Raw genomic sequence first — 126735 nt, 5'->3', positions numbered from 1 at the left:
ACCTTCGGAGGTCTGAATTATCCTGAGAGTTATGCAATTCCCGGAAAATCGATTAATTCTGCTGTTAATATTGGAGGAGCGAAAATGGACTCCTTTGCACAGAAATAAACTTAATACTCTGATAACTACATAAATGTGCTATTAGAAGTGAAATGTTAATTCTGTGGAATAAGTGTACTTTTCAAACCAAATTTAGGATTATATTCACAATTTTAAAACCAAAATGTATTTTTATATACCACTTTTCATCCAATTTTTCACCGCTATAACACCGATATTTTATTTTATTTACCGCTTTTGTACCCGAAATTGACTCAGTTTTTGTACCGAAATTTTGCTTTTTTATTTACCAAAAATAAGTGCCTCTAATGATTAATATATACCAACAGCTTTGGGCCTCTCTGCAAAACTGATTAGGCTAAGGGAGCCCTTTATAATTCATGCTTCATAATTATTCTCTCTAGTTTCCAGTATGCAAGATTTTTACTCACAAAGGAATCTATCGTGAATCCAACAACACCATTGTGTTGTTTTATGCAAGAAAAATCGAATTACTGTAATTAAATAATAATGGTTACATATTATCTACACTTTGATGAATTGTGTAAAAATTTGTAATACATTTGTTTGTACGTGTTAAAACATTAAAACATAGGTCCCTTAGTCCACCACGGACTCTATTTCCTTCAAAGGGGAGACTCTTGCATCGCTACAGACAATGTTTGCCTACTGGTTACGTTAACCATTTTGCAATATATTCTGTGAATTGTATTATATTATAGTTGAAATACATGTATTGACACCTGACAAACAAATAGGAATCCCTTGATTGATCAATGACTTCTTGAATTACAGTGTCATCTTTAATATTTCATATTAAGTTTCATGGAAAGAAATTGTTTTAATAGGGCGCAAATAACTTGACGGGGCGCCATAGCATTCTCTTTAACATTTTTTTTACTATAGATCGTTTGGCTCCCAGGGCCGACTCCCGCCACCCCATAGTTATGGCTCTGAAGTTGGACTATAAGAATAGTAGACATTGCGAGCGAAGCGAGCAAGAAAATTTTACGAAATGTATTTTTATTTGTATAAAATTTGAAATGGAGGGGGCAATTGCCTCTTTGTGCCCCTTGCAAGTGCCCTTGGCCGTCTGGAAGAAAAATGCAAGTAAGACGTAAAAACTAATTCCATCATGAGTATCCAATTGCCCTGCTATTCTTAGATTCTCCTAGTCTTGTTTTTTTACTTCAATGTTTGCTTCTCCTAGAATGGACTTCCGTCCAAGGTCGGGGGGGACTATGCCCCCTGCCCCCATGTGGTTGCGGCACTGTTTATGAGTGTCTCTTCGTTAATTTCACGTCATCACTCATTGTTGCGATTAGCTAGAAGTGGCAGAAAAGCACCGCTAAGTAACAAGATTCACATATCCACTCCCTCCCTCTACCACGTGAATCACTATTACCAAAAGGTAGGCTTGGGAAACAAAACTTTAAGCAGTTCCAAGTTCATAGCAACACATCCAAGAAAAACATCCGACACCTTTAGGCACCTTTAATACAAGACTACTCGAAACGTCACAACTGTTCTAGATACTGAAAATTGCGAAATCATTTTCCGAAGTCTGAATCTGGAAGGGAATTCCCCTCCCCCCATCATGAAACGACATTATACGGAATCCCATACACTCTAATAAATCACAAAATCAATAAGTGTCTTTGTTATGTTGCTAGAGTAACATATGATATAATTGTAAAGATTATTGAGAATTTCAGGTAGGAATGTGTTCTGTATTTCTCACAGGAGGGGCAAAGGAGTCTCTCAGGGGGGGCAGTTGCCCCCCCTGCCCCCCTCTAGCTACGGGCCTGCATAACTGGTTTATCATTTTTTTCCAGTTCGGTATTGTAGTCATCATTGTGATTCCTTCTTATTAGTAGAACGAATATAAAGTTGATATTTCGCATACCATATTGGTATTTGAAGATGACAGGTATATAAAAATTGTAATGAAATAAAGAAAGGGACACTTCTGAAATTTCAATACAGAGCTAATTAAAACTATACTACACTGTGTAGAATACTTAAACCCGAAGGTTTATGGCTGCAGCAACACAAGCCTTCCATCTGTCCCTATCCGGATCAAGATCAATCAAATGTTTCCCATCCTTACAGATTTCCTTTAGGTCCGTCTCAATGTTAACCCTCCATCTTCGTCTTGGCCTTCCTACTGGTCTCTTACCATCAGGTTTCCCAACAAGAATCCTGTAAACTATTCTTTCCTCTGCCATTCGTGTCACATGGCCTGCACATCTAAGTCGTCTTGATTAATTTATTCTAATAATAATTAAAATGTCGAAGTAATTTAATGTGCTGCTGGAGGAAGTAACGCTAAGATGTTTTTGTTTGCTTATTTGGAGATTATTTTAACCATACCCAGACCGGGATTTATATACGTATGTGGAGGCCTGGATCTTACAGCACCAAGACCTCGCTCCAATCCCCTCTACACAGTTTCTGTTAACTTCTCGCCAAGTTACATGGTGTGGTTTGTTGTTATATATTTTTTTACCACATCCGAAGTACCTAATTTTTTAATTATGTGGTACTTTTCAAAGCAGTCTTTCCCAGTGAAGGCCTGGAGCTTCAGTCCTCAAGTTCACCCTAAAGTCTGATCTAATCTTGATCATACCCTGCATAATTTTGAGCCTCCTAAGCATACTAGCTGCTTTTAATCATAGAAGTATTAATTTGATCACAGTTTTATTTTTTGTTTCAATACCTCTATTAATTACTTTCACTTTCTAATGACAAAGTTAGCTTTTTATGGGTTGATAATATGTGAACATTTCTAGCATAGATAGTATTCACAAGTAAAATATACATGTTATGAACATCAGAATACACTTATTTATTGAGTCATTTGCATATCCCCAAGTATATGTACTTATTGAATTTGATTTAGTGGACAACCCCTGTCGCCGTCCCTGCCTTCCACTAAATCCGCCAATGTATGTGAGAGTGCATGTGCGTGCGTGCGTGCATAGGAAGGGCATGTATACAGGGAATCGTCAAAGATCACCGATAAACTTTTAAAGAACGGAGAGGACCATAATTTGTATCAACGCCACTTCTTCTGCCGACGAGTATTAACGTTATGCACATGTTAACATTATCGACCTGTAATCAAGGTGTCTTGGATTTGATTTTAAGTGCATTTTAAAATGAATGGATCCATGGACGTTCACAGGATTTTTTTCCAGGGAGGGGCAAGGATGGTATTTTTTCCAGGAGGGGACAAACAAGGCACATTTTCCCCAATAAAGTGTTGTTCCCTCAAAATGCATAGCCTAAATTTGAATTTATCATATTCATGCAATAAATTAACACATGATTGTGGCTGAAATGAAATTATATGTGTGAAATATATAATTTTTGGTTTACTTTCATTTTCCAGGGAGGGGCGGGCACGACCCCCCTTGCCCCCCTTCCGGACGCCCATGAATGGATCCAGTAGTGATTAGACCATTTATAGTAAACTTTTTCTTTGTATTCTTTGGCAGTCTGGGAAAGGATATTGTTGTAGGATTCCATTTCATGTTGCTCGATCTTTTTTTTCTTTGTGGGGATATAGTGATGTTATCACTTTCCATAATACCTAGTTAGCGCTTGTGTACCCCCGCTATATCAAGCATGCATTCCAAGAATGCCAGATAACAGCGGCAATGGATGTGGTGTTATTTCATACTAGTTCAGCTGGCTCCCAAACAGCCAGGATAAAGTTTTCAACCTGTTACCTCTCGAACCAGACTTTATTAGGGTGGCTACCTCCCCCCTTTTTAACCCCTACCATGGTTATTTGGCAAGGATAAACACAAAGGAACAACCTTCCTTTTTCCGTAACTAACAAAGAGCTTCCGGTATGAGTAAAACACTCGTCTTTGACTTGTATGTTGGGTTGCATACGAACAGGATACAAACTTCCTTTCTTGAGTGCTTTATTGTGTACGTGCTGAATACCAAATCGCCAAACATGAAAAAAAAATAGCAGAGAAGGTTTAACGATTTAATTAACGTCGCTTACTTTTATCATAAAGTTAACCGCGGTGGAAATACGAGTGGACGGTGAAAATCACTGGAAACTATAGTTCAAGTTCACTTCATGATCAGAGAGGTTAATCAGGACTGGGCCTACAGTTTAAATTGACTAGCCTCACCCCCGTGAATCTACTTCTTGTTTTATAATTGGTTATTCTAAGTTGCTTTTCTACATCCGTAGGTGAATTGTGAAGATGAGAATAAATGAACTGGTCACAAACATCCATGCTTTCAGTGGTGTGCACAGGATTTTCAAAGTACATATATATATTTTCTAGTAGTCCGCTCTCATTTGCCATCTTGTCCTTCCTTTGACCTTTTTTTAAGAAATGCTGAGCCAGGGGGGAGGGTTGACCCCCAACAACCCCCCTTGGGCACACCACTGCATGCCTTACCCAGGATTTGAACCTAGGACCCTTGCTTCGTATCGGGTTGCTTTAATCACTTCCACACAGGCCGCCTCTTGGGAGAAAACGTCTGTGGTACTTGTTACACAGACGTTTGTAATTGTACACAAATACTGTGTATTTATTAAATGCATGGTCACATCATTCGTCTGAAGAGACTGGGAGGAATGACCGAAAATATTTGTGAGGAAAAGAAACCTGCTTCCTCACGAATTTACAAGCTCGGATATTGATGGGCTTGGGAGGGGGGGCTATAGCTCCGGACCTCCACTGGGGAAAAACTGCTCTGAAAAGGGCCACTTAGTGATAAAAAAAGGAAATATTCGAAATGTGAAAAATGTAACTATCTGACGCAAGTTGGCGTAAAAGGCGAATCGGAAATTGCATAGGTCTATTTGGGGCTGGTCGTAAAGTGGGAAAGTGGCGTGCCAGGGTAAAATTTAGCTTTCCTAAAAATGAAAATAAATAAAGGATACGTGAGATGGGAAAATGTAGTATTGGCTTGCAAATGAAGGAGTGAGCGAGGAAATTGCTGGGTAAGCTATTGAAATGAACTAAAAACTTCCTTCTATTTGATTATTTTACGAGTAGTTTCAACCTTTTCAAGTTAATCACATTGAGAATGAATCATGAGTGAACAGAATAGACGTTTTGATTTTGGTTATTTAGCGTCGCTTTTCTGTCACCTTTGGCTAATTGCGACCAGAGGGATGAGCGATGACATGATGAAATTTATGAAGGGATCCTCACAAAGAACATCCATGTCAAGGACGAGATTCTAACCAGAGACCCCTGAGCCCTGAACATAATAGGACATGGAAAAAAACCTGGCCAAAGTTCGTGCTGAGAACCTTCAGGTCAAACGCGACGATAAGGATGAATTCGGATTAGGTGAAGGAACAATTACAATGATTCACCCTAGTTCCGACCAGGGCTCGAACTCAGAATCTTCTTCGGCGAGATTGTGGAAAGCGCTCTACCTCGAGATTGCTTACAAACATTTTTCTTGAATGTAAAGAGAAACTAGACTACAGGTTTGAAACACAAGTCCAAACTGGGTGAGATAAGAAGAAAAAGGCGTGGTAACAAACGACTTCAAGAGAGGTTGCTCACTGGACAAATACAGAAAACCGGTCCTCTGAGAGCATTCGCTCTATCTTTCTAGACTCACGTACGAGCGAGCGTGTGTTGTGGAAGGAACAAATAATTCCACTTGGTTACATTAACTAGCGCAGCAACAGAGGTTCAAGGAAAGAGACAAAACACTTGTAGAGATAAGCTCTTTCTTTCGTATCTGTAGTTCCACGTGACCTGTGTGCGGCCTCTCGTTCCTAGTGGAAACCTACTTCTCTTGCAAGAAGCGAGTGAAGAAGTACGAAGCATGGATTTCTCTGTTGATGGAATTCACCGAGCTCTACAGCGAGGTATACAGGCGGGACTGGCTTCCGGCGTTGTAACGTGGGTCTTGCAGAAGATAGGGATTATCTCCGGATGTTGTCCATGCTCCGCTTTCCTCCTGGTCACCATTCTAAGTACTGCGGCAGCCTTCTATTTAGACACGCTTCAGGTATGTTTGAATTTTCTACTCCTAACTACAGGGCGATTCCGAAGTCTCGTAACCCAAATTTTGATATACTCTATCCAGGGAATCTCTGGAGCAAGGTCGCGCATGAAGGTAAAGAAGGGGAGAAAGCGAGTGGGCCGAGTGAAGCAGTACACGCTGCTGTAAAGGCTGATAGATGCATTCTCTTTCCCCCTCCACGCAATACCGTTCCCTCGCACGTTCACATTGTTCGAGCCCTCTCGAGTTACTACTTGCGCAGAGACTTACTTTCTTTCGCTCGCTCCACAGATTCCCTGAACAGAGTATAGTTAATAAACAGTGATCGAAGTGGAAATTGCCAGGTGTCGCCTGTTTGCTTGAGCCTTGGGCTAGCTGATGGTAATACGTAGTACTAAATTTTGCCTCCCCGATGGTGTCGTGGTAACATCGACGCCTTGTAATCAAGGGGTTCCAGGTTCGGTGGAGGCACATTGCACAGTGGTTCGGTGGATCCTACTCTAAACTGTAGGTCCAGTCCAGATTAGCCTATCTGCGCATGGGGCAGTGGGACAGCTGAGGGGATAATTTTTTGCCAATTGTGAGGCTATACAGTGTGGTTGCATGTAGGTATATTCCGTACGTATGTATATTACGAAGTCGAGGGCTCCGGAGCTTCGAACAGTTAAACGTCATAAATAAAAGTTTCAGTGAAAGTTTGTAGGGTACCACTCTGTAAGAGGGGTTGTCGGCGAGTTCCGTATAATTGTGCTAACTCGACAAATTATACCTAATTATAATCAATAATCCCTCTGCAATTCATTCCATGACTATCGTTTGTAAATGTGTTATTTCCCATTTTTTAGGAGCCACAAGACGTGTTAAATCTGCATGATGGAAAATTGAACCATAAAGTGTTATAATGTTCCTTCACTTAAAAAGGAAAGAATGACCAGCAAATTCACGATATTTATGACGTGGACGCAGGGCCGGCGCTAGTTATTTTGCCGCCCTGGGCGGTGGAGGCTAATGCCGCTCGCTCCCTTTCGACCCCCCCCCCCCCCGTCATACACAGCAACGGAAATTGAAAATCAATATATTCCTAAGTAAAGCAACAAACTATAAAATAAATTATGATAATTGTTACGCTATTTCTATACTATTGAGCACAAATGGATATCTCGCTCGACCACAGTTAAACTTTAAAAAATGCGACACTAATTTTATATTATTAATATATTTTATGAAAACTCTCTCTCTCTCTCTCTCTTAAACGTATCTTAAATGTAACAAGTATGAGGAAAGAAATGAAGGCTTGACTTAATATGTTTACCTTTGTAGGTCTGTGATATATGATTGGATTTTTAAGAGAATTACATGTAATATTCCCGGATCTCCCGCATGGGTGATCTAAGGTTTGAATTCTTTCCTGCGTTGTTCCCGCGCAAGACGGCACCAGCTTCAAATTAATGGGTACCTGGGGGCAACCCTGGAAGGTAAAGGTGGCTGGAGAGTGGTGCTGATCACATCACCTCCAAAATGGCCGAGATCGAGAATATGTGTGGCCCTACCCCCACATTCCGTAAATATGCCTTCTTGACATGGTGCTATGTCCACAGGGAACTTTACCTTGGCATGTAATATTTTTTTTCGTATAATACTATCTTGCATAAAATGGAAACAAGCGTGTTTCAGACTGGTTGACTGGTTGACCGAAGATAGTATTTTTATTAGCCTTAATTCCCCCCCCCCCCCCCAAAAAAGTTCGTTCGCCACTTGCCACGGTTTCCGACAAAGTTAATACATTCGAAGTTCTACACTCACATTAGGTGCAAAATCATGACCCTTTATCAGTTTAAGGTCTCCTTTGGTGTAATTGTTTTATTATAGCTGAAAGCACTTCTAGTTCATAATTCAGTAGCCTTCATGTGTTAACATTCCCGCAAGTTTCCTACATGTTTCAGACAAAAGATCAGATGGCATGTCTGCTTACTAATATCATAAAAGACATCGAAAATTCACTGTGATGTTTAAGCTTCTCAAATCTTTCTCTTAGAGCTAAAATAATCGTCTAGGACTTGGTAATAGAAATCAACTTTGTACCGTTTTTGAGGATCTTGAAAAGTTTCATCATACTGAAACTGCTTCTTCTTTCGATTTCGGCCCTGTACAGTTTTGCCTATCTTTGGATCATCTATATCTAAATTCGAAGCCAATTCTTTCTCATCAAGCGGGACTAACAGGTCACCGCCCCCGACGCCTCCGGGAGTGGAGGGAGGGAGACCCTGCCAGGCTGCCAAGCGGCGTCTACGAAACTTCGAAATTTTTCATCACTCCTGCTTTTTCAAAGCTCTGACATGTTTGCGAGAAATCATCTAACATCATATAACACATCGTAGATTAATGTTTTGAAGATAGTTGCTCATTACATTACGTGGAGTAAAAAGTCATACCAGGTAACTAGTGTGTAAAGGAATGTAAAACCACACAACTGGTTTGCAATATACTGAGCCTCATGTGCGACCATTTGGACAGTTTTATTGTCGCCACTTATTTGAAGGAGCGCATCATAGATCTCTTCCACTTGGTACCTTAGAATCTACTTTACCACCTTGTGGCATTCAGTGGTTTTAAAGTGAATCTACTGATATGTTCATTTAAAACGGTGGGTTGGCATATATTAACTTCCAAGTTATATAATACAGGATGTCATTTTAATGGCGCCCACGGACCACAGATTCGTGTAGAGGACATCAAAACAAACAACTTTTCTCAGTAACATTTTTCACGTTGGTGCGTGAATTCGACGCTACAGCCGTTCAAAAAAGACCGTTTTGCCGCCATGCTGGCAACCCAACACAACATTTGATCGTATCTGTGACGTCATTTCCTGCGGCGAAACAGCGCACGGTAGGGTTGCAAGGAACACACAAATTTTGTGAAAAATGACAAACTACCAACCACATTATTAGCTGTAAAACGAAGCGAGAAACGCGCCCAGTAAACCGTACATCATAGCCTACCAGCCAGAAGATCAGCAGTCATCTCAGGGGAAGGGGGAAGTGAACCAACGATATGAGAAATGGTAAAAACGGATTCAAAATGAAGAGTCAATATAGGATTTTGTCACAGCCTACATGTCAAATATCAACAACAATAACTTTTATTGTACTTACAACTTACATGTGGCTGTTTACGCCCAGCTACAGTCGTCGGAGAGTTTGTTTTACTACTATTCATATCCCTGTATTTTCAACCATTATTGTCACTTGCCTCATAATGCCCTGAATATACACTATATTATGTGTTGCTTACCTTTGGAATTTTGAGATCCTTCATTTCTATTTTGTCATCTGTTCAGTGTGTCACAGACAACTAGTATCAGAAGGACGAAGTAGATAGACTAAATTGTAGATGCCAACTTGGTAACTAGACTTGCAAATATTTGACATGCAAGCTGATACAAAATTCGATATGACCACTTCCACTTGAATTCTATTTTCTTTCTACCATTTTTCGTATCGTTTGTTTGCTTCCTGTTAGGTTACAGAACGTGTTTTCTCATTTTGTGTTACGGTGCATAATGTGGCAGATTGTAGCTATGTCATTTTTCACAGAATATGTGTGTTCCTGGCAACCCTGTAACGCATCGCTTCACGACGGGATATGACGTCACAAATGCAATCAAATGTTGTGTGTGGTTGCCAGCATTCAGGTGGCGAAACGGTTTTTTTTGAACGACTGCAGCGCCGAAACGACGCTCAAACGAGAAAAATGTTACTGAAAAAAGTTGTTTGTTTTGATGTCCTCTATAAGTTTCCGTGGTCCGTGGGCGCCATTAAAATGACACCCTGTATAATATTATAACTTTCAAGTTTTCAATAGGCTTATTTTTCTCTTCTCTTCCAATTTTGCTGCCCTGAAAATTTGCCGCTCTTGGCAGTGGCACGGTTTGCACCCCCCTCCCATTCCGTCGGCCCTGCGTGGACGTGAACACGTGAGAGGGAACGCGATCGCTTGAAGGGGGAGAGCGCTGCGGTTATCAGCCTTTGCAGCAGCGTGTTCTGCTTCGCTCCGTCCACTGACTTTCTCCCCTCTGCCGTTATGCGCGGCTTTGCTCCAGAGATTCCCGGGATAGAGTATAGGTATTTTAGCACTGGCAATAACGTTATTAAAAAGAAGGGACATTCGTTTCAAGCCCAATATGCAAGTTGGGTAGCAGAAGATCAAGGAGTTGCGACAGGAGTGCGTGAATCAGGGCAGATGCATTGTAGAAAAGGGCAATTCCCATCAAGGTTTTGTTTTGTTTACTCTCTAAATTTGCTCTTGCAGATAATTAAAACTTTACGATCAGCCCTCGTATATGTTGTTTATGTGTATTTCAGCATTCGAGACGAGAACGAGAGGATGGTTTATAAATCTTGAAGAAACCGAGAACGAGACAGCCATTAAAAACTCGAGACGAGACCGAGACACTGTCACTATGGGCAGTTACCGTGGTTCCATCCCTCATCCCCTTAAACCAATCAGTTTAATTCAAAGCTTTGATTACCAAATAATAGTCCGCGTATTTCTAGAAATTTACTGCGACGGTATACATTATCGTTACTGAGAACAAACACTTACAGAATATATTCGTACTCTACACTTCGAGATCGCTGCATACCATATGACTTTTTAATTGATTGGTTTTATTGTACTCTGCCTCTTTTGGCTAAGATAAGGATAAATGGCAGGACCGTATGAAGGTTTGGGAGGCCCCTTGAGCAAAATGTTTTGTAGCCCCCCCATTTTTTTTAATTTATTTTTTTACTAGGAGCTTTTTTTTATAAATAATGTATAAGCAAACACGAAGCATCTTTTTCCATTGATTCCATACTTATTTCAATGCCAGCGTACCTACCTATATGTACACAAACGTGTTGATGCCTCACTGTAGAATGTCGACGGCAAACGACCGCCGTGCATGCACACAATGGACGAAATAGTCGCGGTCCCGTTGTGGCTGTTTGTCGTTCGTGTGCTTCAAGTCTACTCTTCCATTGGAACCCTTGTACTCATATCTATTGAGCGATAGGTACATGTAAAATTGTAATACTGATCTGATCTCTCTCTCTCTCTCTCTCTCTCTCTTTCCTCGAACTTCCCCATAAAACACTTCAAAATAGTCACAAAATCTCTTACCGAACTACTAGAGCAAGAGGTATCAATAAAATTTCCATGCAACATTTCAAGATATACCCTGAAGCTAAGTGAATTTCAAGTAAAACGTTCACATGTCGCCACTGACAATCCACGACAATTCAACAGCAAGGGAACTAAAACGCAATAAGCAAAATATTTAATTGATAGAGTAGCAGTATGCTAACTGGAACAGCATGCCAACTTTTTTACGATTATTTGTTATTTCCGTTATTCAACGTCACTTTTCTTCCTATTGAAGTTAATCGCGATGATGATTGATTGATTTGGTGTTTTAAGTCCACTTTATGCACAGTAAGGCTAATCGGGACTGGACCTACAACTTAAAGTGGGATCCGAACCACTATGTGCCTCCACCGGTATCGAACCCGGGATTACAAGGCGACGACGCTACCACTGCGCCATCGGGAGGCCCTAATCGCGATGATGAGAATGAAAAGATGATTATGAATTAAACGAAAGAACACATACAAATATCCATGTATTCAGAATACATGTCGTATGATTGTTACTTTATGAGAACCTAGTTTAACTGGTGCTTAGCTACACATAAATAAATACACACATACATGCAAATTGAATTACCGTGTCAGAACAACAATATGAATTTAACAAACGGCTCGCACAAGCCTTTCCGAACCTGCTGTGCTGCAGGACATCCCTGGGTACCAACATTTTGTGGTATTTCTTTAAAAGAAAGTTCAATACAGTTTAAACAGTTCTAACACGATGTTATTAACCAAAGAAAGTTATGTACTTCGTAGGCAGAGGCGTGGCGTGAATGTAGCCGCTGTAACCGCAGGTAACACCAAAATATAAAGAATTGAAGAACCCGTCTTAAAATATTATTACGTACATAAACTGGTAATATTGTCGTAAAGTAAATATTGCACACTGACATTTTTTCTGACACCGGCAAAAGCGAAGAGGAGGACTGATCCGGTACCCTCCACAGGCAACATGAGGAAAGGGCCCTGAGCCCACGCAAGGAAGACTTCGCGTTGCGGCAAAGACTGACCGCGGGAGGAGGAGGCGGGTTTTTGGCATGCCTGTTTAGCCGGCGCAGTTGCCGGTGATCCTTACCGGAAACATACCAGTGTTGCCATATTCAATTGACAGAAAAGAGCTAAGTCGCCTAATCGGGTCTATCTTACTCTGAAGGTGTCCAGTCACACTGGGGAACGATGGCGCAGTGGTAGCGTCGCTGCCTTATAATCAAGGGATTCCGGGTTCGATACCCGGTGGAGGCACAAGTGGTTCGGATCCAACTTTAAACTGTCCCGATTAGCATTACTGTTCATGAATTGGACTTAAATCGCCAAATCAAAATTTAAAAAAATCAAATCACACTGGGGCAAAAGCAAACTACCAAGTGATATTTTGTATTTACACTAAATATCAGCAATTATGAAAGTCCTCTTTGTCCTTCTTCGACATCATGGGCGAGACGGAGAGGAGAGGGATGGGTATGGTCAAGGGGTCCGCTGTCCTTCTAAAAATGTCAACCTAAAATTCTATATTTCACACATATAATATTATTTCGGTTACAGGAATTTGTGATAATTGTTGATAATACTGATTGAGATTGACATACGTTGTCGCAGGAATGCAATAATTTCGGATTGAAGCAATGTTTTTGAGGTGGTAGAACTGTTTTTGGGTGAAAACAATACTTACAAGCATAATTTCCCGATTGTTATCTTAGCACGCTCTGAAGTGTCAGGTGTCGCAGGTTCGAATCTTCAGCAAGAAATGGTTATTTCAATGTTCGTTGTTATTATTTTACTTACATAATTATAAAAATTAATAATTACATACACAAAGAAATAATAATTTTATTTCAATAATTCACCATGCATCCTCATCGTCACGATTATCCTATAAAGCGAAAGCCTTAAAGGTAGCAAAGGACGTAAAATATACGAAATAGTAGTGGTGTCAGAAATGAGATTTCAGTGGATTTAGCGAAACATGGGAGTGGGAGTAGTTAGGAAACAGATGAAGACTACATCTACTCTACATACGTCTTATTTGAAACGAAAAGTTTCGCGATTTGGGCAAATCTGGTTGCAAAAGAACTAAGATGGCAACATTAGTAGAACTGGACTTCTTGCAGGTTCCGAAGGAAATATTGGGGAAGGGCCGATGCTGAGAGGGGAGGGGGCAAGGAGGGTGCTTCACGTGTTACAAAAGTAAACAACGGTTTGTGGGAGGGACTGTGCAGTGGGAGTTTTGTGACTGGTATCTTTCGTCTTTATGTTGTTTTCGGGCATTGTCAATTAATTAATGAAGCTTGCTCCGAGTTCCGAGGTGGCGGGTTCATCCTATCTGGACAGTGTGTGTAATCGTGCGATAGAAGATATTTTGAAGCAATCTTTCGGTTCGTTGTTTTGCAGAAAAAATCGAAATTGTGGCGAAAGGGAGGCCAAAGCCTATTTTGAACGGTTTAAAAACCAAGTCGTCTGCTGGATATGACCGACATTTCAATGTTTCGTGGTATAACGACTATCCGTGGTTATGTGGATGTGTGCAGTTGTCGAAACTCTTTTGTTAGCCATGTACTCTATTTTCTGGTGAAAAAAAAAACGTGTCGAATTCAGATGTGGATAACATGGACCATGACCATGGCGCACCCAAAAATTCAAATTCAAATGAAAAACTTCTCTTTATGACAGCATCATAGAAGTTTTTTGATTTGATTTGATTGATTTTGCTTCGCTTGTGCCACTTTTGGCTAATTTGCGAAGATGGGGATTAAATTGATGAATAGACATCACAAACGCCCATGCCCAAGCTAGGTTTCGAACCCGGGATCCCAGCATCATATAACTATATTCAAAGTAGGATTGATCTGCTCTATAAGTAGCCTTCGATGTTTCTGTAAGTATCAAATTACGTATTATTGTGTCAACAACCAATGTTTGCGATTTCACTTTAGTCCTTATGTCAACATTTTTTTCCTGATTAATAACTTTACCAAAATCTAGTATTGAATTGCATACGTACCAGATTAATATTATATGAACTACTTGGAAGACATTGGGGGGGGGGGGGGCATGAGGTGGGGAGGCGCCCAAGTCTCCCTTAAATGTCCTACTAATAACCGGTAACACTTTTAAAAATCCACGCCACGCCACTGTTCGTAGGAGTATTTATTATCTTAATCGTATCTGAGAATTGATTGTTTGAATAAGTGTGCCTTATTTCCACACCACAGCCAAATCAATCCATGGTATAAAGTATACTGAGCTTCAGATATCTACAAACAGATTGACTGAGAGCTGTGCTACAATTGGATCCAGAAGAGTGTAGACATACGACAATATTGCAGTTTTTTTATTTTAAAAATACAACTTCTTATGTAATTTTTCAAAAGCGTAGCCAGCTGGTTAAAATATTTTGTTTTGGTGGGGGCCCCGGGGCAATTGACCCAGGTTAATTCGGCTCTGTTAAATGGTAACAAGATGAAACGGATGTAGGGACAATCACAAACACACATGGACAGACCACAACACGAGCACTGTGAGTTCAGACGCCAGAACCTCGTTAGCCTGCAAATGTAGGCCAAGGTATATTATTTGGAAGCATGGGCGTCCGGAAAAGGGGTCGTGGCCCCCCTTGCAAAATGAAAGTCAACCAAAAATTATATATTTGTCACATATAATGTCATTTCAGTCACAATAATATGTGTTCATTATTGCATGAATATGATAAATTCAAGTTTAAGCAATGTTTTTTGAGGGAGCAACACTGTTATTGGGGAAAATGTACCTTGTTTGCCCTCCTGGAAAAAAAATACCTTCCTTGCCCCTCTCTTTAAAAAATCCTGCGGATGTCCATGTTTGGAAGAAAGGTTGACATTTGGGTGCTTCTCGAGAAGGTCACCCCTTTCTTACACCCCCTCATATCGTATGACCTAAGTTCAGATTCCGCCATTAGAGGATGTTGGTAGTGCACACATGTACAAAAAGAATGAAAATATCCTATCAACTGTGTGAAATGCTTTCTAGATAAAGGTTGATAAAAATATTGCCGAGAACCATCAAGAGTAAATTTGACCTTCAGAGATAAGACAACGAACAAATTACATAACATTAAACCTAATTGTGCTTGTCACTGTTTTAGCATGGTACAAAATGCAACTTTGTTTCCGACGTCTTCAAGGGCGAAATTGAAACGTCGAACCTTGGACAGAATAATTATTTAAAAATTCGCACGTTCACTTACGAAGACTTAAAAAACGTAACATCCTCATCTGGTTTTGAGGGTTTTGAGGGTATTGTATAAATTTCAAACAAAAAATCAGTTTAAAATTTTATTGAAAATTACAAAATGGGGATGAAATTTGTACCCTATTTACTATTACTGGAGTGCATGTGCATAAAATTCAACTGAACGTGATTACTGTGTAACGTTTATTTATTCTGCGATTATATTGGATTCGTGACTTGAAAATAGCGTACTTTAGTAAAGATTGAGATTGAGTAAAATGTATATGTTAGGGAAACCTGAAATTTCTTTCTTCATATTTAGATATTCTTTAAAGTGTTGTAGGCATGGGCACCCACAGGGAGGGTGAAGGGGATCGCTAACCCCTGTGGAATCTGAAAAAATTACAAACTTGTGTTTGTGTTCTTTCTTATTCCATTTGTTCTCTTGTCCTTCCTTTAGAATCTATTTTTGTTTACTGTCTATTCTTTTATAATCTTTATCTTCCATTTTCTGTATAGTTTTCTCCATTATTTTCTTTTCTTTACTCTTAACGTCTCCCCCCGCTCTCTGTGTCTATCTTCTTTCTTTCTTCCTTTCTTCCACAGCTGCAAACATGACACCACTCAATTTTTTTATTGTCCCCCCCCTCCCCCGGGCTGGAATATTTTTCTGCTGGTCAATTCAAATTATTTCATTCCTATTTTTCAAAAGAATACAACTTTATACATATATAACTTACACTTTCGAGGGTACTACTTTACTATACCTGAGACACCTGGGAATCATTTCTTTCGCACTTTTTTACATTGCTAACGAACTATTCTGCATTCCGGAACACTTATTTAGGTGAAATAATTGAATTTGTTAGGAAAGTAATGTATATTTCTTACATTTACGAGTACTTACTGTTCTTCTTTATTTCCACACACGTTGATCGTTCCTTGAGCCAGAAAAACCATTGACGTTAGCCCAAAAATTCACGATAGCCCCACAAACCATCACGGGGACGAGGTATGCCTACTAGGTTAGGTTAGGCCTGTTAGGTTTGGTTCCATTAGCACTCCTTTCGTTCAATTTAGCATATACGGACAATACGAGAGCGTATTGTGCTCTCATGCAGGAAGCAAATGGCAGCAGCAGCAATAGCGCGTCGGAAATAGATTTTCGTACAAAACCACATGCATTCGCATTAAAATGAATCAAAATTACATTCCCAAACATCAACAACGCTACAGAAAATTATTTGCGTAAGTACTTTCTCCTGTAAATTTGAAGAAATCTGTCTCAGGTATAGTAAAGTGTTACCCTTTCGAGAGCCGAGGTGGTCTATTTTGTAAGGCATCTGACTGCCACGCGAATGACCCAGGTTCCACTACTTGTGTGGGCAATTTCAGGTGGAAATTTTTCCAGTAATTTCCTTGCATGCTCTCCATAGCAATTCCGTATGCCTTCACCTAATGTTGCAATATACAGGGAGTAGCTTTACCTTTACCTATAACTTGCAGTTACAGAATTTCCATTCTTCTCGCAAATGGCAGAAATTCTGGAAAGTAAGACGTAAGAGTAGTACAATTTTCACATTCCTATCTTAAAATTAAGTTCTAATACTGAAAATTGGCGGAGTAAAAATAATCGATAACAAGGTTGTCCATCCTCCCTGTGAAAAAAGCTTGTCCGTGTTATTCGTCAACACTATTCATGGGATATTTCATATGTTGCTCAGAAAGTATCTTTATCTTCTATGAACCGAATGTACTGTAATCTGTTACCTTATAAAATAACACAATTATTCGCTGTCTTCAGCACTGAAATATTTTTTACTACGTTTTCAGATTAAAATCCAAGGAAAAGCTGTTTTGGTGACAGGATGCGACTCAGGGTTTGGCCATGCTTTGTCGCTTCGTCTGGAACGAATGGTAAGTACATAACATAGACAAGGATAAATTAATAGAAGCAGTTTTAGTGTTCTGTTAGCTGTAAAAAAATTGAAAGAAAATTTGAATATGGAGCGATAGTTGAGCCCATATCACACAGAACTGGATTTCCAGTAGGTATGCCCTAGTTGGCGCTGGACTGGCTACCAATTTGCTAGTTTTCGCCTCACACGATACTTATCAGCGTACTTGTCGATAGACTTTTGTTCCCATACGAGGGAAGTTGTAATGGCGGCCGCGTGAGATGTAAACAATGTATCACTTCACATTTTTAAAAGCCGATAACTATTCAACCGAGAGGAATAACGTTTCGTATAAAACGTTATTAGGTACAAAACAATGGCGCTGCTTAAATACATACTTTACAACGTTTACTATACACGTATGGAAGAATATTTTAGTTGTTTCAAATGTAAACACAGTGCACTCAGCATAGATGGTGTAACGTAACGCGCCTTTCATGCTGTAAACGTTATACATTGCTGGAGTAACACTCGGAAACCACAGACAAAAACGCTCCATTGCACACTCACAGATTATCTTCACATGGCGAAACTTTGCTCTGATTGGCTGTTCCAGTCGCAAGTAGCAGTTAGAACATGTCCTATTTCTCCAAATCAGTCAAGCAGTCAGCCAGGCGGCCATGATTGCTACCTAGAAAGTTAGTTCAGCGCCAACTAGGGCATTCCTACTAGAAATCCAGTTCCGTGTGATAGGGGCTTTAACTTACTTATACAATAAGGTTGTGAAAAAGTTGGGTAAATTTGATTTTGAAGGAAATATGTTTCCCTTTACTCAATAGGAGAGTTTTCTCACCCTAGCTCATAGGGGGTGGGCGTTTTTCCTCACTTTCCGGGCGGAAGGCTGAGTTTTCCCACCATAGCACAGTGTGTATTTGTGTAAGCAAGCTTTCAGTCCAATCGACACCATTGACTCAAGTGCGCATGCGTCAACTGGACGAACGAATCCATTGGCACAAGGGGGATGACTGCTGCAGGTGGAAAGCAGACGGGGAATAATGTTGTGCGGAAGTCGTCCGCTGATAGAACTTTGACGTCGCAAAACGCAGTAACGTTGCCATAATATTCGTAAATAGGGAACGATATTATAAGCAACCGAACGCATGCAAGTGATATACTAATCTGAACTGAAACTCTCGGCGTAGTTTTAGGCATGTTTCTACCTACTTACTTCCCCTTTCCCATTTGGAAGCTTCCACTCCAGCTAGGTGCGTCTTTCGCCGTATATTCTTGGGAACGGTAGAGATATAGCACAGTCGTTTATGTATATGGAAATAATGGTTCAACTCTCAGTAGTCAGAGGATAATAAAAATTTAAGTGCCTGTAATATTAACAATAACTATTGATTACGAATGCTATTCACTAATGGTAAACTGATCAATAATTATTGTCTATAAAAAGTTTCGAATTTAATATTCCTAAATATCTAAAATATTTACGCGCAGTAATTACATTAACATTTACAGTATTATTATTCATTATGTATATTTAGATTTTTATTTTCAAATTAGGGTTTATATATCAAAATATATATGTGGGTTGTTATTTTTGTTAAAATATATACGAGTTATTGCCACTTTACAGTTTAATTTTAACATAATGAATACCGATAAAGTTTTTCTGAAAATATGAATAAAATAAAATTATTCTACATGAAGAGTACTCATATGAAACCATTCATTATGTCTTGGACTACCTCTAAATACTATTATATTTTCAAAAATGATTGAAAATATTATAGTAATTTGATCAAATGTTGATGCGATTATTCAATTAATGCAAAATGTTTATTAGAACACACGAAAACATGGATTAATGTAAGCCTTAAGATGAATAGAGCAATCATTCATCTTCATCGCCACGATTAAACGAAAATTGTAGAAACGTGATGTACAGCAACCAAGATAAAAATAGAAGCAATGTGGGGAACATATTAATTCAATGGGAAATGAATATAATGGGGGGGAAATGGAATGATGTTCACCCCCTCCCCCTTCCAAAAAAATCTCATAAACGCAGCGCCTAATTTTAACAAATTCTACTATTGATTGCAGGGCTTCGTTGTTTTTGCTGGGTGCCTCTTGGAAGGAGGCGAAGGCGCAGCCAAGTTGAAAGCACAGGGAAGGAAGAATTTGCACGTCATCCAACTGGATGTGACATCTGAGGAGGAAGTCAAGAATGCCGCGGAGTACATCAAGAAGAACTTGCCACCAGGCGCTCGCGGTGAGAAATTTCTACATTTGTGACGTGGCATTCACATGGAGATAATGAAATTACGATGCAAAAGGATGGGCATTCGTATTTCTTCAGAACCATGGCAAGACGAACGAGCAAAACGCACTCAGTTGGAAGCAAGTTTACAGTGTAATAGAGCTTTCCTTTATTACTTGAATCGGAGAGGTCGTTACGAAACGACTAGGGAGAAAAGACCCTTCAAAGTAAATTTCACAGAAAACTAGCTACTTCATTTTTAACATACACAACATCTCCCTCTCCAAGTGTACAGAATACATTGATATGGAATGTTGTACAGTCACCGGCAATAAAAATGGAACATCTAGGTCCTGAAATATTCGCTTCCCTGCAAGGCGTAATGTGTGTTGCCTAACTCTATGGCAATAAGTGGATTTTAATAGCAAATTTTCAATGGCAAGTTCTGCCACCGCCGTGGGGTTAGGCAACACACAACGCCTTGCACTGAAGCGAGTATTTCAGGATCTAGGTGTCTCATTTTCATTTCCGGTGATTGTACAAGGGCATAAATGCTCTGATAAACACGTGGATGAAAGTCTCAACATACTAGACTGTCAGTCTAGATTTGCGGATTTGGTTCCAGAACGCTGAATAGTGGATTTGAGCGTAAAAAATAAATGTAAGGACACTTATTTTTATTATTGCGTAAATATTATTAATAGGAATGGTTGCACAAGACGAGAAGAGGCTTGACACAATCTCGCCTTCCCGAATAAGGAAACTTGTCTAATTCTTAACTTGATCCAGAGGCGTCTGCTAAGCGCATGCGTCAATTGTGGGAATAGAATGATTACTTTCTTTCACGTCAGCAGACAAGACTGGCAGAAGATCCCTCCATCGTGACTTCATCACCATCTCTAGGTTAGGTTAGGTTAGGTTAGGGTTCACGTACTCTTGAACTCTCTCTCAAAGTTCTTTTCAACTTTACCAAAAATTACAACTTTCCGTCGAAAATTAATTTTTAATTCAATTTTAAAATTCCGTCGAAAATTAGATTTTTAATTCAATTTTAAAATTCCGTCGAAAATTAGATTTTTAATTCAATTTTAAAATTCCGTCGAAAATTAGATTTTTAATTCAATTTTAAAATTCCGTCGAAAATTAGATTTTTAATTCAATTTTAAAAATCGTGTAAACATCAGAACGGGCAAGGACAGCATCGGAACGGGTCAAGACAGCAGTCCAAAATTAGATTTTTAATTCAATTTTAAAAATCGTAGTTTTGGCTTGAGTGCATGCTTACCATAGACCAAGCTCTTAAATTAGAAAATCAAACTTTTCCCGGTGATTATTGTTTGTTGAGAAAAAAACTTTTCACCCAAAAATTACAACTTTCCGTCGAAAATTAGATTTTTAATTCAGGATCTGAAGTGAAAGAAAGTAATCATTCATTTCCCACAATTTATGCATGCGCTCAGCAGACGGCTTTGACTTGATCTAACATTCAGTGTCGAAGGGGAAATTACCGAAATTACACACAAAAATGGAAAAATATATTTAGAAAAATCAAAAACAGAACTTTCTTGACAACTTAAACAACTATCTATATATAATCCGACAGCTACTTGCTTGACATATCAATACGTTTCACAGTAAACCAAACTTGATTTGCGCCAAATTTTCATGTAATTGATATTCTACCTTAATAAAGATTCAAACCGGAACAAGTATCTCGTACAGAAAGCCTCGACCTCATCTCGATTTTTAAACTGAGGTCTCTGTTTCGACCTAAACGAGGGTGTAAGGGGAATCTTCCACGTAGTACACCCTGGACTTCATTTTGCAGACTAACTAGGCTCTGGCGTCTGGACCTACGGCCAGTATAATCTTCGTAGAACTGTGTGTGTGTGTTGTCCTGTGTTTTGTACTTGTTTGTGCTGAGTGTCCCTTTACAGCCTCAGCTTTTAACCCAGGTAAGGATATTTTAGTTTTCAGACACGCTTTTAATTTTCTTATGATAAGGGGCTGGGCCCCGTATAGTGTGACGGTTGCAAAATAGCCCTAAGTGCTGACGTACCCAAAATTTTAAATTCAAATTCGAGATCAAAACTAGATCGAGATTTTCTCATCTCGATACTGACTCCAGTTATCACTTTTCAATATATTATGTGCACTAATTTTGAGAGAAAAACATGACGTTCTCAGTTCTGAAGAATGCAGTTTCGCTTACTAAATATGTACTATGCAAAATAATTATAGTAGCAGGAAAGTATGACACAACTCAAATAAATATTCTTCAAAGATGGGAGACAAAAATATAAAATAAAACTTCAATAAACGGACGAACCAGGAATAGACTAATTCGTTTATTGGGAACGCCTTTTAAAAAATCCTAATTCTTTCTTACAATCGTCACACGCATTGGGCACCCCTAACAGAGTCACTGGCGTATGCAGGATTTTTTTTTCGGGAGGGGCTGCAATTGTGCAGGGTATAGTACACTCGCCTCAATTAGTACTCCGGCAGTTTGTTTCTTTATACAGCATATTTGCAGAAGATATTTGCAGGTGTAATAATGTACGCTGTATAAAACAGAACTTATTACTAACTTCGTTGACCCTGTACATAGCTGCTTCCACAGTGGGGTCTCCCTTATTCCAGAACACGAGAGCAACTTCGTGTTCTGACGTCAGACGTGGAAAACCTACGCTGTTAGTGTGTTAGGTTTGGTTCCTTTAATATAAATACACAGCAAATGTATTATTTATGCTAAGAGAACTAAACCTAACGAGCGTTCTGATGTCACGACGGAATAATTTTATTGTTAGCATTGAGTCCAAACCCACCAAACAAGTAGTCGTATTATTATTATTATTATTATAACTGAAATATTTGCTTACTAGAATCATCAGTAAATAATAGATTTAAAATAGTAAGGGTACATTCGTATATTTCGAATTTTCCACTCTCAAAAATGGCAAGTCGGGGTCGTTTTAAGGGGGCTTGCATTTACCACTCTGGTTTTTCCTAAGTTCTTCTGTGTTTTTATTTGAAAATGATGATTTTCTCAAAATTTCGGAGGGGGCTGTAGCCCCATCATTACCCCCTCTGCGTACGCCAGTGAACAGAGTATGTGGTTTTCAAAATTGTAATTATTTCGGTTTCTTTCAGCATTTACCGCAATTAATATTTTGTATGTGCCATTTAGTTTCTTCTCCTTGTAGGTCTCTGGGGTGTGGTCAACAATGCAGGCTGGAGTACCTTTGGAGATTTGGAGTGGGTTGGGCTTGACTATTGCAAGAAGATGATGAACGTGAATGTCTGGGGAATGCTGACTGTCATCAAGGCAGTTTTGCCACTCATTCGTCCAGAAAAGGGTAAGAGATTTCTCTAGTTTTATTTTATATCCAACTCTGAAATTCTTAAACCAGCAGAAGTTTTATTGCAGTAGGTGTTCATCAATCCTTATCTTTGACAAGATCAATAAGATTTTGACCATTTTTGCTATTTCTTTTAGGTCATTCTCAGCATCCCTGTACTATCTTTGTCTTGGCTTTCCTATACAGGTCTCATACCATCAACTTTCTCAACGCGTCCTTGATAAATGCTAATTTATAACCTTCTTGCCATGGGCGTAATTAAGGGGGGGTTCAACGGGTCCACCCCCTCTCTTGGTTCAGTAAAATTTCACACACCAAATGGAACTGCAGAGCAAGTGTCTGCAATTTCCTGATAGTTTCGGAATTTCTGCAATAAGAAACTGCATTGGGACTGTCAAATCAATTATATTTTCCCCCTTGAGTCTTCTTAAAGGAATTTAGTTTTTTTTATAAAAAAAAATTGCAGTGGTGCAAGAAAACCAGGTAAACATCGTAACATTCTCAAGTTGTTTGACACAAGATGAAGAGAAAAGTATCAATACTAAGTAGCGTGACTTCATGACTACATACACACAACTTTGTCGGGTCCAGCAACGCCTCTCCCTCCCCACTCCCCAACAAGCTTCCGGTCAGCAGTGTCCTGGATTTTCACCCATGAAATAAAGCAACCCTAATGATAACAAATTTGAACCCCCCCCCCCCAGCTCACATGTACAGTGGGATCCATGAGTATTACCGTGTAAATTGTCCACCACCGTGTTCGTGCACTTTATTTGTCCCAATAAGAGCTTCAAGAATTAAACGAAAACTCAAAAAAATATGTTGACAACTTCTGCACCAACATACATAAAAATCCATCGCTTAAAACATATAGGATGTAAGAGAAAAATTAATGAAAATAGCCATGGACAATTTGCACGGTAATTCTCATGGATCCCACTGTACTATATATACGCCCATGCTTCTTGCTATTCTCTCCTACATGGGTTATTCTTTTCCATATCAAACAAACAGTAGACAGAAACAAAATAACGAAAACTCAGTTCCCCCAACACGATTCTGAGATTTATACCATAATTGCGAAATGTACTATATCAAAATTTGATTTCATATTTGAATATGCCAAAAAATTATAAAATTGCTTGCTTTTTATTTGAATACGAGCACCTTGTATTCAAGGTGTGTTGGGTTCCATCCCTGGTAGGCAAAGTACCGATTAGTCGATCTAAGTATAAAGTGAATTTTACTTTGTCACAGTGAGCAAGAAACATAATTTACCTCCTTCAATATGTCCAATATTTCACGGAATTCGACTCCGCTATTCGACGGTCTTTATATTAACTCCCGGCATGGAATTCCTAAAAACAGGCAATAAATGAAACTATAGATTTTGAAGCTTGATTGTTGAATAGAAAGCAATGTGTAAATCGAGCTCTTCACACCCACTGGGAGTGTATATTAAAAAGAGTTATTTTGTTTTTAAAAATTATAAAGGAAACTGAATTATAAGATTTTATTGAACTGGTTGATTTAGTATAAGACTTTCTATGTATTTACAGTTATGGATAATATTTAACTTACTGTCGGATTAAAAATTATAGATACTCGAGTTTGGACTCCAATTAAAAATTAACCAGTACACATACATAAAAGCGAGTTACATCAAAATTTAGCTTATTCAATTCTGGGTTAATCTATGATAACCAAATGTTTATTCGAGTAAGCTTTGTATATTTTATCGTCGTGAGAACAAAAAAAGGGCCTTTTTTTTAGCTTTGCAAACGATCGCTCTCTTTGAAATTCTATAAATCAAAAACGGGTGGTCCGATTGTGATGAAATTTTAGTGTGGTGCAGGCAGAAAGATTTTAAACGCAATTCTTAATTTTCAGATTTTAAAAATTTGTGAAAAAACAGTTATGTTCAATTTTGCGAAACAACTTTATGTTAGTATTGGGTAGTCCTACAAATACAATATTAGTTTTCTTTTGAAGCAATTTGCATCTATTTTTAAAATCCATTATCATTGTCAATTCACATTGCGAAAGGAATTTTATGCAGATTTTTATTCTTGCTGTACGTAGAACGTGGCAAGACCGCAAGCATTGACTCGCAGTGCTAGCCCGCAGTTTCCACGTTTCAACGGACATCGCTGTGTGCTGTGTTGCCATGTTCTACGTACAGCTTTACTCCGCTGAATAAAAATCTGCATAAAATCCCTTTCGCAATGTGAATTTACAATGATAATGGATTTTAAAAATTGATGCAAAGATCTTCAAAACAAAACTAATATTGTATTTGTAGGACTACCCAATACTAAGATAAAGTTGTTTCGCAAAATTGAACATAACTGTTTTTTGACAAATTTTTAAAATCTGAAAATTATGAATTGCGTTTGAAACATTTCTGCCTGCATTACACTAAAATTTCATCACGATCGAACAATCCGTTTTTGATTTATAGAATTTCAAAGAGAGCGATCGTTTGCAAAGCAAAAAAAAAAAAAAAAAAAAAAAAAAAACTGGCCCTTTTTCTCTTCTCACGACGATAAAATATACAAACCTTACTCGAAAACACATTTGATTATCATAGATTAACTCAGAATCAAATAAGCTAAATTTTGATGTAAATTGGTTTTCTGTAGGTCTACTGGTTAATTTTTAATTGCAGTCTAAACCCGAGTATCTATAATTTTTAATCCGATAGTAGTTCCCAACATTTACCATTGAAAGAATTTGGAAGAAGTAAAACTTGAGAAAATGTCAGAAAATATAAACTGAATAGAGTTGAATAAGAAAGATATCGGTGGCAAGCATACGATCTTGATTATATTGTGGTTCTGAATTGATGATTGATTAATATTGAATCTGGGGTTCGATACAATTAGAATCTCCTTGTTATTCAAGTAGCAGACCAGGGTTGTCGTTGTGATCATGACATTTTCCTTTATTTTGTTGATTAAATTAGCAAAACTTTGTTCCTTTGTTATTGCCAGTTAATTTGTATACATGAGAACTCTACGTTTGTTAGAAAGATCCACGTGATATTCGTTAAGGACGCGAGAAATGGAATGTATTTCTAATTCCAACTGGTCAGATGGTAGGAAAATCATAGTTTCAGTCAAGATGATAGTCGGTAAACTAATCACATATCATCACACCAACAGCTTTTATAGTAAAAGTGATTTTGGCCATTAGTTGATATGAAACTACTAATACAAGGACATGATATCCATTCTCTAAGACAGATTCTACATTGTTAGAAGCATGAGCTCCAAAACATGTCCTCTATTGTGTTGATACATTTCTTGTAAAGAAAATGTTTCTCTTCAGGTCGAGTGGTGAACATGGCAAGTGGTTTGGCTCGAATGTGCATTCCTGGTAGGTCCACCTACGGGATCAGCAAATATGGCGTTGAGAGTCTATCAGATACTATGAGATACGAAATGAGGCGATTCGGAATAAATGTATCCATCATAGAGCCAGGAAACTTTATTTCTGGTAAGAAAGTATGTCAGTGGGGTGCATTGGTTCTTCATAGAGACAAATCGCAATTGCACCGAAGAGCGGCTCTGGTTACAGTCTATTGACAGGTATGATGGAGGGGAACGAAGTGGCTAGTTTCAGTTGTAGTGCTTGTCAAGTAGTTCTATGTTAGAAATAGTTGCATGATCTAGTGAAGAGCATCTACATTTGTGGATTTTGTTTTGTATTCTTCTATTATCAGTCCAGAATGTCAGGGTAGCTTGTGTTTATTGAGTGTTCTGCTGATTTCTCTTCTTATGTGCTACTGTTACTCTCTTTGGGGCAGTTAGAGATTATTAAATACATTTTATTGGAAAGCAAAACTAGCTTACATTGATATAATCGTGCTCCGAATAGCAGGCCGCGCTTTGTTTGTTGTTTCAATATTATGATTGGTCTTAACTTATATTATCTTACATAGGAGGTCCCTTTTCGCTTAAATATTGTCAGATTATGATATATCTAAAGGAAAGCCACCTTTGTATATGTCTTCTTATCAGCAACTTCAACCACTATGCATTTGTCCATGATTTGATTGAAGCAAGGTTGTTTCCACATCTGACTGTTGAAATCTGAAGCCTCACGTTGTAGAGTCCTACCCAGAACATTTTAAAAACAAGTGTATAGTGCAAGTTTCACCTACTCACCTGGTAAATTTACACACTTGAATTTTTCTTCGGGCGATAGCACCTACTTATTTCATTCGACAAATGAACAAAATTATACGATCAAATTCTTGTTGATGTATATTGCACAGGAAAAAAACACGAATGGATTGTATGTTGTAGCACATAGACTGTAGTACCTTGAAAGACAAAGGAAAAATTGTTTGTAGAGGGTTTTGGCTACTTTCAATAGTTTGTTTAAAGAAAAAAAACGGTATCTGAGTCAAGAAGAAGTCGTGTAAAGTTCAATTAAAATTTTCATTTCTATTGAGTTCGAACCCACAAATAATATCCGCAGACATCACATACATAACGGTAAGCTACAACGGTCAATATTTTGTTATTTTGTTTGTTTTCCAATGGTGACGAGGGTGGAATTTACATACATAAATACATACATACTAAATTACTTATAATATTGTATATTACACTGAATCGTCTTAATGATAGAAGCTAGTAAAATGACAAATATTTTTCTGCATTTCAGTTCGATTGGTAGGTCTATGTATCCGAGCTTGATTTCTGTTACATGTATGTCTGTTCTAACGTGTGCTTGAAATTAATTAATCAATTAAACATTTTCAAATGGTATGTTGTCCATCCAATGCATCTTTTTGTGTTTGTGTAAAACATCTGTATTCTTTGCATGTTGCATAGGACGTGTGGTAAACATTGCTAGTGTGATGGGACGCATGGCTGCTCCATCTAGATCCAGCTACAACATTTGCAAATTTGGAGTGGAAGCACTTTCTGATGCTTTGCGATATGAAATGAGGCTTTTCGGCATTCAGGTGTGCACCATTGAACCAGGGAATTTTGTCTCAGGTAAGCTGATAAAAGCATTAATTTCCAATTATGGAATGGCGGACTTTGGTCCAGGCAAGACACTCCACATATCGAAGGTGAGTGAATTGAGCGTAATGACGTTATTGGTGAGTTATTACTGTATATAGTTAGACTTGTTACATGCATATGGTTATGAATATAGAAATATCTCATCAATGTGGCTACATACATGGCTATCACCAGGACATTTTGTAGGGGAGGTCAGGTCTTTGACGTAAATTCGATTAAGTAAAACGTAATAACAATAATAATAATAACTATTATGATTTAATCTGATCATTAATTTGCGGAGGCTTTTCTACATGACATAAAAGATGAGATACGTAGTCCTTCTCCCATTTTATTTTTGGAGTTCCAAACATGCGCCGCCAATTTCTTATGTATGCAAGAACAGTTAATGAAATAAGCGCAATATTTATTTATAATTGCGACTTAGTTTCAATGTACACATTTTGATGCACCTTGATGCGTTTTTATGCACCTTCCTGCATCTTTTTTGATGATGCAGGAAGGTGCATCAAGGAACATCAACTGATGCATTGAAGTGCATCTCGACTGAAAGAAATCCTCACTTGAATCAAATGATGCACTTTGGTGTTTCTTTCACGACATACAAAAATGCACCCAAATGCATCAAATATGAATCGGATTCTTTGAAGAAGCCACAAAACACACTTTAGTGCATGAATCGATGCATTCTGGTGCATCAATCGATATGATGCATTTAGTTTTCTGTGTAAGTAAGTGATGACGGCGAGCACTCCTGAGTCGAGCCGTGGAAGAGATGTCAGAGAATTTAGATCCTCCTACAACAAATTCAACACTTCCCTCCCCCTTGAGGCAAATGTTCTTATTATTCTAGTTTGCATTCAACTTTAATATTCATATTCAAGTACCAACAACCCTCCACTCGTGTACGAATCCATAAAAATATTGTTAACTGTAGCAATGGTCGATATCCAAGAGAAAATTGTCCTGCGACTAAATCTACACACACATAAATCCAGGCCTGGAAAATTGATTACAAAAACTACAAACAAATAATCCTACACAATTAAGTAGGCCTATAACTTGTTCAAGGTCAAAGTAATTAACAATTATGAAAATAATTACCTTTGCAGACCTTAATGAAAAAAAATATCTAAATGTAAATCGTGTGTATTCATTCTTACTAACCCTGCAAGAGGCGCATAGAGACCCGGTTGGGAATCATTACACATGTAATATTAAATGTGACATTTTGACTTCTAGAATTGTTTTGTTGTGAAAAATCTAAATGCTGAAGAGATACTTCATTGTTGCAGCAACCGGGATTTTCACCCCTGGGAGAGTGAAACAGCTAGCTGAAGATATGTGGAAGAACATGTCTGAAGAGGTTCGCCAGGCATATGGGAGAATATACTTCGATGACTGCGTGAACACTATGATCAAGTATGCAACTGCTGGGGTATGTATGCAGTAAGAATTATTGTTTTGAGAAAAACTGAAAATTCATTATTGTAGCAAATACAGTTCTTTCTTCTTTTGTGTTCTTAGAATGCGACCCCCAGAGAGGTTGGAAGCCATGACGTCATCCATATCTGCTCATAATGAGTCAACGATAATAAAAATAATAGTAACAACAACTATTATTATAATTACGTGGATGAAAATGATGCAGCGTCACGTCGAAAAAATCACTGTACTAAAGTCAGTCGCCCGATATAGAAGAGAAATACAGGTGAAGAGAAATTCAAATCCAATTTCTTGTGAAAAGGGAAATTTTATAAAAAATATCGAAGTTGCCGGAGAATTTGAAGTTGTCGGACTCATATTTAATTCATCTAGTTAAAATATAATATATACAATACATAAGAATTGTTGAGGAGGCATGTATCTAGAAATATATTTCGGGGAGTACAAACCAATTGTCTCAGAAATAATAATAATATAAATGTTTAAATTAAAATAATTGGAATATAATCCCCGGCCGGTTCAAATCCGGGAACTTTTCTAACGTTGGAAGCGGCCCCTGCACCCACCCAGCGTCGAATGACATGGGTACCTGGGGGAAACCCTGGTACGTAAAGTCGGTCAGGGGCGTGGTGCTGATCACATCACCCCTACTCACGAACGGATCAAGAAAGTGTGGGGCGTTACCCGCACACCACCTATACGCCTTCATGGCGTGGTGCTAAGCACAGGGGACCACTTTACTTTTTTTAAACTTTTTTTATTACAATGTAATTAAATTAAATATTAATTAAAATATTTAAATTTATTATGACATGAATACGTAAAAAGATGGATGGTATAAGAACATAGATATAATAGCACATATTTATTATCTAGCTTGCGTGTACTTAAGATCGCCAAAATTTATGTAAAAAGAAGGAAGTTAATGTCAAATAGATAAAGAATTTAATATTTATTGAAGTATGTTAGATCCAGTTGACGAAAAGTAAAGTTCCTGGTGAATATTTTATGCATATTATCAAAAGTAGTAGTGTGCATAAATCTCTTTGGTGCTGTTCTTCAAAACAGTACGATCCCAATACGTATAATAATCCTTGCCTTCCAAGTTCAGAAGAAATAAACATCCGTCGATTATAGTACAACAAATGCTAAATAGTAGATTTTCATTATTTTATTATAGTAAAATTTCGGGAGGGGATCCGGACCGGCGCCCCTTAAATACGTCCTTGTTTTTTAGGTAAACCAGGACAAATGTTCAGGGTAAACCACTGCAGTGACGGTTGGTGTTCAGTCACAGCTATTCACTTTGTTACATGAGACGACAATGATTACACTGCATGGAATAACGAATTATACTACTTGTTCAAGTAATCCCTTGGTTTTTATTCTTTCCAGTCAACTGATATGACACCCGTACTGGATGCAATGACGAACGCCCTTGTGCATCGCTACCCTTACCCACGTTACCAGCCGATGGATCTGTACTTCAAGGTCAGGACTCTCGTTGCTACGCATCTTCCAGAATGGGTCTACGAGAAGTTATACGTCTGAAGTTACGGGACGAGAACGTCTAATTTTGCTCTTCAAATTCACCCTGTACCGTCATGTATCATGAATTTCATTGAGTTTTTGATTTAAAAAAACTAGAAATAAACTTATTGGTGATAATTACTATTTCTCTTTGTTGATTACCTTGATACATTTGCGCTACTCAGTTGCGAAATCAGCAGTTTTCTACGTCGACCTCTGTGGCGGACTGGTTAGCACAGCGCGATACATTTCTTATCATGAAATAATGTAAACTTACAAATTCAAAGCAGAAAATGTAGAACACTGTAATTTGGCATTCGCCTGTTGTGTTCAATAAATAAATGAGGGGTCTCCGGTTCGAATCCAGGCCTTGGCATGGGTGTTCATCAATTTCACCATAAAATTATCATCACTCATCCTCATGTTCCTGATTAGCCAAAAGTGACCAAAATTAAAAGTGATAGGAGAAATTTTGCCCCTTGGAAAGGGTAATTGAGTCGCCAGAAATCAGAATGAAAGATGCCAACCCTAGTATAATGATGCTAAACCTAGCAAAATTTGAGTTTCGTTGGCACCTAGCAGGCTGTGTTTGCATCAGGCTCGTACCCAGGGGAGGGGCCATCCCCCCTCGAACTATGAAACAATTAAATGCGAACCTTCTACAAATCTACGAAAATAACGTCGACGATTTTTCAAATTTGTAAAAATTTCAATTTTGATGTTGCATAAATGTGTGTTTGTTGTGTAGAGAGGCAGGCTCCAAAAGTCTGCAGTGTGCAATATTAGGTAGTTTTAGTTATACATTGTATAACTATTTATGCAATGCTACCAGACGTCCAATTTACCGATTTAGTCGAAACAGTCCATTAATTTTCATTCCTGTCCCGAATTTTTCTGAAATGCAGTCGTGATGCGAAAATGTATCTTTTTCTATTTTGTTTGCTAACTCACATGTGAACATGTTCTTTATAATAATTGCTAATACGCATAATTTAATTTATAAATATATTAATTTCTAAACATAAAATTATGATGACTGTTCAATGGTGAATAAGAAAATGAAAGGAAATTTGAAATTTGCGGAACGCAGAACCATTTGAATACTTCGGAGAATTGAAAGTAATCAATAAGCATTAAGCTGTACTCCATATGACACATTTTCTGAAAGAGACTGTGTGGCTGATAGTTGGGATGAGGCGGGGTTAGGGGGGGTGTATCGATAAGATGATACATTTAATTTACTTTGTACACCCAACGGCGAAAAAAACAGTAGGCGAATTGTACACCATTTTCATTCGGTCTGAATTACACAATGCGATGACAATGAATTGAAATAAAGACGTCAATAAGCAGAGAACAATGCCTGCTTCGAACCAACATAGTTTAATTCCTTAAAACAACACAGGATGTAGAATTAAAAAGTAATGAAAATAGTGGTAGACAATTTGCCTACCATTATCTTTGCCGTAGACTGTACCATAATGCTGCAACTCTACAATTGCACGATTATCTCTAGCTGTAATATTGCCATACTCCAGCAGCATTTCTTCGACCACCGTGGCGGAATGCTTAGTAAAGCGCGCTACGAAGCAAGGCGTTCCGGGTTCGAATCCTAGCCTGGGCATAGGTGTACTTTGTGAGTGTGTTCCTTCATCAATTTCATAATATCATCGTTCATCCTCATCGTCGCGATTAGACAAACTTGGCAGAAAAGCAACGTAAATTACCTAATTCAGTCAACCTCACTGCACTTCTGATCTCCTTGTTCCACATATTCAGATCTACCCCTTCCCCCTTAATTAAATCCTCGGTACGGGCCTAATCGCAACACATACAAAATAAAGATAAAACACGAATCCAAGTATGAAATCGTATTGATCATTATTAAGTAAGAATTAAACAAAATCCAACAATTACGAAAACATTTCAACTATTTGTAATCTCTTCCTGCCTCTCCTCTCTCTGTCTCTCTCTCAATATATATACACAGGGTGTCATTTCAATGGCGCCCACGGACCACGAAAACGTATAGAGGACATCAAAACAAGCAACTTTTCTCAGTAACATTTTTCTCGTTGGTGCATCGTTTCGGCGCTACAGTCGTTCAAAAAAGCCTGTTTTGTCGCCTGAATGCTGGCAAACACACACAACATTTGATTGCATTTGTGACGTCATATCCCGAAGTGAGGCGATGCGTTCCAGGGTTGCCAGGAACACACATATTCTGTGAAAAATGACATACCTACAATCAGCCATATTATGTACCGTAAAACAAAACGAGAAAACACGTTCTGTAACCTATCAGGAAGTAAACAAACGATACGAAAAATGGTAGAAGGAAAATATAATTCAAGTGGAAGTGGTCATATCGAATTTTGTTTCAGATTACATGTCAAATATTTGCAAATCTAGTTACCAAGTTGACATCTACAATTTAGTCTATCCACTACGTCCTTCTCATACTAGTTGTCTGTGACACACTGAACAGATGACAAAATATAAATGGAAGAACTCAAAATTCCAAAGGTAAGCAACACATAATATAATGTATATTCAGGGCATAATGAGGCAAGTGGCAAAAATGGTAGTAGTAATACCTCCGACGACTGTGTTTATCTACGCACCGGGTACACATGTAATAGTTTGCAACTGTGAACAGCGCTACTGATTCATAATCAGATCGTTACTGTGGTTGTACAGTGGGATCCATGAGTATTACCGTGCAAATTGTCCATCACCATGTTCGTGCACTTTATTTGACCCAATAATAGCTTCAAGAATTAAAAGAAAACTCAAAACAAGCACTTGACAACTTCTTCACCAGCATACATAAAAATCCATCGCTTAAAAACACACATGATGTAAGAGAAAAATTAATGAAAATAGTCATGGACAATTTGCACGGTAATACTCATGAATCCCACTGTACGTGTTTTAGCCGTAATGTAACAACGTGAACCTCGGATTCTTTCGTTATCAGCACAAAAGTACCACAAGGCATCTGGACCTGTAGATAATCAACCTTGCAACGAGATTTGCAAATATAATTGACATGTAACTGGGCGTAAACAGCCACATGTAAGCTGTAAGCCCAATAAAATTTATTGTTGTTGATATTTGACATGTAGGATGAGACAAAAGCCGATATTAACACTTCATTTTGAATACGTTTTTTACCATTTCTCATATCGTTGGTTCACTTCCCCCTTGCCTGAGATGACTGCTGATCTTCTGGCTGGTAGACTATGATGTTCGGTCTACTGGACGCGTTTCTCGCTTCGTTTTACAGCTAATAATGTGGTTGGTAGTTTGTCATTTTCACAAAATTTGTGTTCCTTGCAACCCTGGCGTGCGCCGTATCGCCGCAGGAAATGACGTCACAAATACGATCAAATGTAGTGTTGGGTTGCCAGCATCCAGGCGGCAAAACGTTTTTTTTTTTTGAACGGCTGAGCGCCGAAACGATGCACCAACTAGAAAAATGTTACTGAGAAAAGTTGTTTGTTTTGATGTCCTCTATACGTTTCTGTGGTCCGTGGGCGCCATTAAAATGACACCCTGTATAATGTGTGTGTTTATACATTTTCGGATCTGGCCCCTCCCTCCAAAAAAAAACCTAGGTACAGGCCTGGTTTGCATAATGGGAAAATCTAGCATAATTTGCAAACTTGCTTCTCTGTGAGGGAGGAATTCACTTCAAAGGACGATATTTTGAGAAATTAAAAATAAAATTATATCCAGATCATATTTTTGGCTCAAGGACATTCTTTCCCAAACACACCCATTTCTCTTCTTCTTTTCTTTACCTCGCGAGGAACATTTCATGGCAAGAAATAGGTAGAAAGATTGATTGATATTGATTTGGTTTATTTTACTTCGCTTTTCTGCCACTTTTGGCTAATCGCGAAGATAAGGATGAGTGATGACATTTATGAAGGGATGCTCACAGACACCCATTCCCAGGCCGGAATTCGAAAGTTGTGAGACGCAAATAAGTCAAATGTTCAGCTTTGTAGTCGACGAATCAACTGAAACTTTCTCTAGTTCAAAGTTGAATTCATCTCCTAAAGTAGATACGGTGACCATACGTCCCGGTTTGACAGGGACAGTCCCGTTTCAGAGGCGCGTCCCGGTCGTCCCGTCGAAATAATTTAAAAGCCATTATTTGTCCCGTTTTATGAAAGTCTAGCAGTTAGCTTGAAAACTAAATTTCATGCATGAAAAATGATGCTAGAATTTTTAAACTATGTAGCATTGTGACAACACTGTGGCAAAAAAGCTGGACTGTGTTTCGAGCACTTCACAGCAATCAAAATGTTCCATTGTCGTCAAGAATGTTCAAGCAAACAGCAGTTTAGTGTTTTGGGTTAGCTCGCGTCGTGCTTTGTGTGTGTTCCGTTATTTGTAGAGCAATGAATAAGCATGATCAAGAAGCGGATATGTGCAATACGGACCTGCAACTTGAATCTAAATTCCTGCATCCTGATAAAAACTCAAAAGACAAATCTAATCTCGCAATGTGTGTCAGATATGTGGGGAGTTTTATGAACAGTTGGTGAAAAATATAGTTGTTCTCAAGAAGACTGGTTCTTCTGATAAATACTTCTGGCACTCAAATTCCAAAATAATTAACCTTTTGACTCTCTCAGATGTTATTTCATTTATTGTTTATGATGCATCATTTATGGGGCCCATACTTTAATGTATAATAATAATACATTAATAATAACAATAATTTAAATGGTTTGAAGGAATATTTTTCAACATATTTGTCATTTCCTCCGATTCCGTACTAGATTACCTGTCAATTGTCAAATGAGCTCCGAGGAATCCGTGAAAATTTGCCGTAAATTTTGAATAAATCGTAAACAACATTTTCTTGTGAAAATATTTCTTTGTGAAAAAATTTGTTTAAAAAATACAAGAGAGTAAAGAGCAATCGTTTCTCTTCTGATGTGAATTTATAATTTCTAACAGTTGACTTGTTTAGAAATGTAATAAAGTCCCAATAACTTGCAGCGTTACTTCCTCAAATTCAACTTTACGTAATGTATAATCTTGCATTCGTTTCAAATTGTTTTAGGCCGATCTCCTACAATCATTTTACTAAAGCACAGGACTAAGTAGGCCAGTAGCGTGAGGTAGGATAGGCGGCTAGGCACCATTCAGCTTTCTTTTCTTTCCAAGGAAAAAAAACAACAGAATACAGGAAAATGTACGCTTGGCTGAGGTAAGGGGGAATACACTAAGACATAAACTGAAATATTCTAAAATATGCTAACTTTTATTAAATCAGAAATGCAAACTTTGAATCTTTAAATATAACTTATCTAGACCTCGGATTTTAGGTTTTTAACCTATTTTTTTCCTTTACAGGTATGTAAGGAATAATAAGTTATGTCAGCGTTTCGTAAATAAACGCAACAACTGTTGAAGTTTTATAGTGCCTAAAAAAAAACTATTTTGCTTGTTAGAACCTATTTCAGGTTTATGCGCCTAAATCAAGCCTCTTTTAGGTTTTTATATATTTTTAAAGGTTTAACAGGATTTGTATGTCACACAGAGGTATTTGCTTTGTTTGGTCACGAAAAATTCAATGACGAACGTGTTTGAAACTTACTATCTGTCGATTTCCCTTCCTCCAAGTCCATGGTGATTTTTCAAAGCTCTCTAAACAAAGCGAAATGTCTGGCGCCACTGTTACCTGTACAGTCCAAAGTGCAAACTTCTGATCCGCGTGGTCTTGCTCACTTTCGCGTCACTTCGGTGCTTTGTGGTATTCACCACTTGCAAATTAACATTTCAGCATTGAAGTTTGCACCACTAACTATGCTTTTGTTGAAAGATTATTTCCAGCATATAAGATGATCCTCACAGACAAAATTGCGGAGTTTGACTGTGGAAAACATGAAAGAGGATTGTTGCCTAACTATAAGGCGAAGAGTGGATTTTAATAGCAAATTTCCAAGGATACTAAGTTCTGCCATCGCCGTAGGGTTAGGCAACACACATAACGGTATGCAAGATAGTGCGTATTTCAGGATATAGGTATCCCATTTTCACATAAATATTCACGAATTTTGAACTATTTTAAGATCTCTTGAACCCACTTCAGGTTTTTTGGAGCCTATCGTAAGATTTTTAGGACCTATTTTAGGATTTTTAGAACCTATTTTAGGATTTTTAGAGCATATTTTAGGAACCTAAAAATCCGAGGTCTAATCATCACACACCATGGCATAAGAAGAAAACATCGAAGGACGCACATAAAATGTTGGTGCTTGTTAGCTAGTGGTGGTGGGAGGGAGGAAAGCACAAAACTACATCCTGCCTAAGTGACTGCAACTGAGAAATCAGTACGGCAATGTGGTATAATAGAGTTAGGGTAACTTCGAAAACTTTTAAATAGGAGGATAATGTATCTTCTAAAATCAGTTTATTTTGTCAGAGGTCTTTTGGGTACCCCTGCACCACTGGCCACGAGTAGAAAATGAATTGAAGTCGTTACTGCGTCTCGAACAGAAAAAATACGTAAGCTGGTAAGTAATTAATAGATAACTTTCCTGAAATCTCGTACCTAATGTCGAATTTAAAACTAAAACACTTCCTTGGATTATAGCTTCTAGCAAGTCTAGTAGTATATTTTCACAACTTTGCTTGCTGTTGTAGCAAGTACATTCGAAGACAGCCGACCTGTTTACAACTTTTCGGTCATGAAGGTTCCACACGAACTAACCCAGTCACTGCAATGATAACACTTTCGCACAAACACTTCATACATCACACTTTTCGGCGAGCATACATCAGTTTACACGAATCAAACACCAGAGCACCTGCAGGTAACACGAAAGAAAATGCAAGTATCTCAAACGATTGTCTCACACGAGTTGCGTTCGACTTTGAAGCTCTGAAGCAGAAGTCTCTTGCCCAGCCAAAAATTAAAGGCAATGTGAATGCAATAACGCGGGTTCATATCAGTGCAGGGTTGTGCAATTACGCGTAAAAAAAAGTATTCTACATGACACGTAAATTCCGCGAAAAATACGTATAAAACGTAAAGTACGTAAAAACTAAAATAAATCATGAAAATGAAAAGAAAACATGTTTTTCGCGATAGTTATTGTTATGTAGCTTTGGCAGTTAGCAGTGGTAGAAAAAAGGCTTTAAAAAACTTTCGTTCCTAATTTGTATGTGCTCTTATATTGTAATTTGACAAACTGCCATATTCACATTCACATCATAATTAGCCTACGCAAGTGTATAATACGCATGGAAAAGGAATTTGAAGCTGTTACTAAAACTTTGAAATCTAATCGAAATAAATTGTTGTTAATGGTTATATTATGTTTCAAATGCAAGTAGGCCTACTAGTCCAAGATGTATATATTAACAGTTTTCTCAATTTTTAAAATATGTTAAAGAACAGTTCTATTTTTGAAAATCTGTTAGTGAAGGTGGGGGCGCGAGGTGGCTATATAAACAATATTCAGAAAATAATGATTTTGTGCTGAAATATGTAAGAAAATTAATGTTTAAAATGTAATGTAATTAAAGCAGTTTTTATATTACTAATTTACGTAGTTTACATTTGCGCAAAAAACTGGTTTTCTACACGAAGTAAATTACTAGTAAATTTAAGATAATCAGTGCCATGAATCTGACCGTAACTGGTCACACAAAATATTTGCAAATTACAACACTTTCGAACCTTCTTTTCCTTTCGAAAAATGGACATTTAAAGCAGGTACAACGAGCATCACAGTGTCCTTGACAAAGCAACTGGTAAAACATCGAACCTGCAGGAACAGTCTCATTTATTTCGTCTGTTCAACTGATTTATGTATTTTTTTTTTTTATTTTTTTTTGTAGTTTGAGTTTAGAATTTGACTTATAACGATGTTCATTTGCGTTTCATTTGATATCAAAATTAGATTTTAAGCAATTAACGTCCAACTATAAACATACATAATGCATAGGTAAAAAATATACTGCATACGAGGTTTAAATTAAAGGAAAACTGCTTTTCTGGGGCTTATTGAGTATTGGCAAACACCATTAGCTTATTCAGATAGCAAATCAACCAAGTTCACCCATACCCCTTCTGATAATATCACAAATCGCACCCTGCTTTCACTGTGCGCATTTTGAATATTCCTTTTTTTCCTAAAGCTACTCGTATTACTCCGGAACAAATTGAAGCTAGAAAGCTTCGCTTAACTTTTCCATTTCTCTAGCTTTCAAATGAACTCGGAGCTTCAGGCATTTCGGAAATTAAGATTTCTTGAAATCTTTTATACAAAAATCACTACACGGAAAATTGCAATTTTTTTAAAGTGGATAATACCGTATTTTCTCATAGGAATCACTTGATTTTGGAGATAATGTGTTACTAAAATCTACCAGCTGAAACTGTTCGCACATGTCACACAAACTTTCAGAGACTACAAGGTGGATTGTTTGCTTTAGGGAGATACTGTGCCCTCTCATAAAAAAAATGGGAGGGAGTGAAATGTACTCCTGTATAGCCTCTGTTCATGCACAACTACCTGCTCAGGTAACCGAAGATTTGTGAGACTTTCACTCGATCACATACCTGTGTTCAATGGCAGTGATTTGGGGCGGAGGCAGTTACACTTTTGCCCCCGCACTATCGCCTCTTAATACTATAGGGCGACCACAAACCAAAGACCCTTCGGCCAAAATATTTCGCGCACCTTCCCCTCCATCTGTTCAACTCGGGACACAAGGAAGCCTGCTTCACTCTGTCCCTCCCCTCCACCAGGAGTACGATGCACAGATATTGCGGTCTGCACAGGTTCTTTTGGTTGGTTGGTTAAGTTGGTGTTTTAAGTCCACTATATGCACAGTAAGGCTAATCGCGACTGGAACTACAGTTTAAAATGGGATCCGAACCACTTGTGCCTCCACCGGGTATCGAACCCGGGACCTCTTGATTACAAGGCGACGACGCTACCACTGCACCATCGGGGAGGCCCACAGAGAATAAACCGTCCCCCAGAGTTTTGACTCCCAATCGCCGATACTGCCTGTGCTTGTGTGGGTGGGTCTATCTCAACCTGTTGTTAACGCGGGATTTAATCGGTGATACAGGGTGTCCAAAAAGTCACTCAACCGAGAATTTGAACGTACATAACTTTAGTAAAAAAAAAAAAAGCGATCGACACATGAATCTTGCACTGGGTATTAACTTAATCTATGTAGATGTATTTTCAACATTAAACAAGATAATTATTCTCTCAATGAACGTTCAGTAAGGTTGAAAATTAACTAAGGTGCAGCTACAACACTTATTGTTAAATAAAATAATTTTTATACAGCGAGTCCGACTGAAGCGATATTGATAAGAGGTTATACCGGCCTTTTTAAAATCATTATATAGGCAATTATATTCGTATTTTCTAATTAATCAACCTATTACTACCTATTAATTAGTTAATACAGATTAAATAACGATTTAATTTATTTTTTTTGAAGAACCACCAAATATAATATTTTTAATACGAGCTGCCACTGCAGCATATCGACACATAGTCATTCGTCAACCTCGTGCCCTGTGTGAATCCTATTGGCAAACCTGACCTTGTGGGTTCAGCATGCTAATCCGGTTCAATTGCACGATATGCCTGTTCAGTATTACCTGTTCGATATACCTGTGTGTTTTGTGGTCCTAAACTGTACACCACGTTACATGGACGTCCGCAGATTTTTTTCAGGGAGGGGAAACAAGGTATTATTTTTTTCCAGGCCGGCACAAACTAGGCACATTTTCGCCCCTGATAGTGTTGCCACTTCAAAAAATACTCCTACGGTTTGAAGTTATTGTGTTTCTGCAACTTCATTATAATAATTAATAGAAATTGCCGTGACTGAAATGAAATTAGATGTGTGAAATATATAATTTTAGGTTGACATTAATTTTCCAGGGGGTGTGGCACCCCTTGCCCCTCTTCCATAAGGAGCGTGGCGACGATACAGGCTTTGCCCCACTGCAGAACTGAGCAAAGGCCTTCTACAGCGACCGGAATAACGCTGTTAATATGCAAGAAATAAATGACATAATAATATCTTGTGTTACGATGAATCCTATAGACTTTTTGTTCTCGATCTAAAATATAGTTTTGGTTTATTTCATTTATTCGATTTATCTTGCATATTAACTGCCTTTCTGGTTGTTCATTTCTCGTTAGTTTTATTTACAAGTAAAAACATTGCGTAATGGCAATTTCTGAGAAAAGTTACAAAACTATATTTACATAGGACCACTTAATTCAACTCTTCAGGGTTGCAAAAGATAGCATAGCCACCACTGATTTCGATTTTATCTCTAACTTTTACAAGTCTGGAAAAGTTTCTCAAGTTCTACGTCACCAAAATGAAAATTCCACGATACCAGATACAATTTTCATTGCATAACTTAATACTTAGCACAGAATCCTAAATCATGTTTTCTGTGCTGTGTCACCGTAGAAAATAAGATCTTGAACACTCAATAGTGTCGGAATTCGCTTCCTTATACATCATTTTTGTCCGAGGTGCAGTCCGGCCAAAATTGGACAAAAATTACTGTATTGCGAATTGCATCACTACTAAGTGTACTTCCATGCATATTATTTAAACAAAGTACATAATTAACTATATTTCAATGTAGCAAGACAAAGACACACTTGCATGTTGATATTTATTGTGAAGCATTTAACAGTAGTTATATTATCTTGGTTTACTTAAAGGATTACATTGACTGCTTTAATCTCTATTAGCCTGAGAAGTAATGCTTATTTTAACTATTATAATTCGAGGTAGGTACATAATTTTATATTATTCCCGTTGTGAATAAAACTGGACGTGCAATGTTACTTGCCTGAAATCTTCAGACAACTTTTTGACGATTCCTTACGAACAAGAACGTCTTTCTTCTTATTTACAACTTGACGATTCACTCACCTATACAGAGCAGGATACTCGCTAAGTTCTGAAGTTCCAGAAATAGAAGTTCTACATCATAAGGTAGATGATGAGTAGGGATTGATCACATGATCTCTAACGACGATTAGTTTCCATTACCGAATACTTTAACGAATACAAGTCCTTGGTTTCACACTTTGTATCACCACCACTCATCTTGAACTTTATGCTTTTGCTTTTTCTAAAATATAATATAGATTTTTTCGTACATTGGTTGGTTTGCTGTGGTTATGCCGTAACAGTTCTCCCCTTAAGAGTTTGAAAGGAAGTTTCTTAATAGTATAAACAGATATGTCTGAGGGATACAAGTAATGCTAGTTTTTAAGTTCACAGCATTCTCTATGGGACGAACTGGCATTTTGAAACGAAGGTAAATCTTCAAATGGCTACTTGTGGCAACTTGTACTATTTTTCGCTTATAATTATATATTTTTAATTGTTACAATTCCTAATGCAAGTACAAAAAGTGTCTTTATCGGGAAGTTGGAGCTAAAAGAAATGATCCATTTGTTATGTCATAGGAGCGTCATGGTGCAGTTTACTGATTGTACGTCTCTTGGGATTGAAATGCAATAGTGTGCAGTGTTACTCCAGTGACTATATTGTCTGCATTTTGAACTGGCGGCTAGAAAGCGACGAATCAGCAATCGGTTTAATTGTGTTTGGCTGACATCGTTTACTTTCGTGCCCCAAAGCCACTCGCGGCATCAAACAAGCGAGGATCGGAGACAACTAACGTTGCCAAACCTATTTTAAGCGCACAGTCTCTTCCCTCGCACAGTTGCTAAAGAGCTGTTATGAGTGATTCATGAGTGCTGAGGAAAATTACGGTCCAAGGCCCTTGGCTCATTATACGTCCTTTTAAGGAGCAAACAAAGCAACAAGAAAGGGCAGGGTTACAATTGAACATTTCTGCAGAACAGCAGTCATACAGCGTCCACTTCGCAACCGAGATTGCTACTCTCATCAGGACGTACACATCTCCCGAAGACCATTGGCTGATAGAAATAACTCCCAAGGTCGGCCGCCAGTAGAAAATGCATCCAATATAGTAAGATCAAACAAAACTATAAAAGAAGATAGTCTCAGAACTTGATCACTGTCACTCAACACTTGTACTAACATGTTCGATCTACTCGTGGAGCATCTTCTAAGCTTCCGAAGCATCAGTCAACCGCGCAATTCTCATTGAAGGCTAAGCGTAAGGCCCCGATAAGCATGCAGTCTCTTCGGGGCATTGCCAAGCGTCAGTCCTTCTTCGGGAGCTCTCCCTTCTCTTGAAGAGCTCTGATGTTTTGCGGCGGATGGCCAACGTCGACCAGGAGCTTCGTGAACAGGCGGTGCTTGCTGACTGCCAGAAGCTGGTACTGCACGGTGTTCAAGCCGTCCAGCCGGTAGCGGCGACTGGACGTTCGCACAAGCTTGGATCTCACCTTGGCCACTAACGGCTTCCTCTTCACGTGCTTGATCATTGTGTAGCGTCCTATCCACTCAGGCGGTCGGCTGATCACAAGGCCCACCTGCTGCACCCTGAGGAGTAAAGAATCATCAACAATTATTGTGGTGTAACAAAAACTTGCCAGCAGTACGACCCAAGGATGCCCGCAGAGGGGGCACTTCCCCCCTGAGATCTGGAAAGACTTCATACAATTCAAATTTTATCTTGAAAACCATGAAAGACAGCAGATTAAATGCCTATGCAAATTATCCTAGTGCTGGGGATGCTTTATGAAAATTCTCTTAACGGGGGGAAAGCATCACTGCAAGTTTCCTCCACTTTAAGCACTGCTGCACCCCCATGAGAAAAAATCCTGCTGGCGATCTTGGTACGACCTATCACAAGCATTTACAGGTTTAGATCTGCACCATGGTTACGATCGGATACTATTTATAGTTCAAGAACGTATTATTCGCAAGCGAAATTGACGTAAAAAGGTATCGTAGGTTCAGAGGAATGCTTATCCTCCTGACATAGATTGTATGGTAATAATTTGTGTATTTTTCGATGAAGGTCAGTCGCTCCCAACGATGTGCTTAGGCGACAGATTTTCCAACAGAGGACTGTTCGAATCGATGTGGCAACAGCACAAATTTGTGCCGGGCGCCTAATTTCTTGTACCTGAGTGTTGGCAGTGACACCAGTGAACAAGGGGATGGTCCAGTCTGCCACCAGCAAACAACAACAACAACTGATTAATTAATTATTTAATTATTTAATGTGACTACCCCAGATACTATACTCCTTCCTTCTACCTCTCCTACTAATTTTTCTTTCTGGTGTCGTCACTGAACGTAGGTATGCAAACGATAATATACAGGGTGTCCACAAATTATCTTTACAACTTCAAATCTAAATAACTAAACAATGGAACAAGGTATCTCAGTTCTGTTGCCTTCATGTAAAAGAGAAACTCTCAAAGATTTATTTACTGTTTTTTCAGGTACATTGAGTAAGTGGGGAAGATGTGAGGTCACATTTCCACAAAATCACTACTCCACAGGAGAAGGCACAGTGTGTTTCCTTTTCTCATAAATGGCTTAAATTAGCTTAGCTAATTAACTTGTGTCTGGAGGGGAGTTATTTTTGTGTATATATATCGTCCAGTTTTGTACCTTATTTCATTTGTATTTGGTACAGAGTCTGAAGAAGACCTTGCTAGAAGGTTGAAATGTAAAGTTCAGTTTTATGTTTTTATAAGAAAATAAATTCTGCCTTGGTCAGCATATTGAGTTTTTGCTTTATCTTTACGACTCACTAAATACCTTCAGTCATGCATGGTATAATAAAACAATCGGCAATCAGTTTGATACCAAGGGATAGTTAAGATCTTGGATAGCCACTTACCTGTATCCCATATCGTCGTCCTCGCCTCCCCAGCCCCAGTAAAGATTCGAGTATCCGTTAACCTTGAAGAAGTGCTCCGTTCTGATAGCAAACACTCCACCGACAAGCACTTTGTAAGGAAGCCTGGAAGATATATGCAATATTAGCCTTTAGAAATAGTGTAGCTACATTTACTTGAAAATTTTTGCAATTGTGTACTTTTAATGTTCTTATAAAAAAAATCCCGGCGATTATACATACGCGAAAAAAATCCTCGGGTTTCAGTATTAGTCATGTTTTTCCTGCCAATATATATCTGCATCTTTTGTAGAAATATTTGATATTTACCAATTTCAGAATTTAGCTTAATTAGGTTAGGTTAATTGGTTTATGTACGCCACTGATCGTTCTTCACCGCACCCTTCTGACGACCAGGTTTCCTCCCGATTGTACGCAGGGAGGGCGAGGGAGCCGAAGAACAGTGAGCGAGGCAGTGGCGCAGGAACGTTTTTCATTGGGGGGTACAAAATTCATATATACTCGTACATACACACACACATAAATAGCCCCTGCTCAGTTTCACAGCATTTGCAGAACACTGCTAGTTCCTTCCTGCTTTCTGTGCCGCGTCTGGCAGAGGCAGTGTTGCTACCTGAAGGGAAATACGCCACTGGTCTAGACAGTTCGCAATAAAATATATTTTAAAATGTTTATTTCAGTGATACTGTAGATGTTGAAGCCCTATGATATTATTTTTATTAATTTTAAATAATCTTTAAAAATATAATTTATTGAAATTAAAGATTGGTCCTTATAAATATAATTTTCTGTGCTGGCAATGGATACTAACAAGTAGTTATCTGAAAATATGTACATAGTATACACATTTATCAGATGCTGTAGTTGGCGTGCCTATCAATTGATGTTTGCAACTCTCAGTATCTTAAATACTTGACTTCAGTGGCGGCCGGCGGCAACTATGATGGGTAGTGCCAACGTGATCCAGAAATAGAAAAAACAGCCATGCTCACCCCCTTCCCTCCATGAGGTTGCGCCAAAGGCCAAGATGTTTATCCTCGTTTGGTAACGTGGAAAACAATGTGTATTTAAGTAATAACGCACTAATCCGATTCATCTTCACTCACTAACCTATCTTTTATACACTACAGGACACTTCCAAAAAAACACAACAATTACAAGAGGATGGGAAAAACAAATCCTCTCGCCTTCTCCTCCCCCATGCATACGTATTCCAACTGGATGTCGAAAATATTCTAGACATTTGTTGTAAAAAGAAATTGTCGAAATGCCAAAGGAAACTCGCATCACCATAGGACTTTTTACTTTTATATTTTAAAAAAAGTCTGGATGGCCCTCTAGGCGCATCTATCTATTATCAAAATGTTCATTTAACTTTGGAAAAATACTAGGTTCGTTTCTCCAACCCTCTGCACGTGTGTCAACTTGGTTAGGCCAGATCTTGGGTGGCTCAGACCGTTGCCTCGCGAGGGTATGAAACAGCTGGCGATGCAGTGCGGAGGTTGAGGCAGTCGTCAGGTCAGCTTGACCGATTGCAAGATTAGAATCTCCTTGTCTGTAAACTATCAATGCATTAATTTAACAATACTTGAGCGAGGTATGCGTTTCTTCTGAGGGTAGTGCCATGGCACGGCGGATCTCTCCCATAGAGCCGCCGCTGCTTGACTCAATCAGTATCTATCACGAAAAGAACTGAGGTTGATTTTGGAATGTAAATCCAAGTCAAATTAATACAGTATGAAGCATACAAGCATCTCACTATCCATTTTCATGGTTTGAGCAACCCCTGCTCCACCTAACAATTTCCACTTCTAGCATTGATAAACACTAGTAACTGGTAGTACAGCTCACCGCTCAGGAGATGATCCCCAACGGAAGTGCAGTGACGTAGCGACTGGTTGTTTATTGCCAATATGGCCGCACCCATGCGCGGGACCAGCGTATTAGGGTTAGGGGAGTGCACCCTGAGTGAGAAACATATGTGGACTCGCTGTAACCGGTGCAGCGATACAAGTCGTTTAGCAGACGTCCTGTTTTACCTCGACTAATCATCTTTCTTTAGTCCTAGAAATAGTCCGGGCAGATTTTTAGGAAAATTTGAAAATCAGTGCCGGATCTAAAAGGTGCAAAACCCCGCAGTTCGGGGGGGGGGGGAGGAGACAAATAAGCCTCTAGGGGGCCCTCAGCCATTGACATAATAGAGGGTTCATTCGTATATGTGTATGTACAAAATAAACGTAGTTAATCAGGGGCACAGAAACAAGTACAATATATATACCGGTAAAGGTCAAGTTAAAGTTCCCTGGGCATACAGCACCGTGTCATAAAGGCACATCTAGAGAATGTGGGGGTAGGGTCCCACATATTCTCGATGTCGGCTATCTTGGAGGTGATGTGATCAGCAGCACGCTGCGGCCGCTATTACCCCCCTCCCATAACATTTGATTTGAGGCTGGGTGGGCTCTAGAGCCGTTTTATGCTGAGACAAAGCCGGAAAAATTCCGACCTTAGATCACCCATCTCAGATTTCCCGCGTGGCAGTCACACTAGAATCAAATCAGTCTAGAATTTTATGAAAAATGCCTGGGTGAAGGCTCCTTTAACTTATCTTTAATCAGGAAAAAGTTATGACTGCGTGATTGTAACAAATGTATCATTTTCCAGGTGTGAGAAAACAGTGTCATATACATATATATCGCATTACCCCCTTCCCATTTAAAAATCTTGAGTTGGGTGTGGGTGTAGGTAATATTTTGCGGGGGGGGGGGGGCAAGGCTTGTAGATCCGGCACTGTTGGAAATGTTCTCTTTTCTGGGATAAAGACAACAGCTTAAATTCAAGATTAGTAACAAATTGTTGTAAGCTTTCTTTGATTTGAGTTTCATGATATCAGAATTCAGAAATAAACAATAGTTTTTAACTGCTGTACTCTTAGTTGTTACATGGCAGTGGAGAAGTGAAGTTCTGTGGATCAGCGATCTGAACCATGCCGAAACGCAAATGTGATTTTACTAACGACTTACCTTACAAAAACGGTTTGCTGACTTTAGGCCTGGAAGAAAAAAACTCCAAGGCAGAATGTACATTTATGTTATTATTTTAAATTAAGAGACCGAGTTTCACAACCGCATAATATTACGGGCATAGTGAATAAATATTAGAATATTCAGACATATGCCTATACGGAAACGGTGTGATATTGTTTTAGAGGGGTGTGTGATCTATAAGCTCAACAAATGCCATATATTCTTTTAAAAATTCTTTAAAATACAGTCTAAATATTGCACAGGATAAGCAATACAAAAGTATTCTGGCCACTGAAAGAAAAGCAGCAAACTGTTGCTGCGGACACACACTCTGCGTGATTGACGCAAATCAACTTCCACGCACATCGAAAAGGATACTAGACTGCAGCGGAAGGCTTCCTGCTACCCCTAAAATCTGCAAATGGACGGCTCCTTCCCTTCACCCCCGCTCCCCGTCTCCCCTCGTTTGAGGATCTTCTCGTGAGCGGTGAGCTGTACAGATTCATAATTTCAGACTTCATATTCAATTTACTCGGCACAATTTTATCTCACCTGTATTGTAATTCGTCCACTGCAACCGAGAGATGCCTGGGGTGAGGAGGACATGAGTACATGTTTCGGTCGTCCTCTGGGATGAGATCTACGTCGTGGAAGACGAAACAGTGGAATCTTGTTTGCTGGATCACGGTTCTAAAAGCAGCGTTCATGATGGCGCCTTTGTTGAATGTGTCATTTCCGTACTGAAAATATACAAAAGTAAATACACCATACTAGGAATGTTCCATCCAAATATATTACTACCAGGCTATAAACGATACATAACAGGTGTCGAGAAAAGACGATAAAAGATCGCGGTGATCGAATGAAAACACTTGTAAATATGATAATGTCAAATCTAATTTTTAAGGATTGAAAACGCAAATTCCTGTTTGTGATTTGCAGAAATTCATTTTCGAGAAATCTGGTCCAAATTGGGTTCAATAAATTGCCGTAGTCATAAATTACATTTGTTCACTGGCGTACGCAGAGCGGGCACTGATGGGGCTACAGCCCATCTCCGAAATTTTAAGATTTCGTTGATTTGGTGTTTTAAGTTCACTTTATGCACAGTAAGGCTAATCGGGACTGGACCTACAGTTTAAAGTGGAATCCGAACCACTATGAGCCTCCACCGGGTATCGAACCCGGGACCCCTTGATTATAAGGCGACGACGCTACCACTGTACCATCGGGGAGGCTACCGAAATTTTAAGAAAATCAAATAAAACCAGTGGAGAACTCGGAGGGAGGGGGGCGGGCAACCAGAGTGGTAAAAAAGGCAAATCCCACCCCTCCTTAAAATGACCCCTGATTGCCATTTTTTTTAGAGTGGACAATTCTAAAAACACGAAATATCAATATCATATTGTGTATGCAGTGGCGTAGCTTGATTCTATGGAAGGTGTAAGGCTCCCTTAGATAAACCTGACCTGAATATTGTATAAAGAAAACCCAAAGACATTTTAACTAAACAGAATCTATTTGAATCTAAGTCATGTATGGGCATACTCAATTTCAAACACAAAATTCACACACTCTATGTTAACTATGTATTACTTAATGAAAATTCTCATTTATACTGTAACTCGATCCGACGATCCTTTAGTCTGAACACCTCCATCACGTCGTCGTAGAATCGGGAGTCTCTGGTCAATTTCCTTAGCAGCTCCTTTTCAATGGATATCAGTCCCAAGTCAGATTTTCTTGCCCGAGTCTGTGTGCTGCGTTGAAATGTATGAATCCTCTACAGTGCAGAAAACGACTTTTCCACCGACGAGCTTGAGGCAGGAACAGTGAGGAAGAATTCTGTTAGTTTGTAAACTTGTTCAACAGCTTCATTCAAATGGGTAGTACGCAAGTACTCATGAAGTTCAAACACACTCTTTACTCGATATTCGGCTTCAGAATAAATTACCTGTAGCTCAACTTTCAACTGGTAGCAATTGAAAAATTTTGCATTCAGCTTAGTTAAGGACACAAACTCTTCTTCTGGAAAGATCATGTCATATTTTTATTCTTATTATTCTTTTTCTTTCACTAAAAATGCCATTTGTGGGAAATGCGTAGAATACAATTTGCAAATGCAAATGCATTCGAGAATATTACTCATTATCATGGTTACGATATTTGCGCACATTTTGAAAAGCATATCAAGCAACTTAGTGAAAGGAAAAGGTCAAAAAAATTATGTAAATCATAACGCTAAGTATTTTGCGCATGCTTTAACATTAAGGGCAACTGGGATGCACGCGCCAAACTTTGTGGGCGTTGCCGGATCTAGGATTGCCAGACATTCCTCTTTTATCTTGAACTTCGCTGCTTCTAATGGAGATAATATCCAACATTAAACCATCTCGTTTGTGAACTTAATAGTTAGTTTACACATTAAAAATGACACCCATTTTGTTACACCTCCCGTCAAGCATTGTTGAAACAACACGGGAGTCGATTTTCTTTGTTCTCTTCCGACCGTGGCAAACATATGAGTCATACGCAGCGGCAACCATGCCAGCATAAGCTTCGCCTGCCTGTGGACAGAAATTCTCGCCAGTTAGCACCCACTGGTAATGCGCCTTACATCTGCCTCAGGATCGGGGTATCCTGTCATTGGTTGAGAAGATACTACGTAAGCAAACACACCCGCCATGGGCGAGTCCAAATCATTTCTTCCATTCACCTACACGTAAGTCCTCTGAAGAAGCCTTACAGAGAAACAAGTCCTCAATTGTTTCGTTAAAAGTTCTACTTGCAGTCTGATATTTCTGTGTGTTCAAGCGATAAATATGGGAATGAAATACGTTTTCTTCAATAATGTCAACTTGTAATGTGGACTTACAAGCCTTACGTGGGCACTACGCCGCTGTGTGTATGCCTCCTATCTAGGAAGCAGCTATATACCTATCATCTACAGCTATCCACATGTACAATTCCAGCTCCTCCCGAAAAAAAAAACATGCCTACGCCAGTGCATTTGTCGGAAATCATATTGAACTTTGGGAATACACACGTGCATGCGAAGACTGAAAGTATAAAAATACAAATGCAACAGACTAGCTTAACCTACTCGCATTGTGGCCCATCTTACAAAAACCCTTTCCTCAAGTGTTTACATACATCTAACTTAATAACAAGGCCTTGAATAGGATACAACTAGCCATGCAACCATATAAATTATAATTGAGAACTTTAGTGTGTATTTTTTATTCATAGGATACAATTCAAATTGGGTGTTAGGGTTACTGACAGAGATTATGCTAAATGGAGCTTACCTGCTCCACGACGAATACTGTGTAACGGAGATGCTGACGTTGAAGAATAGGATGCAGATGACTCAATAAGGTGAGTAGGTGATGCCATCTGTCGCGGTAGGGAATAATGATAGCAACATGGTGTCTAGATGTGCAGTTTTCAGGTTTCCAGGAGCCACCTAATAATGTATGTGGTGCAAGCTTCATGACGTCAGATACACTCACAGTCTGGTTCACAAACACCTGCATTGAGCCCACTAAATTCAAACGAAAGAAAAAGTTCATTATCAAAGATTATATATTATGTGTTGGTGCTAATTGTACATTTATATTCTGTTTTTTTTTATGTCAACCACATGCAACTATGATATCGTCGGCTGAATACTGTTTTGTCGTATTTCCACTTTTCATCATAAAGAGTTGATGACATTATAGTGCACCGCACCGTATCTGGATAATATGAATTATCAACATTAATAAAATATTGAACAAATCGTGTAGTGTATTCAAAATTCATATAACTTCAATTTCAATCAGCTTTACTTTGATTTGCTTTAATTTACTTCGCTTTTTATGCCACTTTTGGCTAATTTGCGAAGATGGGGATGAGTGATGACATGATGAAATTGATGAATGGACACTCACAAAGATCCATGCCCAGGGCAGCTTTCGAACCCGGGACAAACTTCAATCAGCTCTCCTGAAGAGTTAGGCAGATGGAAATACGACAATTTAGCAATCAGCCGGCGATATCCAGTTTAATCTTCAATACGCTATTTCATACAGTGACTATCATCTTCTTCCGGTATAATGCGTGTTGACCATTATGTAAACATGTTCGTTAAGTAAACTAGAATTATCACAACATTGTTTTGCAGCATTCGTGACCGAGTAGTTCGTGACGCATTACGAAACCAGGAGTCCTAGATTCGTATCTTGGGCGTAGCATGTAAGGTCATGAAAAAAAATACTTCCCTCATAGAGCACTAACACCAGTAGTCTTATGGGGAAGTATTTCTTTCTATGACTGTAGCCTACATTCAAACTGCTGCATCAATTCACAACCAAAGTATAAACACGACGTAAAGAATAAAAATACAGCAAGCTCTTGTCTGGAACCATATCTCGATTTAAGTTGCGTAAATCCATAGACATTCGATGTCTACACAAAGCTTTATTTCGACATATGCACAAAAGTTGTAGATCCTAAATCACAAGGCAATACGTTGGCTATGAGGCAATAATGCTCTATAGAAGAGATAGATCTATGCCGGTGATGATTAACGAATCGTCATGACATACAATCACAGCTCAATAGTAAGAAAGCCTTGAAGTCAATGAGGATCTGATGTCAAACCAGCTTAAAAAATGTGTTCAATACTTTCGTTCAACGTCTCTTACTTTGTGTGCGGATATTAAAGATGGCAGTGAGACCAACAAAGTGACGAGATTTCTAATTTACGAGACGAGTCCGAGAATAAGAAGAGCTCTTTAATTCACGAGACGAAGCTAAGAATGAGACATGCTTTCGGATTCACTAGACGAGAACGAGCTTCACATCACGAGGTGAGATGGCGAACAAGTTAAGCTTTCAGATTCACGAGATAAGAGTAAGATAATCTTTCACATGCAAGAACAAGACGATGTTTCACATTCACGAGAACGAGAACAAGACAAGGAGAGACCGAAACAAGTTTTCTGATTCACAAGACGAGACCAAGAGAAGCTTTCAGTGTCACGAAACGAGACGTTGTCACATTTATGTGAAGAGACCGAGATCAGATTTATAATTCAGGATACGAGACATAGAAACAGGCTTTCTTATTCACGAGACCGAAAACATGTCGGCTCTATTCGTAACGTCGCAGAGTGGTGACTTACCTAGTGAAGGAGGCACTTTAGCGCAGCATAGCTTGGCAGGCGGTCGCTGCGGTTGCGTGTCCTGACTACGATGCAGCGCTGCGGTGGCGTTAGCTTCTTGGCGGATGAGGCGAGCGATGGCGGCGGCGTGACCTTGATTCAAGGTCATCTGCGCAGCCAGCTCCACGGACGGAGCGTTGCGGCGCAGGAGGGGTTCAATTTTGAAAGGGTCACCGGCTGCAGGTTTGGAACCACTGTTCGCGGCCGTCATCGCCAGCTGGTGCTGAGGTGCTGGGCCGTGGTGGAGGCGACCAGAGGGGAGTCGAGCTGTGCCTTGTACCTGAGTGAGCACGCGACGATGAACAAGTGCAATCTGTGAAGAAACGTATAAAAGTTTGTTGATATATGCATGCACACATATACATTACGTACAGGGTGATCCAAAGGTCCGCTACCATAGGACAACTCCGTTATTGGTGCAGATAGCGAAAAATGAGAAGTGGGGATGTTGTTGGAAATGTGTGGTTTTCAATCTAATGCACCGTTGAGGCTGTACACTGGTATAAGCTCGAATGAGAAAAGAAAATGTCTTGTTGCCACATGGTTCGTCCTTAAAGGAGTATATATGTTATCGCAAAACCACACTGTACTACGTCATTAATTCTTAATTTACCTAGTATACGGTTTACAATAACGTATGTGCCCCCTTTACGAACGAAGCAGGTGGCAACGAGGTATTTTCCGTGCATCCAGAGAGTCTACGTACTGGTGCAGTTGAAGGATTCATTCCCTCCCTATTAAATCCTACTTTATATTTTTCCATTAAAAAAAGTGCTTCATATGTTTTGTCCAGATATACACACTGTAGAGGGCAGCCCTTGCATTGGTTGGTTACATAGTCTAGCCGTATGTGCTGAAAAAAATATCATCTCCAACAGAAAATATATTGTAAGTGCCAATCTTCAAGTTTCATGGTTGCATACATACAGGAAAGAGGTACATAAACATAGATGGATAGATTTGGAGATAAATAGATATACCTATATCCCATTGTGGGAAGACATATGCCAGTATTCAGAATGGAAATCCCCCTACAACTAATTTAATGGATAAACTATTATGCAGTTCAGGGGAGATTGACAATTATTTTACTTCAATTGGCTGACGATAGCAATTCTGTTAAATATATAATTTTCGTGTATTTTATGTTTTTTTGTGGATGTTGATTCCAAACGTGAAGTCATATTTTCTCTAGAGGACTCCATTTCATTGTAACAGAACTATCCACTAGTCGGCATTATTCCATCTGTAATTAGCCCATCGTTACGGGTTTAAGCATCAGAGGTTTTCTTTGTTTATTTGGTATTGGTACGTGTGGGTAGTAGATTAACAGAATTGTTTTCACATTCTGATTCTTGTGAATAATATTTTTATTTGATTTTTCAAAATGTTCTATTAGTTTGCAAGTTATAAGTTTGATCAATATTTGAAGAAAATATAAGGAATTTCGTATCGAATTATAGGTTGTGCTCAAAGAATTCAAATATAACTTTTGTTTCGACGTCAATATACTTACTGGTGTTGAATAGTGTATTATTCTCAAATTTTGTATAACAAATCAATTAAAACTGCATTACTTGCCTTGAAAATTTGAATATTTTGACATCCAAGACGTCATAACAACCTGTGGGTCAACAGCCCTTGAGGGCCAGGGTCTACCTACCGACCTCACTCCCACATGCCTCAGCAGAGGTGGTGATCATTCACGGGGTAACATGTGGTCATCACGGCGAACCTCCAGTCGTTGATGTAGGTTTCCATGACAGGGGATCCATGATGTTAGTATATGTTATGTATTTAAGGCAGTTTCAATTTTTTGAAGTATTGCATACACATTTACAGGAATTTATCCCAGCAAAACTCTGTACATCACTTTAGTTATCTTTACCCAATTGAAATCCTCCCCACTCACCTGACAGACGGCTAGAAGAGCCAGACCAGCAACCACGACGGCGATGCAGAACAATGAGGGAACGGGTATGAGCCTCTTCCGCCCCTCCCTCCTCACCTGTGGGCTTCGTAGCCTGAACACCTGCATGGCGCATGACGCCCGCGCCAGGCCCAGGCCCCGTTCCTCGTCTCCTCATCCAGCCACGTGCGGGGCGGGGCCAGCCAAGATCCCGCCCACTTACAACAAGGCTACCAGTTCTCCTGCCCACAGCTGGGCTCCGCGGTCCGCCACAGAATTGCCTATGAACTGATGAGTGTTCTGGAAGAAAAAAATATAATGGAGTTAGACTTGAAGAAGTCACATTCAAAGTATGATTAGGGTAAGCAAAGGGGTCGTTAATGGTGGGAACAGGGGAGGGGAGGCGCATGCCCTCAATAATCCGGAGAAATATGCTTTTTGCGGACGATTTAAAAATATGCAAAAGAATTTGCAGTTACAGTGACTGCACCGAGTTACAAGCGGACATAAACAGTCTTGTGGAAATGGTGCGAAAGAAACAAACTAATCTTAAATAGCGAAAAATGTTACCAAATGTTATATACTCGAAACACTACATCAATGAAATACGAATATTGCACAAATAAACAAAAATTGAAACGGGTAGAAACAATCAAAGATCTAGGAGTTCTGTTTGATTCTAAACTTGCATTTCACGGGCACGTTAACTTCATAACAAACAAGGTTACAGACTTCTGGGATTTATAATGGCAAAGAGTTCAAAAATCTTGGAAGCTTATTGATGCTCTATAATGCTTACGTTAGAGCGAAAATTGAATACGCAAGCATAGCGTGGCACCCTCAAACCCAGCAAGATTTAAACAAAATAGAACAAATTCAAATTAAATTCTTAAGACACCTACAGTACAAACTAGATGGTATTTACACTCAAATGGAATCCCGTGAGAGCCTTCTCAGATATTTTAACCTAACAACCCTCAGCAACAGACGCATCATGCATCAGCTCATTTTCCTCCACAAAATTTTAAATAATCTCATTGAAGCTCCTTTCGCCCTGTCACAGCTCGACCTCTACGTCCCCTCAAGCAAATTACGACCAAGAAGGCAACCCTCCGTCGTAATAGAACCAACGCTCTGGCAATATCCCCAATTTGGAATATGTGTAAAACATTTAATGATATCATCAAAAGTGAAAACAGTGTGGACTTATTTTGCCCGACCGCAATTTTGAAAAGGAATATATTAAAATTACATAAATTACGATAGAACCTAAGACTTTTAGGTTTGTTAAATGTTTTTTGTCTATATACTAAATTGATCTGTGCAATTAACCAATAATGTTATCACAAAATTATTGTATAATGAACGCCATAAATGGGTAATATACCTGTTGCATTCAATTTCTGAAATAAATAAATAGCAGGAAAAAAATATCATATAGCATGTCCCCAGTAATTCAAAGGTAACGAAGCTTGTGGCATTTAGGATTACACGCTATGTATAGTTTTAGTTTTATGAGGAATATTTTATATATATTACTATAAGATACAGTTAGGCCCAAAGGCGTACCGAAAGAGGCATGATAGGGCTTTAGCCCACACTTAATTGCACGAACAAAATATTAAATGTCCAGAACGAATTGCGGAGAGTTATCATGAACAGTAACTGTGTCAAAGGGAGGCGAACGTCTCTCTTTCGAACAGTTCGCACCCCCCGTAATGCATTCGAACCCGTGACCCCTGACGTCGTACGGCGCTGTGCTAACCACTCCGCCACGGACGTCGGGTATATGAATCAAGAGTACGGCGATGGTGTAGAAACTTTAATAATACCAGCAGGGAGAACGTTCATGATAATGTACGAATCGGACGCCAAACTGTCGTTACTGATGATTTAATACGCTGCTGTGCTGACGAATTCATCAGACATCGGGGTCGCGCTGGCCCGTAACCAGGCAGGGGCCAGGGGGGACTCTTGACATTAGGCAAAACTATTTTGTAACGGTTCTGAGTGAAAATGTAGGTAGCAGATGTTATTTTACTCAACTTGGTAAAGGATAAATTCACAGGACATGATCAGCAGCAATTACATTCGTTCATCTTTTTTATGAGCCGATGTCTAAGTAGCGACAAATATTTAGAAGATTCTCTGGCAGCTTCTTTATCTGTACCTTCGCTGCTCCTGTTACGGTCTCCCGAAATCTGTGACTTTCACGTCATCATCCATATTCCTTCTGCATCTGCGTTAATAGTCATCAGGTCGCAAGTTTTGGGAACGAATAGGAATTTTAGTGCTTCGGTCGGGGGTGGAATGTACGGTAGGCACTATGACAGAATATTATGCATTTTGCTTGTATGATATAACTATCTGTGGCATCAAAACTACTGTAGTATAGAGTGTGAAGTATAGGATGTCAGTAGCAGTAAATTAACTCAAGAGATGCTGCAGTATTTACATGATATTTCTAATTTAATATTCTATATTTTATATTAACTTACTGTAATGACCCCACACCCACATAATTTACCTTCATTTAATACTGTTAAGCATTAAAACAATTGACTTGGTTTACAAAGGCCCCCTTGGTAACCTGTGAGCCCCCCCCCCCCCCGGAAATCAATGTACGAAAAGAAAAGTGCGAAATTGGTTCCTCGCTAAAGTTAGCAGTCATTGCGTTTCTGAAGGGACTGGCGGGAGGTATCGAGGGAATTCAAAACCTGGTCACATGCTACAAGTGTCAAAATAAAAAGTTTGGCTAAGAATGTTCATTGGTTACTTTTAACTCGAATAGGGGTGCTACTTTTCGAACGACCCTCGTACATAAAATTATCAGACCGAAGAAATTAAATTTGTGCTAAAATATAAGTTGTTCACGTTTGCTAGCGGGAGGTAAGGAGACGGTCAACCGCGACGTGATGCCACCCCTACCCTCGGCATCGGCATTGAGGTGGAGAGAATGGTAAATGAGTGCAAGGAATGCCACTTACAAGGGAGGTTATCTAAGTGTCCCCCTCCGATTTCCATGAAACTTGGCCCAAAGGAAGAAATACGTGTTTCTGTGTTTCGGCGAAGAAACTGTTTTAGGGGGCAAAACCCCCCTTCAAATGTCAAGATGAGGACAAATTGAAGTGGGGATCTGACCCAGAAACCATGTAAATATGGCATAGGAAGAACACGAACGCATAATTGGAACGCACACAGCACAGAGCTGTGTTTGCCAGTGATATGCATATCTCAAACTGTCCCACTTGTGTATCTGCCAGTACTATTAGCACAGAAGCCCGACCCTGTGGCCGAGTGGTTAGCACATCGCGCTGCAACGCCAAGGGTCCCGGGTTTAAATCCCGGTCGGGCTTGGTTGTTTGTGAATGTCTATTCATCAATTTCACCATTTCATCACTCATCCCCATCTTCGCAAATTAGCCAAGAGGCACAAAACGCGAAGTAAAATAAACTAAATCAATCAATATTAGCACAGAACTTCAACGGCCATCGTCCTTCACGATAGCACTTGCGTTTGGTACCGACAATCCTACAATTCTGTGCTGTGTGTTCTTCCTATGCCATATTTGCATGGTTTCGGGGTGAGATCCCCACTTCAATTTGTCCTTATCTTGACATTTGAGGGGGGTTTTGCCCCTAAAACCTAATTTTAGCCGAAACAAAACACGCATTTCTTCCTTTTGGCCCCTCTATACACTGCCAAGTTTCATGGAAATCGGAAGGAGACACAGGGGTCAGATCCTCACTTCAAGTTGTGACATTTAATGGGGGGGGGGGTCGTTTGCTCCCTAAATCCTTTAGCCGAAAAAAAGGAACACGTATTTCTTCCTTTGGGCGCCTCTATACACCTGCCAAGTTTCATTGAAATCGGAAGGGGACATAGGGGTCAGATCCCCACTTCAATTTCTCCTCATCTTGACATTTGAGGGGGGTTTGCCCTCTAAAACAGTTTTTTAGCCGAAACAAAAAACCACTTATTTCTTCCTTTGGGCCCCTCTATACGCCTGCCAAGTTTCATGGAAATCGGAGGGGGACACAGGGGTCAGATCCCCACTTCAATTTCTCCTCATCTTGATATTTGAGGGGGGTTGAGCCCCCTACAACATTTTTTTTGGCGAAACACAAAAACACGTAATTCTTCCTTTGGGCCCCTCTATCCACCTGCCAAATTTCATGGAAATCGGAAGGGGACACTTAGATAACCTCCCTTGTTATAACTAGACAAGTTTAAAAACAAGACGCTGCAAATAGCTGTTACGCATCTCGCACCACATTTACCAACTCCATTCTCCGCAGCGACGTTGGTTCACAGTGTTACAACCTGGAGGGAACGGAATGGTCTGAAGATTTTCAACGAAATTTGTATTCGCTTTTTTCTGGGCTGTTTTCTACCTGTCGGAATACAGAAATTCATCTAATCTTTCGCCAACGACTCTTTTCCTTCTTTCAAAACTTTGCCTCCCCGATGGCGCCCTGTAATCAAGGGGTCCCGGGTTCGATTCCCGGTGGAGGGACATAGTGGTTCGGATCCCACTTTAAACTGTAGGTCCAGTCCCGATTAGCCTTACTGTGCATATAGTGGACATAAAACAACAAATCAATCCAATCCAATTCTTTTAAAACTTGAGAAACCATTCATTTAGGTACTAAAGTGGCGGCGCTTGTGGACTCGACAACATTATACTTAAGTTTATGTAACTCCTTCTGATTTCGCAAATATGTTACAACATTGTAAACAATTTATCTGGCCTGTCCTTTAAGGGGCTTTCCAGAGCAGATTGTGGATTTCGTAGGACCCGGCATGATTTGATTTTTGCATTTCAAAAATAAGCAGCCAAGAGTAAAGAACAAGAACATTTCAATGCTTTAAAAAAGAACACAGGCAAGCATGTTATCAGATTGCCTTCTCATAGTGATTGTTGTACGATAAACAAAAGAACCCCCACCCAACTCGGCTTTAAAAAAAAAAAACAGGCCACTGTTCGATGTCGCATTCAGAAAATGAAGTCATTCGCCCAGAAATTTCTCTTCGTTATAAACTTTAACGCGCGTTATAAACTTTAATACGAGGGCCACTATTTATATTTTGAGCCTTGGCAACACTGATTGAAGTTAGGCGCTATTTGACGTTTGCACGGAATCGTCTGGCATTATTAACCATAACGTACTTCAAATGTTTTGTCAATAGCTTGATTTGTGTTGTTTATGTTGCCTTGGAGATTGCGCGACAACAATAAAATGGAATTAACTCGTGAACATTTTCGTGCGATGATTTTTTTACGATTTTCGACGTGGATTATCAAGACAAGTGCATCGATCAACTTACTTCCACATTTGGCGATGAAGCCCATCCTTTGCCACTGTGAAACGCTGGTATAACGAATTTAATCGTGGACGCCATTCGCTCACCGACGAAATTCGCGAAGGTCGTCCAAAATCAGTTGTTGTTCAAGAAAACATTGATGCTGTGCAAAAGCTAATACTGCAAGATCGTCATGTGACAAACTGTGAGATTGAGGCAACCATAGGCATTAGTTCCACCAGCATAAATAAAATATTACATGATCATTTACCTGTGAGAAAGGCATGTTCTCGTTGGATCCCACACAATTTGACAAAAACTCAAAAAGACGCTCGCGTCAATTGGTGCAAAATATGCTCAATAAATTCAATCGTGGTGCTTCAAAAGACGTATATAAGATTGTAACAGGTGACGAATCATGGATATATGCATATGAGCCGGAACGTAAACAGCAGTCGACTGTATGGGTGTTTCAAGATGAACCCAATCCAACAAAAGTTGTTCGCGCTCGAAGCACATCGAAACAAATGGTCGCCTGTTTTTTTCGGGAAAACTGGTCATGTGGCAACTGTGCCTTTAGAGGAACGTAGAACGGTCAACTCTGGATGGTACACAACAATTTGTTTGCCAGAGGTCTTCGGTCAAATACGGAAAACAAACAAACGCCGTCGGATCATTCTTCATCAAGACAATGCCAGCTGTCACACATCTCGTCTAACAACCGACTTTATGAACAGTCAAAAAATCGAATTGATGGGTCATCCGCCGTACAGTCCTGATTTGGCACCCAATGACTTCTTCTTGTTCCCGAATGTCAAGAATAAATTGCATGGACAACGATTTTCGTCGGCGGAAGACGCCGTTGATGCGTTCAAAAACCATATTATGGAGGTGTCTTAAGAAGATTGGAAAAACTGCTTTGACAAATGGGTCGAACGAATGCAAAAATGTATTGACCATAAAGGAGAATACTTCGAAAAACAATAAAGCAGTTTTCAATGCAAAAATTCCTGTTTTTTTCATTGTTAGGCTCAAAATATAAATAGTTACCCTCGTACTACAGTTTATGATACGCGCACAGCACGCATTTTCAAAGACCGGATTAAATCAACTGAACCACTGATAAACTGATATGATCCGGCACGGTCAATCCACAAAGTAAAAATCGTTTGTCATATTTGTTTAGCTTAATTTTGCTGCGTTGGCACCACTCGTACTCTCAAGGCCAGACCAGGAGGATGACGTAATAGGAAGTGCTCCGGAGCGATCTGCGCATATCGAAAGAGAGAGAGAAGCTCTACAAACAAACTATCTCACCCGACCTTTGTTTGCAATAAGATAGGCCGATCCCAGTACGAGAATAATGAACTTTGTTTGAAGGTGAAAATGGAAAACAAGCTTTATTAACGCGGCGTTAAATTTACCGCTTATACAGCTTGCTTTGTTTCTTTCGTGGTCAATTAGGCTCTACTTCTTTTCGTACTTAAAAAGGTATATCAAATACCATGGGCGTGCGCACGGGGGAGGGGGCAAGGGTGGGCAGTTGCCCCTTGCTAGTACTCTCACTTAGAAATATAGTGTAGATAAATCTAATTACCGTTATTGAACCATATTATTCTCTTTAAAAAAAATAAAGTATTTTCAAGTCGACGAAAGTTCGCAGGAACTACGGCAGGTTTATTTCCTACGTAATTGGACTATCTCACTTCGTTCTCCAGCAAATGATTAAGACCCACGCATTTTATTTGTTAGCCATAGTTGTATTACACCTATACGGTAGCAGAATAAATTGGTCACACATTGGAAATGAATAAATTATGTGTAGTTGTTTTGAATCTGCTGTACGAAATCATGGTTATATGTAAATTAGTCTGAACCTGAACCACAGAGAAGTAAGTTATTGGGGGATGAGAGCAGATAACTTTTATGTCACGGGAGCTGGAATTATTCTAATAGTGATTTGTGGTGGGTCCGAACGCACAGTATGTACAGTGGGATCCATGAGTATTACCGTGCAACTTCTCCATCACCATGTTCGTGCACTTTATTTGACCCAATAAGAGCTTCATGAATTAAAACAAAACTCAAAACAAGCTGTTGATAGCGTTGCCCACGGGACAGGCTTTTAAAAATTCGAGACGAGACGAGATTGATCATGTGTCCCGAGACAAACGAATATTTTCGAGACGAGACAGCATTTTACAGCATTTCCACGAGACGAGACAGGCCAAAGTCTCGTCTCGTGGGCAACACTAGCTGTTGACAACTTCTGCACCAGCATACATAAAAACCCATCGCTAAAAAACGCACAGGATGTAAGAGAAAGATTAATTAAAATAGTCATGGACAATTTACCGAGTAATACTTATGAATCCCACTGTACGTCCCCGTTTAGTACCCATCAATACAATAAAACAGCGAAATGGAATGAGGTTTTTCTTTCTCCGACTGAAGAGAGGGTCTGCACACTCCGATGGCAAATACGTACTGTGTGAACTTCATGAACGGGTGAAAGTAGACGTTAGCCTAAAAGTAGTGCAAGTGTCCGGGTTCACAATCCTCTTTTGGGGCTCGAATCATCATTTGGGGCTCGTCGTAGCCTTTTATGATGTATATTTTGAGGGCAGAGTTGGCAACACTGTGGGGGCACTGTAGCCTTTTATGAGGGGGGTCTATTGCCCTCTGTTTACATCTGGCAACACTACCGTAGTTTGACAGTGTTGTTAACCTACTGGGTTTTTTTCACTGAGGCTCGAATCATCATTTGGGGCTCGTCGTAGCCTTTTATGATTTATATTTTGAGGGGCCTAGTGTTGGCAACACTGTGGGTTTTTACTGTAGCCTTTTATGAGGGGGGTCTATTGTCTTCTGTTTACATCTGGCAACACTACCGTAGATTTTTTGACAGTGTTGTTAACCTACTGGGTTTTTTTCACTGTAAATTTTTATCAAAGGACCTGAGGGGTCCATGTATTTTTTATGTCTGGCAACACTGTTGGGGGCCTAGTGTTGGCAACACTGTGGGTTTTTACTGTAGCCTTTTATGAGGGGGGTTTATTGCCCTCTGTTTACATCTGGCAACACTACCACTATTCATACTTTTTCTCACATATAGGTGTACGTGATGAATCACCAAACAGATTTTTCCTAAGTCATGAATTGGAGGGTTCTATGACAACCTATATTAATTCTCGTAAAAGAACAGAAAACACACACACACACAAAAAAAAAAACAATACTGTGGTCACTACAACAAATAGTCTTCTTCAACCCCAATCCAACAACCCAAAAATCATCCTAACTAGAACCATGTAACTATCTGCCATCTGTTAGAGGTTTTGTGAACTATGTGGTGTTTTGTTTGTGTGTAAAAAAAAATGCAATGCTTTTTGCACTTGGTTATCATCACCTAACATGTTATTAATTGTTTTTTAAAATTAATTACAACTGAAAACTAATAATTAATATTATCTAAAGTTACTAATTAATATTATACAAATAATTGATATATTTTTTTTTGTTCTTGTTGCTAGTGTTGGGTAATTACAGTTGTTGCAAAATATTAGCTCTCGCGTATGACAGTTTTTGAGTTTTGTTGGGTATATATAGACGAATCGAAATTTTATTTGTTATGTTAAATTGTATGTTAGGGTACATGGTAGGAGAAATCATTGTATATTAGAGCGCTCTTTTAATGATTTGCCTATAACTGCATACAGGCAGCCGTAAATTTAGCATAAAATATCCTGATCCTGTTTCTTCTAGCATGTGCGACGTTTGTTGTGGTGGGATCATTGGGGGAAATGTGATTCTCCCAGTATGTCATCTGACTTACTAGCATATGCGATACGAAGAACAGGTGTGTATGTGGCTTACTAGGATTAGGCTCATGGTAATGAGGTCCTAGTAGCTGAAACGTTGTCGGGGTATTTTGCAAAAATTTTCCTTAAACAGTTAACAAATATAATATATATTTTTTTTAAATTCAGACATTAGATGGATTTTACAAATATATTTTTAAAAAAATAGGTTAGGTAATTGTGGCTTCTACAGCTCGCCAAGCAGGGTGCTCTTGCATAAGCTCTTATCAGTCTGTAAGTCAGCAACAAGCAACCTGCGCTAGAGGTAGATGCTCTTGACATCATGAAAAATGAAAGCTTTTTCACTGTAAATTTTCATAAAAGGACCTGAGGGGCCTATGTATTTTTTTATGTCTGGCAATACTGTTGGGGGCCAAGTGTTGGCGACACTGTGGGGGTACTGTAGCTTTTTATGAGGGGGGGGGTTTATTGCCCCCTTTTTATATTTGGCAATTTTATTGGATGTTCCTTTTTTGAGGCTCGAAATTATTATTTGAGGCTTGAAATCATTATTTGATGCTCGTCGGTGTTGCCAACCCACTCTACAAAAATTCTACTATATGATCTTTCACTGGCTAACCTAACCTAACCTAACCTAACCTAACCTACTCAAACCTAACCTAACCTAACCTACTCTAACCTAACCTAACCTAACCTAACCTAACCTAACCTACTCTAACCTAACCTAACCTAACCTACTCTAACCTAACCTAACCTAACCTACTCTAACCTAACCTAACCTAACCTACTCAAACCTAACCTAACCTAACCTACTCTAACCTAACCTAACCTAACCTAACCCACCCTAACCTAACCTAGCCTAAACCAAGGAGCTGGCAACCTTGCTTGAGGCTTGCCTTACAGTGCATAAAGCAAGGTTGCTAACCTACTGGTATTTTTGCCATAACTTTTTACAAAAAAAAGAGAGAGGAGAGAGAGATGGAAGAGTTAAACAACCGACAGCCCACCTACAGCTTTTTTTTCTCTGTTATTTCCGCATGTATGCAACATTTGCTTTCAATAGACAGAAGGAATGTTAGTATAGCAGGCTCCGAGTTTACAATTTATTAAATTAAACAATAATTTATGTAAGAATATACTTGTACTTACCGAACACAAAATAATAAAAAGCACATGTGAATGTTTGCGTGTACAAAATGCTAATTAGCGAGAGTTAATTAAGCAAGGCAAGTAAAAGAAGCAAAATAGAACAATGTGTAGCGGCGTGGAAATATGTAAAAATTCGATTCAGAGGTGGATCGAATTAAAGTTGGGGGATATTTTGCATTTTTTCCCTATAATGTACAAAACATTTACCGTACATAATCTTTTCCATTTACAACAGTATAAAATAAGAGGAATGTGTGACAATATCCATATAAATTAGGAAAGTATGTTGTATGCCAGGTTAGCTAATTGTGTCTTCTACAGCTTCACTGTATAGAGGGAAGATGGAAAAAGAGAGCTCTACGGAAACTGACGCTCTTAACAATATTGTACGCCCGTGAAAATTACATATAAATAAGGCATAAGCGTATTATCTACTTTCATGTCAGATTTTCCCAACCTGTGAGCTGTAGTGTTTAGGTGACAAGCGACCTGCTCAAATATGATACTGTTGACAATATTGAACGCCCCGTGAAAATTACATATAAATAAGGCATAAGCGTATTATCTGCTTTCATGTCAGATTTTCCCAACCTGTGAGCTGTAGTGTTTAGGTGACAAGCGACCTGCTCAAATATAATACTGTTGACAATATTGTACGTCCGTGAAAATTATATATAAATAAGACTTAAGCGTATTATCTGCTTTCATGTCAGATTTTCTCAACCTGTGAGCTGTAGTGTTTAGGTGACAAGCGACCTGCTCAAATATGATACTGTTGACAATATTGTACGTCCGTGAAAATTATATATAAATAAGACTTAAGCGTATTATCTGCTTTCATGTCAGATTTTCCCAACCTGTGAGCTGTAGTGTTTAGGTGACAAGCGACCTGCTCAAATATGATACCGTTGACAATATTGTACGCCCCGTGAAAATTATATATAAATAAGACTTAAACGTATTATCTGCTTTCATGTCAGATTTTCCCAACCTGTAAGCTGTAGTGTTTAGGTGACAAGCGACCTGCTCAAATATGATACTGTTGACAATATTGAACGCCCCGTGAAAATTACATATAAATAAGGCATAAGCGTATTATCTGCTTTCATGTCAGATTTTCCCAACCTGTAAGCTGTAGTGTTTAGGTGACAAGCGACCTGCTCAAATATAATACTGTTGACAATATTGAACGCCCCGTGAAAATTACATATAAATAAGACATAAGCGTATTATCTGCTTTCATGTCAGATTTTGCCAACCTTTGAGCTGTAGTGTTTAGGTGACAAGCGACCTGCTCAAATATAATACTGTTGACAATATTGAACGCCCCGTGAAAATTATATATAAATAAGGCATAAGCGTATTATCTGCTTTCATGTCAGATTTTGCCAACCTGTGAGCTGTAGTGTTTAGGTGACAAGCGACCTGCTCAAATATGATACTGTTGACAATATTGTACGCCCGTGAAAATTATATATAAATAAGGCATAAGCGTATTATCTGCTTTCATGTCAGATTTTACCAACCTGTGAGCTGTAGTGTTTAGGTGACAAGCGACCTGCTCAAATATGATACTGTTGACAATATTGTACGCCCGTGAAAATTATATATAAATAAGGCATAAGCGTATTATCTGCTTTCATGTCAGATTTTCCCAACCTGTGAGCTGTAGTGTTTAGGTGACAAGCGACCTGCTCAAATATGATACTGTTGACAATATTGTTCGTATATTGTATTGTATAGGAGACTAGAAGCATATAATTTGGCGGAAAAAAAAACCCAAGTAAGGTCATAGAGAATAGTTAAAAAAAAATGAACAATTATATTTTGCATTGCACAGCATTAGGTATTAAATAACATACCCCCAAAAAATCTCTGCATTATGCGTTCTGAAAAAAATTGCCCTACGTGCCAAATTGCTGTGTCAAGTAAACATTTTCAAAGGCACTGTCGTACTTGTGTGCCGGGAAAGCGAATATGTGCGACCAAACTGTGCTCTAAGTGTGGAAAAAATATTTCTATTGCCAACTTCAAGCGACACCAGCTTATTTGCAAGAGCACTGGAACATCTCTACCGCAACCTTCCAAGCGAAAGGTAGAAGTAACCTCCCTCGATGCATCGCCACCTGCCAAACGCGTCAAGCTGGCGAAGAAAGCAGACCGATTTGCGTTTGAGCATTTATTAGAAGACTTTAACATAACATCAGACAGCTTCTGCGATGTGCGTAGTTTTCTGGAGAGCGAGCGAGCTAAGATAATATCCATCCTCAACGATGCATTGGCTACATACTCCACTAAATTCTATGCTGTGCTATGCTGCAAGTATAAGAAACGGTCTGATGAAATATATAATTTCTTCCATGCCACAAAAGCAAAAACACTGCATCAGGCAGATATCACTGACCTCGACAGCATCTACGACAAGTTTGTCGAGGAGTTTGTGGCAAAGCACGAGGAGCATCAGGCTAAAGGCTCGGGCGGTTCGCTGTGTGGCGACCCCCACGAACTTTGTCTGACACTTAGCAAGTTCCTGCCACTGGCAGGGTCTAGCTATATTGCCCTGCCACCCGAGGTTGAAGCAAGGAAAGCTGTTCTCAATATTCAGAACAAAGACACCAAATGTTTCCTCTGGTCGGTGCTGGCAGCATTGCACCCTGTTCACTGGAAAAACAGTCCACGCCGTGTTAACCACTACAAGCAGTATGAGTCGGAACTGGAGGATGCAATGGCCGGGATTGCCTACCCTGTAGAAGTCTCGTATATTCGCAAGTTTGAGGTTGGTGCTCGTGACTTGTTGGGCCTGCAATTAGCCATCAATGTTTACGGTCTCACCGAGAACGAAAATGAGGTCCACCCCATCCGGGTGAGCAACGTGAGCAACAACAACGAGGTACGAGAAATCAACCTCCTGCTCATCAAGAACGAGACCCATCACCATTACACCCTTATCCGTTCCCTCTCTCGGCTTGTTTCGAGCCAACGGAGCAAAGACAAAACCCACGTCGAGGTGTGTCGCAGGTGCTTGGCTACATTTAATAATCGAGAACAGCAGGATTACCGGCGCATCAGAGGTCCCAACATTGCTGCTGAGAAGCTAGCTCGCCACATGTTCTACTGTGGTACCAACAAGCCTGCACGAATTATCCTGCCCGAACCTGGTGCAGTAGAGTGCTTTCGCATGCACAGTGCTATGGTGAAGCATCCTGCCTATATTGTAGCAGACTTCGAGGCCTTTCTTCAACCTCTGTCTAACTGCGAGCCCAACCCCGAAACATCCTCTACCATTCCTTTCCAAATCCACGAGGCCTCGAGTTACTCCTATATTGTGGTGTGGCGAGACCAACATATTGCCTCCGAGCCCTATGTGTATCGCGGTCCCGACCCGGTCAAACACTTCCTGGAGAGAATGCAACAGGAAGCCATCAAGATAGGGAAGGTGCTGTTGGCCCCCAAGCCCATGCTGCCTCTGTCTCCGGAAGACAAGCATCAGCACGAAATAGCTCTAAATTGTCCTGTTTGCAACTCGGTCTTCACTGACGATAACAAAAAGGTCCACCACCATGACCATTATGGGACCGGAAGCTACATTGGCCCGTGGTGCAACAGATGTAACTTGAGAGCCAGGGACCCGCGCTTCATACCGGTCTTTTTTCACAATGGCTCGGGATATGATTTCCATCACTTGGTCACACATCTAGGGTACGACAATGCGAGAATCAATGTCCTGGCACAGAACGAGGAGCGTTATATTAGCATCAGCAAGTGGGTGCCGATCCCCAACTCAAGCAGCAGCATCGAGCTTCGGTTCCTCGACTCTCTGAGGTTCCTCCAGGCAAGCCTCGATGCTCTTGCTGGGAAGCTCAGAGACGACCAACTAGCCATTACCACATCAAGTTTCCCGAACTTAGATGTCGCACTCATCAGACGTAAAGGGGTCTACCCCTACGAATACGTCACAGACCCTTCCAAGTTCGAAGAAGAGTTGCTGCCTCCCCAGGATAAGTTCTACAGCCAGCTGAGAGGTTCTGGTATTACCGACGAGGAGTACAAGCATGCTCAGTCTATGTGGGTCGAGTTGGGTTGCCGAACTTTCGGTGATTACCACGATGCATACCTGAAGCTTGATGTGACGCTTCTTGCCGATGTGTTCCAGGCGTTTCGGGCGACTGCGATAAACATTTACAACCTGGACCCTGTATATTTTTACAGCCTTCCTGGACTGGCATGGTCGGCCATGCTCCTGCTGACTAAAGTTAAACTTTCACTTATCTCCGATAATAATATCATGCTTTTCATCGAGAGAGCTATCCGGGGCGGCATGGTCCAAGTGTCGCAACGCTTCGCACACGCCAACAATCACCACATGGCCACTGGTTACGACCCCTCCCAACCATCAAGCTACATCATGTACACTGACGTGAATAATCTTTACGGGCACTCCATGATGCAGCCACTCCCAACAGGACAGTTTAAGTGGGTTGATCCTTTATACCACGACATCGAAAAAGAGTGCGACGAGTTTGGGTTTTTTGCCGAGGTGGACCTTGACTTCCCCGAGAAGCTGCAGGATACATTCTGTGACCTCTCGCCTGCTCCGGAATTCAAGTGTCCACCTGGCTCGGATCAACCGAAGCTCGTCATGGACTTGGAGCCCAAAAAGCATTATGTGCTACACTACCGGAACCTCCAGTGGTTAATGCAGCAAGGGGTCTCGGTCAAAGCAGTTTACCGCGTGCTCTTGTTCAGGCAGTCTCCATGGTTGAAGCCGTACATCGAACTGAACACCAACCATCGCACTGCTGCCACTTCGGAACTTGATCGCGATTTTTTCAAATTAATGAACAATGCGGTATTTGGGAAGACCATGGAGAATGTGCGAAATCGCGTTGATGTGAGGTTGGTGACGAAGAAAACACAGTGTCGTCGACTTGTTGCAAGCCCGCTGTTCGGGTCTCGAACAATTTACAACGAACAGATGTCTCTGATTCACATGAACCGGGGCAAGGTGCTACTCAACAAGCCCATCTATGTGGGAGCTGCAGTTTTGGATCTGAGCAAGTTGTGCATGTTCGAGACATATTACGGCATACTACGTGCACACTACAACCACAATATCTCGCTCCTCTACACAGACACAGACAGCTTGGTATACCATGTTCGCACGGCCGATGCATATGGTGATATAGCCAAAGTTCCAGCTCTTGTCAAGCTCTTCGACACATCGGGCTATCCCCAGCTAAACCGGTATGGAATTCTGCCCCGAAACAAAAAAATACCCGGCAAACTCAAGGACGAGAAAGACGGGGATGTGATTGTGGAGTTTGCTGGACTTCGTGCCAAAGCCTATGCGATCCGGGCTGAGGGTTCTGTAACAAAAAAGGCAAAGGGTGTAAGCAGGCAAGTGGTTCGGGAGCACCTCAAGTTTGAGGATTACCTCGAGTGCCTCAGAACAAAATCGCCCATTCTACAAAAAGAGCATCGTATCCAAAGCGTCGATCATGTGCTTACAACTAATATTGTCAGGAAAGTTGCTCTGGATGCACACGACGACAAGAGGTGTATTCTTGAATGTGGGGTCCATACACTTCCGTGGGACCACTATCGCCTCCAAACTAGTAAGACCTGCCCAGAGTGTAACAAAAAGTAATAGGCAATGCGAAAAAAAAACAATTTTAATTTACTTCCACTTCCTCGATTACATGCATGCATGGCACAGCAAAATTAAACTTCTGGAAACTGCTAATTGCAATTTGTACTTATATATATAAAATTCCACATTTCTTATTGTGTGCTATTTTTTTTTATTTATTTAAAACTGTTCAGTCACTCTTTCATTCTTGACGTCATACACAAATGTTTTCTCTGCAATAAGAATGACACTGCACAGAGTATCTGCAGGCAAGGCATCGTGGAACTCGCATACGATCTTGATGTTGGTACGATCGTTGACCACCACTTGCTTCCTCTTAGATGTGTTGATGACGAACATCGGCCTGCGGATTTTGAACTCGCTGGGCGTGTAGTACATGTCCACGCTTCCCTCGGTCACGCGTTTGTAAGCCGTGTAAGCTTCGTAAAGTTTGAGGTAATCGTCTTTGGTCACGTCGAGGTTGTAATTCTCGCGCGGGAACACTTCGTTGCGTCCATTCTTGAGATAAACGTTCTTGATCTTGCAGTCGTCGAATTTGCTGGAATCCTTTTCCTGATTGTTGTCCCTCCCGGTCTGAAAGAGCACTACGACGAAATCTGGCATGTCGAACTGTATGTTGTTGAACTGAGTCGTCACGTCGAATTCCATGTGACTTCCCGACGCCATCTTCTGCACGCACTGGTAACCGTGAAAGTGAATGGGCACCTGCGGACTTTTCAAGATCTCCGCTTTGTACTTGAGGGCGTAGTTCGTTTCGTATTCCACGATCGGCATTCTCAATTCCATGCTCCGGATGACGCACTTGGCCGCTTCGGGTAAAGTGTTGGCTATCGGCGTGGTGGCGTCCGGACCCAAAGTAGCGTATCGCATCAGTGCGTCGTTGTCGTTGGCTGCTCTTCGAAAGGTGACGCGCAGTCCCCCCTTCCACATGATCTCCTTGTAGTCCGAGAAGAAACCAAGCAGCAGACGCATGGGAAAGAGCACCGTGTGACTTCTCGTCGATATTTTGGTCCCCGCTTCGAATCCCCCGGCCTGGTAGTACGCCGCGTCCGTTTTGGATAATTTCAACGTTCCCACTGCCGTCGACGTGATGCCTGGATAATCTATTCTGTCGATGACGGTGTTGTGTTTCCTCACCTCCACCTGCGAGAACAGGTGAGGCACGAAGTTGTCCACGAGTATCAAGTTTGCTGCTGCGGGAAACGCGTCTCCGCTTTCCTTCTTCACCACGTCGAATTGAAGGTAGAGGTCCGCTCTGTGAGGATGAACGAACCCATCCCCTACGTCCACGTCGTATTCGATCTCCCTGTTCGCTTCGTTCAGATTGGCGAACGTGCGACGGTTGGGAGGGAAAGATTGCAATTCGTAACTTTCGATTTGCTCCATTTTACATGTATGGTTATTTATTATACGTTGATCTCCACGATGGCCGTCGTAGTGGCACCTGCAAAATCCACCACGTCTCCTTTCTCGTTCGTCACCACCAACTCTATGTCGTCTATGCGGTTGCGACATACTGGAAAATAGATCGGCGAAGAGGGTGTGTAGATGATCGGTTCCATGAACTCGGAACTTGGTTTGAAAGTGGCTATGATTCCCGTCTGCTTGTGACTTCCTAATAATCCGTCCGAAGATTTCGTGATCATGCCTTCCGCCACGTTGCAGTGAACGTTCAGAGTTTCGATGGCTAGAAATTTAGGAATGTTGGTTGCTACGTGCTTGATGCCAGCTTCGAGTTTGGTGTCGTTCTCGAAACCTAAAAGTTCTCCCATGGTGCCCAGGTCCACGGTCTCCGTCGCGGATAGGATTTCCACTCTGTGCGTGACCGAATTTTGAGAAAGGTATGTGCCTTTGGGTAATTGAGCTTGCAAAGTGGAAAAATTGTATTGTCCTGGCGTGACGACGATGTGTTCGCTTCCGACGCTAATTTTGTTGTTGTGCTGCGTAACATTGGGTATGAGGTACATGCTGTAGAATGCACGCAGAGCCACGGATTTAGGATAGACGATGTCGTCGTGCAGCGTGAGTTTCAAGATCGAAGATTCGCTCGTGAGATGGAACACGCCCATCCTAGTGATGCTGTTTGAGGTTCCACAATGCTTTCTGGAAATCCTCGATCGTAGGGTTATTTATTTTAGAGAGAAACGAGAGCACGGAGAGGCAGAGATGACCGCAGTTCACGTCTCCGAAATTTTGAATGCGTTCGTCGTTGTAGTATATAGAGGTTTTGTTCGTTTTCAGATAATGAATTAAATTTGTAGGTGGAACACCTCCGAAAGAATCGAAAACGAATGCTTTATCATCGTTTTTGTGGTAACATATCCAATGCGTGCCTGGATTTTCTTGACCGTCCAAGTTGACTACTCCGCATTCTCTTCTTTTAACGCTTGAAGGTAACGAGTCGGACATGAAAACTCCTCTGAAGTGTTTGATTTGTAACGGTTCGATCAGAGATTCAATGTCTCGGTTGGTGAGTGCTTCTGTTTCTTTTTTTTAAACTTCTTCATCACGCCCTTCCCCTTCTTCTCCATGGCCAGGTTGTGACGTTTCTGTTCTTCCAATTCCGCCTTGTTCTTCTTCGAGTCGATGACGGTTTTCGCGATGGCGGCACTTCCGCCGGCCAAACTTCCAACGGCCCCCAATGCTGCCAGGATGGCCGGGATGCTGAATATGAAACCTCCGATCTTTTGCTGTTTCCGCGAACGCTGCAATCTTTTCAATTGAGGTGTGCTGAGCAGCAATTTCATTCCATGTCCTTTCGACAAGCAAGAACGTTTCTTCTCGCGTTGTTTCTTGGTAAGTAACCCATCGAGGGCACCTAGATTTTTAAGATTGGAGTATGGTATCTGGTACACGACACCCTTGGGCTTCATGTTGATGCTCTATGTGTTATTTTCACGGTATGTTATTTATATATATATTCTGAGATTTTTTCTTGTGTAGTTTTTTTACGGTATGTTATTTATATACCCCACCCCAATTTTTGTTTCGTGTTCATGGCGATGGTGGTACCCAGTGCGGCGACCCGTTCACCCAGCGATGCGTCTCTGCTCACGAACCTTTCGAAAGCTGCATGTTCCAATTTTTTGTCTGCTTCGTGACGTGCGTCCAGATCCGTCTGCGTGGTGTTGTAAGCGATGTCGTGATCTTTGCATGCCGCGTCCAACGGATTCACACCCTTGTCTCCTCTCTCCAATCTTTTCTCGAGTTTGGTACCCGGTCCGCAGTACTGGTAGCCAGGTAGATGCATCTCGAAAGGTAACTTGTTGATGATGTCGTTCACGAGTCCCTTTCCTTCGGCCACGTTCCAAAATTTCGGAGGCAGCGTGTTGATGATTTTGATCAGGTAACCTATGCCCTTGTCGTCGTTCACGATGAAGTTGGAAAGTTTCGTGCTGATCATGTCCACGATGCCAACCTTCTCGTTGTAGAAATTACGATTGCCTGCATTCTCTTCGCCGGCTATCACCAACAATCGGTCCACGAGTTTCCTAACGTCGTCCACCCAAACGAATTCTTTGGGTAACGTGTTGTAGCGTTTGACGCCGCTGCCTGTTTTGACCTGGTTCCAAATCGGTTTGATGAGATTCCTGTACTTCTCGCCGCTGCTCGATTTCACCCTATTCTGCGAGGCGTCGTTGTTCTGGTACAAGGCATCCGTCATGATCAGAATTTCCTTGTAACTTTGGTAATCTTCGTCGGTGTAATCTTTCGGCTGCTTTTTGGCAACGAGTTCCCACAGTCCCACCGTACCCGGATACCTGGTCCAACTATCCTTCTCGCCTAAATTAACTTTAATGTCGTTGCCTTCGAAGGTCACCTTCGATTTCCCAATCTTCCACACCACACCGCCGCCTTCGCTGGTTTCCATGCTGGGATACAATCCGAACACTTCATCCTTGTCGAATTTCCCCGTGCTCAGGTAGTCTCGTGCCAAATGTCCCAACTCGATTTTATCCGAAGACGACGTGCTGTCTATGGCTCGACGTCGTGCCGGTGCATCCTTCAGTTCGAACGGGGTCGAAGGAATGCTCGAAATGGGCGTGGGTACGGCGTAACTTTTAGCTGCGAGCGGTACGAGTTCATTAATCAAATTTTTATTTTGTTCCGTGACACTTTTAATTTCTTTACCTAGACTGCTGATGGCATCGATCACGGGTTGATCCTGACGTTTCTTCTCTTCGTAGAATCCGCGATTCTCGGATTTCCAACCTTTGAAGCGTTTCGCGAGGTAATCGCGAAGCTTGAGATTTTCGTCTTCGATTTTTCGTTTCGTCATGACGTTATTTATACACGTCGTTTCTCACAACGTTGCAACGTTTAGAAAGTCGTTGATTTTGTTTCTGTATTTTCCGTCGTTGGGTTTTCTCGTCATGTCGATCGTAGCGAATCCGAAATCGTCACTGTTCCAGCAAGAAGAGCAGCCTTCCGAAAATTGATTGTAGTTCATGTCTCCGCCTACGTAGTCATCGTACGCGTGCTTGAGGTTGGTGTGATCTTGACGAAACAAACATATGAAATTAGCGTTGTCGCGTACTAACTGTTTTGGAATTTTGGAAAACGTTTGAGCTAGGTAAAAGCAATCCATTTCTTTGTGACGACCTTGCGTGAAAAAGTTGCGAATTTCATTTTGATTTTCCAGGATGGCGTCGTCGAACACAACAACTGAATTTTCACGACAATCGTCGAGTGGTTTTATTTCCGAGGCGAACGTTGCAATGTCCAGACCATCGTACAGTTTCATCAGTTGCTGGTATTTGGATTGCTCCAAACTTTTCGAGAACACGTACAGGTGCCTGTTCTTCCAATCTAACCAATTCGGTGCGAGGAGAAAATTGTCCACGAGCAGTGTCGTTTTCCCACATCCCGAAGGACCTACGATCAGACAGCGGATGCTGTCGGGAAGCAACTCGCCGTTCTTTTTTTTTCTCGTTTGACTTTCCGGATCCGGTAGACGCTTCACCACGTTCCACGTACTCACAAGATCACTTCGTTCGCGTCGATCCAACTCTTTTCCGGAAGTCCCAGCCATTTGACAAACAGTTTGTCACCTTTCCTACGCAATACTTTCTCGATGAGGTACGTGTCGGGGTGTTTTGTTTTAGAGAGTTCCTCTTCGTAAAATCTTCCTTTCAAAATCTCGCCGCTACTATCTTTTATTATATACGTGTGTCGGTTTCCGGGTAGAACTCGAACCACCGTAAAGAGTTCCGTGCTCCAATTTTTTGTGAATCCCTTCTCGAAGGTGCGTTTGAATTTGCTGATCCTCACCTGGTCTCCAATTTTGTATTTAGCTTTTTTTGTCGTGGGTGTGTACTTTGGACAGTAAACTGTAGAAATTAAACGCTGCTCGTCGGACTTGGTAACGTCGGCTGGCTTCATGCCTATTGTTCTGTGTACCGTATCATTATAGGTGTCGACGAGTTCCGGCAGGATGTCGACCCATTTGTAATTTCCCCGAAGCGTGAATCGTTTCCACATGTGTGTTTTCAAGGTTCGATTGAATCTTTCCACGATGCTGGCTTTGATGTGACTGAAGGTCGAATAATGTCGAATCTTGTGTTTTTGAATAAACTTTTGGAATACGGCGTTGTAAAATTCCTTCCCCTTGTCTGTTTGCAGAAACCGTGGTCGTCTGCCACCGCTTTCGCGAAAAATTAATTTGAATGCTTCCGTGACGCATGTCCCCGTTTTGGCTTTCAAAGGTAGAGCCCATGCGAATTTCGAAAACGTGTCTATGACGGTGAGGAGGTACTTGTTGCTCTTGTTCAATTTATGTACGTTTTTCAAATTGCCGCTACTCATCTCCACGAGGTCGCTTTGCCAGAGGTCGTCGATGCCCTTGGTTACCACAGCCAAACGTTCGTAGTTGCGGCGTGCAGGTTTATGCAATTCTTCGACGATGGCTTGCCTAGACATTTTTTCTTAGAGATTACGTTTCAAGAGAAGCACAAGCGTGATGGGATTCAAAGAGGGTGGTACTTCGCTCGTGTTTTGAATGATCAGCTTATCGCCGGCACTCACGTCGAAAACGGTGAGATCTTCGTCTTCGTGTATTTCATATATGTTGCGCGTTTCGTTCCAACGTGCCAGAGGAATGTTTCCTGCTTTCTGGACACCACGATTCGATATCAAAGTCATGGTGGGAACGCTAGCTTTTCTACCGTGAGACCAGTACGAAAATTCGTTTATCTGAATCGTGCCATCGAGGAGAAACTTGTAGTACGGATGATAAGGATGCAACATGTACAGTTTGTTACCTTCGACGAACGTGGAGATTCTCTGTTGATTGGGTACGCTGTTGATTTCGATGGCTTGCAGAGAATGCAGTTTAGCGAATTTAGTATCGACGCCGAGCAGATTACTGTGAACTTGTCCGAGTTTATTTTCGATGGGCAGCAAATGCTCGACTATGGTATCCGTTACGGCAGAAAACGACGGTTTGATTTTCACTTCCACGTTCAACTGCTTGTAGTTTTCGTTGAGTTCTTGCAACTTGGCACCGAAAGAGGCCAGCGTCGATTCCTGCGTGGATTCCAGCACTCCGACTTGATCTCTGATGTTGACGACGATGTTCTGAAGGTTCTCGACTTGATTCAATTTCGAGCTCTTCTCGGTAAGATCGTTCACGATCCTTCGCATCTCTGTAAACTGCGTGTGAAGGTCGGCGACGCTCTGCGAAGTGGGCAGCGTCGACACCAGCGAACTAATTTCGTCTCGAATCTGTTCCACGTTCGCCGTTTCCGTTTCTAGTCGTTTCAGCATTCGAGATATGTTTCTTTTCAAAGCTTGCAATTCTTTGGAGGTGGGGAGATTGGCCACCCTACTCTCGAGATCGCTCAATGAACTTTTGATGTCGTTCGAATCGGATAGTGCCGTCACCGCCGTTTTCAATTTTTCCAAATCTTCGCTCGAAGGCACGCTCGTCCGTAACGATTCCAAGTCACCCTGTATGTTGTCGAGTACGTGATGAAAATGAGCGAGATTCGTTTCGACGTTTAAATTTTCTAAATATTCGATCTTCTGCTGAACCGTGCTTAACGTGTCTTGAATGCTCGTCAACGCTCTCGCTTCAGCGTGAATATTTTTAATTTCTTCGTTGATCAATTCCAAGGACGCCTGAAGCGTGGCGATGGTGGTTTGAATGTGTTCGAAATCTTGATAGGCCTCCAATTGAATTTTTATGTTCGCGACGCTTTTACCGATGACCTGCAGTTCGTCCGACGATGGTAGGTTCGTCATTGTATCTTCCAAAGTCTGCAACTTGGATTTAATTTCTTCCAACGTGCTGGTGAATTCTTCTTGTAATTTGGAAACAACGACATGTAAGCGTTCTGCATCTATATCGTTCACGACGGTTTGAAGTTCAGAGAAATTCTTTTCTATTGCGGAAGTTCGTTCTTCGATTTCGAGTTTCAATTTTTCCAAATCTTCATTTTTCGATTGAAATTGCTGTAATTTGGCCAAATCATTTTGAAGCGAATCCACGCTCAACTGTATATTTTGAACGCTGTCGTAAGAAGGTACGTCGACATAATTTTTTATCAGCGTCTTCAGTTCGGAATCGATTTTCAGAATGGGGTCGAGACATTGCGTTTGGAGCGTAGCGATTTCCGACTCTAAACTTTTGTTTAAGGTTTCCTGCAAAGCGATCAAATCGGTCCTCAACTTCTTAACTCGAATGTCCAACATGAGAATCTCTTCTGCGTGGTCTACACGCTTGGTGTTGCCGAAAATGTCGTTAGGCATTTTTGGTTAATGGTTATTTATAATAGGATAAACGATTCGTAATTCTACAAAAAGAGGAATGAGTTTGTCGTAATCTCCGAGAAGTTCCATGTAAAGATAATCTCCTGCAGACACATCGTACGTAATGTTAGAAAGCATCTTGTCGTGCTTGATTCGAAAAATATTCTTGCCGGTAGAAATTTTGATTTCGCCTGCGTTTTCCGGATTCACGGTGATTTGAAGTTTCCCGTCGATCGGAATTTCGTAGAAATGTAAATTGTTATTAAAAACATAAAACATCTTGCCCACATCGTCATTCAGTTTCGTCCAAATGCTGTTGAGATGAACAATCAGTAAACCATTGAGTTTAGATAATACGGAAGGTAAGAGGTTATTGGAATTTGGTGGTGCAGTCTCCATGTTGATCTGTTTGCGGAAGCCAAAAAGATTCATTGTCTTTGTTAGTTATTTAAGAATACGGTCAAAGTTTTTTTGTAATGACAGGCAAAGTTTTTTTTTGTTTGCTTGCGTCACAATACAGGCACGCGCGCGCACGTGTGTGTGTGCGACACATTGTTCCCGAAAGAGGTTTACAAAAGTCACGATATATAAACATTTGGTCCCACAGTTGGAAAATTACGATAAGTTGCATTCAAAAGTTTCAAAATATCATATAGTAGAATTTTTGTAGAGTGGGTAGGCAACACCGACGAGCCTCAAATAATAATTCAAGACTCGTCGGTGTTACCAATTCCTATTTGTAGGTTAGCTTAGCCAGTGAAAAATCATATAGTGGAATTTTCTTCGGATGGGTTGGCAAAACCCAAGCCTCAAAAAAGGAACATCCAATAAAGTTGCCAGATGTAAACAGAGGGCAATAGACCCCCCTCATAAAAGGCTACAGTAAAAACCCACAGTGTTGCCAACACTAGGCCCCCAACAGTATTGCCAGACATAAAAAATACATAGGCCCCTCAGGTCCTTTGATAAAAATTTACAGTGAAAAAAAAACAGTAGGTTAACAACACTGTCAAACTACGGTAGTGTTGCCAGATGTAAACAGAGGGCAATAACCCCCCTCATAAAAGGCTACAGTAAAAACCCACAGTGTTGCCAACACTAGGCCCCTCAAAATATACATCATAAAAGGCTACGACGAGCCCCAAATGATGATTCGAGCCTCAGTGAAAAAAACCCAGTAGGTTAACAACACTGTCAAACTACGGTAGTGTTGCCAGATGTAAACAGAGGGCAATAGACCCCCCTCATAAAAGGCTACAGTGCCCCCACAGTGTTGCCAACTCTGCCCTCAAAATATACATCATAAAAGGCTACGACGAGCCCCAAATGATGATTCGAGCCCCAAAAGAGGATTGTGAACCCGGACACTTGCACTACTCCTAAAACTAAAACATATCATATCATTTCTTAACATCAAGATTAAAAGGCGACTGTACTTTCCGGAAACGGAAACCGCTGATCAACCATCATTCACGTCAACGAATTTAGTAGTACTGTGTAATTTATACAGCGCGATTCTCAGGCCCATAGCTAGAATGGACATTTCCACTTTGACATGAAAAACGTTTTAAATCCATTCATTTTACGGATAATGATACAAAAATGAGATGTGTAAAATATCTCGGCGATATTTGTTTTGGTTCTCGAGAAACACGCCTTCGAACACCGCTGAAATTCACCTCCTACGTCACTGATTTGAAAACGTCCTCTTCACAGACTAGAGGTCCTCTGACGTCATCACTTAGATATGCGTGCAGGCAGGGCTTCTGCTCGTCCCGTAAACCTAGCATGAGCCGTGAAAGCGACAGCAAACAAGTCATTTGTTATTGTGTAAAACAAGTATCTTACAACTTCCAGTGCAAAAATATGTGCTCCATTTCTTGGAGATGAATTATGCCCTAACAGCATAATAGTATTTACTATAATTCAGCCACTCGGTAGAGGGTTTTCCGCTTTTCGCATTAGGCTGACAAAGCAAAACTGGTGTGGTGAAAGTGACATCTTCAGTTGGTGTACAGTGACACGGACTGTCTGTGCGTAAGATATTGTAGCATTTGTTGTTTGTTGTGTGTGTGTGTGGGGGGGGATATTACGCAGTTGTCGCGTGTAAAAATACACGTTGTCGCAATCATCTGATATTGTGTTTTTCTTTCCCTCCTCCTGTCTCTCGTATGCCACATGACATGATTCGTTCATTCCTCGCGTGTAACTGGGGTATGCAACCGTGCTCAACTTTTCGGATTTTGTGTTCGGTGGTCATGTTTTGATGTTTGAGGTCGGGATGTGTTGTCTTGAACGCATTTCTCATTGTCACGGTCCTTCTTGCTGCGTTACATACCTTTTCCATGCATTGTTGTTGCTGGAAATCCCCAATTCCTTTGAGGACTCCATTGCGCATGCGTGCAGTGAACTTTTCATAGTGACTTCCGGACTGAGCACATACGATTCCTTTATGATTCCCTTGGAACCGCCTCTCTATCTGTGATAGTATTCGTCCAAGTCAGGTGTGACGTTCACTTTGTCACCTTTTGCGAGGCTCCTATCTCGGAAACGAAGCCTCAGTCGTAAAAATGGAACTTAGACTTTTTGCTTGTTTTCGTGTGAGGAATCACCTCCCAAGCGTTGTAAACGACCTTTAGAAACACCCTGTATATGTAATCGTATGAGGGAAATATGTAATTACATAGCTGTCCAAATGATAATTCCGTCACACATGGAATTGGCCACATAGGTTACGGTAAATTTCGATAAATATCAGTTTAAAATATATTTTTGAAAGTTTGGTGGCAGCAACCAATTTTACAAGCAATATTTTTTCGCATGACCTGAGAACACGCACGCAGCAGAACCCTTTCATTTATCTTGCACGTGAGCAGCAGGGATATTTCATTGAAGAATGATCATTACAAAGCATAGCTTTCCTTTCCACTATCGCTCCTTCTTCCATTATTTAAATCTGTACAGATTTGTAAAACTGCTGCACATGTTCGCTCACCGTGGGCTACCCCCAGTAAACTGGACGCTCGAAGCAGACGACAACCGATCTCTCTCTAAGTCGTGACGTATTAACATGGCGGGGCGTGTTTTCAGCGCAACGCTAGCCTCGCAACTTTGGAAGTCTATTTTTGCCTTAAACTGAACACAGAGAGACGCGAGAACTTGCAGGGGTCATTTTTCCAGGGTGTAGTTTTTAAAATTGCTGTAAAAAATGAGTGGAAATGTCCGGGGGGGGCTCACGAGTTATCAGGGGGGCTTTGTAAACCAAGTACACTTTTAAAAAAAATTAACAGTATTTAATGAAGGTAAATTATGTGTGGGGGGGCTCATTAAGTTATATAAAATTTATAAATATCATACAAATACTACATTCTTCTACATCTTTTAAAACATCTCTTGAAGTGTTCATTGACTGATACTGAAATCATCCCTTACACACCCCATACTATTTTAGATGATACGGATATGTATATCACACACAAAAAAACTCACAATATTCACTCACATTGCCTGCAGTACATTCCACTCCCGGCCGAAGCAATGAAACTCCCCTCGTTCCCAAAACTTGGGACCTGTTGACTTTTGATGCAGATGTGAAAGGGAATTTGCATGATGACATCAAAGTCACAGATTTCTGTCTAAACGGGAGGTCACAACAGGGACAGTGAAGGTACAGATAAAGAAGCTCCCCTATGAAAGAACAAAGTCTAGATAATCTTCTAAATACTTGCAGCTACTTAGACTTCGGCTCATAAACAAGATGAGCGAATGTAATAGTAATAGCTGCTGTTCACGTTCTGTGGATTTATCCTTAAAGTTGAGAGCTGTTTACATTTTCACTCTTCACTGCAAACAAATTACACAAAATAGTTTTACCTAATGTAAAGGGGGCTGATGGCAGTGCCAGGGGGGGCTGACCCCACCCCCTTCCTGGCCCCTGCCTGGCGGTTCTGATGTACTAAATTTTAACCTTTCGTAAAATTAGAAAAAAAGATTTACACTTTCACAGATAAGAATCAAAAGCTAATTACACGAAGTAATAGAAAAATATACTTAGAAGCAATCTAGTTGAGTTGTTCATTAAAGCAGGGTTGTTCAAGGCCCAGGAATCCATAAATTCTAATGGGTTCTATTCAGGGTGGGAAATCATTGAAGATTGGCGGAGGGGAAGGGAGATCTTATTCTTAATCTACACACACACACACACACACACACACACACACATATATATAAATAAATATATACATATAATACATATTTATAATAATAAATATACAAGTAAATTAAGATTTAAAATATTATTATTATAATTATTAGTATAAATCAATTATATTTCATAGTAATATCTGTCTTGCATTGTAATTTTACCTTTATTATGAATATATTATAACAATATAACATTTGTTATTGGTGTAAGACCTGTAAATAGTCTCTTGAATGAGAGAGAGAGAGAGAGAGAGAGAGAGAGAGAGAGAAAGTATGCAACACACTACTTTGTGTGTGTTTTCGATAATATCCTTAGTAAAGGATATTTGAAGTAAAAAATAATTGCTCACCTTTTGTTTTTGTAACAAACACTCTCCCCCCCCGGAAATTTTGGTGCGAGGGATTCTTGAAGCCAAGACTGTTGGTGGGGGGAAATCCCCCCTGTTCCCCCAGGATTTCGCACCGTGGTTCTATTGGGTTCCGGTGCAGGACCGGAACCTTTTTTCTCGTACAATTTAAATTCGGTTGAAGTTGTGTATTTTTTAATTGAAAAAAGGTTCCTGGACCATATTTAAATTGATCCGAAAAAAAGGTTCCTGCACTGTATTTATATTGATCCGGAAAAAAATTCCTGGGGCGTATTTAAATTGATCCGAAAAAAAAGTTCCTGGACCGTATTTAAATTGATTCTGAAAAAAGGTTCCTGGGCCGTATTTACAACCTTGGTGACAATGAAGTTCGACCAGAAAGGAATACGTGATTAAATGCACAGAGGCATAGGCGGTGGAATGGGTGACCCGCAGAAGTGACGCATGTGTGTAAGAGGAGGCGTGTGAGCAGGCAAGAATCGTGATCCCAGCATGTTGCACCCAAGGTCACGTAAAGAACGAAAACGGGGAACTATACGCGTGACATTGAACTTCGACCAGGCACCAGACCCATACGGGAAATTCCAGATAGTGGCGCATTCGACGGAAGCATGACGTCATGGACACGATAAGGGAGTCCGCCGTATATAAGCGGGTGCTGTGCACCGAGGACCCGCAGTGCATCATCACCGTGGCCAGGGGCAAACCTATTGACAACACCGTGAGGAGAAGAGAGGTGGAGTTGCAACGGGATGGACTCAGTGAACGGGAAATAGGGCGCCAACTGAACTTACCCAAGTCAACCGTCCACTGCATCATCAAACACCACCAAAATACGGGTACTACAGAGCCAGGTAAGGCCCCCGGTCGAAAACGCCTGCCTAGCGTGCGTGACCTACGGATATTTAGGCGCTATATCCAGACCAACAATCATGTCTCTGTGGCCGAATTACGACTGTGGACTCGAGAACGCTTTCACATTGAAGTGTCAACCAGAACCATTCGCCTCTATCTACAGCGATGCGGTTACCGAGTGTACAAGGCGAAACGTAAACCCTTCCTTTCCATGTTGAACAAAGGCAATCGACTATGGTGGGCACGAATGTACCGGGGATGGACATTTCTTCAGTGGAACAGGGTTTTGTGGACGGACGAATCCATTTTCAATGTTGTGTACGGGAAAATACGGAAAACAGTCATTTGTCGGAAGGAGGAACAGAATGAAGCAAAATGTTATGCACGTCGGGTACAGAAACCTGCGTCAGTGATGGTATGGGGATGCATGACGGCATCTGGGGTTGGCCCACTACACGTCTGTGAGGGCATTGTGAATGAGTAGTGGTATTGGTACTATTATAAACTCAAGAAAGTACGAACCCCCTCAAGCAGATTTGGCTACACTTAAAACAGGCTCAACATGCCCATATGAGCTTTTTGCTCAAGTGTGGAATCTTGTCTAATCCAAGATTTTTGTAAAAAATGCCCTCATGGATTCCATGAGAAAGTACGAACCCCCCTCAGATTGATTTGTCTATACTTACAAAAGGCACTTCTGTAAGATTGTTGTCCATAAATTTGTTAAAAATATGCCCCTCTTGGGCCATACTTAAAACTAGGCTATACCCACCCACACCCACCCACACCCACCCACACATATTTACTTCCGGTTCACTTCCGGTCCACTTCCGGTCCACTTCCGGTCCACTTCCGGTTCACTTCCGGTCCACTTCCGGTCTACTTCCGGTCCACTTCCGGTTTGCCTACTTCCGGTCCACTTCCGGTTTGCTTACTTCCGGTCCACTTCCGGTCCACTTGTGGCCAAGTTGTGGCCTATTTCTGCTTTTTTTATCCAGCACAGAGTTTTGATTTGAACCCCAAGAAATTGTATATAAATACCAATGCCAAAAATATCCACACACACACATATACACATACACACATATACACACACACACATATACACATACACACACACATACACACACACACATACACACGTACACACACACACACAGCACAGTGTTGAACCCAACTGATATTTTTATCCAGCATAAAGTTTTGAATTGAATCCCAAGAAATTGTATATAAATACCAAAGCCAAAAATATTAAGTGTATACACACATACACACACACACACACACAGCACAGTGTTGAACCCAACTGATATTTTTATCCAGCATAAAGTTTTGAATTGAATCCCAAGAAATTGTATATAAATACCAAAGCCAAAAATATTAAGTGTATACACACATACACACACACACACACACAGCACAGTGTTGAACCCAACTGATATTTTTATCCAGCATAAAGTTTTGAATTGAATCCCAAGAAATTGTATATAAATACCAAAGCCAAAAATATTAAGTGTATACACACATACACACACACACACACAGCACAGTGTTGAACCCAACTGATATTTTTATCCAGCATAAAGTTTTGAATTGAATCCCAAGAAATTGTATATAAATACCAAAGCCAAAAATATTAAGTGTATACACACATACACACGTACACACACACACACAGCACAGTGTTGAACCCAACTGATCCAGCATAGAGATTTGAATTGAATCCCAAGAAATTGTATATAAATACCAAAGCCAAAAATATTAAGTGTATACACACATACACACGTACACACACACACACAGCACAGTGTTGAACCCAACTGATATTTTTATCCAGCATAAAGTTTTGAATTGAATCCCAAGAAATTGTATATAAATACCAAAGCCAAAAATATTAAGTGTATACACACATACACACGTACACACACACACACAGCACAGTGTTGAACCCAGCTGATCCAGCATAAAGTTTTGAATTGAATCCCAAGAAATTGTATATAAATACCAAAGCCAAAAATATTAAGTGTATACATACATACACACGTACACACACATACATACAGCACAGTGTTGAACCCAACTGATCCAGCATAAAGTTTTGAATTGAATCCCAAGAAATTGTATATAAATACCAAAGCCAAAAATATTAAGTGTATACACACATACACACGTACACACACACACACAGCACAGTGTTGAACCCAACTGATATTTTTATCCAGCATAAAGTTTTGAATTGAATCCCAAGAAATTGTATATAAATACCAAAGCCAAAAATATTAAGTGTATACACACATACACACGTACACACACACACACAGCACAGTGTTGAACCCAACTGATATTTTTATCCAGCATAAAGTTTTGAATTGAATCCCAAGAAATTGTATATAATAAACAACAACAAAAATGCCGAATCAAAAACATTGTAATCAGTGCAATAAAAATATATCCAGCTCCAATTGGGCCAAGCACCAAAAGATTTGTAACCCAGACAAATACAGAACTCCCACAATAATTTGCCACAAATGCCATAGAGAATATAACATGCAATACTTCACATATATACATAAAGATACTTGCTCAACACAACCATCTACATCTGGTCTGAAAAGAAAGCACGAAGTACCTGTTAATGCCAGAGCAGCAAAGCAGCCACGCCATGAACCTATCCGTAGCAGTTTTAACGGCCAATTAAGGGATCACCGGTTTGTATCAGAGCCAAGATGTGGCATTGAGAATTTCTTGAACAGTATAAATCCTAATCTCCAGGCAATTCTTAATGCACAAAATGGCTCTTATAAGCTCTCCCTTAAATTGTTTGTACAATATAAGAAGCCAAATGGCACAAAATTTACACAGCCCCACATAACAGAAACTGTACCGGTATATTCAAATGCAAATTTGGACAGAATAATAAGCAGGTTGATAGATCAATTGAATATGAAACACTCTGAATTTGCAGCAAAAGAGTCCGGATGGAGCCTGTGCGGCTCTCCACACAAGTTATATGTTAATATTTCTGAATTCAGCCCATTAAAAGGTTCTACATATCTGCCATTACCTGATAATATTAAAAACAGAAGAGCCGTAGTTAATATTGAAAATACCGACCAGAAATGCTTTTTGTGGTGTATATTAGCTGTTTTGTTTCCAGTTTTAAGAAATCCTCAGAGAATAAGTTATTACAAACAGCATGAGCACGATTTTGACGATGCAATGGAGGGTTTGGAATATCCAATGTCTGTTCAGAATATTGATAAATTTGAAAAAAAGGCCAGGCACATCAATGGCAAACAATTATCTATTAATGTATTTATTTGTTCCACTGGCAATTGCTTGATAGCACCTCTCAGAATCAGTACACTTGATGATGAATCTGCTATTCCGATTGATCTGCTCTTAATTGAAGGGAATGATACATACCATTATACTCTGATACACAGTCTTGAAGCTTTAGTGAGAAAACAACAAGGCAAATCCAATACAATATTCAAGTCGTGCAGAAGATGTTTAACTGAATTTGATGGTAGAAAAATGGTGAATGGGGTTCGGGAAGTGAATGCAGAAATTGCAAAAAATAAGTTAATTGAGCATCTGAAATACTGTGGGAATCATAAACCTGTTCATATGGTGATGCCCAATCCAAGTGAAAATTGCAAATTCAAAAAGTATGAAGCCTCGTTGGAACACCCAGTATATATTGTCTGTGATTTTGAATCGAACGTCAAACCTCTTGAATTCTGCAATCCAGATCCTGAAGAATCTTCAATTACACCATACCAACAACATGAACCTTCCAGTTTTTGTTATACAGTTATACGGGATGGTGTAGCTAGTGAGCCGTGCTTATACATGGGACCAGATGCCATCAAAGAATTTGCACTTAGAATAGAAAATGAGTGCCGTGACATAGCATCTAACATCTTATTAAAATCAAAGCCCATGTTGCCTTTAACAGAGGAAGAGATTGAAGATTTCAACAATGCAGAAAAATGCCCGGTATGTGATTCTGAATTTTCAGATGCAAATATCAAGATTCATCACCATTCTCATACAGATGGTAAATTCTTAATGGCCCTGTGTAATAGCTGCAATATTCAGATCAAGAGACCAAGATTTGTCCCCATATTTTGCCATGGAGCATCCAATTATGATTTCCATCATCTGATCAGGTACGAGGGGTTTGACAAGCAGAATTTAAATATTTTAGCTGAAAATGATGAGAAATATATATCTATTAGCAAGATAATTAAAGTTGATGGTGTTCCTATTCACATAAGATTTCTTGATTCTTACAGATTTTTATCTGCTAGCCTGGCTACACTGGCCTCTCAATTATCTGATGATCAATTCAAAATCACAAGTGCCTTGTTTCCAAATCAGGACCTGAAATTAATTAGGCGGAAGGGTGTATATCCATATGACTATGTTACAGATTTTTCTAAATTTGATGAGTGTTCTTTGCCACCACAAGAAGAGTTTTACAGCAAAATCAGAGGATCTGGAATCACTGATGATGATTATCACCATGCTCAGTTGATGTGGAACAATTTAAAATGCAAGACATTTGCTGATTATCACATGGCATATTTGAAACTTGATGTCACTCTCTTAGCTGATATATTGCAGGCATTCAGAAAATCTTCCATGCAAAATTATAGACTGGACCCAGTATATTTTTACAGTGCCCCGGGTCTAGCATGGGCCGCAATGTTTTTCAACACTAAAATGCAATTGGATCTGATCCACGATCAAGATATGTATCTGTTTATGGAGAAATGTATAAGAGGGGGGATGGTGCAATGTTCTCAGAGATATGCCAGAGCAAATAACAAGCATATTATGCTGCCTGATTATGATCCAGCACGGCCATCAAATTATATACTGTATGTAGATGCAAACAGCCTCTATGGTCACGCCATGATGCAAAAACTGCCATATGCAGGGCTTGAATGGGTTGAAGATTTCAACATTGAGGATCTTAAGGATTTTGATGACAGTGACTATGGTCTATTCTTAGAGGTTGATCTGAAAATTCCTGATGATTTACACAACACATTTTCTGATCTGCCCCCAATTCCCGAGGTTCAGTGCTCACCTGGCTCTAAACAGAAGAAGCTAATGATGACTCTAGAGCCAAAACAGGATTATGTCATATATTACAAAAACCTCCAGTTCCTGATGAATCATGGTGTTCAAGTGACCAAAGTTGGCAAAGTCTTAAGGTTCAGGCACTCAGAATGGTTGAAACCATACATTGATACAAATACAGAGCTTCGAACATCTGCAAAGAGCCAATTTGATAAGAGCTTGTTTAAATTGATGGTGAATTCTGTCTATGGCAAAACAATTGAAAATGTCAGAAAACATACCGATGTTAAAATAATTACTGACCCCAGCCTGAGCAAAAAATTGGTTGCAAAGCCCAACTTCAATTATAGAAGAATTTATGATGAGCACATGGCACTTTTCAACATGAAGAAAACAAAGATCAAGTTTGATAAACCTATTTATGTAGGGGCTGCGATATTGGAATTGTCCAAATTACATATGTTAACATTATATTATGATGTGTTGAAACCTTTTTATGGTGATCGTGTAAAACTGATGTACATGGATACGGATAGTTTTATTCTTGATATTCAAACAGAAGATGTTTATCAAGATATTGCACAGTCTGAATTGTTTCAATACTTTGATACCAGTGAACATACAAAGATTCAACCCCACAACAAAAAGGTGCCTGGCAAGTTAAAAGATGAGACATGTGGTGATGTTATTGTGAAATTTGCTGGGTTAAGTGCCAAGATGTACACTTTTGAGACATGTAGTGGCACTGTTGCCAAAAAGGCCAAGGGTATTGGCAAAGTAACTGTTGAAAAAGATCTTCAATTTGAAGATTATGAAAATTGCCTCAAATCCCAGAATTCAATCAAAACATCAGAATCCAGAATCCAGAGTGTGGATCACTTATTGACTTCAAATATTGTAAGAAAAGTGGCCCTGGACCCACATGATGATAAGAGATGCATTTTATCATGTGGCATACATACTTTACCATGGGGTCATTGTGACTTGATAAGTGGCAAACAATGCCCAATTACAGAGCATGATTTGAAATAAATAAACATGCCCATGAACTTATTTGGGTTCAAAAAACAGGCTAATATGGAGCTGCCAACACCACAACCCTCTCCTGATATGCTGTCTAAACTGAGTGGCTTGTTAATTATTCATCTGAACAGCATACTTACAGATGTTGATGAAGAAACAGGTAAAACATTGTACATATTTAACAATAATTTAAATCATTACCAATTACCTGTAGGTGGGCAATTGCAATTTATTACAACCCCTGAGGGTGATGTCAAGATTTCAGTAGGGAGAAATATTTATAGAATTAAGCACTCAAACATGATTTCTGGCACTGTATATACTGTTTCTGCTGGTGACTGCTTATATATTGAGGTCCCTGGATCATATGACAAGCTTATACCCTTTTTTATAGAATTAAGAATCAGATACTCTATAATAAATAACCATTAAAACAAAAATGCCTAATGATATATTTGGCCATACAAGACATGAAGATCACAGTGATGAGATTCTTATGCTTGATGTCAGAGTCAAGAAATTAAGAAGTGATTTACAAGCTTTACAAACCACACTCAATGCCAGTCTTCAATTAGAAATTACAAATTTACAATCACAATGCATGGACCCTCTTCTTAAAATTGATTCTGAACTCAAATTGTTGCTTCAGAAATATACTGATTTGGCAACATTAGATAATTTTCAAAGTTTAGAAGAAGCTGTAGCAGCTCTTCAAGCCAAATTTAAGACCCAGGCCACCAACTCGGAGCAATTGAAACAGCAATTGGAAGAACAAATAAATAATGTCCAGGCACAGCTTCAAACAATTGTCAAAAGCATAAAATCACAAGAAGATTTTGATCTAGTGATTTCCACTCTAAAAGAACAGATTCAGTCACTCCAGATACCTAATCTGGATCCTCTGCACAATGCCATAGCCGAGGTTAAAGAAAAAATTGAGACACTTGAAAATTTTATGAACAACTTGCCATCTTCTGATGCTTTGAGTGCAATAACTCGGAGTGTAGCAAATATTAAGCTGCAACTTGAAACATATGAAGATTTTGGAAAAATTCAAAGTACCATAACCCATCTTGAAGGTACAATAGCAGCAGTGCAAAGTGATTTGGCAAATGTACAAGAAACTCGCCTGCCCGGTATTGTAGATACTCTTGTCAGTGTCCAGCAACAGATCACAAAGCTTGAAAACCTCAACACTGAATCTGAACTATCTCATTTTCATCACTTGATAGATGATATCCAAACAAAACTTGAAATTTTACAACAATCCACACCCACTCAGGCAGATATAGCCCTGCTCCAAAATGCTATGCAAAATGTGGCTGATGCTTCTGAATTAAATAATGTGAAATTGGCACTTGAATCTTTGCAAAATACAGTATCAAATCTTCCTACATCACAGGAACTTAAAAATATTAAGAGAGCTGTGAATAGGATATTGAAATCAGAAGATATCAAGAATATCCAAGCAGAGATCAAACAACTCACTCAGACAGTGGCCACTCTACCAACCAATCAACATATTAATGAATTGCATGCCCTGTTTGAGGATATCAGAAGACAGGTCCATGATCTTACTGCTCAAAATTCAAAATTGGCAGTTGTTGAAAATTTGCAACAAATTGTAGCTAATATCAAGCAACAGCTAGGAACCATGGAATCCAATCAAGCAAATGCTCTGTCTGTTTTTGCCACTCAGCTACAAGAGATTGTGCAACAATACAAGAAACTTGTTGTAGACATAAAAATCAGGCCATGATGATGTTGTTAGGACCATCAATGAGCACCTTGAATCTGTAACAAGCAGATTGCTTACAGCAGAAAAAGAAATAACAGGCATAATCGAGAATCCAAAACATACAGTAATTCTTGAATTGTACAGCATCCCCAACAAAGAATATGATTCACCATTTACACCAGGTGGCAAAATATATATGCTGTCCCCTGTACAATTTTATTACCAGTTTTTTGTTGGGGGCATATTGAGACCAATCAAGATCAAATATTGGCATCAGCCACAGGCACACCACTACCCTACCTTATCAATAACAAATGCTGAGAACAAAGTGAAAATCACCAGTGTAGAATTGGAGGATTTTACAGATCCCAACACATTAGAAACAGCCTATACTGAAGATGATGGCACTTTGGAATTTAAAATACAAATAGGAGACAAATTATATTTAGAAAATCCTGCAGTATCAGCTGCTGAATACCCCATAGTTGCAATATTCTTGTTTACATATTATGTCTAGAGAAATTATAGTTGATGAATTACACAGACAAGCCAGGCATAATTTTAAGAGACTCCCAGTAGTCACAAAGGGCATAGATGATTTATGGCAAAGCGACTTGATTGAGTTGTCAAGTGGACAGTTGAAAAACTTAGACAAAATCAACAAGGGCTACAAGTATCTACTCACTGTAATAGATACATTTTCAAAATTTGCCTGGGCTGTGCCACTCAAATCCAAGACTGGTTCATGTGTCACAGAAGCCATCAGGACAATCATCAATCATTCAGGAAGATCACCACGCTATTTGCAAACAGATAATGGCAAATAATTTTATAATTCAGTGTTTCAACAATTTATTAAAAGCCAAGCAATAAAACATTACTCGAGTTACAGTGATCTCAAAGCCTCAATTGTAGAGAGATTCAACAGAACCTTAAAAAATCTTATGTATAAACAATTTACACTTCAAGGTAATTATAAATGGCTTAATATTCTTCCAGAACTTCTACATAAATATAACAACTCTGTCCATTCCACAATCAACATGAAACCCTCTGAAGTAACTTCATCTGATGAGCAAAAATTGATCAGGACTGTTTATTATCCTAGATACCAGCCAACAACAAGAAAGGCCAAATACAGGGTGGGCGATCAAGTAAGAATCAGCAAATATAAGCACTTATTCAAAAGAGGCTTTACAAGAAACTGGAGCACCGAATTATTTACAGTGGTTCAAGTTAAACCCGGGACCCTTAACACATATATAATAAAAGATCATCGAGGAGAAATTCTCAAAGGCAGATTCTATGAACAAGAGCTCAGCAAAACTAAACAGCCTGACACTTATCTCATAGAAAAAATCATCCGCAGAAAAGGCAACAAGTTATTTGTCAAATGGCTGGGTCATCCGGAAAACAGCTGGATCGATGCAGACAAAGTGATAATATGAGCACCTGGGATGTTATAAAAAGGCTGCCAGAACCTGAACAACAGAATAAGAGAAATGGCAACTTGCTGCCTGATAATATTAGGTGTCTTATTGTTGGGCCATCTGCTTGTGGTAAAACTACACTAATGATTGATAATTTTTTATTGGCACCCAACTGGTTAGACTGGAAAAACAGGCACTTGTATGTCTTCTCTAAGAGCTTGGAACAATTAAAATATCAGCAGCTGATGAAGCTATATGATGGATTGGATATTGCTACTTTTGAACCAGATGTTAAGCCACTTCATGAATGTCTCGATAATTCTGTTGTTGTGTTTGATGACATTATACTGGATAATCAAAACAAGGTTAGAAATTTCTTTACACAGGGGCGGCACAAAAACATTGATTGCTTCTACCTGGCACAGACTTTTTCTAAAATACCGAAGCAGCTGATCCGAGACAACAGCAATTTTATATGTGTGTTTCATCAAGATCATACCAACCTCAAACACATACATGATGAATATGTAGGTGGGGACTTGAGCTACAATGATTTTTCCAAGTTTTGCAGTAGGTGCTGGAACCAGGACAGTTATGGGTTTGTCACAATTGATATGACAAGAAAACCCAGTAGCGGCAAATACAGAAGTAAAATCAACGATTTTCTAGACGTTGAGACGTATATAAATAACCATGAAAAGGCCAATCATTGATGATCTTAAGTTAAGAGATTATCTTGTAAAAAGATTTAAGGGATGGAAATCAGAGAACCGAGGAATCTATGAAAAACACAAACAAGCAGAACAGCCTGTAATTGATGCTATTAATAATTTAGGTAAGAATATCAAAACTGTTACAGAGCAAAATCAAGATTTGATCACAGAGCTCGTACCTGTAGCTGCAAGGAACATATTAGATTATCCATTCACCCCACTTTCTAGTATTCATACACCTAGTCCTGTTGCTCCTAGAAGAATTGAGGCTAGTCAGGATCCTATTGAATTGGGTCTTCTTGCTCAAAAATATTTAACCACACCTAAAGACAACAAAGATGAGGTTTTTGGCTTATATGCCGATACAGAGCTTGACGGCAGCATCATTCATAGAATTGGCAATTTTAGAGTAACATTTATGGGAGATGATATAATTGTATATTCAGAATCTCGTCTCGGAGAAAAAGGTGCTTTTGTTAAGTACACCGGAACACCTGGGTTGTGGGAACTGATGACTAGGAAAAGGCCTGGCAGCTATACAGAGCAAGATTATGAGGATTACAAAGAAATATTAATAAAATCAGATGCTCTATACCAGAACAATGATCCCACACAAAAAAGGGTTAAGTCGAGCAGTGGAGCAAAATACAATAATTTAATCAAGCCCATATGGTCACAGATCAAGACTGGCAGTGGAATCAAACAATACAACACCCTGCCTAAAGAATTTGTCTGGGTTGATGATGTCAGGAAACTTGTGGATAGGTTATTGGTGATAGCTGGGGAGGAAAATGCTGGGAACCACAATTTTTACAATGAAAAGGTTGGAATTATGGACATGATAAGCACAAAATTGTCAAATTTTATAGTGAATGACCCTAAGGGGATTGGATATCTCATAAAAATTATTAATACTCTACCCCCCAAATTTTGGAATGTTTCTGAGGGTCGGGGCCTGGTGAATGACATTATAAACAAGTTGCCATTTGAACTACACATTCCAGGCTATCAGTATTGTGGTCCAGGCACAAAACTGGACCACAGATTAAACAGAGGTGATCCTGGTGTTAATCCCCTAGATGCTGCTTGTAGAGACCATGACATAGCATACAACACACATACTGATCTTGACAAGAGACATGTTGCAGACAAGAAATTAGAAGAGGCTGCATTTGGCAGATTTGTAAGCAAAGATGCTTCTTTGAGTGAGAGAATATCAGCATTGGGAACCACCATAGCTATGAGCACCAAACAAAAACTGGGGTGGGGGTTGTGAATATGTATATAATAAACCTACAATGAAGGCCAAGGGTGTTATGTATCAGATACCTTATGCAGGTCTCAAATCTCTTAAAACTATTGACAGTCTTTTAACCAAAAAGCAGCGGAAGAAAAAAAGCTCTTGTCTTGCCAAGGGACATGGTATGAAATTGTTGCTTAGTACCCCCCAATTAAAAAAATTACAGCAATCAAGAAAAAAATCACATGTGGGGGGTTTCATATTTACTATCCCTGCCATCTTAGCTGCTCTCGGGGCTGTTGGGAGCTTGGCTGGGGGATCAGCTACCATAGCAAAAACAGTAATAGATGCCAAGAAAAATAGGGCAGAATTAGATGAGCAGAGGCGCCATAACCTGGCCATGGAGAAAAAAGGCAAAGGTGTTAAGAGAGCCATGAGTAAGTTTAAAAAAAACAAGAGCCGCTTACAAACCAAGATATTGAAGCTTTAATCAAGCCACTGGGCATCAAAAATTTTAGAGGTGTGTACATGTCTGATTCTTTACCGGAACAACCACTCAACAAAGAGTGTGGCATTGTTAATTTGGATGAGTACAAAAATCAGGGCACTCACTGGATCTGTTATCTTAAATATTTAAACGATGAGGCATTTGTGTTTGATTCATTTGGAGGTGTTCCACCTGAAAATTTAGTACAATATCTAAAATCAGCTAATCTTTATTACAATAATGCCCGTGTTCAAAACTTTAAAGATGTTAATTGCGGACATTTGTGTTTATCTGTTCTTAGATATATGTCTCAAATAAATAAACCATCAATTGAAAATTTTCAAAAGGCCTTGTGGTATCTGAAACATCATGGGGGTATTCCATCTCACCAGCCAAAATTCAATATTGAAACTTAAATTGCATGATGACATAGTGTATCCCAAAACAATAGCTCTCAGAGCATTTTACGGCATGTACCTGATCCCTAATATTACGCACCACAACAATACAATTGCAGTAGGGGATCAAAAAATTGTCATCACTCCAGGGCAATATAATCTGTCCACTCTAAATGCTCAATTACCCAGAGGTGTAGTGTTAAGTCAAAATTCTGTCACTCACAGAGTAGAGATTGTATCTGCTACAGAAACGGTGCATCTGGGTACTATAGGAGAGCTGTTAGGCTTTGAGAACAACACAAAACTTGAAGCGGCCATCAAACACACTGCTATGAATATACCTAAATTCTTAGCCATAGAGACTCTGAATATTCACTGTAATGTTGCTGAGGGTATGATCACCAAATCTAATGGCATAGGCACTCACAAACAAACCGGCATCATTGCAACATTCAAACCTAATTCCGAATTCATGGAGCCAATCATCTACAATCCATCCCCAACATTATATTTTCCTGTGTGCCATAATAGAATAGATTACATTGAGTTGATGGTCACTAATGAAAAAGAAGAATTAGTTGATTTTGCTGGAGCCACAACAACTGCAATCATAGAGATTAATATTTAAATAAAAATACATACAATGGAAAATATTGAGAGTTATGAGCTACAATCATTCCCCCCAAACAGGAGGACATTTGCAAATTTAAATCAACCCAACACAGAGATTGAGGTTGATCTTGATGTAGGGGATGGCTTTATACACCCCCACAGAGCAGATCTATACATCAAATTTGATGTTGTAAAGCTCGATGGAACAGATTATCCGGCAAATTCAAATATAAGATTGGTAGACAATTTTGTGCCGCATCTGTTCTCTGAAATTGAGATCAGAAAACATGGCGTTGTTATAAACAGAGTGGATTATCCCGGCATTACCTCCACAGCTTTGGCCACACTAAAATTATCCAAAACCGAGGCTTCTTACTACAGAATCGGTGGATTTGAGGCTGGTGATAAAATATTAACCAAGAGCCACACAGTGCTGTTCCCCATGCGCCTGTTGCCAGGATTCTTCTCGGATTACAAAGATATTATGTGGAAGGGCGGGTTAAGAATCACATTTAGAAGAGCTGCCAATGATAACAATGCTTTGATGAGGTACAGCACATTAAACCCTACAGGGGAAGCTCTGCCTAATACCTTACCAGATGCAGGAAAATGCATTATTCAGACTATGGAGCTAAGAATCCCGGTTGTTGAATATGAGGCCAGTTATGCTCTTAAATACAAAGCTGATATAGTAAAAAATCCACAGATTCCTCTGCAATTTTACACATATCAATGCGTACAGAAGCCTGCATCTGGCATATATTATGAGTTTGATGCTACAAATTCATTCTCCAGCATTCAATATGACATGCCTGATTTTGTGGTGGTACTGTTTCAGACTGGAAGACACAATAATCAGGAAAAAATTCAAGTAAATTTGATAACTGCAACATCAAGAACATATATCTTAAAAATGGCAGAAATGAGGTATTTCCTAGAGAAAATTATAATTTAGACATGTCCAAGGATGATTTTCTTAAATTATATGAGGCTTTTTCGGCTTTCAAGCGTGTCACTACTGGCAGTACTGATATGTATTACTCACCAGATGAATTCAAGACACAGAGACCCATGTTTGTAATCAACACTTCAAAAAGGAAACAAGTTGTGGTGAATGACAGGACAAACATTAAAATTATCTGTGAATTCCAGGAGGCATTACCAGATGACACCATATGTAGTGTCATTCTCATAGGGGAAAAATCATATGTTTATGATGTAAGAAATGAGCGGGTCACGGAGCAATTCTAGAAGAGCTCTGCATATTGCATTGTTTTAATAATAGATAAACAAATTGAACCTGGTATCCAGTTGAACTTAAACCGGAAGTGGACCGGAAGTGGACCGGAAGTAGACCGGAAGTGGACCGGAAGTGAACCGGAAGTGGACCGGAAGTGGACCGGAAGTAGACCGGAAGTGGACCGGAAGTAAATATGTGTGGGTGGGTGTGGGTGGGTGTGGGTGGGTGTAGGTGTATGTGTGTGTGTGTTAATACGTTTGCGTAGTTTTAGGTGTGGGCCAAGAGGGGCATATTTTTGACAGGTTTATGGACAACAATCTCACAGAAGTGCCTTTTGTAAGTGTAGACAAATCAATCTGAGGGGGGTCGTACTTTCTCAGGAAATTCCCGAGGGCATTTTTACAAAAATCTTGAATTAGACAAGATTCCACACTTGAGCAAAAAGCTCATATGGGCATGTTGAGCCTGTTTTAAGTGTAGCCAAATCTGCTTGAGGGGGTTCGTACTTTCTTGAGTTTATAATAGTACCAATACCACTACTTGAATGGACACGCCTATACACGCATACTGGAGCAGCATCTTCCCACAGTGCGAAGGCACCTGTTCCACAGGCGGCGTCTCATCTTTCAACACGACAATGCCAGGCCTCATACAGCGCGGCTGACAAGAGAATGGTTGACTCGCCATCACGTGCGAACTCTGCCATGGCCACCATCGGGTCCCGACCTCTCGTCCATTGAGAATGTGTGGCGTGTTCTTAAGCGACGTGTGCAACAGAGGGGACCCACGACAGTGGCTGCTCTCATCGCCTGCCTGCAGAAGGAATGGCACTGCATCGATGTGGAATACCTTGAACGACTCGTCCGCAGCATGCCCCGACGCATTGCCACAGTTATTCGCCGACGGGGCGGCGTCACACCATGGTAAACAGGATCCCCTCTAACAGTGGTCGAACTTCAATGTCACGTGTAGATGGACGAAAATGTTTTATTTTGTGTGGACACCATACATTGCTGCGTTGCAGCGGAAATTTATGTTTTCCTTTGTTCCATGTAGCCTGCTGAATAAAATATGTTCAGCATATGCATGTATTCTCCTTCTTTCACAACGCACTCCTATATTTGTGACTGGTCGAACTTCATTGTCACTAAGGTTGTAAATCGATCTGGAAAAATTGTTCCTGGACCGAATTGAATACTTTACAGATAAGAAGGTTCTTTACGGTCCAGAACTCATTTACGCTTACTGATTTTCTCTCCCGGACAGGAATTAAATTTACTTAAAATTCCTGGACCTTTAAGAACCCTGCTGTGAAGTCCATTTTATGCACAGTTAGCCTAATCGGACTGAATCTACAGTTTAAAGTGGGGATCCGAACTACTATGTGCCTCCACCGGGCATCGAACCCTATATGTGCATAAAGTGTACTTAAAACAACAATTCAAGACTTCATTCAATTCAAACTTAAGTTGAAGTATTTGCAAATACTGATTTTACGTGACACACATTTTCCCGTTTTTATTGCTATGTCGGTTATTTTCCACATGGACGATGGGACAAACCCAAAACATACAGCCATACCTAACCCAGAGTTCGAACTTTAAAATCTCGTAGCCTGTTACGTTGACACTCCGACACGATACGGAGTTGTTGTTGTTGTTGATTTAGTGTCGCTCCTCTGTCAATTGTGACGATGGCACTTGAATGGTACAAAATGAGATGAATGAAAGGACAATTATGTACCCTTGACCCTCTGTAGCCTGTTTACTGAGGCTTTGTTGTTTATGAACGTTTTCTGTTGTTTCGAGCTCGTGGAGATGTGGTATAATGAAGTAATGTGCGGTTTAATGTGGTAGGGATCAAATATCTGAGTTGTGTGTGGTTTCCGTGCTGTGGAACAAATCTTACGTTACATGAAATCTATTTTTAAAAGTTGAATGTGTTTTTGGGCGTGCATAGAGCAGATTTTTACGAATAAAGAAAGTGAAATTAGTACGTCATTCGTGTGTTGCTTGACACTCACACTGCAACCACAGAGCATAATGCATATTTTCAAGGTATGTACGTATATTTCTTGAATCTGTTTTTCTTTTGGATATAACCGTTTCTTATTTTACTTTTTGTTAGGTTAGACACCCGTAGTAATTGTTGAATTTTTGTTAGGTTAGGAGTTTTTGATTTGGTTGCGTTGGCATTTGCACGCATGTTTTCGCTTTTTGAGTGTGCATATACGGCTCTTACGAATAAAAAAATGAGATAGAACTTTCTTACTTACGCAGGCCATACTTTGGAAACAAATCTCGCTTATTAGTGGTTTCCGCGTCCTGAAACAAATTTATCGACTCAATAGTCCAGGGGGTACATTCGAACAATTACAAACAGATAAAAGCAATGTCAATGCAGAGAGCGGCTCTGAGGTTAATCCCGCCTCTAATAAATCTGTACCTTTGGGCAACCCTGGAGGGTAAAGGCGACCGGAGCCGGCCCCTGTGGCAGAGTGGTTAGCACATCGTGCTGCGACGCCAGACGTCCCGGGTTCGAATCCTGGCGTGGGCATGGATGTTTGCGAGTGTCCCTTCATCAATTTCATCATATCATCACCCATCCCCATCTTCGCAAATTAACCAAAAGCGGCACAAAAGGCGAAGTAAAATAAAGCATATTAAATCAAATTAAATAAAAAAAATGAAGGCGGCTGGAGCGTGGTGCTGCTCACATCACCTCACATATGAACGAGACCGTGAATGCGTGAGACCCAATCTTTTCCACACACTCCTCATATGCTTATTTGTTTTAATTGTTGTCTTAATTCCACTTTATACACAGATGGGGTAATCGGGACTGGACCTACAGTTTAAAGTGCGATCCGAACCACTATGCAATGTGCCTCCACCGGGTATCGAACCCGGCACCCCTTGATTAACTCCCGATATGCCTACATGGCATGCTGCAGGGATACAAATCTTTCATTGCTGCCGGAGATACTTTTCTCTTGTTGGGATGGGGGATTACAACATCCCTGAGTGTTTGAATGATGTTATTAGTCAATAAGTGTCATTCTTCGTTCCAGTTCTTAAGTTTCCATTAAGTGCAGCTATAGAAAATACGTTACTGATTATCTCTTATTATTCGTTAATCCACTTCTACATTTCCTGCCAACCTCCGTGGCGGAATGGTTATGACACCGCGCTACGACATCAAGGGTCTCTGATTCGAATCCCGACCAGTGCACACTTGAGTGTCGTGTCCCATCATCAATTTCATCGTTCTATCACTTATCTTCGCGATTAGCCTAAATTGGCAGAAAGAAGAAAATAAACCAAATAATGATATAAAAAAAACTTCTACGTTTCCTGATTCCTGCCACTACTTTAATGGCAACGAGGCTGTATGTGTGTGCGCTATAAGCTGACCGGTCTCTTTTTAATACTAGTTTTAACCTTCCTTTTAGAAAAAAAAATCGTTATTTCACTGTGTGCTTTATTCAGTTCCGTAACATTCTTGGCACGCAAGAACATGGTTCGTTCGCCAGAACATGGTGTAGGGTTTCAGCGAAATTAATTGTTGCCACGTTGAACACGTCACGCTAATTACGGAGCAATAATGGAATTACATTCCTCCCTGAATGGGAGGGAGAGGTAGCTTTGCAATTGGAAAGATGTAGTCAGTACCTGTTGCACAATACAAGCGTAAAAAACCTTACTTCCACATCAATGTCAGACATCAAAATTCTAGGAGCAGTAGCTATAACTCTGAACACTAGAACGAGGTCTAAGATTGTTTACAAGATTAAATCAGTTGAGTCAAAGTTCAAGTCCAATGTATGCCAAGATATGCTAATAGGGACTAGACTCAAGGGCCTGAGATTTCTGGAAAGAGTTCATGTAATTCGAATGGTGAAATTGTAGCGATATTTTACAACAAAAAATATTGTCTTCGGTGACTTACAGGCCGTAAGTTGCAGCATCTTATTATTATTAATATTATTTTACAGTACCCATCGGCACGTAAAACCATGGATCAGAGGTACCATGAAGGACAGTAGATTAAATGGTCTCTGACTGATTGATATCTGTTCATTGTCAAAAAGTACAAAAAGACAAACTACCAGTGGCGTCTCGTCCCTTGGTGTTTCCGGGGCTTAGCCCCTAAAGAAAAACGGATGTATTCACGTAATTATCAATCACCATAACGCATAACTATCACACAGTCTTTAAAAAGGCGATTTTTACCCACGTAAATTCATCGTCTGTTGCAATGGCTACGACAGCGCTCCTAGCGGCATTGATGTCAATTATCGTTTTCCGGGGCAAGTCGCAAAGGAAGGCGTGGCCTACACCCACCTACGCTACAGTGAAGGTCAAATGCTAGCAGAGAGAGGAGGGGAGAGTGCAATGGATTTGAGTGCTGATTCTGGGCTAGTTCCGTTGCGTCGCGTTCGATCTCGCGTGTTGTTCTGTAGTGTTTTGGTGGCTTTCATTCGCTATGTTTGAGTGAGTTTGGCAGGGTTGATGTTCGAACACAAATTGATGAAGGACATAGGCTGTCAATTACAAGACACAATGAATTTGTCCGGAAAAATAAGCATATATTAAAATTCTGTGGTCGACATGAACTTGCTCTACGAGGACATAATGAAAGAGAACAATCTTTAAACAGAGGCATCTTCCCAGATTTATTATCCCTTCATAGAAGAGGGAAAACTAAAGAGGGAACTTCGTGTTCTTTATTGTAGTGAAGAGTTGAAAAACATAAACTCTATCAGTAGATTGCATTCATTTTTTATTTAAAATTATTTAGAGGGTACCTTTTCAGAAACAGTAAAAATGACAAACATAGTTTTAATAACTCCAGTGGCAACAGCTGAATCTGAACGATGTTTCAGCACATTGAAGCGTATTAAAACCTGCTTAAGAAATGCAATGGGACAAGACAGACCAAATGCCTTGGCACTTGCTTACAATAGAGATAGAATACATTTCAAACATAGAGGGTTTCATCGAAAAAGTAATAACAAAATTTGCTGAGCAGAAGAACAGGAGTCAACGTTCGTAGAAAGGTATGTTTCACAACAATACCCGTTTTTTTTGTAATTCGTGTAATTTGTCATTACATTTTAAATTCTTTCACAAAAGTAAGTCCAGTTTTGTAGTCTAGAAGAAAAAAATACCTATTTTTTGTAAGTCATGTGAATTGTCATATTTTAAATTCTTTAAAAAATAAGCCCCGGCAAAATTTGAGGCCACGAGACGCCACTGCAAACTACTGTTCATCAACAAAGTGATAGACGTTTATTGAAAAGAAGCAAGCTGAACCCAGTTTCTAGACTCGAGACTGAACTTGTATACAACGCGAAAATAACATTAATAAAAATAATAGCAATAATAATAACAGTAATAATAATAAGTTTTTGCCCCACTGAGAAAAAAGCCTGCAGGCGCCCTTGACTAGACCTATAATTTAAAGTGGGATCCAAATCACTGTGGAATGTGTCTCCGTCGGGAATCGAACGTGTGACTCATTAGAACAAAAGTCAGTGCAACGGCGGATTAACAACCTTCTTTAACAGCAAGCGAATGACTTATTTTCCTAATTGCCGCCCGATAGATTCACGGAACGTTTATCGGTAATTTTAGTACTTTCTAAGAGATGTCGCTTTATTTTAGACAGAGGCCGTTTCATTAACCGACGGTTTCTCTGGGGAGTGTCAAAAGCAGCTGGGTGATAGATATTTACTACGGCGTGGGTCAGAGTTAGAAAACAGATTTCTGGAGTTAAAATTATTGAGGATATTTCTTTCGTCATTTCAGGAGTCCAGTCTAAATCAATCGAAAAGAGGGATGAATTTGACGTAATATTTTGATTTGATTTGCTTTATTTTACTTCGATTTTTGTGCCACTTTTCGATAATTTGCGAAGATGGAGATGAGTAATGATATGGTGAAATTGATGAATGGACACTCACAAACATCCATGCCCAGGCCAGGATTCGAACCCGGGACCCCTAGCGTCGTACCGCGATGTGATAACCACTCCGCCACGGGGGCCGGCGATTGATTGATTGAGTTGGTGTTTTAAGTCCACTTTATGCACAGTAAGGCTAGTTGAGACTGGACCTACAGTTTAAAGTGGGATCCAAATTCACTGTGCATGTGCCTCCACCGGGTATCGAACCCCGGACCCTTGATTACAAGGCGACGACGCTACCACTATGACATCGGGGAGGCCTACCGGGGCCGGCGAATTTGACGTAAGAAATTAACGTAACAATAATAAGACATTTAACTTACTATTGTACAGTAACGTTTTTAATATTTGTCTTTTAAATATGTAGAATCATTTCTACAACAATTCTAAATTTACATACTAATAGTTTTCAATGTTTGACAAGTCTACTTTCTTCATGTAGGCTAGACCTACCGCAGAGAATCAATCCAAATTTGTGCCCTGCTGGTTATCGAACTCGGATCTGCTTACTTACAAAACCAATTACTAACTAAACCATCTAAGGACTGTACTGTTTCTCTTTTTTGTTCGTCCTGTAAGTGTAGTATTATTGTTTCTAAATGATACGTAGTACTAAGAAATTAAAGCTACAAAAACTACATTTTTATATGTTTGAAACGTGTATCATTTGCTTTAAACACAGTTTCAATAAAGGAGCTAGAAAAAAACGTTTCAATACAAAATATATAGTTTAAGAACCCAGTCTGAAAGAATGCATTTGTATTTATCTATGTGAATGTTTGTTAATATCTTTTCTTAACCATAAGCAAAAAATAATAATTTTAAACTTTTTTCTTCGGAAAGCCACTGTGCATATTGCATATGAACACTGACACTAGCCTCGTAAACGATATACTTTTTTGAGTAAATACAATAAAATAATGGTGAAAATTCACTTTAAAATGCGGGAAAGTAAGTTATTTGATTAAGAAATGTTTTAAGCAAATCTATCTAAAAAAGAATTAAAACATACCATTTAAATTGCGTAACAGATTTGCAAGCAAAACAGATGCATGTGTTCTAAACATTGAAAACAAGTTGCTTTAACATGCCAATCCCTCGTTTCTCGTTACCAATCTGTACAAGGGCAAACACTAAAGAGAAAACACTGATATAGCCAATACTCACAGTAGAGAAGAAGTGTGTCGAGCAGGCTTCTGTTCAAGACGCACTACCGTTTCTTCCTACAGTGCACCATGTTTGTGTGTGTGTGTGTGGTCAGGGAGGAGTTGCACGTAACACAAACGAGGTACGACCCAGTTTTTATCAGCTGAGGGCGTGTTCCTTTAGCTTTTTCCTCCCGTCGTATTGCTACGCCGTCACCAAACGGTCAGACGGTATGGGCACCGGACAAGAGTCGAATCGCTACTGCCGCCAGATCAATACTCTGCTCCAGCACTGATGCTGGAAGACGCCTCCATCAGACTACAAGGCTCCGGTTCATTGTCACAGCAAGGGGGTTGGGGGATATTGATAACGTCACTCTGGGGGAGTTTTGTGGTCTCTGAAGGCTACTTTCCTGGATGGCCGCACTCTCCTTCCTTGAAAACGCCGTGAATGTGAAATTGGACCCTCGGGCGGTTTTTTTATGGCACGATGTAGCTGCGAGAGCAGTTGTGGCCTTGCGCGAGATGGATGTGTCAGTATAATGCAACCAAGGTGCCAAGCTTAGCAAATATTATCTTTTCCCAGCACACGATTTTGCTTTTATCTTTATCATGTTGTGCAGGAAAATGTAACAACGAAGCAGTGATGTACAGTGGAATACACAAGTATTACTCGGCAAATTCTCCATGACTATTTTCTTTAATTTTCATATTGCATCCTACGTGCTTTTAAGGAGTGTTTTAGTACAGTCAACGGCAAAGATAATGGTAGGCAAATTGTCCACAGCTATTTTCATTACTTTTTACATCCTGTGTTGTTTAAAGGAATTAAACTATGTTGGTTCGAACCAGGCATTGTTCTATGCTTATTGACATCGTTATTTGAATTCATTGTCATCACATTGCGTAAGTCAGACCGTATGGAAATGGTGGTGGACAATTCGCCTACTGTTTCTTTCGCCGTTGGGTATACGTGTGCTAGCGCAGAAGTTGTAAACAGGTCATTTGACATTTTGTTTGAATTCTTGAAGCAATGGACAATAGACAATTTGCTTTCCTTAGTAATACTTATCCAATCCACTCTTCCATACGTCTAACATGTATAGTAGGGAATCCATGAGTATTACCGTGCAAATTGCCCATCACCATGTTCGTGCAATTTATTTGACCCGATAAGAGCTTCAAGAATGCAAAGAAAACTCAAAACAAGTTGTTGACAACTTCTGCACCAGCATACATAAAAATACATCGCTTAAAAACGTATAGGATGTAAGAGAAAAATTAATGAAAATAGTCATGGACGGTAATACTCATGGATCCCACTGTACAGTAAGATGCACAAGTATTGCTTGTCAAATTGTCCAAGACTACGTTAATTAACTTTTCTCTTGTATCCTACATGTTTTTAAGGAATGGGTTTTTACATGTGCTGGTTACTATAGCAGCTTCTTCCTATTCTTGAAGCACTCATTCTGTAAAACAGAGAGAATAAACATAGTGATGGACAATTTGCTTGGTAATACTTATGCACGCAGAAAATAAGAGATAAATTACTGAAATATTTGCAGTGGAAAGTTTGTCTGGTAATATTTGTGGATCCCACTGTACATAGCACAATTGCGTGACAGATCTAGATTTTTCATAGGAGGGACAAAGAAAACACACTGTAAACGCATAAGATGTACTTGGAAATACCGGGAGTTTCAGAAATAACTGAGAGGTTACAAAAATTCATTGCAAGTAAACTATTGAACTCACTTTAATGAAACCAGTCCAGAACGAATGAGGAACTCAAAACAGTTTGTGTGTGTATATTTTGTTAATGTGAGAGTTCTTATTCCTGCCGCTAGGCGAACTCAAATCAGCCACATCACTCACAGTGTTTTGTGCAATGATTTGGTCCCCAAGATCACCGGACTTTACACCGTGCGACTTCTTTTTGTGGGATTTCATCAAAGACACGGTATTCGTCTCACCGATGTCCCGTGATATCGCAACCTTAAAAAACCTTACCATCGCTGCGATATACACTATTGACAGGCCCATGTTGATGCGAGTGTGGCAAGAACTAGGCTATCGTGTTCCCCGTGATGCACACGTTGAACATTTGTAGGTGTAAAAAGAAAAGTAAGTTCAATACTTTACTTGAAATAAATTTTTGTAACCCCTCAATTATTTATGAAACACCCGGTATAATGTGCAAACTTTTCTAGATATTAAGAGCAATGTCAAATACACACAGACACACACAAAGACAATTATAAGGGTTCGTTTGAGGTCCAAGTTGTTGTCCGATAAACTGATCGGGACTGGGCCTTCAAAGTGGAATCCGAATCACTATACATACAATAAACCTTCACTAGGAAACGAACCCACAGCCCTTCATAATTAGGGTTACCAGATCGCTGTAAGGGAAATGTAGGACATGCTCTCCCAAAATGTAGGACATTAAGTCAAAATGTAGGACACAAAACATTCTCAATAAATAATACATATTTCTATAGAGCACGTTAGAAAGTAGTTGAAAAATTACACTTCTCAGTTTAAAAAATGAATTCTTAATGAATTTTTAAATGCAAAATTTCAAGACTTGCAATCATACAAATCAATGCACCTCTTACTACATGATTTAAGTGGTACTTCTCTGAGGAGACAATTTTTATCAAAATTTTTGTCAAACTATATTTATTTTAAAGTGGACACCAACTCTTTGAAATTGTAGGGACCAGTAACAGACATTTTACAGACTTTATGAAAAAATAATTTCTCTCGTTAGTCTGTTGGGCTGATGTTAATAAAAGTACTCTCTGAACATTTGGATTATGACCTGTAATGTTAAACAAATATTCAGCAATTACCGCAATTTAAAATTCGAGAAGTTTCATCTTGGGTAGTCTTTAGTTCAATAAAAGGGTGTCTACCAAAATAACACATCCAGAATTATTGACTTTTTCTGGACTTTTCTAGACCCTTTTCCCGTCTTTCTTAACGTTTATTTATCCGACCCTTACTTGGGTAAAATTGGAAATTAGTAATTAAGAAAATAAATATTTATTTATTGAAAACTCCTACCAAAGGGCCAGTTAAGATGAAAACTGAAGCTGAATTTAAGAAGAGAATTAGATCTGCTTTTTCGTATTAATGCATCCTGAACTGTGTTTGGCAGACGAGCAAGGCTTTGGCATCTGGACTCAAGCCAGTATAATCTTATGTGAGGCTTGTGTTGGTTGTCCCTATATGTTTGTGACTGTCCCTTCATCCATCTTACCTTACTGCCATTCATTATCATTTTCGCGATTAACCAAAGGGACAGAAAAAAGTTAAGTAAAATAAACTAAATCAACCAATCAGTCATTATGAAAACTAAATCAACCAATCAGTCATTATGATAGCAAAAATTCTTCACCACAAGAATAATTTATTGCCTTTCTATTGACTTCTTAACCTATTTGTTGATTTCTTTACTTTTTCTTGACTGGTAGACACTCAAATTATATTGGATAAGAATGGCAACACCTTGTTCCATCAGTATAATCCCTAAAGCAAGAGATTCTGCTCAGGTATTGAACAGTGACGTTATCAGAAAGTGGTCCCAAAACTTTGTTCATTAAGTGCTTCCGTTTTTCTGTATTTTTAATAGCAGGACAAACTTTTTCCTTTTTGGGCAATGACTGAATCAAAATAAATTTTACCATTGAGTTTGGAAGCGCAGTCCATAGACTTGTAACTTGCATGTTTTTTTTTTCTGTTACCTACTTTCCTAATTAATATTATGTGACGCTCAAAATGTAGAACATTTATGATATTTTTCAAATTCCTCCCGGACGCTGGACATAAGGCTAAAATGTAGAACATGTCCGGGAAAATCCGGACGTCTGGTAACCCTATTCATAATATAATTAGTAGCTTTTTCTTGTGAAATAGACGTAGTTCTACGTTATCTGTATTAAATAATAATGATTATATAAAGAAATAAGCTTGATAATTCACTTCCTCAGAGGAAACTCTCACAAATATCGGAAATATTTGACCTATAATCCCCTTGTCTGCGTCATCACTACAGACCTCGGATTTTTCGATTTTAAAAAGTGTGCTTTTAGGTTCCTAAAATAGGCTCTAAAAATTCTAAAATAGGTTCTTAAAAATCCTAAAATAGGTTCTAAAAATCTGAAATTAGAGTCGAAAAATCGTGAAGTAGGTAGTGTTGCCCACGAGACGAGACTTTGGCCTGTCTCGTCTCGTGGAGTCTCGTGGAAATGCTGTCTCGTCTCGAAAATATCCGTTTGTCTTATGACACATGGTCAATCTGGTCTCGTCTCGAATTTTTAAAAGGCTGTCCCGTCTCGTCCCGTGGGCAACACTAGAAGTAGGTTCTAAAAAAAAAAAACTTGAAATGGTTCAAAATTCCTGAATATACTGATTATTTACAATCGTTGAAAACAAAATTTCACAATAATCGTAAGAAATTATAATACGTATTATAGAACAACCAAATATTAATTTTATCACCAAATTTTAATTTCTTTGCATCACTTTCAAAATTATCCACAAATTATTTTTAAAACTATGCTTGTGCAAAAGTTACTTGTTGATATGAAAAATCAATTAGGTATGTATAATTTGCTGCATAAGATCAGGGTGGGCCTTGTAATCGAGGGGTCCCGGGTTCGATACCCGGTGGAGGCACAAGTGGTTCGGATCCCACTTTAAACTGTAGGTCCAGTCCCGATTAGCCTTACTGTGCATAAAGTGGACTTAAAACACCAAATCACAATCACAAATCACAAGATCAGGGTGGCTACTCGCTTAGAATTCCTTGAATTCCGGGAATCATGCGTGAATTATTGACCTTGGGAATAATGCGTGAATTTTGGTTAAAACATTAAAAAAAGGTACAAGCAGATGTTTTCTCTATTCCAATATTTTCTCCGTAGACGTTAAAAATTGCAACATTTATGAAGGGGGGTGGCAAGGACATTTTCCTTTATCTTAATAGACACGGCTTAGCATTAAGAGTCTATAATGCGGGGGCAAAAATTAGGATGGAACTTCGCCTCTAATCGCCGATACAGTGTGCTCTTTGTTTTTAGAGCTTTGACACGAGTAAACATCATATACTTGGAGGGAGGCAAATCGACAGGAAACATGTCAAACACGCCAGTCATTGAATTGTTTCGTCACTAAACCGAGCAAATACCTCTGTGAGATATAAAAATCCTGTAAGACCTAAAAAAAAATATGTAACAACCTAAGAAAGGTTTAATTTAGGCAGTTAAACCTAAAACAGATTCTAACAAGCACAATAGGTTATTTTAGGCACTATAAAACAAAAATAGGTTAAAAACCTGAAATCCGAGGTCATCACTTAACCAGTTAATGTTATTCACAGGATATCGCCTACTACAACACTGACAAATTTTCACCGCTCGTAAAATACGAGTCATTCCATGCCAAATCAACACAGATATGTGCTATTTTCAACCCGACCATCTCAGATTTTCATGAAATTTTGGGAGTTGAAACTATGTATGGAACTTAGTAACTAACTCCCTAGCCTTCTTAAACCCGAAGGTTCATGGCTGCAGCAACACAGGCCTTCCATCTTTCCCTATCTTGAGCAAGATCTATATACTCTTTTCCATCCCTACCGATTTCCCTTAGGTCCATCTCAACGTTGTCCCTCCATCTTCGTCTTGGCCTTCCTACAGGTCTCTTACCATCAGGTTTCCCAACAAGAATCCTGTAAACTCCTCTTTCCTCTCCCATTCGTGCCACATGGCCTGCCCACCTAAGTCTTCTTGATTTAATTATTCTAATAATATCTGGACATGAATACAAATTATGTAGTTCTAAATTATGTAACCTTCTCCACTCACCTGTCTCCTCATCCCTTTTAGGTCCAAAGATTTTCCTAAGGATCTTATTTTCAAATACTCTCAATTTATGTTCCTCTTTCAATGTAAGGGACCAAGTTTCACATCCATATAATACTACAGGCAAAATTACTGTTTTGTATATTTTAACTTTTAGTTTCTTAGATATTAAACGAGAAGACAAAAGTTTATGAAGAGAGAAGTAACATGCATTTCCTGAATTAAGCCTACTTTTTATTTCATCTTTAATATAATTTTCATTTGTTAATATTACTCCTAAGTATTTGAATTTGGAAACTGGTTCAAACGAGTTGTTATCAATAATTAGATTTTGATTATTACCTAACACTTGGTTTCGGCCTGTAAGCATATATTTAGTTTTCTCTTTGTTAACTTCCAAACCTATCTCTTTAGCAGTTTTGAAAAATATTTTAGCATTATTCTTAATTGTATTCACATCATCCCCCAGTAAGTCTACATCATCTGCATATGCTAACAACTGAGTCACACCATTTAATTTTAGTCCTTCTTTAGTTTCTTTTACCTTCCTAACAGCATATTCTAAGGCAAAATTAAAGAGCAATGGAGATAATGCATCTCCTTGTTTTAACCCATCATGAATTGTAAATTTGTCAGACATATTAATACCCACACGAATTTTACTTTCTGTTTCACTGGTGCATATTTTTATCATACTAACAAGCTTCTTAGGTATTCCAAACTCGACTAATATATTATATAATTTATCTCTTTTGACCGAATCATATGCTTTTTTGAAATCAATGAATAGCTGATGGACATTTTGATTATATTCCACTTTTTCTCAAGTGTCTGTCTGATGTGAAAAATTTGATCTGTAGTTGATCTGTTACGTTTAAATCCACATTGATAATCACCTATAATTTCATTAGCATATGGGGTTAGTCTTGTTAAAAGAATGTTTGATAATATTTTATATGTTGTTGAGAGTAGAGAAATTCCACGGTAATTATTGCAGTTCATTTTATCACCTTTTTTAAACACAGGAACAATTATGGATTCTTTCCACTGTTGAGGGATTTCTTCTTTATTCCATATTAAACAAATTAATTTATGAATTTGACATATTAATGAATTTCCACCATATTTAATTAACTCAGCTGGTATTAAATCAATGCCAGGTGCTTTGTTATTCTTTAGCCTTTTAATAGCATCCTTAACTTCAGTCAAGTTAGGTTCTGGAACTAAAGGTTCTGCTGTGTGGACTTCATTTACTTCTGATTTATCTCCTACATGGACATTTAAAAGGCCATTAAAGTAGTTCTTCCATCTATTTAGAATTTTGCTTGGGTCAGCTAGAAAATCACCGTCTTTATCTTTTATCAAGTTTACTTTAGGTTGCCACCCCTTTCTAAACTCATTTACACCTTTATATAAATCTCTGATATTTTTATTTTTGCTGTTTGTTTCAATTTCGTTAATTTTGCTTTTCAAGTAATCTCTTTTTTTACTTCTAAACGTGCGGTTAACTTCTCGCTTTACTCTATTATAATTGTTTAGATTTGTATAATCAGAGTTATTTAACCACCTAAGTCTAGCCTGATTTCTTATTTCTATTAGATTATGACATTCATTATCAAACCATGGCTTACTTTTTCTCGGTTTATGGTATCCTATACTTTCTTTAGCTGCTGTTTCTATTGCATTACGTATGTGCTCCCAATTCTTATTTACGTCTGTTTCATTTATATTTTCATCATCATTTAAATCCTGCAAAACATCAAATCTATTTGACAGTTTAATTTGGTAATCTTTCTTAATTCTTTCATCAGTAAACTTTCCTGTATCAAATTTTATAACTTTTAGATTTTGTTGCTTATGATTTATCACTGAGAGTCTTTCTCTTAATTTAGCAATTACTAAATAATGGTCACTGGCACAGTCAGCACCTCTATGTGTACGAACGTCAATTATACTAGTATGCCTTCTCTTATCAATGAGAATATGATCTATCTGATTATGAGTTTTACCATCTGGAGAAGACCAGGTATATTTATGGATATCTTTATGTTTAAAAGTGGTACTTTTCACAATTAAATTCTTTGAGGTTGGTTGCAAAAGTAATCAATCTTATACCATTATCATTACTTAATTCATGAAGACTTTCTTTACCAATCGTGGGTTTTAATGTCTCTTCTTTGCCAATCTGTGCATTACAGTCACCTAACAGAATTTTCATATCATACTGAGAAAATTGATCAAAGACCTGTTCTAACTCTGCATAAAAATCATCTTTAGTATTATCATCATTTTCTTCCGTTGGAGCATGTATGTTTATTAAAATAATTTTACACCACCACCCTGTAAAACTGCATATGATATCCTATCATTAATAAATTCTACTGTTTTAAGAGCCGAGATAATTCTATTATTTATGAAAAAGCCTGTTCCAAAATTATGATTTTCAGTACCACCATAGAAAAAAGTATAATTTTTATTTTTACAATTCCCTTCTCCTGGCCACCTAACTTCCTGGACAGCTACCACATCTAATTTATACTTAACTATCTCATTAACTGTACACTGAAATGCCCCAGGCCGGTAAAGGCTCAGAACATTCCAGGTGCCTAATTTAATATCCTTATTCCTAACGTAGATCTTATCCTTAGTCCAGGGACCTCCCAAAGTAGTCCCCACCCGGAGATCCGAACGGGGGACTATTTTACCTCCGGAATATTTTACCTTGGGAACATCCATGGCCTTATATTGCTGTTTCTTGACATTGTTTTTTACAGTGCAGAGTTGTCAGCTCTACGCCTAACCCCCAATATGAATGGAGGAACTACTACACAAAACAAACACAAACATATTAGACAGCACAATTACTACACAAGATGAACACAAACACATTAGACAGCACAACTACTACACAAGACACACACAAACACATCACAACTATAACACAATATAAACACAAACACACCACAACTACTACACAATATAAACATAAACAAACTACACACCACAACTACTACACAAGACAAACACAAACAAATTAGACAGCATAACTACTACGCAAGACAAAACAAACATACTAGACAGCACAACTACTACACAAACATACTAGACAGCACAACTACTACACAAACATACTAGACAGCACAACTACTACACAAACATACTAGACAGCACAACTACTACACAAATAGACAGCACAACTACAACACAAGACACATACAGACACACCATAGCGTTATTTCTCGCTCGAAGAAAATGTTCTTAACTTTACCAAGCTGAGACAGTTGCGAGTGTCAGTGTGATAAATACACATTTTGGTGGACTTACAAACCTACCAAATGGCATGGTGGGACCACAGGCAAAAGGACCTGCGCAGATCTGTCTCTCCTGTGCATCATACTCGCGTTTAAAACGGGGGTAGAATGGAGCATGCATCCTTTTATGGCCCGACTTGAACGGATGGTGGGAAAGATGCGCGAAGGCTTTCGGCCGAAGGTTCTTTTGTTTGTGGTCACTCTGTAGCTCATTGCGTCTGTCCGGCCGCGAAACGCAACAATCGATGGAAAGTGACCTGTATCTTGAAAACTAGGAAGTGTGAAGATGTAAAAATTTCTAAAATTGTGATGACGTATGAAATCTTAATTCAAGGCGACGTACTCGTAAATTATTTCTATTGGGATCGTTTGTGGGGGTTAAACATTTACCAACAATTTATACATTTTATTTAATGTTGCGACACCTCTGAAATAATTTAAGCTATGAATGCGGAATATGGTAAGCTGAAGGACCTGCGAAATACCCACCTGTTACACATTTGTAAAATCGAGATGAACCGAGACTTTGTGTCCAAAAGTCTGTCTTGTTCGAGATACTGAAAAAATAAACTAGACCAAATTTACATTACTATCTAGCTTCTTTATGCTGCTTTCATATATTTTGTTTATAGTAATTAGAGTTTATTAGCAAAAATTAGTAACAAAACTGAGCTGTGCTGAATGGTTGCATATATATTCAGGATAAAATTCTGTTTTTTAAAATTTATTTATTTATTTTGTTGAGTGCTCGAACTCTCGAAACGAGGTTCCAGAGGTGTCATGAGAAATTTTATTACTTGTCTTAATAACCTCCACATGATGTGAATGTTTGTGCAGTGACATACGTGTATTTAGTGCGTCTAGTTTAGACCAGGAAGAAAGCACTTTTTCAATTTGAGACTAGAACAAGACAAATTTAAGATTGGGATGAGACCAAAACACTGGCAACTTTCATCTCATCTTCACACGATCTCTACCTGAAATTGTTATTTTGTCTGCCACTCTGACTTGAGCCATTAATTTCTAAAATTTCTTATATAGAATGAATGGATGAAGCTTCATAATGCAGAGAACTCGATGTAATTAATAACTCCCAATTTTCATGTTCCAAAGTTACAGTGCACGACTTTTGAAACACACTGTAGTACGGCCAATAATTTTTGCATTACAGTTGCATTTGTGTTTCTGTTGGCAGCATTGTCATTTTTGTCACACGCATCACTAGATGTGGTTTGTGACATCCACTGCTGTCCAGGTTTGAAGTTGCTTTGTTGCATTATCGCTGCCATGACTGACGTAACAATGCCACTCTGTTTTCCGTATTCACCAAAGAAGAGCATAGTTCCGTGATCCGTTTTTGTGGTCTGAGGTAGGGATGGCCAAACGGATCCGGATCTGTTTGGATCCGGATCCAAAAGTTTTGAATCTGGATCCGGATTCGAAATACCGGATCTGGATCTGGATCCGAAAGTTCCGGATCCGATAGTTTCGTATCTCAATCCCATTATAATATTACCACACATTAAAAGGTATTATGATCTTCTATTACAAAGAAATTTTTCATTTGCTAGTCCTACAAGATTTTTTTCAAGTACTGTTCCTAAAATAATTTGCTATTCATCGGCTAACACACTTGTGCACAAAAATAATCTTACTTGTTTAACATAATATGTCAGAGGTGATTTTGTAAATGCCATTGAAACAAATATGTATTCATTCGAATGTATTGGAAATGGAAACACGCATAAATGTGAGACATTCCATTCCAGGATGAAACCTTTAACACATATAACAAGATAGAAATGTTATACAAAAATTATACAATTGTTCTACAGTTAGTTTTACAAATTAAAATAAAACATTGTAATATATACAGCGTTATATAATTACAAAGTATAAGACTAACAAGGGAGGTTATCTAAGTGTCCCCATCCGATTTCCATGAAACTTGGCAGGTGTATAGAGGGGCCCTAAGTAAGAAATACATGTTTTTTGTTTCGGCTAAAAAACTGTTCTAGGGGCCAACCCCCCTTCAAATGTTAAGATGAGACAAATTGAAGTGAGGATCTGACCCCTGTGTCCCCCTCCCATTTCCATGAAACTTGGCAGGTGTATAAAAGGGCCCAAAGGAATAAATATGTGTTTTCTGTTTCGGATAAAAAACTGTTCTAGGGGGGGAACCCCCCTTAAATGTTAAGATGGAGACAAATTGAAGTGGGGATCTGACCCCTGTGTCCCCCTCCGATTTCCATGAAACTTGGCAGGTGTATAGAGGGGCCCTAAGGAAGAAATACGTGTTTTTTTGTTTCAGCAAAAAAACTGTTTTAGGGGGCAAAACCCCCCCTCAAGTATCAAAATGAGGACAAATTGAAGTGGGCATTTGACCCGTGTGTCCCCCTCCGATTTTCATGAAACTTGGCAGCTGTATAGTGGGGCCCACTGTTTTTTTTTTTTTTTTTTTTTGCTACGGCTAAAAAACTGTTTTAGGGGGCAAAACCCGTCTCAAATGTCAAGATGAGGACAAATTGACGTGCGGACCTGACCCCTGTGTCTCCCTCCGATTTCCATGAAATTTGGCATGTGTATAGAGGGACACTATGCCGCCTGTTTCTTCCTATGACATATTTACGTGGTTTCGGGTCAGATCCCCACTTCAATTTCTCCTCATCTTGACATTTGAGCGGGGGAGGGGGGTTGCCCCCTAATCCGTTTTTTAGCTGAAACACAAAAACATGTACTTCTTCCTTTAGGTCCCTCTATACACCTGCCAAATTTCATGGAACTCGGAGGGGGACACTTAGATAACCTCCCTTGTAAGTGTATTAATTACAAATCGCGCACGCACTATATATATATTAGCAGGTAACAATATGTTATAAACACATTCTTACTTTCCAAAAAAGCGCTCATGTGGGATGGCCAAACGGATCCGGATCTGGCCATCCCTAGTCTGAGGTTGTATCAATTTAAAATTTAAAAGGCGGCCACACAAGTGTAATGCATTAATAATAGGGTGGAATTAGCTAAAATGTTGCTCCAACCCGTAATTAAATACTACAGAAAAGATTTTTGTAGGAATGTTACTCAATGTTAGGGCAACTCAAATGCAAAATACCAAAGAATGGAAGCTTGGGGAAATTATTCGACATTCGAGGGTCGGTCAATAAGTAATACACATTTGTTGTAATTTTCTATAGGTTGGTCCTACTGATTTCTGAGCAGACATTTCAATGTGCGTTGATTTGTCATTGATTTAGTGTATATTTGACCTTCACAATCTTTTTTTTCTTGTGTTTACATGGTAAAAATGGCCGCACCGTCCTCCATTTATACCAAAGAAGACCATCAATCACTAACCTTTATTTCAACTCTGAATTAAATATTACAGAAAATATTATTTATAGGAATGTTCCCCAAGGTTAGGAAAACTCAAAATTCAAAATGCCAAATGAGATGGAAGCTTGGCGGAATCATTCTACATACGAGGGTCGGTCAAATATTACGAGGGTTGCTGGAAAAGTTTCTGCAAACTACCACCAACAGTGGCGCTAGTGCTCCGCTATTATAAAAATCGGAAGAATATACCTGTTTTATGTTTAAATTATCTTTGATTGTTTGTTTAAGCCTATTCGTTTATTTTTCACAGCAGTTTGAAGTAGTAGTTTCGTGTGAGAAATGGAAATTTCTTGTGAATACTTTCGGGCAATGATTTTTTATGATTTCAAATGTAGTTTAACACCGAAACAATGCATCCAGCGACTTCATTTGGCTTTTGGGGATGAAGCACCATCCAATAGGACTGTGTACAATTGGTTTTCCGAATTCCAGCGTGGTCGTACATTTCTCAGTGATGAATTTCGTGAAGGTCGTCCACCCACGTCTGTTGTTGCCAGTAATGTTGATACTGTGCGTGAAATGATTGAGAGAGATCGGCATGTGACATACCGCGAGATTCAGGCATCCTTGAACATTGACATGACAGCAATACATACGATTTTGCATGGTCATCTGAACGTACGGAAACTTTCAAGCCGCTGGATCCCACACAACTTGACAGAAACTCAAAAACAGGCTCGTGTAAATTGGTGTAAAGAAATGCTCAAAAAATTCAACAGAAGCAAGTCAAATTTGGTGTACTACATCGTTACAGGGAACGAAACTTGGATCTATTCATACGAACCCAAAACTAAACACCAATCCACTGTTTGGGTGTTTGAAGGTTAGCTGAAACCAACAAAAGTTGTTTGTTCGAGGAGAGCTGCCAAGCAAATGACTGCTTGTTTCTTCGGTTAAACCGGACATGTGGCAACAATAGCTTTAGAAGATCGAAGGACTGTAAATGCTGAGTGGTATAGAACAATTTGTTTGCCAGAGGTCATCAATGAACGACAACGCCAGTTCCTACTCAGCACACCAAACTGTTGATTTCTAGTCCAGTACTAAAGTCGAATTAATGACTCATTGTCCATACTCACGATTTATCACCTAATGACTTCTTTTTGTTCCCACACATGAAAAATAAGATGCCTGGTGACACAGCTGTTGATGCATTCCGAACAGCAGTTTCTGAGATATCTTCTTCAGAGTGGAAAAAAATGCTTTCAAAATTGGTTTGAGCATATGCAAAAGTGTATCGATCTTAAGGGTGAATACTTGGAAAAACAATAAAGCCATTCCCAGAATTTCACATGTCTTTTTTCATATTGATTGCAGAAACTTTTCCAGCAGCCCTCGTATCTGCACTCTTACTGTAATTTTCTTTAGTTTGGCCACACTGCTATCTGCACAGTGATGGAGTGTGCATTTGTCATTGAGTTAGTGTATTTTTGAGCTTCACAATTATCTTTTCTTTTCTTGTAGTGTTTACAGGGTAAAAATGGCCACCCCGCCCACCATTTATACCGAAGAAGCACAGTGATCAGTAATCTCTCTTTTTGAGGTCCGAAGGTGTATCAGTAACCGAAATCTACCAATGATTTGAATCACAATATAGAGGACTAATGTGCAGGTGACTTGCCACTCCATCGATAGTCACTCGTGGGTCAGAATTATGGCACGGATGTGATGGATGTGAATGGCCATTCTGCTGCTCCTTCATGTTCAGCAATTGTCGGACTGTTTTTGAACTTCTCAATCTATTTGAACACACTTTGTTGTGGTTAGCACTTCCCCAAGCCTTCTGTGGGTTTCGACTCCTGGAAAACTCATCTCGGTCTTCTGAAATAATATTGTCTAGGAGTTTTCAACCTTCTTTACATGTTAGGTCACACATCTTGGGGTGCTGATTGTGGATGCATTGTGCACTCCACTGCTCGTCCTTCTCAACTTCACATCCTCAATTCTGTTTATTGGGCTGGTATTCATCTGCGATCTGGTAAATTTCGTACCTGCCCAATCGTTTACTTGTTTATGGAGGTATCTGAGCCTTCGTTATATCTACAAAGACAACGTATTCTTCATTATTGCCACAATCTACGCTCGATACCATCCTACCCATCTTAGCACTATCTCAGACGAGCGATGATTGACTGTGTAACACTTATATCCTCGTGCCACAATGCCAGTCTGTGTTCATGCTTACGAGATCCTCAGAACTTGGTGTTTATAGTGATCTGCCTGGCGTCCCTCCACTTTTTCCACCACTCTCCACCTGGAAATTACCCTACATATCTCCCATTAACCTGTCTCTAACTACTATGGTTTTTAGAGCTTCGATTACAATACCCCAATTTTACTTTTCTTATTCAGGTGGGTCCATATCGGTTGAATCAGTGGGTTGTGCCTTGTCAACTCACAGAGTTACAGCTTTGCTTTACATTGCAAATTGTTTGTTCCATCTACATGGCAGAACTCTGTGCAATGCTAAAGGTTCTGTACTTTGCTGAAGTTCACGCTTTACAGAGAGTCCTCATTTATTCGGATTCCATCAGTGTGCTCCAGAGTCTGGAACCACTCTCCTCTGGACTCACTATAGTGCAGTGAATTTTTCGATGGTTAGCGTCCTTCACTGTCAGTGTGGGCATTAAAGGCAAGGAAGCAGCTGCACTTTGCGGAAAGTGCTTTCCACCTTACATCGGCTAGGAACTTCAGATCGTATCTCGTTCATTCCTCCTTATGATTTGGCAGGATAGAGTAACGGGGATCAAGCTCCACACTGTCAAACCCATCATTGGTGCATGTTGTTCCTACACCATCCCTCCTGCAGATAAGGGTTTTGACTGATTGATTTGCTTTATTTTACTTCGCTTTTTGTGCCATTTTTGGCTAATTTGCAAAGATGGGGATGAGTGATGATATGATTAAATTGATGAATGTTCACTCACAAACATCGATGCCCAGGCCGGGATTCGAGCCCGGGGCTCATGCCAACGTAAAGTGATATGCTAACCACTCTGCCACAGGGACAGCCGGCAGAGAAGGGATAATACTAAATCGGCTTCTCATTGGACACAACCGTCTCACCCATAGTTATTTACTGCAAGATCTGGACCCTCTGCTCTGATGTTATTTTAAATGTTCGGCACATTATTATGGAATGCGTAGGTTTCAATGCTCTCAAAAGTATCATCTCCAAGAACAATTCGTTACCATAGTTTACCAGAATACATACAAGTATATTAGTAGAAATATTTATCAACTAGCATGTCAGACCCAATTATATAGGAGTGGACATTTAAAGAGGGTATCTTCACCAGGCTACAACCGTTGAACCATCGGTACTACATAGTTTGCTTCATGTAGTATGCTGCTGCTACAAAGCGAAGGGAAAATAGTTATGTTGCTCCTGCTGAAAACCAGGCTTGACATGTGTACTGACATGTGGGAGAACTCTTCGATTCCAATGAACATGTTTCATTTCATGATATTCTCATGCTTTTTTTTGTAACTCTGTAGACATACGCGTAGTTTGGGACCTAACTTTGGGGGCAGAAGAGAACTTGGAGCTTAACTTTGAGGTGCAAAATTAACACGTTTTCAAACCAATAAAAATATCATCCACGACTATTTTCAAAAATAACTGTTGCATTTGATAAATTATAAAAGACATTACTCATTAATTTGCTCGTCAGGTTCCAGGAGGTTAACAAAATTACCATTAACTTGTACATTTTCATAAACCTGAAAATTTTGTTTGTGAGGGGGGGGGACAAGTGCCCTCTTGGCACCGCCAAATTATGCTGATGCTCAGACACTCATATATTTCTTAATAGACTCAAAACATTTCAAAGCATTCATGTTACAACGTAGCACACAAAAGTTTCCACTCTACTGTATTTCTTCACTTTAATACAGGGTGGCGCAAAATTCAGCTAACTATAACAGCCACAATCACCATCTGTCGGTTGTTGGGAGTATATCATGTTCGTAACCATTCTCCACAAAGTAAGATCTAATGGCAGCCTATCGGTGGTCACAAAATAACAGTTGGGCTGAAAAGTTCGTAGGCTAACATAGTAAAAAATATTTTTTTGACAAAATTCGACTTTATTATTCAATATAGTTGCCTTCGAGGGCGATACAATGATTATAGCGGTCATACAATTTTTCGATGCCATTTTTATAATACGATTTCTCTTTAGCCTCAAAATAGGCCTCAGTTTCGGCGATTACCTCTTCATCAGTGCTAAATTTCTTTCCAGCGAGCATTCTTTTAAGGTCTGCAAACAGGAAAAAGTCACTGGGGGCCAGATCTGGAGAATATGGTGGATGGGGAAGCAATTCGTAGTCTAATTCATATAATTTTGCCATCGTTTTCATTGATTTGTGACACGGTGCATTGTCTTGATGAAACAGCACTTTTTTCTTCTTCAAATGGGGCCGTTTTTTCGTGATTTCATCCTTTAAACGCTCCAACAACGCTATGTAATAATCGCTGTTGATGGTCTGGCCCTTTTTGAGGTAATCGATGAATATAATACCATGCGCATCCCAGAATACTGATGCCATAACCTTGCCAGCCGACTGTTGCGTCTTTCCACGCTTTGGATTCGGTTCATCACGTGCAGTCCACTCGGCTGACTGTCGATTGGACTCTGGAATGTAGTTATGGAGCCATGTTTCATCCATTGTAATATATCGACGGAAAAATTCGTGTTTATTACGGTTGAATATCGCTAAATATTGCTCCGAATCATCAAAATGTTGTTGCTTTTGATCGATTGTGAGCACGCGCGGCACCCATTTTGCACACAGCTTTCGCATGTTCAAATATTCATGCACAATATGTCCAACACGTTCCTTTGATATTTTTAAAGTCTCAGCTATCTCGATCAACTTCACTTTACGATCATTTAAAATTATCTTGTGGACTTTTTTGATGTTTTCGTCGGTAACAGCCTCTTTGGGGCATCCACTGCGTGCATCGTCTTCGATGCTCATTTCGCCTCGTTTAAATTTAGCAAACCACTTCTCAACGGTTGATTTTCCTGGTGCAGAGTCTGAATAATGTTTATCAAGCCAAGCCTTGGCTTCAACAGTATTTTTTTCGCCAAAAAGCAATGCTTTATTAACACACGAAATTCTTTTTTATCCATTTTTTCACAATAACAAAAGCTGCTTCACTCACAATGCTATATCTCACGAACTAATTATCCGGCAGCTGTGAAATTTATACACGTATCTTTTGAAGGTTAGTACTAAGTAAAAATCACATGGATTTAATTCTAGTAACGCCATCTATGAGTCAGCCTACGAACTTTTCAGCCCAAATGTTATCACTATAAGCAAACTCTTTCGATCATTATTTCCTCATTAGTCCCATGTGTAATGTGACTTACGTGGCACCCTGTACAATTAGAATTTTACGCTCTATTTTACCTTCATACATTGAAATGTAACAAATTTCAACTACCGATACAATATTTGGATACGTAATAACCTTCTGATAAGGTTTTGCAGTAAAAAGTATTTACATAATATTCATGACATAGACCATTTAGTCCCTCTTATTGTTTCTTAGATATCTATTTTTCTCCGAGGCGTACGGTTTTGGCATTCTGGCTACAAGTTACCCTAAAGTAGATGAACAACACCCCAAAAAATCATTTCTGTAGTAATTACTTCTGGTTTCTATCCTAATCCCACCCTACTATAAGGAGGTTCAGCCATGCCAAGACTCGAACACTGGTAATACATACTTATGCATTGCTCTAAATAAAACAATTGCAATATTCAAGGTAAAGAGAACAAGAAGAAAATACCAGAGTTTGAGAGATATCACTGTTGTGAACACTTTGTTCTCCTGCATTGTTAGAGCCAAGATGGATTAATTTCTACGTATGCTTTACATTACTTTACACACATGTAAGGTAATTGCGACTGGAGCTACAGTTTAAAGTGGGATCTGAATCACTAAGTTCTCCATCAGGTATAAAACCCAGGACCCTTTGATAACAAAGTGATGGCATTATGACTACACCATCGAGAAGGCCCATATTTTTTCACTTATGATTCTTTACTCTAATAACTATTACTCTTCATTTATTTTAAGTTGACCTATTGAAAATCCAAAGTAGATCAATTGCTTGCATATTTTTTCTACTACTACAATTTTGGTTGGGACTTTAAATCTGAAAGTTGCTGTAAAGAAATCCAATATACATGTTACCTCAAGCACTATTGGTAACCATGAAGTGTAACTTTCTTCTAGTGTTGGTATTGGGTCATTCCATGTCAAATCAAACAAGGTCTGAACCTTGACATCTCAGATATTGATAATTTTTGGTGCAGTGGTAGTACCAGTAAAGTTGACTGCCAAATTTAAGATTTTTTCGGATCTAAGTTTTTGAGTCATCAAAAAAGCAAAAATCCCAAAATTTGGTAATATTTTGAAATCTTTAAACAGCTGTAGATAAAAAGAAACAAAAATCTATTTGACCTAGAGAGCTCAAATTAGTGTCATTCTCTTCTGCTTTTAATGAGCTTTAATTTGAAAGGCAACATGACTGTGGTATTTGAATTTTGTAATTTTTCAAAAACTCGAAAAAAAAACAGTTTTTTTCTTAAATCTCAAAACCATCATTTTTAATTTCTTTGAAAAGAATATGTTTTGGAGACTCAATTCACTATTTGTGTGCAAAATGTCATAATGGGACAGCAATGGGTTCCTGTGGAAATTAACTTCTTTCGTATTGTAATGTGTGCGAAATTTGCTAAAATTGTTTACTTCCATTTTAAAACCATAACTGTAAGTTGAGCAGTTCATGTTGAAGTCTTCATATTAGTCTATTTTATAATTTAAATATGAAAATTTGTAATATTTGGTACATATTTTATAAAAAATTATCATGGTATATAACAACCTTAATATATAAATGCACAATATTAAAATTTGAGGAGCTTTCAGACCAAAGTGACATGCAACAAGTGACATAATTTTGCTTGTCCCTTGCATGTTGCTGAGACTGGATCTTTTTTCCATAAAGTGCATCAAGTTGCTTCGGTCTGTTGTTCACACATGCAAGTGAATGCTCGCTTATAGACTGAAGGGACCTGTGTTGCTTGTTGTTTGTCACTTCGCTGTCGCTTATCACCCTGTCACTTATTGTTTTGGTCCGAGATCCCCCTCACAGGTATTTTAAGGATAAAAAGTATTTAAAACATGACTCTTAACACAACATAATGATTGGTGAGAGATAAGATATGTGAAGTATCCAGTCAGTTTTAAGAGTCAGAAAAGGAACAAGTCTCAAGGTGAATATCTAGCAGTATTTCTCGATCGTTTACAGTGATATGTAGTGACCTTGGGTAATCTTTAATGCATCATCTATTCTCCCCCTCCGTTTCTGCATACATAAAAACACACGCACACACAAATGAATAGAGTGTATTGTTGTTTCAATAAAATTTATAACGTGAATATTGCAATTTGCTACAACCTTACAACATTTGCAGTGGCCGGTGGGTTGAACGTGGGGAGGTAGAAATAAAAATCGTATGTTTTCCTTTGGTGGCAGTCTCTACCTGAATCCCTTCAGGTTGTTGAAAAAGCTGCTGAGTAGCTCCTTTTAGTCTGCCAGCTTATCGTAGAGGGGGGCAAGAAGCACGTGAAAAATATTGTCGCTTATGAAATATGCCTTCGACAAGACATTAAATATGCATTTTTAGATGAGCGAGCAATTGATCTATCACTGCTAGACCTAAGTGAACATCACCAATTGTTTACTGCAATCTTCAGTCCACCAATTGTTTACTGCAATCTTCAGTCAGTTGTCTTTTGTCAAATGCTCAGTGAAGTAGCTGTGTTTTCTACTCTCAAAGTGATGCTTTTAATGTGAATTAATTGAAAGTAATTGTTATTAAACTAATGTGTGGTCTGGGGTTGATAAAAATGGTCGTTTAGTTTATTATGAATATTACGTATGTATAATTTTTCGATATGAAGACCTTGTATTTGTATCCAATTCTAAAACATAAACACAGTCGCAGCTGCTCATAAGGACGATATGGAAGCTGCACTGCCGTGTGTAACCACAAATGAACAGACATTACATTAATCTATGTATAGTCTTCGCATAATTTGCATTGCAAAAATTTTGTTCCTCACAGATCATTGGGTAGTTGGTTTTTTATTCCTTTTATCCCATGATAGTTGAGGAGTTTGTAGGGCATTGTGCAGGAATGCGAGACACTGCTCTTGCAGCGAGAGAAATTTGGCAGGGCGCTGCACTCTACGTGCATGCGCTTTACGTCCCTGTCAACGTTCATTGGCGAGGAGCGAGGCGAGGCAGCTGAGAAGATTAACACACGTCCAAAATCCCAGTCCCTAGTGGAAGCTGCCCTCTCTTCCCATATAAATGTAAACAATGAAGAGTTGCAAGAAGCAAGGACGTTAGCATAAGATAAAAATACCAACAGTTTGGGGGAAAAATCCTTATTCCATAAACTTATTCACTCATGATATTAGCATAGTGTAATAAACAAAGTAATATTCAACGAGGAAAAAATAAATTATCGGTAACTGAAAAAATATTGTTGAAATTGATGAAGGGACATTCACAAAGAAAAACCATGCCGAGGCCAGGATTCGAACGTGGGACACCTGGCATTGTAGCGTGTTGTTGTAACCACTGTGCCACTGAAGTTGGCTACTGATTCTTGTTACTTGCAAAGTTGTCAATCACAGATATGCATTGTTTTTTATTTTATATGTGTTCAGTGGAAAATGTATTTGGATTACAATGATGTAGATTGCATCATGTACAGTAGATCTAAAATATATGTTTTGAATAGCATGTTACTAAAAATTCCTGATAATGTGGTAAAGTTGTCTGGTAACCTCCCTTTTGTATTTCTTTTCCTCTGTCAGTTAAGTTAGAAAACGCTACGGTTAACTGCTAGAATTCTGCTTCTTCCATCTTTGATGATGTTTTTAA

General features: G+C 39.4%; 2 protein-coding genes across 3 annotated transcripts; one reads left to right on the top strand and one right to left on the bottom strand.

Moving 5' to 3' along the window:
• The first annotated feature begins 5691 nt into the window (after positions 1–5691).
• On the top strand, positions 5692–31143 carry LOC145994886 (D-beta-hydroxybutyrate dehydrogenase, mitochondrial-like). Of its 2 annotated transcripts, none has more exons than XM_083131337.1 (7): positions 5692–6069; positions 17289–17372; positions 19466–19634; positions 22829–22981; positions 26315–26482; positions 29322–29464; positions 30868–31143. In XM_083131337.1, the coding sequence occupies exons 1-7, from the start codon at positions 5884–5886 to the stop codon at positions 31021–31023; spliced, it is 1059 nt and encodes a 352-aa protein (XP_082987463.1). In that variant the 5' UTR covers positions 5692–5883; the 3' UTR covers positions 31024–31143. The 2 variants fall into 2 exon arrangements, with proteins under 2 accessions (XP_082987463.1, XP_082987462.1); XM_083131336.1 differs by lacking the exon at positions 26315–26482 and adding an exon at positions 27829–27996 and having other exon boundaries at positions 5696–6069.
• Positions 31144–41693: 10550 nt separating this feature from the next.
• LOC145994885 (beta-1,4-N-acetylgalactosaminyltransferase bre-4-like) lies at positions 41694–105555 on the bottom strand. The gene is made up of 7 exons (XM_083131335.1): positions 105200–105555; positions 54994–55290; positions 53043–53394; positions 51183–51418; positions 48427–48614; positions 44831–44953; positions 41694–43515 (listed from the first exon to the last, which is right to left on the bottom strand). The coding sequence occupies exons 2-7, from the start codon at positions 55117–55119 to the stop codon at positions 43233–43235; spliced, it is 1308 nt and encodes a 435-aa protein (XP_082987461.1). The 5' UTR covers positions 55120–55290; positions 105200–105555; the 3' UTR covers positions 41694–43232.
• Between the last annotated feature and the right edge of the window lie 21180 nt (positions 105556–126735).

The sequence above is a fragment of the Lepisma saccharinum genome, chromosome 11, assembly GCF_977018435.1.
Source record: "Lepisma saccharinum chromosome 11, izLepSacc3.1, whole genome shotgun sequence".
Lineage (NCBI taxonomy): Eukaryota > Metazoa > Arthropoda > Insecta > Zygentoma > Lepismatidae > Lepisma > Lepisma saccharinum.
Note: the sequence above shows the minus strand (reverse complement) of the source record. Positions and strands in the feature narration are given on the sequence as shown.

Excerpts from the sequence above, each read along its gene's own strand:
- LOC145994886 (XM_083131337.1), top strand. The coding sequence starts at position 5,884 with ATGGATTTCTCTGTTGATGGAATTCACCGAGCTCTACAGCGAGGTATA. Across the intron at positions 22,982-26,314 it reads ACTCATTCGTCCAGAAAAGG|GTCGAGTGGTGAACATGGCA; the intron begins GTAAGAGATTTC and ends GTTTCTCTTCAG. Across the intron at positions 26,483-29,321 it reads GCCAGGAAACTTTATTTCTG|CAACCGGGATTTTCACCCCT; the intron begins GTAAGAAAGTAT and ends TCATTGTTGCAG.
- LOC145994885 (XM_083131335.1), bottom strand. The coding sequence starts at position 55,119 with ATGCAGGTGTTCAGGCTACGAAGCCCACAGGTGAGGAGGGAGGGGCGG. Across the intron at positions 51,419-53,042 it reads TAAAGTGCCTCCTTCACTAG|TGGGCTCAATGCAGGTGTTT; the intron begins GTAAGTCACCAC and ends GTTTGAATTTAG. Across the intron at positions 44,954-48,426 it reads GTGGACGAATTACAATACAG|GCTTCCTTACAAAGTGCTTG; the intron begins GTGAGATAAAAT and ends TATATCTTCCAG.